Source organism: Anguilla anguilla, chromosome 3, assembly GCF_013347855.1.
Source record: "Anguilla anguilla isolate fAngAng1 chromosome 3, fAngAng1.pri, whole genome shotgun sequence".
Lineage (NCBI taxonomy): Eukaryota > Metazoa > Chordata > Actinopteri > Anguilliformes > Anguillidae > Anguilla > Anguilla anguilla.
Genome location: NC_049203.1, coordinates 53898765 through 54041869, shown reverse-complemented (window position 1 = coordinate 54041869; position 143105 = coordinate 53898765). Strand labels below are relative to the sequence as shown.

General features: G+C 43.6%; 7 protein-coding genes and 1 long non-coding RNA gene across 17 annotated transcripts in view; 6 read left to right on the top strand and 2 right to left on the bottom strand.

Moving 5' to 3' along the window:
- frmpd3 (FERM and PDZ domain containing 3) overlaps positions 1-19727 on the top strand; it is a 111296-nt gene extending 91569 nt beyond the window's left edge. For 2 of the 4 annotated variants that reach the window (XM_035409189.1, XM_035409188.1), the window contains 10 exons: positions 4395-4502; positions 8113-8244; positions 8740-8859; positions 9141-9277; positions 9734-9860; positions 11083-11172; positions 11586-11765; positions 12333-12468; positions 13484-14356; positions 14937-19727. In XM_035409189.1, the coding sequence (XP_035265080.1) occupies positions 4395-4502; positions 8113-8244; positions 8740-8859; positions 9141-9277; positions 9734-9860; positions 11083-11172; positions 11586-11765; positions 12333-12468; positions 13484-14356; positions 14937-17758 (4725 nt within the window). In that variant the 3' untranslated portion in view covers positions 17759-19727. Of the gene's footprint in view, positions 2306-4394; positions 4503-8112; positions 8245-8739; positions 8860-9140; positions 9278-9733; positions 9861-11082; positions 11173-11585; positions 11766-12332; positions 12469-13483; positions 14357-14936 lie in introns of all 4 variants that reach the window. The other 2 variants (XM_035409190.1, XM_035409191.1) reach the window with 2 other exon arrangements.
- Positions 19728-23377: 3650 nt separating this feature from the next.
- prps1b (phosphoribosyl pyrophosphate synthetase 1B) lies at positions 23378-33236 on the top strand. Of its 3 annotated transcripts, none has more exons than XM_035409193.1 (7): positions 23378-23737; positions 27966-28149; positions 28896-28994; positions 29433-29557; positions 29809-29982; positions 30394-30553; positions 31688-33236. In XM_035409193.1, the coding sequence occupies exons 1-7, from the start codon at positions 23616-23618 to the stop codon at positions 31778-31780; spliced, it is 957 nt and encodes a 318-aa protein (XP_035265084.1). In that variant the 5' UTR covers positions 23378-23615; the 3' UTR covers positions 31781-33236. The 3 variants fall into 3 exon arrangements, with proteins under 3 accessions (XP_035265084.1, XP_035265083.1, XP_035265085.1); XM_035409192.1 differs by having other exon boundaries at positions 27966-28155; XM_035409194.1 differs by lacking the exon at positions 23378-23737 and adding an exon at positions 26307-27841 and having other exon boundaries at positions 27966-28155.
- Positions 33237-34210: 974 nt separating this feature from the next.
- On the top strand, positions 34211-39309 carry LOC118224309 (solute carrier family 25 member 53-like). 3 transcript variants are annotated; one of them, XM_035411724.1, is made up of 2 exons: positions 34211-35043; positions 37162-39309. In XM_035411724.1, exon 2 carries the CDS (start codon positions 37198-37200, stop codon positions 38083-38085), a length of 888 nt encoding a protein of 295 aa, XP_035267615.1. In that variant the 5' UTR covers positions 34211-35043; positions 37162-37197; the 3' UTR covers positions 38086-39309. The 3 variants fall into 3 exon arrangements, with proteins under 3 accessions (XP_035267615.1, XP_035267617.1, XP_035267616.1); XM_035411726.1 differs by lacking the exon at positions 34211-35043 and adding an exon at positions 35054-37027; XM_035411725.1 differs by lacking the exon at positions 34211-35043 and adding an exon at positions 35054-37057.
- An 11171-nt stretch (positions 39310-50480) lies between these two features.
- On the bottom strand, positions 50481-54840 carry LOC118224265. Of its 2 annotated transcripts, none has more exons than XR_004764612.1 (3): positions 54552-54840; positions 50766-50947; positions 50481-50672 (listed from the first exon to the last, which is right to left on the bottom strand). It is a non-coding gene; the product is annotated as an uncharacterized LOC118224265 (long non-coding RNA). The 2 variants fall into 2 exon arrangements; XR_004764611.1 differs by lacking the exon at positions 54552-54840 and adding an exon at positions 54461-54542.
- A 942-nt stretch (positions 54841-55782) lies between these two features.
- Positions 55783-78074, top strand: zgc:66447 (SLAIN motif-containing protein-like). Of its 2 annotated transcripts, XM_035408849.1 has the most exons (9): positions 55785-56039; positions 59545-60119; positions 67401-67540; positions 69599-69742; positions 70759-70899; positions 71254-71568; positions 71969-72109; positions 76283-76601; positions 77294-78074. In XM_035408849.1, the coding sequence occupies exons 2-9, from the start codon at positions 59554-59556 to the stop codon at positions 77358-77360; spliced, it is 1833 nt and encodes a 610-aa protein (XP_035264740.1). In that variant the 5' UTR covers positions 55785-56039; positions 59545-59553; the 3' UTR covers positions 77361-78074. The 2 variants fall into 2 exon arrangements, with proteins under 2 accessions (XP_035264741.1, XP_035264740.1); XM_035408850.1 differs by lacking the exon at positions 69599-69742 and having other exon boundaries at positions 55783-56039.
- Positions 78075-78647: 573 nt separating this feature from the next.
- Positions 78648-91925, top strand: znf711 (zinc finger protein 711). The gene is made up of 9 exons (XM_035408848.1): positions 78648-79440; positions 81927-82012; positions 83023-83120; positions 83710-84177; positions 84846-85001; positions 85656-85793; positions 85938-86081; positions 86674-86817; positions 87376-91925. Exons 3-9 carry the CDS (start codon positions 83042-83044, stop codon positions 88551-88553), a joined length of 2307 nt encoding a protein of 768 aa, XP_035264739.1. The 5' UTR covers positions 78648-79440; positions 81927-82012; positions 83023-83041; the 3' UTR covers positions 88554-91925.
- An 893-nt stretch (positions 91926-92818) lies between these two features.
- LOC118222838 (exocyst complex component 1-like) lies at positions 92819-115521 on the bottom strand. The gene is made up of 17 exons (XM_035408727.1): positions 115376-115521; positions 113318-113442; positions 110269-110428; positions 106429-106616; positions 104311-104538; positions 99848-99980; positions 98190-98299; positions 97827-97973; positions 97175-97277; positions 96866-96939; positions 96229-96327; positions 95545-95594; positions 95070-95367; positions 94702-94885; positions 94354-94553; positions 93860-94054; positions 92819-93231 (listed from the first exon to the last, which is right to left on the bottom strand). The coding sequence occupies exons 1-17, from the start codon at positions 115503-115505 to the stop codon at positions 93067-93069; spliced, it is 2589 nt and encodes an 862-aa protein (XP_035264618.1). The 5' UTR covers positions 115506-115521; the 3' UTR covers positions 92819-93066.
- Positions 115522-115559: 38 nt separating this feature from the next.
- On the top strand, positions 115560-136255 carry kctd12b (potassium channel tetramerisation domain containing 12b). The gene is made up of 3 exons (XM_035408729.1): positions 115560-117481; positions 117994-119285; positions 135120-136255. The coding sequence occupies exons 2-3, from the start codon at positions 118433-118435 to the stop codon at positions 135581-135583; spliced, it is 1317 nt and encodes a 438-aa protein (XP_035264620.1). The 5' UTR covers positions 115560-117481; positions 117994-118432; the 3' UTR covers positions 135584-136255.
- The last annotated feature ends 6850 nt before the right edge of the window (positions 136256-143105 follow it).

Here is a 143105-nt window from a genome sequence, read left to right as displayed (position 1 = left end):
GGAAGCTTCCACCAAGAACATCTCATTGTCTAAGCCAGGAGTTCTCAAACTGTGATGCCTGGAAATGGTCTGTGTGATCAGCAACATCATATACAAGTGATCCCTGACACATTTTTCATAGCCAACCACAGAAACTGCCTGCGGAATTTGCAGTGATCTTTTGAATAAGAGATCATTTTAATATCCCTGTTCTCCTTTGTTGTATTCCACTTTTTAATCTTCTTTCACTTTCAGAAACAGAAAAATACACTGGCAGGTAACAGAACAGAACACTTTGAAAATCACCATAATACCTTTTGATGGTCTCAGTGTTCCTCAGTGCGTCCAGAGTATATCCACGCATGCTGTCTAACAAAGAAAATATAGAGTCAACCATTGACAGCTGGGCACTTGATGAATAAAATATAATGTATTATGTTACAGTCACTGTAATTTTGCATGGTTTGGCATTTACAATGTCGTAGTAACATTACATAATTTTTGGGGTTGGGAGCATACAGATTAATCTGCCTAAAGGTTCTTCTATAGTAGAAATTCAAGGAACAGAATTTCACCTGAACTTATAAACATGTCAACCCATGATTTTTTTCTTCTAAGAAGTAAACTTGAATGGCTCCAGAAATGTGTTTATAATGTAAGGTACAAAGCTACTGTTGTGCAGCCATTTAGCCATTCTTCCTCCTTTTCAACTTTTTGTTTAATATGCAGGTCGGTACTTCTATTTTGTGCGCATTCTTTAACTAAGAGAGCTTTCTCATGTACCATCAGCAGCTGAATACATAGCACAAAATAAGTATTTTAGTCTTATACTGAGACATAAAATCATATTTTATTTTTGTGCTAAATAAGACAAGCATATTGCCAATGACGTAAGACAGATTCATTTCAAGATTTTAAGGAAATTTCACTTGCCAAGCAAACTTAAAACAAGCTAATATTTTCTACTTGAGAAAAAAAATGATTTTAAGTCTCATTATAAGACTGAAACACTTGTTAAGTCACATTTTTGGAATGCAGGACTCCACATGTGTCAGAATGTGAATACTGGTACTAATGTTAAAGCTTAAAGAATTCAAGATTTTCTTTTTAATTTTAACCCTCACTCGAAGTGGTAGATGTGTAAATGAATTCTGCTATACATGCATTCTGGGCACGAGACTCTGCAGTCCCTACTTCCCATATATATTTGAAATTGCCCTATAAATCCATAGGTAAACATGGGATACACTTTTGTATCCACTTTTCCCAGTCCTGTAGCGATATGGTTAGGGACATTTCTTTAGCTACAGCACATCACCCAAAATGATTTCAACTGACGTTACTATCTAAATGTCCATGGGGTCATGTAGGCATTGAGTTTCACAATCACCTGACTATTTATACAATCAGTTGTGACCCTCACAACAGCATAACAGTAGCCTTCTGTTACACTGCACACTGAGGGAGACTATTTATTTTTGCACAACCAATCCATACATGCACAAAAACAACAAACTGACATTTACAGCACAAATATTCCTCTTCAAAAAGCTGAAAATCCTAAATGATGTGGATTTTTCATTAGAAGTGTAAGAAATGGTGGGGATATTCCCCAAAAACAGCTTTGGCAGAAGAACATGCTGTAGGCTGCAGTCTCGCATAAAGAGAAGATGGTCACAGATGAGTCGACAGATGGTAAAGTTTCACTCAATTTATTTGTTTTTCAAGAAAAATCTATTTGAGTATTTGGGCTAGCAATTGCCCAAAAGTTTAATTCATAGTGGTCAGAAAGATAGACTTGTCCAAGCAGAAAGTTTCACAACACAATATGTCTAAGGAGCACATTAGAGGAAGGTCCAGGCTTGATCATAGAACTGGACAATGCTGCAGCTGGAATTCAGGATGTCATGAGTACTGTATTTCTGAACTAAATAAACTAAACGATACTTATCAGTTCCAAACAACTCAGTTGATGCGGTTTCATTTGAGTCGTCGATATCCTTTTAATCTGTTTATCTTTTTTAGCCGTTCTTTTTTATAAGCCTACACCACTGCAATTGATTTCGCTGTTATGATTAGTCTTGTTGAACAATTTCGGTGCAGACATTGTAATTGTATTTTTAGTCAACTTTGCATTTCTTATAAGAAAAAACATATTACTGCCCAACACCATTAACATTTCTGAGGCTTGCCTGCAGTTTTCAGCACTGAAAGCAGCATGTGGCAGCGTGGGAGCATTGCCTGTGCTTAATTAGTGTCAAGTGATGCAGATTGCTGGGGAATGGCAGTATGATACAGCTCTAGTTGAGGGACGACTGAAATGCAGGTGAGAAAACTGTCAGTTATGGCATTAAAATTAGAGGTCTTGGTCATATGTCATGCATAATTTTATTGCACACAACAGAATTTGTATTTTTCAAGATTTATCATCGGCTCCTTGGGGCTGTAACATGGCCTGACAGAATAACACTGCTCACAAGCATACAGAATACCAAGCACAAAGCAGGATTTGGTTGGAATTCTTCTGTTTATGGTCATCCCATTGTTTTCAACTGAATGATCTCATCGGAGTTACATTATTCTGAGTGCCATATATGTGTGTGCACAACATTCAGTACAGAGGCTACGATGTGAACACCAGCTTTCACATCTACTGTAAGTAATAGATCTGGAGCATCACCTACAGATCCAGTGGCTGGTGGGCCCAGGGTGCCAGCAGTCTGCCTGCTCCAAGCTGTGCCTGGGGTATAATCCTCAAACACAAAGACTGCGCCTCCACTTTTGAAATGACAAAGGATGTTGCAGTAATGGTACTCATCCACAGATGTGGTTGGCCATTACAAATAGAAAATACAGGATAAATATTAGGTTTTTTTTAATTTATTTTTTTTAAGAAATTCAAAAAACCATCTGTCTCCCTTCAGTTGGAGGAAAGGCACAAGGCCAACTAGGGGCTGCTAGCCAGGAATGGGGTGTATTTCCAACAGATGTTACCAATCAGGCTTTAGAGACTAGATCAGACCACCATTGCATATTTCTGTAATGCCTTTAATAATGGGTAAATTGGTCTGTTTTTTTGTTTTTCGCAGTGCACACGGCTATCCATACGTGCCTATTCAGGGCCCAGATGCATTTGTATGGATCTGTGATAAGCAGAGCCATCCCTTTTATTTTATGAAGTACATATGCTGCAGTCTTCAGCTATTCCTGTGTGGCTCTGACACACTTGGTCTATTATGCTAAATGTTGCTATTAATGCTCCCTGTTCTCTGAGCCAGAGGCCAGTAGTGAAAGAAGTGCTGATCAAGCAGTATGCTGTACCCTCCAGTACCTGATTGTCTGTAACCATGCTGAGGCAGCCAGCCAGTCCCCCTCCTCCCCCCCCCCCCCCCCCACCCCACCCCACCCAACTTTGATTGGTTGTTTCTGTCCACTGGAACAGAAGCCACAACACAGAAAGTCTGTTTCATTGTCTATGGCAAATGATGTACATTATCATAAAATCCATTCCCTTTTCTTGACTCTTTGTCCCCTACCCACCACTCTCTGCTTCTTAAAACCCCATCATTGGTTAGCAGGGGATAGGCTGGTCAGGACTTTGGTTGCAACCTGGCACTGGCCTGTGAAATGGATCATCTAAGTGGGACTGTGTTTCGATTGCCTAATGTAATCCCAATGGAAGAAAAATAGAGAGGCCGCAGCATTTATTTGCATATCTCCCCCTACCTCACGACCCATATGGCTTCATCCTCACTCTGGTCAGGCTTCCAAAGGGAACACTCCAGACACAAAGCAGCTGACCTCTTGCTTCCCCCTTTTTTGTGTAACAAGGGTGTAAACCAGACAAGACAGGTCTCTTCCACTCTAGGTTAACGGTTCTTCTTGGATTATATTTTGTGAGCTGAAGAGAGAGAAAAGAAAATTGAGTTTGTGACAGGTATTTTTAATGAGTGACTATTTCTGCAATGCTGTACTTGATACAAACTCCATCACAGTTCCTCAATGGGCTGGCACCATGAGAATATAAAAATTGGCTAATCCCACCAATGTCTCGTAGTCTCCACTATCTTTGTCTTTGATTCACTGATTCAGTCACAGTGCCGTCTGGAAAGCTGAAACAAAACACCCATGTAACCACTTTCAATTGAAAAATACTTCCCTGTCTGCACATTCTGTGCGTCTCCAGCCAACAACAGGCCTGATTACCTTCTTTACACTCAGGCTATATTACAATTTCATTTTATTTATATCATTGACCTTTAAACTACATTTTTCTTCTAGTCAGACATAGTTATTCTCTCATTTCCTTTAGTTCTCCACTCTTCTTTAACATTCTTATTCTCTCTTGCTATAGGTACAATACCACACTGAATACCTAATCAATGAGTTGGTGTCTCTCTTTATCTTTCTCTCAGACAATGCTGAAAGACGATTCTTTGCTGCTTATCCCGAATGTTCTGAAGGTGTTCCTGGAGAATGGACAGATCAAGTCCTTCACATTTGACAGTCGTACAACGGTCAGGGTAAGTTAATGTGTGTTTTTGTGCATGTGCATTGTGCGTCCATGAGGGATCAAACACATGGGAGCTTTGAATTATGGGTAGGCTACTGTAGACGTTTTTTGGTCATTGCTTGTGACATCACACACTGTTAGAAATTAGAATGAAGTCCTAATTAAATGTATGAGCTTGCTATTTTATTTGCTTGTCTGTTTGGTTGCTTAAAATAGTGAATATTTGTCACTCACTCCAAAGTGACACCATGAAAGATGCTGACCACAATGATAACCAGTTGTTCGGTTCAGTTTCACATTTTTTATGTTTGTGGCCCTATATTAGTCTGTTAAATTTCCTTAATTACCTGAAATATTTTATGTCATAGTCGCTGGAAAGAGTTTAGCTTAAAATGGTGTGTGAACTAAAGCTACTGACAAACAGCATTTCAATAACTGTCAAAGAAATGTTAACTGCAGCTAATATGGAAAAGGTCACCTCTCCCTAGAGATGCGAATAAACTGCCAGCATCTCTTAACAATTCAATCGCAGTTCCTACAGTACTTTTCCTTTAAATAGATCCTTATTTTTAAAGACATCTAAGGACAGGATTGGCAGGATGTGCTGATGTCACTCTGAATAAATGCAGTTCATTTAGAATGTAACATGAAAAATCAATATCTGTGTATATACTACAATCTAAACCGATTAGATTATGACATGCTATAACAGATAATTGCAAACAATTTGTATCTTGAAGGTCTTCACCCTGCTGAAAAGTCTGTGGCTGGTCAAATGTGGTCAAAGCTGGTCTCCAGCAGGCCAAACCTGGTCAAAGCTGGTGAAGCTGGAAGAATATGCTGGTGGTCAAACTGGAGGATAAGCTGACTACATACGCTGATCAGCTGGTGAAGAGCTGGTGAACCAGCTAAAAGTGTCAAAAACACATCTTAAACCATCTTGACCTGTTTAGGCTGGTTTAAGCTGGAATTTTCAGCAGAGCAGATCATCATTTATCTTCAGCCCTCAAACTTGTTGGGGTGTAATATATACATGAAAGGAAAATTTAAACTGTAAAATGTGAAAATACACTGAAAAGTGAAACACAAATCAGGCGAAAACACATGAAACAAATTTGTGTGACCCTGTGCCCAGAGAGAACAGAGTTCTGTTGCAGTTTTCATTATAAAAACGAGTTATTTGATGCTACAAGGCATAGGTGAATTGAAGAACAAAATAGCACTATGCAGTGGCATATGCAAAGGTTTGGGAAATAGGCATGTTTTGTTGAATTTCTAGGCGAAAAGAAGTTAACACAACCTCTGCAGGGAACATACTGTATTTCTGTATAATACACACTTCCTATTTATTTGTTGAGTTTAACAGATAGAAAAAAAAAACTGTAAGTGTGGCTTGTGCAAAAGCTTTGGCAACTGCTAAATCAGTGCTTAGTAACACTTTGGCAGAAATCAGATTCCAAACTTTTCTTGTAGCCAGATAACAGTCTTTCTATTCTTGGAATATTTCCCATGGAACCCTTCTAGTTGAGAAAATTTTTTATAATATTCAAATTGGGGGACTAGGACTAGTACACCCCCGTACTTTCAGGTATGTTTTGACTCATTGTCTTGTTGAAATATCCAAACTCAATTTTTTTTACAGACTCTGAGACAATGGCATCAAGAATTCGCTGATATTTAGTTTAATCCATTCTTTCCTCCACTCACAAAATATTTTTAGGGCCACCAGCTGCCAAATAAGCCTAAAGCATTATAGATCTACCCTAATGATGAACGGTTGTGTTCTTTTCCCATTTTTCTCCAAATCGATCTTTGGTGCTTATGGCCAGAGAGTTAAATGTTGTTTCATCACTCCACAGCACTTTGTTTCAAATATCTCTGGTTTATCTAAGTGTTGAGTTGCATATTTCAGAGGATTAGTTTTGTGACAAGATCACAAGAAAGGTTGCTTTCTGATAATTTCCATCTAGACCATTTTTTGTGCAAGTAGCACTGCACAGTAGACTTCTGTGACCATTACTCTAGTGTTACTAAACCTTTCTGCAGGTCCTCTGCCAGAAAGAAAAAATCATGGGGCAAACTTACTAGAATGGATAAGGCAAGAATCCGAGTGGAAGGAAACAATTCAGTGGGTATACACAACATCTAATCAGCAAACAAACCAGAAGGGCTAGACGGGAAACAGAATAGAAAAAAAAATAAGGTCAAATACGTCAAGTCAAATGAAGCAGTCACTATACACAACACACTAAGCATGAGTTTGAAGAGCTAGTCTCCACCGGTTAGTGGAAAACATCTGCTTTTTCAAGCTGAGTAACTGCAGATGGAAACAGCCAATCACATGACAAACCGGAAACACAAAACACACAGGCATGACAAACCGGAAACACAAAACACACAGGCAGAGACAAATCTAAACACAAAATTACGACAGGGGTCGTAATACTAGCTAGGTGCTGCAATGGCCCAGATACCGTGAAGCAAAAAGATAAGGTGTCAGAGCTCATTCAAGAACTAGAGTTAACCTTGGAATTGCTTTTCTTCAGTGGCATCAGTTGAAGTTTGCCAAGGGAATGAAAAGTGACGCGAAGTTGGCTTGTTTTCTGTTGGACCTGCAAGTAACGTTACCTCTAGCCATCCAGCTTGGATTGCCAGATGTCCACGTTTTGAACAGAATGTCCACTTTTCAAATTATTTGTACATATCTGGTTTATGGTCCCGAGTAATTGATGTGAGAAATTAGGGTAGTTTAATTTATAATGAATTTGCATGACAGTAACTTGGTCCGCTAGCCTACTTGGGGTGATTAGGCAGGATTGAAGATGGAGGAGGCTTTGTTGGTTGTAAACACAGTAAGGTTAAAAATCCTTCCATTTCTTAATGATGTATTGGACAGTGCGAAATATTTAGATATCTTCTTATAGCCTTCCCCTGCTTTGTAGCCAATAATCTTTATTTTCAAGATGAAAGATGGTGAGAGATAAAAGACATGTGTGACGTGCAAGTATTTGGCTAGCAAAAGACAAATTAGCAGCAGCATTCTGAATGAGCTGGGGAGGTCTGATGGTACATGTGAGTGGAACTCCTGGTTCTGCAATTAAGCAATGGACTTCCTTTGGTCATTTCTTATAACAGCCAGAACTGTAACCACTGTAGAGTGCACAGTTGCCTAAGTAATGACTGGGATTGATGAACTGATATTTTGCATTACACTAATTGAGAATGTCTCTTGAAGCTTTCAGAGAAGTACATTTTTCATCTTATTTCGGTGAATTGTGTTTTATTTAACATACTTAAGGAATGTCTTACCATGCACTATACTCAATTTGACAGCAGGCAAATTTTCTCGTTTTTATAGGCTGTAATAAAATTGTACAAAAATTTGTTTTTTCTCACGAAAAAGAGAAGAAAGACCGACAGTGTAATGTTCAGACAATAAAAAAGCTTTCATAATTATACTGTGGTGAATGTCTCATTCACTGGGATTCACACAGCTGATATCAGAGGTACACCTGCAGCATTGCCGTAAGGAGGGTTCTCACCAAGGTGGATCAAGGAGAATGAAGGTGTTGCAGATGAAGAAAGGTTAATAAAACACATCTCGGTCCCCTTTCTCCCAGGATGTAATCTCCTCCCTGCAGGATCGACTGTCTCTGCGCTATATCGAGCATTTTGCTCTTGTTCTGGAGTCTGGCGGGTTAGATCAAAACCACCGGCTGCATCTGCTGCAGGAGAACCAGCCTCTGTCACATGTAAGTTCACTTCTTAACAACACCATCAAGTCAGTCACACATGGCTCATACATTCACGGACAGGGATCCTCATGGCTGTGTGGCATTCGTTCTAGCCTTTGCTATCCTGAATCTTAATCATATCCTTCTTATAGAAGGATTTATTGGTCCCACTTTACATGCAAATGTGTACAAAAGTCTTCAAGAAGTATGCACAACCCCATGAACCAAGGTATTCTCTATGAAGGATAGTGCAACATTAATTATGGTTAACTCCACTCACAAATGTGCTGTTTGCACAATGATATATATTGTGGCCAAAATGAATTTACCTACATTCATGGACTGTTTTGATGAGGTAATGAATACTATGATTTCTCCTTTGCGTGAAGTATGAGTATAACTTGGGAGCTATGAAGTGAGGAAAGGCTCTTTTTACAATGTGCTGTACTGGAGAGATATGCTTTTGAGGTGCTGACCTGGCTTACCCTGGATAAACCCCCTCACCTTTCCCAGGTGGTGCAGAGGACCTACTTCCAGGGGATGAAGTGTCTTTTCCGCATTTGTTTCTTCCCCAAGGACCCAGCCGACCTGCTCAGGAGGGATCCGGCAGCATTTGAGTACCTCTACATACAGGTGCTGTCTCCATAATCATGCTCAAAAAATGTGTAATCACGCTCAAAAAATGTGTGCGTGAATGTGTGTGCACACCATTCCTACTGGACCTTAATCTCACACCCACCCATGAATGTTTTATACAATATAGAGTGAAAGATTTCCTTAAAGTTCAGATTTGACTATCTTCATTCCTCATAGCAGTTTTTTATTTCCTGGTTTTGTGTTCCTTTTTGAACAAAAAAGAACTTGTCAGATATAATGTGACTGACTGAAGGATGTGCCTTTCCTTTCCTCCACAGAGCCGCAATGATGTCATCAAGGAACGCTTTGGCATGGACTGGAAGAATGATATCACACTGAAGTTGGCGGCTCTCCACATCTTTATCACTGTGTCGGCTGCCAGGCCCAATCAGAAGATCTCCCTCAAGCACGTGGAGTGAGTGTCACTGCCCTCTCTGTTCATCAGGAGCATGTTCTCTATAGCTGGCAATGATGGCTGAAATGCACTCTGAGCATCTTATCCCTGGTGCCCTCCTTTAGCCATTGTCTGTGTGCTTCAACAGAGAAATGACTGACACATGTAAACCCTTTGGAGAGAAGGGATTGTGTGCTGAAAATATTAAAAGCTACAGTATTTCAAAGTTTAAAGCTTGTTGCTTGTAAAAGCAGCTCATGGAAGTACGTTATATAACCATTATTCACAACTATTTCTCTGTGGTAGAACCGTTTTTATAACACATGCAAATTTGCAAAATTTATATTAAAAATTGTTGCCATTGACAACCATTCCCAACCACTATACTTGAAATCTCTCTCTCTCTCTCTCTCTCTCTCTCTCTCTCACTCACTCTCTCTCTCTCTCTCCCTCCTTGTCTCTCTCTCTCTCACCCAGGAAGGAGTGGGGCCTGGAGCCCTTCCTTCCCCTCACCCTGCTGCCACTGGTAAAAGAGAAAAATGTCTGTAAGACTCTCTCCCAGCTGCTAAAGACCTACCAACATCCCCCACCTGCAGGCAGCAAGGTATGGTACAAGCACACTGTAGATAGCCAGAGACTGAGATTAAGCTTTTTTATATTTTTACACACAGAACAGTCTGTCCTTGCCACTGAACAGTCTGAACATTCTTATCTTTGGAACATTCCTGGAGTCCCAAACAATTTCAGTACAAATTCCAGTTTCTTACACTTCCTCTCTAAACTGAGTAACTCATTCAGTGAAAACTTCAGTGACTATTGCTTCTTACTTAATCAAACCAAAGGCCTGTTACACCAGTTCTCAATAGATTTGCCTTAATGTTATGGCTGATGTAGAACAGAGCTTTAAGTAACTGTTGTACCACTTGGATGTATACCATTCATTCTTTGTACACATGTGGTATAACATCCTACATCTTTTAGAGAGCAGGCATAGGTTGTATGTTAAAGTTCTCCATGTTAACATGCTTATGTATTTCTGGCAATATAGTAAATATTTTCAAATTAAAACATACAGCAATAATATGTCTTGTGTCACAATATAGTTCTCAGTTAGTGGGAATCTGGAATTTAGAACAAATGACTCAATATAAAAATAAATTAACTATACAATTAATTAGCTATTGCTGTTTAAATTAATTTTATGTAGCATGTCTATCAAAATCTACTAGTGAGCCATCACCGAAACATGGCCACCAGCCTACCCCAAGTAGGATTTTGTTATCCCTGTTGAATGGACTGTATTCATATAGCACTAGAATCAAAGATAGTGTACATTATTACAAACCAGAAAGGGGAAGATGCAAGGTAGTTGATGGAGGTGCTGTGAATGAAGCATATTCCCAGATGTGTATGTGACCATCTGGTTAAATTGTTGAATATTGCCACAAGAACCCGTATGTATGCTATTTATACAAATGTTTCCTTTGAGACGGGGGAGAGCCAGGTTTTCCCTCCTTTGGCACCTTCAGTGCATTACTTAATCTTGATTTGTATCCGTTTTGTTATTGGTGACATGAAACATAATGACGATCCGTAAACCTTTTATGATATCAATTTTTCCAGATAGAAATAAATTACATGTTTTTAGTGTCATTCCCTGGCATTGTCCAAAAACAAGCTTGTCACTGTGGCCAGCATACAGGGCTATAAAGTCAAACAGGACTGCTTTGATAAGATCACTATGTAAGTAGTTAAATAGTGCCACACAGAGTTACATTGGTGACATTGCAATAACATTATCTCTCTCTCTCTCCCTCTCTCTGCAGGTACCTCCTCTGCAGGGGAAGTTACAGTACATGCGTGCACTGAATGAACTGCCACCTTTTGGAGGTCTCCTGTTCCACACCGTGGGTCTGGTAATGGCCACTATTTTTAACTCATGTAGGGGAAAACAACTCTCCACAAAATTCTAATCATCAAAACCTGCAGCATAAACTCATTGCTGGCATGCTGGCAATGTTTGGGCCGGTTCAAGGCATAGGCAACAAGGGCAGTCACCTAGGACACCATCCGTCTGGGGGGGGGGGAGGGGGGGGGGGGTGGCCAACAAAGGCAAAAAAGAATGTGTGTCCATGATAGTCCATCACTGTCTTCCCCCTAACCAATCCCCTGTGGTATCCAAAATCTCATAGTTCAGCCAAGGGTAAATTACACATTACACACACCTTTCACAGCACACAAGTCGTTTATTTTTGCATTTCACAGCATGTCCGCGCATCTTCCCTCCTTGTCTATCCAGCATGTGAGTTCGCTCTTCTTCTCTCAACAGGACGAGAAGCAGTCGGCTACCAGCCTGTTGGTCGGGCCACGGCACGGTATAAGCCACGTCATTGACCTGAAGAACAACCTCACCACCGTGCTGGCAGAGTTCAGCCGGGTCGCCAAGATCCAGCTGTTCCGAGAGAACCAGGGTGTGGCCCGGGTGGAGCTGGCGATCTTGGATGCCAAGGTGGTATTCTATGTGAAACTAAAGTCTGCTGGGCTAGACTGGTTAAGCAGACTATACTTCATTCTTGAAATATCCATAGTTGGCCATTCTGTTACCACTACTAAATATGGTCTACCACAGGAGTCGTATCTTACCTTTCTATAGTCATTGGTAATACATGTGATTTCCTGTTTCCACAAAATAGATTGGTTGCTATAAGCTGAAGTTGAATTAAGTTGCCTGTTTTCCAGTCTTACCACAATGTAATGTTTATATTGTGAGCTTCGATGAAAATGCTTTGGCTATGAGTGAGTTTACAGATTTTATAGTCTTTCTGGAAAACTCATTTTGATACATAAAAAAGGTTATTTCCAATGGCATGTCAATAAAACAAGGACACACAGTGTCATTGATTCAAAGGACCATGAGTGCTAATAGCACCCCCTTGTAGAGAATCTTCATCCTGTTAAACATGAGTGAGTTGCAGGCCAGGTCCACGAGGTGCTTCACATCAAAAAATCTCTCTGCAGTGTGCTGCACTTCATACTTCTGTATCATACTAACCTTTGTCATTACCTCCCTCCTCAGCCACTAGTCCTGTTGATGGAGTGGCCAGATGCCACCAATTTTGCCAGCCTGATATCTGGCTATTACAAACTGTTTGTAGACCCCAAGAAGAACATTTACTGCCGGACACCTGGTCAGTCCCACATGATCAAGGCAGGTAAGTTAGTAGCCATCTCCTTTATATATAATGCTGGACAAGTACAGGGTATGCATCACTAATGCATGTTCTCACTGCTAGTGTGGTCTCATATCAGGAATAATTTGTTTCCCTGCCAGGGCTATCATGTTTATTTCTCATGCGAACAGTTACGGTATACAATAGGCGAGATTGAAAATGTCAAACATAAACATCAAACACCATGTGTATTATCTTCAACAGTCATCATAGCAGAAACTCATCCACATTTCCAAACAACTGAAAACACATTTTTCCTCCTCTGAAGATATTGTCATTTGTGCTACATTTTTTTATGTTACTCAAACATGACATAAAATAACAATAGATTAACATTTGCATGTATTGTCATGTTACTGAAGAGAAAGTCTGCAGACTCGATTTCCTAGCTTTCTGTCTCTCAGGCAAGTATCATTCATTAAAGACCACTTTATGTGGAGAGCCAATCATCATGTGACAGCCATAAATGTGTGCAGGGACCCCCCTGGACTGTCATCTGCTTCTTTATGTGTGACTGGGCCAGCTCCATTGAGTCATGTTAACAGTCATCTCTGGAGAGTTTCATTTGTGGTTCTCTGGCTGAGCCCCTTCTCCTCTCATCTCCATCACAGTTTGGCCCACTCCAGGCAAAAGCAGCCCAGTTCATCTGTTGGTCTTCATCTTCCTGACTAACATTTTGGAGTTATTCTTTCCATGCCATCTTTATCTGTGGTGAGACAAAATCTGTCACTGTCAGACACATGATGGACATCTCATGCCTTTTTGTGATCAAATGACCTCCTGGGCAAAGTCAGCACATGTGTGTTTGGGACCCCTAATTCCAGGCAACTCCTCCACTTTGATGGGATCCATCTCCAGCCTACAAGCTTCCACCTCCATCCCACAAGACTGAGCTCAACATCCATCTCAGAAAACCCACCATCAGACTGTACCATAGTCTTTCCATCCGGACACACACTCTCTGCCTTTCAACTGTTGTGATAACTCCTATCTTTAGATTACAGAAGCACCCATGTTGCCCAGCGGAATGCACCTTCAACGTCCAGCAGTGGTCGGCGCTCAGAAGAGAGAGAGGGGCCCCCCAGAGACCCAGCCCGGGGGTCAGCGGGCCCACCAGAGCCCCAGCACCTGGGCCTCTGTCACATACACTTGAAGGAGCAGGAGCAGCTCCAGGACCTCCAGGCACAGGGTGATGCTGAGGCTGAAGTGGATATCAATGAGAACCTTGTCTCTGGGGAAATGGGCCGGCCACGCACCAAATCTGACCCCACACTTAAGAGCTCTGAGTCTATCGCAGGGCCCGAGGGGCACAGTAAAGACAGCCCTGGGTTCCGAGGGCGGGCCTATACTCTAGAGCCCTCCCAGCGGCCCACTCGCTTCTTCTGCGACTCCTGCAAGGCCAAACTGAAGGCGGCTGCTGAGGGGGTGGTGGCAGTAAACGGAGGAGGTGGGGCCCAGCAGCTGGCCCTGCGGCGCTGCTCCAATGCCTGCGCCTCCCGTGAGGGGGGTGCTGTGGACCTCACATCCCTCCCGCTCCCAGGGAATGAGGAGGACGAGGAGATGGAGGACAGGAGCGAGAAGCTGCGGCCGCCCCCTCCCGCCATTGCTGCCCCGCCACCTGGATTCAGGGACAACAGTTCTGATGAGGATGACCCCAAGAGGGGCCAGAAAGCCCAGGGTGGGGCCACGGCAGGAGGAGGTGCACGGGAGGAGGTGCCCATCACACTGATTGATAGTGTGGCCACACGGACAGTTCGTGACCACGCGCAGGAGTTGGACGATGCCCTGGTGTCCACCCTGCAGGCATTGGAGGCCCTGGCAGCATCTGAGGATTACCCCCAACATCACCAGCAGCCCCCACAAACTGCAGGTGGACACACTGACAATGACCAGGGGCCCTACAGTAGCATTAGGGGCCAGAGACCCTAGTAGCCTTAGGAGACCCTCTTTCAGTACCAAAGGCTCCTATTTTTGCAATAAGGGTTCTTTCTTGCAACCTTTCGTTACTTAGCTTATGTTTATACCAGGGTTTCAGGTATCCTTGAAAGTCAGTTGAATGCCAATCCTAATCTTTATCCTTTCCAAAGTGAATTTTGGTATCAAATGAGGCACTGACAGTTAGGCTGCATATGTAATGACCTTTTAAACAACTGACTAATTGAGCAGTCAGTATAGTGGTGCGTTTTTTTTTTTAATTACCAGAGCAAATGAATAGAGAAAACAATGAAAATTCCTGTTGACCAGAGTTCGAGAAATATTTCTATCCCTTAAATAGTAGTATCTTTCTTGTGGTTTCACACATTTTCTATTGTTACAAAGCTTATGTCCACCTATTGTTCAGCAGCATGAATTCTGTAACTTATTTTTTTAATCATTGTGACTCATGTGTCTACTTCTCTCTGAACCAACTATATTCTTTGAGTGACTGTGACCTATGCTCCCCCCTGCAGGGCTAATTGTGCTGGCGGCCATAACTCCTGAGTCATCATTGGACTCTGGACATGAGACCAACTCTTCTGAGCTGACAGACGTCTCTGAGATGGTCTCGGCTATGAAGCAAAACCAGACATACCTGCTGGCCCACCACATCAACAAGGAGCGCTTCTTCAGCCGCCGTGACTTTCCCCTGACAATCCCTGCCTGCACCACTCAAACTCTAAGCAGTGGTGCCCTGTCCCTGGGCCAACTGCGTGCCACCTGCCCCCCCAAACCTGTCATACTCAGCAAGACCGTGCCACTGATAGTCACCCCCAGCCAGGAGACCCCAAGCCCCAGCCTCAGAGTGGAGCAGAGCCGGACACAAGCTCCGGTTCAGAGCAACTCGAGCTCAGTGGAGCCTAAGCCAGAGCCTCCCCCTGGGGGTATGGCTGACCCCTCCACTCAGACTGCTAAGGAACTGAAGGTAGCCAATCAAGGAGAGATATGCCAGACTAGCAAAGACCAGAGGGCGGTTGGACCCCCAGAAAGCCAGTTGAGCTTCAATTCCCATGTGGATGTGAAGGGCAAAGTTTCCAGTGCTTCTAGCCCCGAAACTACCAACAAAGCCTTACCGATACTCTTGCCTGTGGACAAAGCTGTTTCTGCAAAAATTTGCTTAACAAACATGTGCCAAGATGCCGAGACTGCCTCCAGTAAGACCACCAAGCCTTCAACCACTAACAACAAAGGTCCCTTACCAGTGGATGACCTGTTTTGTACATGCCCAGTGCGGCCTGACCCTAAGCCTCCCCTGAGGCTGAAGGACCCACAGGCGCAGAAGGTGGTTGTGTTCCACTCCTCCTCTCCAACAGATGATGAGCGTCTGCGTGCCAAAGCCAAGGGTTTGCAGCTGTCCAGCAGCAAAGAGGGTGGGACGCGGGGACCAGAACCCAACCTGCCCAAGCAAAGCCTCCTGGCCCCACCAAGGTACTCTCCACGTCCAGAAAAGACAGAGCGCAAAGACATGCCAGATGTAAAGACGGAGGTAAAAGCTAACAATGAGACACAGAAAGCACCCAAAGCCCTGCCCATGCTGGTAGAAACCACACTGACAACTAGCTACGCAGACAAGGCTGCGACAATCCCTGCTGTGGAGCACAAGAAACACGGTGGTGGCAGTGCTGGCAACAACAGGGGCCCTAAGCAGCAGCGCACTGCCCCCTTCCTGAGCTTCCGGAACTTGCTTTCAGCTACGTTCCCAGCTCGGCTGCGCCGTGAGACAGATGAACGGCAGGCCCAGCTGCAGAAGGTGCGTCAGTATGAGCTGGAGTTCCTGGAAGAGCTGCTTAAACCTAAGGCAGCACAGGCTGAGTTCCTGCCCCCGGGGCCTTCCCCAGTGCCCGGGGGCACTCCCTGCTCTTGCCAGCTGCGCTCCAGTCCCGTGCAGAAGGTTCCCGGTGTCTCCCGTGAGCAGCGGCGCAGTTGCGACTGCAAGAGGCTGTGCCGGGGGATCCGGCTGCCTGACACGCCAGTGGGATCTGCTGCCGAGCGCAGAGGGAGGGAAAGGGCAGTCTCAAAGACCCCGCCAGCAGTAACTAAGGTGTCACATTTACCTGAGGGACCCAGGAGACCTCATACCTTGGAGATCAAGACCACCAGAATACGCTCCTCCAGCCTGGAGTCCCGAGAGCCTCGGGGGGAAGCGGCATCCTGCTTGCCCACCTGTACATCCCGCCCTGAATGTTTGGGTGCTCCACAGTACAAAAAGCTCCAGAGGCGGTACAGCATTGGGGAGGCTGAGGGCAATGAGAATGCACCCCTCTATGCTGAGGTTAAGCCAAAATCCAAGAGTCTAGAAAAGGAAATGGAGCGGGTGAGGGCAACAGGCCTGAGGCTTCCCACCCCTGTGGAGCCATGCTATACCACCATAAGGGATGGGAAGAGGAAGGGCGTGTTCTCCATCCAGGGGGAGGAGCCCTCTCGGGAAGGGCGACCTGCTGCAGCGGAGGTAATGCTGGGACTACCGAGTGAGGACAACGATGACAGGGAGAAGTGCTGCTCCTTCTGCTTCTGTTACCGCAAGTGCGAGGCGGCTGACGAGAGCAGTGAGAAGGATGAGCTGTCCTACTCCATTCCCCTGCAGGTGCTGCCCGGTATGCAGCTGGATGCCCACTCTATGCCTGTGGTCAGCAAGACCCTGCAAGTTCTCAATGCAGAGGACTGCAGCGGGGAGGAGGAGGTAGAGCAGGAGGAGGAGGAAGAGGAGGAGCCACAGACCCAGGATATTGACCTACGAGCCTGCAGCAGTCTGGAGGGCAGCCTGGCGCGTGTGCAAGCTCTGCAGGGGAAAACCTTCTCCCTTCCCGACGGCTTCCTCAGCGCCCAGCTTGATGCTAACGAGCTGCTGGCCATCCTACGGCAGTGCGCTAGTGGCGGACCCCACATAGAGGGTGAGCCCCAGCTGCAGTCATCACGGCTAGCTGAGTACAAACAGGAGCTAGCGCTTCGCTTCAAGGAGTTTCGGGCATCATGCCGGCGGGTGGCCGGGGTGGAGAAGAGCCCCTCGCGAATGTTGAATGCCGTCACCGCCAGCTTCCAGGTACTATGCGGCCTGACACAGACCTTCATCCAGTTGGTACGTGGAGTACGCTCGGAGGCCCAGCGTCTGCAGCTTCTGCGCAAGGTGGAAGAGGTGGCTATCAACTACACGCTCCTCCTACGTGCCGCCGAAGAATCCATGGGCCACTCCAGCAGCCTACCTGCCAAGAATTCTGGCCTCCAGGCTGGGCCTCCTCCTGCTACCACCACTGCAGGCTCCCTCAACCGCCCCATCAAGACCCTGATAACGAAGTGAGGCTCATACTTCTGTTATCTATGGGGGGCCTCGAAGAACATGTGCATCCATGCCCCCCCAACACACATACACACACACGCACACACACATTCACACACACTCTTCTTGCTCCATTCCCTCACACATCCAGTGAAGCTGATATGTGACAGTCTGAAGTTAAGTGGGTGCACTCCCTGCCCTGAGTGTCACCATACTGACTTATTGTTTACATTATTTCCCATAACTGTACTTGCTACAATGCATCTTGGGACGGGAAGCAAGTGCTCCTTGACACGTTTACAGAGGCTGCATCAGCACAGGAATTGCACCACTGGCCCTACAGAGTTCACAGAACCCCTCTTACACCACCACATCTGTGCAGGAGTAAAAACTGGACTGGGACCTAGGACCTAGGACCTCCAACACAAATGCATACACAAGAGATGCAGATGTGCAGATAGACACACATAAAAACACTCTCAGACCGGCAATATGGACAGGGCTATAAGTGAGACCTATGGCTTGATGCTACAGGGTGCAGTATTATCTTTGTCAAAACTGATTAAGTCTGATTTTGTTTTGTTTTTACTTTGCAAAGGAGAAACTGTTTTGTGTAAAAAATAATATTTATCTTAATGATTATTATGAATATGATCATGACTATTAGGATAACATATCCAACATCCAGTGAGCACTGAGAAAAATTGTCCTCAACAAAAATATCAAGTAGCGGATTCTGTAAAATTAGTTTGCGCATAAGCATTGGTGGGGTCAGGTGATATGCTTGTTTGTACATTTCTTTGATCATTGTGACATGATACAGAGTGCTTCACTGGGTATCTGGACAATCTTTAAGTGTCTTAAGTGCAACTTCAATGCGTACAGTATATTCACAGTATTGGACTTTGTGTCACTGAAAATGTTTAAATGGCCACATGTTTGGACTGCATTATTTGTGAGGCACAGATGCACATGCACGCACATGTGAAGTGGAGACACAGGTAAGGCACACCTGCTCAGGGCAGTCAATGTAGCAGAAATCCAAACTCATGGCTCATCCATTTCAGTAGGGACCGATTGCTCTTCTTTGTGGGAGTGAAGCCTTGACCTTCTGGGCCTGGCTTGGCACTTGTCTCATGATCTGTACACTAATTTTCACAAGGCACGGAAACAGGCTTAAAGACACATGCCCAAAACAAACCTGGCACCTCATCTAATGCAACAATATCTGCCTCATTCTAGAAGAAAAGGCTGCCGCAGGTGAGTAAGCTTGGAATATGTACAGCTTACATGTTTTCCCCATATGTATCAACTGAATTCTGTTCTCAGCACACGTCATGCTCAGTCACTGTTTTCTTTGAAATGGTTTTTGCAGTTTCAGCACATTTGACAAGGAGAGCAAGGAGGTCCAAATAGCCCTCCCTGTGGTGCCCTTTTTAAATGATTTTATATCACAGAAAAGAGCTTCTGATTCTACACTAATCACCTTCCTTTCAAAAGAATCTCACTCCTTGCCAGTCCCTCCCCCTCCGCCCCCAATCCTGACGCTGCTCTTTTTTTAAGTACTGTTTATCCGTTGTTGAAGAAACACACATAAAAGTAGTTTTTTATGTATTTTAATAAAGCAAACACCTGTTCATTGTCTGAACACTTTTTTCTGTCTCTTCCTATATCCTGTTGACAGACCCGACTCACATAAAGGTTTACAAAGTTCTAAAGCCCATGTAATTATTTACAATTTAATTCAGCTTCTGCCTGCTTGATTCCTAGTCTGGTTGTTGGCATGGTTGAGATTCATATGTGCCATACGTTCTTCATATCAGTCTGTCTTACACGTTGCCATGTATTCACCTTTGTCTTCCTGGATTTCCACAGTAGAGATTACATGGGTTCTTCTGCTGGTGGGTTATAATCCTCTGTGTATGTCGGAGATGGTTTAGGCTGGTCTTGTCTAGTCTTGTTTCACTGGAATGGCGACTGGGCATACAAACATAGGAAAAGCCCCTCACTGCTTTTCATCTCTATGATGGTGTATGATTATGTAATCAACTTGTAAATAGTGTAAATTAAATAGGACATTTGTGAGGAGGCAGACACTTTTAAAATATTAAATATTGGCAGTGTAAAGATTTAACATAAATGCTTCACTGTTTTTGTAAAACAAAAAGAATCATAATATGACTGTACCTTATTTATAGTAGTAATGTATCATAGAAATTAATAGTGGAAAGCTATATTTTAAAGAATATACATAACTATAAAGCATGGGCCATGTTTATTTTTATAAAATGTTTCCATTTTGATCCTACTTTTCTCTCACAGTTTTTAGAAAAACTGTTTTTTCAGGTTTTTTTATCACAAGTTGAATATTTTGTTGTGACATGCAGTTTGGTTGCATTCCCAAAATGTTATTATGTCCATCTGTTCCATACTCTTGTGGGTTTTTGTTTTGTAATTGTGGCATTCGGTCCGCCGGAGAGGCGGATTGGTCTCGGCTGAGCCGGCTGGTGGAGAGCAGCACACCTTTAAGGTGCGTGTGTTCTCCCCACCAGTCGGCTCAGCCAAAACCAATTCGTCTCTCCAGCAGACTGAATGCCACAGTAATGTATTGCCTCATTTATTTAACTTATTTATTTGATTATTTTTGTCAAATATCTTGTCTTCAATGTGGTCCTCTGTCTGTGTATAACGTGGTTCATGTTTTAATAGCAATAAAGTGTATTCATGTTAATACATTCAACTTAAAAAGTGTGTGTGTGTGTGTGTGCGTGAGTGAGTGACAGAGAGAGAGAGAAAGAGAGCGAGAGAGAGAGTAAACAGGACTGTGATCTGCTGTTCCTACAGGTATCTATGTTTTTAATAAATGAAGCTAAATGCACCAGACAACATCACACACAGTGAAACAAAAGCATTCATTAATTATTTTTGTCCCGTTTAGATGTAACTACACACAAGCACATGTAAAATAAAGTAGTCCTTGTTTTTCAATGTATATTCCCCGCACTTGTGAAACAAGTCTAAATGGTTAGTCCTTCAGATAATGAGAATCATGAGATTAAAAATAAACATATATTGCTAGATTATACTTTACTGTTGCCATCATTGGCAAATGTTGACATGGTTTTATTTTTATTGTCCAAAGAAACAACAGTGAATTTATTGAAAATGTGACATTAAAACAAATCATCAATGAAGTCCATTTAATACAGTGACATTTGAGAAACTGCCACTAGATGGGAGTGCAATGATGACTCCCAAAATTACAACAACTTACTAAATACATCTGAGGAACAAATATGTATGTATACATATTAGTGGGGACTGGTGGAAGTTGAAACGGAGGGACAGAAATGTTTACAAAAATTGGGGGGGGGGGTCATTCATCGATCATTCATCCTCCCTAAAATAACCCCTAAAGTTCATATCCACATCCGTCACCCCTAAAATAACCCCAGAAGACCTAGAATGTTCATCTTGGTGATATCTTAGAAAGAAAAAAAAAAACACTGAATGATAAGGCTAATTGTAATTAAAATGAAACAGAATTGAACCCCTAAGCTGTCAAATTGTTCCACGATTAAACTGGATTTGCATTAAAATTTTGAATAAACTTTATTTGAATACAAAAGTTCAAAGATGATTAACTTACACACTTTAAAAAACTTATGATGATAATGAATTCATCTGCAGATTCAGGAAATGCTCATGGTTTTAATGTGCTTTTTTTAAGAAGACATTGTAAAGATACTATAATGTAAACTATGAAAATGAGGCTATAAAAGCCTGCAACCACAGATAAGATATTGTACACCTCTGCACTACACACACCTGGAGGAAGCCTCAAAAGCTGCTGTGCCTTCATCATCCATATTGATCTCATTGGTATGTGCTGACACCACAACAGAGGGAAGGACCCAGAGACCACCACCTCTGTCACCCTGATGTAGCAAACAAGAAATGGCTCAGTAGCTAGGTTTAGTGCTGACCCACAGAAATGTTGTTTACCCTCTCCCTACAATGTCTTGCGTAAAGAATAAGATATTCAAAAGCTTTTGAACAGGAACATATGTAAACCTTGTGTATAGAGTAACGTACTATGAGAAATTCTGGAGAAGTTTGTGGCATTACATAACGGGGAGTTAAATTAATCAAACCATCCACTTCTGTCACATATTCTGTGCATGCTACATTTATTTTAAATTTACATTTCAACTAGAGATGGCATTTCATTATGGTTTAAACAATTTACATATTACTTTATCATATTTCAAACTGTAGTGTTCCAGCCTCTCTGGTTCCAGCCCACTTTTAATCTCAGATTGGGATGGCAGGTGTGTTACACCTTGACAGGGCATAGCCCACATGTATATAGCACCAAGAGTTCGGCATTTTAAGGGTTTCCTGCAGGGCATATTCCAGCCCCACAATTAATAATTCTTCTCATTGGACATTTAGCTACATCTGCTAATAACAACATCTGATCAAAGTCTTCTGATGAGAGTAGCAAATTGCCCGTTGGCATAATATAATTAACACTGCAGTCCACCAATTTCTGCTTACAAATGGTTGTTATATACGACTTTCTCTGACATCTAGCTAGCTCTGACAGGGATAGCGGAGAAAACTTTAGCTACAAGTTACAAAGCGTCTTTGGAGGTGTTGTTGGGGAACTTACAAAACAGGTCAAACACTTCATCCTGAACATCTGGGGGGAGAGGGGGGCGCTATTCTTATTCCATTCCCCAAGCCGAAAACAAAATTGGAAAAGGGTCTGTTGTGGATAAAACTTTGTGGACGACCACACTCGCAGCTCAATTCCAGTACCTTAAGCTAGACAGACTAGGTACATTTGCTCGAAGATGAGTTATAATTCTGCCTATTACTAACATAGGGATAACACATTTGGTCTATTACCTGGTTAGCCAAGTGATTAAATCAAATCAAATTAAAGTTTATTTCGGGCAGACATATGTTTGTAATAGTCAATATTTATTTAATAGGCCTAAATATTTGTACATTTTATCAGTATTTATACATTCATCCCCCCCTCCCCCATATGTTCTATCTACAGTGCCTATTTTGCAATTGTATTTAAGTTGCAAATATACAAGAACTATACACTTTGTTAAATTAACTTGAGAAGCAACTATAAACATATCTGTTCTGAGGTTTTCATCAACCGTTTAAAACATTAATTTAAATCATGTCTTCTTCCAGTTATATGACAGTTTGATGTGACACAAAGGTTGAATGACCACATACTCTTTAGATAGTAAGATGAAAACACAAGTCTAAGTTACTTCAAATTATTTAGGAAACACGGGTAGCATTGTTTTGAATAGAGCCTGTTTCATTTGTGTGAGCTAAGATAGCCATTAGCCAATGTTGTTTGATGTAACCTGGCCTCATTTTTATATCAGTACTTTCAATAGCAGGCTTTTCACGTTTTAATCAATGACTTATAGACAGTGCTTTGTATGCGAGCGTAATTTACCTTTTTTTACGGAGGAAATGTGCTTTTGTAAATATATATTCTACTGTTACTCGGGCTCATTATCACAGAACTAACTGTACTCAACACGGATGCGGTAAAGGAGGACGCGCATTAATTACGTCATACGCCGAGGAGACCGGGGGGAAATTTGCGTGCTTTCGCGCGCAACCGAGAGGAAGCGCGTGGAGGTTATGATGGAGGAAAGGTAGAGAGAGGTGTGCGACTGGCAGGAAGCTTACCATCAGATGACAAGAAACACATCTACAATTGTTCTGCCTTGAACTACGCATTTAAATCTAACTAAGCAGCGTTGACGTGTCTAGGCACCGGTTTATTTTTTATCACTCCAGTTTCCCGTAAACCGACGCCCTGGAACGCCCAAAAATGCCGAACATTAAGATTTTCAGTGGTAGCTCTCACCAAGATCTGTCTCAAAAGATCGCCGACCGTTTGGGTTTGGAGCTAGGAAAGGTGGTTACAAAGAAATTCAGCAATCAGGAGACATGGTGAGTATGGCGGATTTTTATTTATTATTTTATTTATTTTTTGGTACTGCGGGATGCTTTGTTTACCCGGCTAGCAAGTCTGTTAAATATTATTGACGAATTTGTAATGTGTTATTGGGGTGTTGCACTCTACGGTCTATGGTTGTAGCACATGCGTTATCTACAAGTACTACTGATTGCGGGTAGTTGTTACCACGTAAGAAGCATTCCGGGGCTTGTAGTTGTTTTATAGCCTGGCCGTTACCCATGTCTGCACCGTACTGTAGGCGACGACACTTCAATTCCCAGAGATCGCGCAGCGACTCGCATGTGTTTGCTTATGGGACTTGAAGTCAGCATCCATTTTATCGGCCAGTTCTATCACATGATTGCTGTCCTCGCGCTATTTCTACGAACGTTCGCTGTCCGAGTTCTGACTTTCTAACCCAAATCTGTTCTGACTGTCTGCCAAATGTTGTGGTTTAATTAGTAGTTTGGACCCTGACGGCCTGGCTTATACGCGACACTGGGTCTGAAATTGTGTAAACATTCGCACATGGCTTTAACTGTCCAGTGCATGGTTTGGTATTGCTTTTGGTTTGGGCGCAGATGCTATTAAACCTAGTTTTGATCTGTAAAATTTAACATAATTAGCATTATGATCGATTATGTAGCGTTATTTACTTGGATGTTACGTTATCTGTAGTAGTATGAAGAATATACTGTTTATTTTGTTTTAGAAAATAAATGTTGAAGCCAGCCTACCTCAGAGGAGTTGTGCATCATGGAAAGTACAAGGCCTGCTTATTGGTATGGTCTAATTTATCCCCAAATTTAAGGCAACCTATTTAAGATTTTTAAATGAATGTGGTAGATGGCACCTGTGCCCCGCCTGCCCTATTGAGCACAGGAAACTAACTTGTATCTGTAGTGTTATCTTGGGGTTGTATTGAAGTTATGGTTATTCCTTAAATTGTACGTTTGGTAAAACTTTAAGACAAGAAGAAAACTGTTACACTGGCTTAAACTAAGAATATTTCTTCAGAATCCTTTGACAATAATGTGCTTTCTCGCGATCTGAATAGAGTTATTCTGAAGATTTAATTTGAATTTGAAAGCTTGGATATGAGAAAAGGAACAGCACAGTGCAGTAAAATCAAGTTGGGCAGATGATTTCAGAGACTAGGGTACACACTACAAAGGGCTAAATAGATTGCTTGTAGGTTTAGTGGGAGGAGATTTGGAGCACATGGTCTTTGGACAAATGTTGGTTGAGTGGATTGCGGTGCCTAAGTCATTACCTATTGAGTAGACGGGAGACATTAAGGCACTACCAGCTGTGAAGCTCTAAGATCTTTACACAATGGGGAAACATATGTTGTGCCATGTAGCCTATGTCAGGCAAAATGTATAGGCATACTACAACAGATTTTAGTTAGGCTATTTTTTTTTAAAGAGGAACATCTTCCTTAAGATGTGATTTGGTATTAGATTTTCGCACTACCTTCGCAGGTAGTGTACGATGGATCTGGTACACTTGCACACTTCTGCAACTGGTCTCTGGCAAAAGTAAAGAAATCACATTTGGACCCTGATGTCCAGTTCTATGATAAGTAACTGTGTTAAAGGTCACAGGGTAGTAGGTCTTGGAGGCATTACCGATAACTGTCATGGCCAACTTTCTGATTACATATGGACAAGTAACTTTATTGACAATTTTCTGGTTGCATTATTGGAGCATTAGACCAAAGACATCAGATCCACCGTTCCACTAACTCTGCACTCTCAGTTCTCTTCCACGTATTTCAGTTCACTTTCAGTTGCAAAATGGGCTTGCTCTTCTTACTTCTAAGTTGTTACTCTCCACTTTAGATAGGCCATGTGGTGTGGAATGTGTGGTCACCAGAAATGTTTTTACACTGAAATTCGCTTACAGACAAATGTAACCGTAGCTGGAATGTTAACTATAAAAAGGCATTTGAATTGTAGCATAACAATACTCTCATTTTAGTCTCTCCCAAGTCGCTTATAGAGTCAGAGTCTTCTCCTATTAGGCTAGCTATGTACAAATGAAATTCAACAGTTGATGTAAAATTTAAAAAAATAGAATAGCAATTCAACAATAAAAAGGAATACAAATTGGCATAGTGAAATCTCTAAGTAGAAAGATCAAAATGTCACATTAGTAGTACAAATAATGATAAAAACACTAGAATGAAGCTTATACAATAATTAACTGAGATGAGTAAAACTGTCTTCCTGCCTAAAGTTGGAGAAACTAAGTTGAATGACCTAGCCTAGTTTTTATTCAGGGTGAAAATTACAATTGTCGTGCCCAGATCTCCATGTAGCAGATTCCAGATTCCCTTGATGCTGACTAGAAAGAGGGATTGCTACACAAAATCCTGAGGTCTGCTTAGTCGTCACAGCACATTTTTGAGAAGTGAAGAGCGAAGAGAGTTATTTCCTTTAATGAGAAATGCTAGAATGTTCTATGCTTTCACTTTTTTTGGGGGGGGGTGGGGGGGGTTGGGGGCGGCTGGTTGTCATATGTTCTTGAGGGGTGAAGGGTTACAAGACAAAATTGAGTTCTAATAAATCTGGCCTCCGAAGTCACAGGTGATGGTGGGCAAAAATACTTAAATCACATTCCTGGCAAGATTTGAAATGCCTGGAAGTGAGTTTGATAATTAATCAACTACCTGCTGCCATCTCTTCATCCTATCAGAATTCATAATTCTGTAAACCTGTAATTCTGATGTTCATTGGCATATTGTTGATGAATGGCTTTGTGATAAGCTAAGTGTCTTGCAGAAGTGTGACTACACTTGCAGATGAATCGGTGCATCACAGTGGGATAAAATTTTGGATAATTAAAAAACGGTACTTTTGAAAACTGAGTGTCAGATGTCTGTGCATGAGCTCATCAGTTCTAGTACCATTAGCAGTTTTGGCTCGTCTTCTAAATGAGGCTAAATTAGGCTTCTAAATCATTGCTTTTAAAAAATATGCTCACTGATGTGACTGTGTGCTTATTTAAAAGATTTGTCAGTGAACTCACTGATATCTCGAGATTGTCAATCTGTTAAGTGTATACTTACTTTAATTGTCTGCTGATCTGCAGTTGACTCATTGAGATCTGTGTCACTCTGCTGCACTAAGCTACAAGCACTGTACTGCTGCTATTGCATTAGAAAAAGTCAGAGGAATCCAGCTATGTGTGTTTGTGAGAAATGAAATGTCCTGAAGATCGAATAGCATTTTAAGGACACGCGTGGAGTTCTGTGCAGTTTGAGATTATGCGCTGTGAATATAGGCTATCTCTCATGCCAATTTCAGTTCGCCCCTGTGTTATCTGACAAAGAAAAGGGAAGAATTTGCCACAGAACCTTCTTGGCTGTTGCCACCTTTTGCTGTGATCTCTCTGCTTTCCACATGGGGCATTTGCATGGCTAAAGTGTTTTTAAACGCGTTGAGCCGAGTGAAAAGTCAGGGAAAAGCCTGCGGGTCCTTGTGTTCTCCTCGTCTCATGGCCTCCTCCTCCCTTGGGCTCCCCCCTCCTGTGCTCCACCCCTGCTGTCTGGTAGCAGTAAACGCACAGGAGGAGCGTGTCATCCAAACAACCAGTCCTCCCATGTTACTGTTGTACTTGTGAGCAGGTGTCCTGGTAAAAGTGAAATTGTGCACGTCTATGCACGTTTGTTAGAAGTAGGCTATATTCTCAAATCATGCTCAACAAAACAGTTTTAAAAGCTTTTTAAAAAAAAAATTATTTTGGGAAAAAAAAACATTTTAGCATTAAAAATATCGGCATAGTTTTTTCTTATCCTTTGAAAGCCAAAAGACTTAGTTTGGTAAAAGAAAGAACACACCTTTCAATAAATTTAACTTGTCTGCTGTGAGTGGATTGGGGGGGATTTTAATAAGAATAAGGAGAACACTTTGGGGTAATCTGCAGATCGGTGGGTCCGATAGGTATCTGTCAGATCAATAGCCAGCCGCAGATGTGTTGGGATTGGGGCAACGGAATGGATATGTGTCTTATGGTTACCTAAAGGACGGTGGGATATGAGGACAGGGGAAATTTGAGGCGCAGGTGTATTTGACAGAGGAAAGGCCTTGAAGGTAATGAGGTTTTTAAAATGTTCTCTGTCATAAAAACAGCATCAGGAAGATGACTGTTCTTCGATTGCTGTGTTTGAAGGTCGTTTAATGAGTCTGACCCCCCCCCCCCCCCCCCTCCTTGCAGCGTGGAGATCGGCGAGAGCGTGAGAGGGGAGGACGTCTACATCGTTCAGAGCGGCTGCGGCGAGATCAACGACAACCTGATGGAGCTGCTGATCATGATCAACGCCTGCAAGATCGCCTCGGCCTCCCGCGTGACCGCCGTCATCCCCTGCTTCCCCTACGCCCGCCAGGACAAGAAGGACAAGGTGGGGGTGAGGGATATCGATCTAGCTACTTTTACCCACTCCAACCCCATTCCACCTCCTGCAGTGAGGCTGAAGTCAAAGTGGACTGGAACACAGTTTTCAGGTTTTTGGGGTGATTTTGAAGGGGAAAAATTGAATGTGTTGAGTTGGGGGGAAAAGTGTTGAACTTTTAGTAATTTAGTAATGCGAGATGGACATGTCCAAATTTGGCTTCAGCCATACTCACATACTCAACTTCATTTCCCACAATGCTTCTCAAAATCATGCAAGGTTGTTTAAAATATTTAAGGTGTTTAATGCACAAAAATAGAGGGAATATTTAGATAATGTTATGTGCCCTTGGAAGCAGGTGCTCAACCTTTAGAAACCATTCAGAAACCACATTTTTTCAGTTTGGGGCATAAGCATCAAAGGTGCTGGAAACGTGTTGCTGTTCTTCTTCCACCACCTTTGGACCAGTGCCCAAGTCCACCTTTCCTTTTAATTGCAGTTCTTAACATGCATATTTTTTTCCTTTTTTGAATACATTAATCCTGCATGCCATCATTCAAGCATGGATATCCACCATCTTCATAATTTGGTTGAATGGTTCCAAAATGTGTCACGGTTCTGCTGTTGAATACTGCTGCTGATTTGCATTAGTAGCACAGCATTTGAAGTGTTGTGATAGTCATGTGGAGTCTCTGAGGCATTGAGTAGAGCGATACAAGGTGCCGTCTGTCTCACGGTGGTGTGTCTCCCTGTAGAGTCGAGCGCCCATCTCCGCCAAGCTGGTGGCCAACATGCTGTCTGTGTCCGGAGCCGATCACATCATCACCATGGACCTGCATGCCTCCCAGATTCAGGTGAGGAGTGAGCCAGAGAGAGCGGGTGTGTTAGCCTGTGGTCAACCTAGGGCTCAAAATATTTCTTTATTTATATAATCCACATTTGTGCTCCCGCACACACGCTTGCGTCTCGTTCAGATTTGTTCATGTTTCTTCACAATGGACATTATTACTTTGTATCTAAAGCTGGTCACATTAGCTTGCATGGTAACCAAAGATATGTGAGATTAAATTGTAGATTTTTAAATTGTCTATGAGGAGGAAGTGTTCTTCAAATTAAAATGCGGAGGATTTTATCACAAAGTTGTGAATAGGACTAAGCTGGTGATTTCCAATCAATAGTTGATTGGGGTTGAGCTAGTGTTGCTGGAATGCTGCCTAGCTGCAGCTTTCTGGCAGGTGGCAGATTCGCCTTTAGTCTCCGATAACCTCCTGCTGGGATTTTTTTTTTTACAGGGTTTCTTTGACATCCCGGTGGACAATTTGTACGCAGAGCCCGCTGTGCTCAAGTGGATTAAGGAGAACATTCTGGAATGGAAGAACTGCACCATCGTGTCCCCGGATGCTGGAGGAGCCAAGAGGTGACCAAGGAAGACACTGCATGTGGCACAGAGGGTTACCCTGCGTCCTGCAGACCCCTCGCCCGGTTACGTTTTTCGGGTTGTAGTGAATACAAAAAAAAGTTACATTTCGCGTCAGGATTTAAATGCTCCACCTATGTGTTTTTACTGGGTTCCCAGGCAGCTTGTTTGTGCAATGTAAATACTTAATGTATGCACTGGGAATGCTCTGGATACTGTTCCTGAACTAAACCCCTGTGTTCCCCATGCAGAGTCACCTCCATCGCCGACCGCCTGAATGTCGACTTCGCCCTCATCCACAAGGAGAGGAAGAAGGCTAACGAGGTTGACCGCATGGTCCTTGTGGGGGACGTGAAGGACCGAGTTGCCATTTTAGTCGATGACATGGCTGACACCTGCGGCACCATCTGCCATGCAGCTGACAAGTAAGCCCCTCCCACTGAGTGACGCTCCCCCCACCCCCATCCCCCTCCCCCCTCCATACACGTCTCTGGCATGTTTTGCACAAACCACAGGTTCAGAGGGAGTTTTTTCTTTCTAACAGGACTACCTTGACTGTTTTTGTTTTGTTAGTTTTTCACAGCAAACAAACAAAACAATCTAATTTTTTTTTTTAAAACATAATTAGAATAATCACTGCTATGAGGCAAATCGGCTGTATTTTGTTTGTTTTTTGTTTTTAATTATACCTGATGCTGTTGAACAAAACCAAAATTCAGATGCCACATCCCATGAAATGCTTCCGGGGGAAAAAACATCACCACTGATATCTATTGGGTGATGATAAGACAGCCAATCAGCAGCAAGCCTAAACTCTGCTGTCTCTGAACTCCCAGGCTTTTATCGGCTGGAGCCACCAAAGTGTACGCCATCCTCACCCACGGCATCTTCTCTGGACCGGCCATCTCCCGCATCAACAACGCCTGCTTCGAGGCTGTGGTCGTCACCAACACCATCCCACAGGAGGAGAAGATGAAGCACTGTCCTAAAATACAGGTCAGAGTTTATGCTGTGCAGTGACCAACTGTGCAGCGCAGTGACCGTCTGTGCAGCACAGTGACTCATAGTGTCACACAACGTAGCACAGTGATGGACAGTAGGTATATGTGATGAAGTCTGAGAACCTTAACTTCACCACCATTTAGCCGACAGTCTTATCCAGAGCGACTTTCAGTGCCGGCACAAGTGCAAAAAAGAGAAGGCAACCTGAGCTTGTGTGTACAGGTGCACTTCAGATGATCCAGCATGTGCCGAAACGCGGATCATGTGGTGCATTTTAACATGAATGATTGGTCTTTGCGGAGCTCCTAATGTGGTGTGCATACTGTTTCCATTTCTGGCGTTGTTTCTCTGTACTGCACCTAAATCAACGTGACAACTTGGGGTGGAGCCCTGCGTGCCCATGGGACCGAGTCGTGTTTCTTGCGGTGCGTGACACATTTAGAGTGCTGCATAGGTGGTCAAATAAGAACGCTATGGGACCAAAAAGGCTTTTGATATTATTTTATTTAGTCATCATTAAACTGTTGACCTTCTGTCAGACATGTTTCGGTGGTGATGATAAAATACTTTCAGAGCTGAAAAGTGAAGCTCTAGACGTTGGTAGTCTTGCCTCTGCTGCCGCCAGGCAAATTCCATTTACATAGCAAACAATCAGGCAACCACTGTGCTTGCCTATGCCTACGTTTGACTCGCTCAACAGCATTTAACGGCGTGAGAGTGAATGATTTCAGACACTGCGGAATAAAGTGGCGGCCGCCGTGAGCACTCCATTAATTATGGTGAATTTAGTCGCCTTTTAGTCCCGAGGGCAGTACGGCCATTTGGAAGAGTTTCAAAAGTTCAGCTCAAAGCCGTTGTGTTGCATTCTAGTGAACATGCCTGTCATTTTCATTTCAAATGCTATTTTTTATTTTCTCTGCGTATTTACGTTCCCCCCCCGCTCCTTTTATTATAGAAGCCTAGCTGTTATGTAGCATCCGACTATTTATTCTGCAGGGATGATTGTAACGGTGTGGGATTTTGGGCAGCAGCACACGGGAGTGGTAATTTAGACGTATGTATGATTGTTTTAGTGTTTCTTTTTGTTGATAAGTTCAGAGTTTATGCTGACTGTTGTCCTCCCTGCAGGTGATTGACATCTCCATGATCCTGGCCGAGGCCATCCGCAGGACTCACAATGGCGAGTCTGTCTCCTATCTCTTCAGCCACGTACCCTTGTAACAATTCCCTCTCCAGCAGAGAGGCCCCGCCCCACCCTGCCCCCTGCTGCTCTACTGAAAGAGGACTTGCCCCTAACAATGCCATTTCTGCTTCCTCTCTTCCTCTCCACCCACCTCCTCCCACCCTGGTTTAAACCTTTACCATGCCTGAGGTTCCAGAAGTTTAGAAGCCATTGTGAACCCCCCCCCGCCCCTCCTCCCATCCTGGTTCTATCTGTGGTATCTCCCTCCCCCACTACTAGAATTTGGGACTTTAAATCTCCCCCACTGCCACCATATCACCATATCCCATGGTCATATTGTGTTACATTGAAGGTCAACTTGCTTTAATGTTGATTTCTGTTGTCTAGAATTTTTCTTTGCGTGTGTCTTTCAGTTTGTTCTAAAGGCAGTGCTCAGCAGCATGGCGCAAGAATGAGCTGTGGTTTACAGTACTGCTGAAGGCCAGTTAGACAGGTAGTGCTTGCCTTGAGGACATGGATCAAAGCAGAGAGGGTTTGCTTTTGAGATCTCTGCCATCCTGTGTCTCTGAATCTGGGGGGTTTCGCTCAGGGTCTTTGCAGGCTGGAGCTTCCTTTAAAAAAAAAAAAAAAAAGGCCATATCTGCTGTTTTTATGACATTTTTTTAATGAACTTCATTATGAACGTTTTTTTAAGGAGTGACTTTAGTTTGGTTTTTTTATTTTTAATCAAGTCATGCATGTGTTACATTCAGGCTGTTGCTAGTCTGTATCTGTTAGTTACTGCAAAGTGTACCGTGTTAGACCTCAGGAAGGCGTTCAGTAGTCAGTATTCTAGCTGTCCCTATGCTAGTCTTGCTTGATTCCAATCCGTGTCATAGCTTTTGTTTTATTGTTTTTGATTTTTAAGTGCATGATATGATACTGTGACATTAAATCAAATGTTCAAAAGCATCTCTTAATGGCTTGTCCTTTCTGTGGTACAACATGACAATCCAACACATGTGGCACTATTGGGAAAAGTTCCACTCCAGCGTATTGTGAAGAACAAACAATATGAAATGGAAAAAGATGACCCTAAACATACAAAGCCTGATATTTTGTGGTACCCTCCATCAGTGATCTGTCCTCAAAGCTGTACTAATGCACAGGAAGATGATGTGGAACCGATCACAGAGAGGACTGCTACAGCAGAATACACATGCCATTGGAAAGCTCCAGGAGTTACCTTAATCTTTCATGTTCTTTCTTTCCCTCCCTCTCTCTGCTTCTCTAGTTCTCTGGTTAAGTGTACACTGAACTTGTAGAAGCTGCTGTAGAGACGCCTGCGGTGAAAACAAAGATGCCTTAATGAATCAGATGTGCGGAACTGTGAAACTGTGACCTCCTGAAATTTAGTAGGTTGGAGGGGGGAGGCTCCCAGTGTACCTCTGCCTCCCTGACCTGAGAATGTACTACCTGTGAAAATGGAATAATAAAGTGATCTCTAGTGTCAAACATGGTCTGCTGGTTTCGTCTCTCACCCCCTGTTCAACAAGATACTCTGCATTCCATTTTCTTAACGACGAGCGCTTGTGTGCATATTTTTATACATTCATTTATCCTTTCTCCATTTTGGAGATTTTAAAGACTGCCTTTGCTTTCCAGGGGGTGGTAATAAAAGCTGCCTTGCCAAGTTGGATGGGGTACTTCCGGAAGTAACACATTGTGGGAGAAAAGCAGATATTTTGCTGTTGAATGCTGGATAGCAAAGAGTCTTCTTGTCAGTTAAGAAATACCAGCGGATGGACCTGCAATGATGTAATGAAGTCAGTCCATCAATATAGAAGACAGTGGTTGTTTTTTTTTTTTAAATTTTTGTAACCTCATGCAATACACATATAATATATATACTTTATCTAGGCTCTATAATGAATGCATAAACAAAATGTCCCATTACGTAGAAACGTAACTAGAACCAGCCATCTCTTGTTTTAATGAGAAAAATACAATTCATTTTTTAAATAATTTTTTCTTTCTTTTTTATTTTACCTTCCTTGTGTACATAGGTTGTATTCAGGTTAAATGTGCTGAATTAACACTTAAAACTACACTTTTAATGAAAATGTGCATGTACCAATATGATTTACAATTATAATTGGAGAGTAAGTCTGTTAACTACAATCGTAGCTTTCTTTTTTTCATTATGCAGCCAACAACTATGCGTAGTGACGTAAAATAGCCACAAATGCACACAACGATGGCAAAGATTCCACTCCATTATAAGTTATTTGTATTTGTTTAATTGTACTATAGTAACACTGTGGGCGGAATCTCGAAGTCGCATTATGGGGCCACGAGATAGAGTAATCCGACACAACATGGAGAAGCCTATTTGCGGCCTAGGGTAGAGGGCAGAATAAGGAAAACTACCACTTGCTGTGTGCGCGGGCGCTTTGGAGACCAAGCCCCTTAATAGAAGCGCTCCACCGAAAATTGAGCGTTTGTCGACCATCGTCAGCAACAACCCTTAGTGTTCGTCATGCAATTAGTGTTTTGAATACTACAGGACCCTGAGTCTTTCCACACAAGTCGCTTTTGAATTGCAATTTCTCCAGTGTTTTGAATGGTTCTGGTTGAAGTTGACCTGCAAGCGAAACGGCAACGTCTGCTGGAGAGAGGTGCCGCTTGGCTTCACCTCTCATCAACCTTTCTACGGAACGTTACGGCAACTGATTTTTACCAAGCATGGCATGGACATAAAGTGATCGCCCAATATGACCTAAACTGTACTGCGTAGGCCTAGGCTACTCATATTTCGGTCTGGTGTGTTTTGTTTGGTCGCCCGGCCTGTGATTGATTGCAGATCTGAAGCCACAGCAACAACTTTACCAAAAGCTAAGAACGCGGCTCAGCTCCGACGAATGGAATCGCAGTTCTTCTTACCGGGTTGAGGGATATGTGATTGTCCAATCAACAAGAGCCGGTTAAAATAATCCTTCCAATGGTTATTCTAGAGAGGGGTGGGACTACACGACAAAGCACGTAGCGAAGCGCCAATCCAATGTTCTCGAATAGAAATAAACGACAGCCTACTGATTATTGTGCTGCAAACTAAAATGTTGAAATAGTCATTTGTGATTCATTATATTCGTATTTTGGTTTACATTTCAGGATATCCCTTGGTACATTTATTTATTTAAGTGTTGCATATCCATGGTTAGCTGGCTATGTTGATTTTTTATTGTTGATATTGTTAAACCACTTATATTATACATTTTGGTTTAAGTAGGCAATTGCTCCAGTGTGAAGTCGCTGTACGCAGGTAGGCTAATGAATCGTCTTCATACCAACTGCAATATAAGAACAAAGGATGACGGTCACTTTCTTTGCTCTGTGCTTGTGGTATAGGTCTTATTTGCGAATCTCACGTAGCCTATTTTCTGTAGATGTCAGCTAGCTATCATGTATGAAATCGGCTGCAGGAGTACATCCTGGTTACTATCGAATGCTTTGCTTAAAATAATAATTTATTTCCGTTGGTATATAAACATACACCATAAGGGCTGTATTCCCTTTTATATTTTTTAAATGAACAATAAGGCTAAGGGTGATGTCCAAGTCACTTGGCGTCGGAAGTAATTTTATGTGGCAAGTAGCCTATATTCACGTGCTAACTCTCAACGGGTCTGGACGATATTTTAACGTTTACACACCCTGCTGTAAGATTGTGCGCTCCTTTCTTTAGAATCGAAAACCAGATCGGCGAGATCACCTATTAAAACAAGATTTCAATACTTTTCTTTATCATAGTTCTTCTTTGGTCGTTATACTTGCTTCAAGCGCCCTTAAAAAAATATTCACACCCTTCATTCATAAGGGTGAGCAAAAAAGACTGAACCAAATAAATTATAGCCTACTGAGCAGTAGTTTAATTCTTAGACGTAGAAAATATATTCCTTAAACAATGATTCAATCCAATAGACCAAAATTACACTGTTTTTCGTAAATAAATCAGGATATGGTCTGTTTTGAGTCCTTACACTCTCAATTCACAAGAATAACACTACCATTTTCCACAGGGTTTTATGAGATTGTTGAACATATAGAAGAATCTTGGACAGTTCCTCTATACGGGGTCTTTCAAAATCCTTCTGTATACACTTGTGGACTGCCCTCTTTCTGCAAACAATTAATTTTGTTGCCAGTTAGCCATGTCTTGATTCATTTTAAGCTATGCTCAGGATCATCAACTGAAGTTGTGATTCCTTTGACTTTAGAAAGAGCTCTAAGACCAGTGTTTATGAAACAACACGATCACATTAAATATCTATCCCATATTGTACTGTGGGTATGACATGTTTTTCCTCAAGTTCAATTTTGGTGTCCAGTTCCAAATGAAGTACCAATGCAATTGAGAATACTCCAGACTTTTTTTGTTTGCCTTCAATAGAGGCTTTTTTTATAGCAACTCATCCAAAAAGCCTTTTGGCTAGGAGGTGGTTTCTGATGGTATTTTAAAGATTGTATGTCCCCAAGATGCAACCCGGTTTTATGCCAACTGTGGTCCCTTTACCACATATGTTTCACCATATAGAAATTACAACACTTTTTATATATAGTCCTTCCATTTTGGGGCACAATGATGTTAGGGACAAATGGCTTCACAGGTGTTTCTGATTAGTCAGGTGTGTTCAATGACTTCTGTTGTGCAGATATAGAGATTTCAGAATCTAGTTTTGATTCTGGGCTTTTGATTGCCTTTGATCTATATTTTTGGACTTTGTCAACCTGAGGACCAGAGTTGTGCCAGTGAAAGTCAAGGAAGCCATTATAAAAACAGTCAGCGACATAGGCCAAAATTTAAGCATACCAAAACCAACTAATTGGAGCATCATAAAGAAGGAAGAGAGCACTGGTGAGCTCAGCAATTGCAGAGGGCCTGATAGACTAAGGAAGATCTCTACAGTTCATGACTGAAGAATTCACACCATAATGAAGAAAAAACCCCAACACCTGTCCAACAGATCACAAACACTCTTCAAGAGGCAAGCGTGGATTAGTCACTTACTACTGCGTACAGCAGACCTCATGGAAACACAACTGCAGGGGCTACAGTGCAAGGTGCAAAAATAGGATGGCCAGGTTACAGCACCTAAAAGAGCCTGCAGAGTTCTGGAAAATGGTCTTGTGTCCAAGACCAAGATTCACTTGTATCAGAGTGAAGGCAAGAGCTGAGTATGGAGGCCAAAAGGAACTGCCCAAGATTCAAAACACCCTCCACCCTGGCCCCCCATTCATGAAACGTGGTGGGTGTGTGTGTGTTATGGTTTGGGCAGGTATGGCTGCCACAGGTACTGGCTCACTTTTCTGCACTAGTCACTTAAAGACTACAAATATCAATGATAGTGTTTTGTAATTAGCTTGTGATATGCTATGTCAGACTACAGGGTGGTGCTGTGCCTCGTCAGGGAGGGCGATGGAAAGGAGCGGTGGAGAGAGAGGTGGCGATGAGAAGCTCACCCGCCGCGACCTGTTTGCCTGGCTCCGCAGCTACCTGCACGGAGGCACCTCCAGCCTGCTGTCTACGCTGACCACGCTGGTCACGTTCCCCGTCTACAAGACCGTGTTCCGCCAGCAGCTGCACAACACCCTGCTGCGCGAGACCCTGGCTCAGCTCTACAGGGAGGGCCCTCGCAAGCTCTACAGGGGGGTAGTTCCCCCCTTGCTGGTGAAGACGCTGCACGGGACCCTTCTCTTCGGCCTCCACGACACCTTCCTGCACCAGCTGTCGGCGCAGGGCGGAGGCTCCGTGCCCCTCGTCGCCCTGCAGGTCCTGGCAGGCGTGGGCACGGGGGTGGCGGAGGCCCTGGTGTTCACTCCCTTTGAGCGCGTGCAGAACGTGCTGCAGAACGGGGGGAACGACCACAGCCTGCCCACCCTCCGGAGCGTGCTGCTGCGTCTCCGCGGCGAGAGCGCGGCCGCCGGCTTCTACAGGGCGGCGGTGCCCGTGCTGGCCCGCAACGCCCTGGGCAACAGCCTGTACTTCGGGCTGAAGGACCCCATGCGGGACGCTCTCCGGGAGCGGGGGCTGTCCCCCGGGGCGTCCTCCTTCATGTCGGGCATGGTCAACGCCATGGCCATAAGCCTGCCGCTGTACCCGCTCTCGGTGCTGGTAGCGAACATGCAGGCGCAGGTCGGGGGGGCTGGGGGAGGGGCCAGGCAGTGCTGGGCAGAGCTGTGGGAGACCCGGCAGCGAAGGGTGAGCCTGCTGTACCGGGGCGGCTCCCTGGTCATCCTGCGCTCCTGCCTCACCTGGGGCATCACCACCGCCATCTACGACCGCCTGGAGAGACGTAGCGGTTAATGGCGGAGGAGAAGGGGGGACACACAACCCAAATACCCCACCCCCCCATCCCTCCAGTCTGGGGTGATTACATGCCACCTATCAGTCCTGTCTCTGAGGTGCCTTTCACTGTGTCACCAAGTATGAATGGTCTGATCATCTTGTCAGTGTAAGAAGGACCTGCTCTTAAACCAGGTTCTTAAAATAGCATGTTTCTCACATTGTGGCATGTTTATTTGTTGTGAATGCATTGTTTTGTACAAACAGTATTTATATTGTTGTCAAGTCAGAGTACTTCCTCTCTATCTTTCTGGTTTTAAGAATTTTACATTAACCATACCGTCACTGCCATTTCTACGTTTTGCACTCTGGAAGTGCCTTAAAATGATGTGTTCGCTCAGGGTTTGCTTAATTCAGTGCTTCTGCCCATTGATGATTTATATTAGGTGGCAACTGCCTTTTGAAATAAAAATCCATGTATGATTTGAGGTTTATTTGGGGGTATTTTAATAATATTAATATTTCACATAATTTACTTCCTTTACCAAGAGTATTTGCGCAATCATCTGTCTGGTTTATGTATTGCACACTACTTTTATTTTGTTTGGGGCAAAAATAGGTGGAGCTCTCAGAATAAAGAAAAACCTTTTATTTTTGCTGGACAAAGTATGGTTTGGCATTTGGGATTTATTTTATTTATTTATTATTTTATTATTTAATTTTTTTACATTACTTACAAATAACATTCATATTATGTCTGTATTCTATGCAGTGTTTTTTCTCCAGAGCTTGTCAGTAGAGGGCACTGCTGTACACACGCTGTATACAGCTGAACTAATGTTCAATGCACCCGTCTATGTATTGTTATATATTAGCACTATTTCTTTTTACTTTTTTTGTTTTGACGAATTGTTATTACCTTATAGAGGTTGTGTAAAAGTACAAAGATGAACATTTGTACGCATCAATACTGTATACTAAATCTGAAATTGCTGCTAAATGCATCTGTTAAAAGCCTAAATGTAATGTAAGTTTTCGGGTTACCTCTGAGTGTGCATCCCTGCCGTTTGCTTGTTAATCAGATGTTTCCCCCTGGCAACACATATGTGCTATGCATATATTTTATTACAATTTTAGTGCTAAGTGTCTTGAGAGAATTGTATACTACCTTTACTCAACAGTAGCTCATACCATAAGCTGTGGCCATGGGGTGGCGATGTTGTACAGATTAAAGTAGTTCAATAAGACAAGAAATTCAATTGTATTTTATGATCTTATAAAATAATTCATACTTAATTGAACTGAATATTATGTAATACATATGTGCAAGATGTGAAGTGTGTTTTTAAGACAGTAAAAAGGGCGACGCCTTTATGTGCTCAAATGATAGTCTTCATATTTTGAAGGACTTTAGGTCTGGCCAATAATGAAAATGAGATGGCGTGAATGGACCAATGACTGAGAATGGGTTGATACCTATGTTAAGGTGGTGTAGGGCGTGCTGTACTATTTAAACCGCTTGTCTCTGACGGATGTCACAGAAGTACCTCTAAGAAGGAATTTACGGTCCAATCGCTAACTGATAATCTCAGGTAGGTATATGCGGTAATATATGGTATCAAAAAAATAAAATGTTGTGGATATGGGGTAACTACTACTTTAATTATATAATTTAATTGATTTCAATTCCATTTATGGCTTCTGAATATTTGTACACTTAATAATTTTACAGTTGAGGTTCCATATTACCATTCACACGCATGATTTGATATGAAATATTTAGTTTACTTGCATCTGTTATTGCAAGTTCATTTATGCGGCAAACGCACCTGTTTATCCACGTGTTATTTTATGTTTTCTGCTTTTCCTTCTTTCTCCGTTATGTTGATAGCGTCTATAGCGATTATATTTTCACGCTACCACTGTAGCACATTCCTTTGTGCGAAGTACTGCTCGGTGGAATTTTAGTCATAGGTGCTCTTGGCGGGGCTATTTTATGTAGACCATCAGGTCAGCTGAATGTATAGCTTATATAGCTTTAATACATTAAAGCATTTGGGCTGAAAGGTATATAGCTTTTTTTCGTCCGTTATATTGACGCGTAGAAGGTTTAATTCGTCTATCTGCCTATCTGATTCACGCATTCCTCTGCAGAATGCGTTCTTGTGTAGAGTCTGTGTCAGGGAGTGCCTGCTGCCGCACCTGCAGGCAGAGGGCTTGCAGTCACCGATCTGATCCTCCTCTTTGATTGGCTGTGTTGCTACTGTCGGTACTTTGTTTTCTCGTTGTAGAGTTAACACTCCCCAGAAGTCGAGTCCTTTCTGGAGCAGCTCCATTTTCCATTGTATGATAAGGATTTTAGATAACAGAAAGACTGATATTATTTCCTGAGACAGGGAGTAGGGGACGTGACATTCGAGTGCATTTTCGATGGGTTTATTATAGTCTGTGCACGCAGGTGTAAACTGTGATCTTTTACCCCCTCCCCAACACACTCACTCACTCACTAAATATTGTACACACCCTTTTGTACAGTCACGTCGCTGTACTGTGGTTTCAGGGAGGTATTTCAGTTAAAAACAGGTCCATAGAAATGCAGGTCTTTGTCAATTTTGCATTTATTATAGATAACTAATGTACAATTTAGATTTGTTCGAAGGTTGATAACCGTTCAATAAAAATCTTTTAACGGGCACAGGTATAATGCCACACCCATAGGCGTAGGTTTCTTTACAACTGTCTTTACAAATTCTTGACACACTGTCTTGCATGGTCAAACATCAAGTTTCACAAACATATTAGGTAGTCTAGCAATTAATTCAAGTGACAATATTGTATACACTATCTTGTAACCCTGTCTCCCCCACACCTACACAAATGGTTTCACCCATTGTGAAATTCTGACAAGAATATTGTTGGAACCGTATATGTTGGAACTAGAGCCTATCCCAGGTGGCCAGAAGTTTTACGTAACATTTGAGGGGCTGAGTTTTTGACTTGAATGTTGCAGGTTCACATCCCAGGAGGGATGGTGCCTCTTGAGCTAGGTGTTCTGCTCCTATTAAATTTACGAGTGTGAGAGCTTCATGAGTGATATGAATTATGTAAGCTGCCCTGGATACAGACATCTGCTGAGCAGTGAAAAGAGAATGAAAGACTGAGAAGAAGGCTGTGTTATCTGGCAGGACAAAACAGTTCCATGTGCAGAGGTCCAAATGCACTGGTGTCCCAGTAGCAGCAAGCAGTGCTGTGCCGTAATATGCAAAGCTGTGGAATCATTTTTGTATGATCTGTTACAATGCTTTTGCATACAAATGGGTCTTGCTGAGCAGGGTCCTACACGGCAATATGTTTCTTCTCACAATGCGAAAAGATATTAGCACAATTGCTGTTTGGGGAAAGAAGAGAAATTACACTGACTGAATTTTCTTTTATTAAAAGCCGAAGTAGAAAACCGAAATGATTGCTTCTGGAGCTGGCCGCTTACACTCTGGTGAACTGCTATGTGGTGCTTATTTAACACCAGCGTGATGGAACTTTCCCATAAGGCTGATCTCCTGCAGTTCAAGGAAAGGGAGTGGGAGCCAGATGCTGAGGGTGGGGCTAAGGAAGGATGGGTGGGGGACGGAGGGAGGAGGGAGTGAGCAGTAGGGCCGAAGGGCACTGGATCCCCAAATACCGGGAAGCTGAAAGGAATAAAATATGGAGAGGTAAATCGGTCGTAGAGGGTTTGAGAATAACTCAGCCCTCCAGCCATGCTGCTGTTCTCATTGACATCAGTACAGGCAGTAACTGAGTTTGAGTTTCTGATTGACAGTTTCAGTCATTATTATTATTATTATTATTATTATTATTATTGTTAATATTATTATTGTTGTTGTTGTTGTTGTTGTTTTTATATACTACAATTCAACGAGCATTACAGTGAAGGGAGGAATTCACCTTAACCACCACCAATATGTAGCACCCACAGGGGTAGAGCACAGCTATTCTGCAAAAGAATTGTAACCACGTACCAACTGATCCAGAGAGGGAAAGATTATTAAGCCATTTAAATTGGGAATGATAAAATGGGCAGACTGTGAGCTTCCTTGGGAACAGATCACATGCTTTGCATTACACAACAGTACAATCAATTCGAACATACTATGCACATAATATGCAGAACGTGAAGTTAAACTCTGAGTCAGGGCAGGATCTGTGTTTGATACAAGGTCTGGTAGACGGAGATATGTTTTGTAAAGCCTTAATGACTGTAATGGTTTCCTAAAAATATACACAAATTCTGCAGTGGAAAAGTACCAGGCTGTAAAAATGTCACGATGACTGCAGGTGGAGGGGTTGGCATGCCCTTTTAAAGTTAATTTTCCCTGTAGCAGGTGGAGAGACTCTTCCACTCCTGGGACTGTGCATTAAAAATGTGCATCTGTGATTTAGCCCAATCAACCACAGTCCTCTTTCAAGTCCTGCTGATATAAGTTGACCCATTGTATCTTGCAGCCATGAGTAGGTTCATTGTTCCTAATGTTATGAGTCTGTCCTTTGTTTCATTGGGTGTGTAGTTACAGTATCAGTGCTATCAACAGTTCCACTGATTAGATCCCTCTAGCTACTGACTCATTGTGTGTAGGAGGCAGCAAGGACCTTAAATGGTCCCCCTATTAACATGCATTCATTTGTTTTCAGAATTCCAGACATGAGAATTAAATTGATGGGAGCCCAGTATTTTGTATGTCTGAGGTGTCATTAATAGTATTAAAAATTCCGTAGTTATCCCATTGCAATAATTCTATTTTTATTTTTTAATTTGCAGAGACTCTCCAAAATGTCTGACACAAACCCTGTTAAGGAAGAAGTGGCAAATTTTGACAAGAAGAAACTGCACAAGACAACCACAGCAGAGAAGAACACACTTCCCACTAAGGAAGGTATGTGCTTCTTTTAAACTAAACTCTTTATGGAATCAGTGAAAAAAGAGTATACCTGCTGTGGAATTCAAGTCAAACTGCATCAAATTCATGTTCTGGAACTGTCACAGAGTATACAGAGTTGTTCTAGGTGCATGTGTGAACACACCTTAAGATCGACTGCCTTGCTTCATATTCCGTTAATAAAAGCTGTTCGGCCGGAGAAGTACTTAAGATTAACTGTGCACTCACTGTACATGCCTGCCCCCACATTTCGTGCCAGGAGCAGGACTTTGTCTGGTCTTGTCACACCCTCAGCTTAAAGCAACTAACTTTCTAGCAGGTGCTTTGTCAACCATGATTCATTTCAGTTACAGCATGCAAAGGAGTGGCTTTGCACTGTTAACCCACAGGACAGCATGGCCCTGCTTTGCTGTGCTTGCTCTCAAGAAGTGCAACAATACATATGTCAAATTTGATTTCATATATGTACTTATGACTTATATACCCTTCTGCAGTAGAAATAAAAACTTAAAGTTAACAGGCAGTGCTCTTGCTTTGCATTGTCGAGCGAGTTAGTTTGTTGGCTGCCACCTCCAGTCATTAAAAATACATAAAATTCCACAGAAGGCTCCCTAAAACACAATGCCAACCTCATGCTGGATTCGCTGATTCCCATTTTACAGTGGCGGAAATACTGAGATTGAGGACGTTGCTGTTTTGTTGGAAGGGCAGATAACAAGAGGCATATCCGTCTCTTTAAGAATGGCACCCTGCCATTGCTGTGTGTGTCATCGGGTGTGTCTGTAGTACATTTTCCCAGCCTGTTACGCACACAACCTCTGTTACTCCTGCACTTCATTTTTTCTCTTGTTGCAATTATAACTTCAGTAAAAGCACTCAGATAATGGTCGGGTTCCCTTCAGAACACCTGTAGGTAGGTAGTGCAGATTCCATCTTAATCGGACTGACAGCGATGGGGCCACCAATATTAATAGAGGCTTCTGAAATATGGCACAGTCAGAAAGGAGTGCTGATGGATTAAAACCCGCATGTCAGCCCTGCTGCTCATGTCGCTGAGAGATCCAGCTAAACCTGTTTTAATTCATCACCCGTAACTTCAGGATGGATTTGTCAGATTGTGTTGCATGTAAAGTCATTTGCATTTTGCAGAATAGATTTATGGAGCCAGGACCTCACCAGGTTTAGAAGAGAATGAATCCAATACTAGAGATTACCATACTCATGACCCTAAAGTGAAAAATTGGGGCTCTTGGGGATATAGCTATCATATCATGTGTGTTTATGTCTTTGGTTCAGTTACTATAATGCATTATACAATCATATCTAATTATGGATACTACTAGAGTGTCCTAGGGCCTGTATTCCAGTCTGTAGTGCTGTACATGATGATCCAGGGCAGTCTAGTGGATCCGTTTTCTAGGGCTGTAATCACTGTGCCTTTCTATTTGAAGGTGATGATTCTGAGTACAGCGACCTCTTGAGCGAAATGTTGTCAACCGTGCGGCTACAATTATGTCTTTAGACTGTATTAAATAGCTTTGGTGATCTAAGCAATTTAATGTGTATTCATGTGCATTTCAGCAGCCGCAAAAATTTCAGTTTTAATTCTCTTTATTTGTTCTTCCCACTCAGTTATCGAGCAGGAGAAGGCGGCATGTTCTGAAAATCCACCTCCCAAACCCCGCAAGTGAGAAGTTCTCCAAACCCACCGAGACACCACCCCACCCCACCCCCACCCCTGGTTTCAAATGAGAAGTTCTGTAACCCCCCTGCTCCCCTCATGCCTCATGTCCCTTGCCAAGGGCACTACACCATTCGCCCTGTTCTAATTGTTGATTCCACCCGTTATAAATTCATCCTAATTCAACACAGTTCTAGTGGGACTAAAGGTTGGAGGGTGGGGCCAAAAGAAAAATGAGGGGACAGAGTCCAGTTTTCAAGCCATTTGCGATCACAGCCATCACGGATTCTTGCTCTAGGATGTATTCCTATAAAGAGGAAGATGGAATTGAAATGTGGGAGGTGCCAGGTGGTTGACAAGTTGACTGCAAGGAACTTGCACCAATCAAATGTCATCAATAACTTGGCACCCCTCAGCTGCAAAGTCTGCCCACTGTAATGATCCTTGTATCAGGTGCCATTCTGGATTAGTTATCCTTTAATTAACATGTTGAAAGATATTTTTGTTTTTAAAAGAAAAATAATAAAAATGTTTTTAAATTAAATTGTAGTTGCCAATTGTTTTTTTCTTTTCTCTACAGCTGTCTTGCTTGCTGTTAAAAATGTTGATTTTGTTTAGGAAATAAGCATGTGTTAGGTTGTCTCATTGTTTACCCACAATAAATTCCCTTGAGGTTAAGCAATGTGACAGAGTGGTTCATTTGTACTATTTAAAAATAAATAGTAAAATATTTTAAAACGTAAAAAAAAGTATTTTTAGGCTTTCTGAGAGGACACTGTGGCAGTGATCGGGAGGACTCGTTGCCAGATTGGAGACATCAGAAAGTGGCCTGAGGTGGTAAGGCGGGATGTCATGCAGTAATGTGATCCCTAAACCAGTTTTTCCCCGCTAATCTACAGAGGTGGAAAATGGCAAATATTTGCTGTCTAGCACTAAAGGCGCCATGACTCTTGATAAGAGGGCCAAATCACACAGGGCCAGCTTTATATCAGCAAACAGTCCCCAGTGCTAATCAATAGGAATCAAGTCTGGTGTTAGAAAAATATCCTTCAAGCAGCATTTAGCTAGCAAGCTGCATACCTTATTCCACAGTGACAGGTAAACAAAATAAATAAATAGAGTTTCTCTGAGGCAGATATAACCCATCAAAGATAATCGGTCACTGCAGAATGTAGGGAAAATAATAACATAATTATAACAGCTGCCAAATATGTGAAGTCAAATACATTTGGATGGAAATGAGGACACGAAAGCATGTCTTACATTTAAGCCATGCATAAAAAACTATGTCCCATTGACACTGCTTTGAGAAACGCGGTCTTTTCTCAAATGTCTCACGTAGACCTGTTCAGATGTTCTGGAAGGTGCCAGAAGCAGGTTTGAGTGGGCTCCTCCCCCTCTCACAAAGCCATTCATCAGGCTGCAGCATGTCAGGAGAGGGTGTGGCTTGCAACCTGTCATATATCTCACAATCCTTCAGAAAAGAGGGTATGGGAGGTGGAGAGGGTTAAAGATTCAAGATTTCCTCATGTCATGTCTTTATTGTACACAATTTTGGTTCTTCTAATGTGTTCCAAGTCTGATGTTGCAATCACCATCTTCCTTCTGTTAGTTTTCAGCCAATTATGGGTTGCACATGTGCACATAACTGACTCAACAAACTGTGGCTCTGTTTGTAGTGAATGTCATGCTTTGATGGGTGTGTGTGTCTGTCTGTGTGTGCCTGCACACATGCCTGCATGTGTATATGTGCATGTTTGTGTGCATCCATATGTGTCTATGTTCTATCTCGACACACTACCACATTAGCAAAGTGGGGAAAGATGACGTCCAGGAATGCTTTTCACAGCTCAGTACATGCCTGAGCATTGCTTAACCAGGAGCAAGTCTATGCTCGTGACACCACCCACTCTAGTTGGTGCAGGGAAAGTTTAAAATCAATATGCTGAGATGATTCAGTCAGTGCTGTGAGCCGTGGCTTCTCCTATGTCTGATATATTCAACATTAATTGCCATCAAAATGACATTTGCATGCAAGTTCATGACACAATATAAGCTTAAGTGGGCCTATGGACAGGAAAAAGACAAACAACCGTTTTTATTAGTCAGGAAAGTTACAAGGTGGCTCATCCTATTAAAGCACTTTTACAGTATGCAGAAGAGCCCCACAGTCTGTTATCAGATTCGGACTGAGCCAGTGCCAACAGCCCTGTAGGGAAATACATGATTGGCTGTAGCATCACCCAGGACTCTAGGGATTTGGTCAGCTTGAATGGTTATGTCTTATCACTCACCAGCAATCCCCACTGATCAGTCCTGCTTGCTGAAGCCACACACAAAATGTCTTTCTCCAGCTCATGTCTGTGCAAGCTCAACTTGTGTACCGCGGTGTGAAATGAAGCATCTCATTAGTCATTTATTTATTTGATTTATTTATTTATATAATAAACCCTTCTCTGGTCTACTGTCAGGTTATCACAGATGCTCATCATGAAGGCTACAGCCAATGGCATCTGACTACTGATGGCATCAAGGTCAGCTGAGGCCAGTGCTATCTGTCTTGTGGAAGAATGTATTACACACATTGGCCCATTAAGCTCAGAATCCACAGTGGGTGGAGCATGGGGCATGTAATACCCATACACCTCAATGAATAGACTCTTCAGAGCCTGAGTGAAAAAGCCAGATCTGGTTTAAGATTTGTTTCCCAGAAGCTTTTTTTGCCAAGAGCCTATTATCTGTGTTTCCATCATGTTAACTGCACATAACAGAGCAGCACAGCCATTCAGCATACCTACTCCCTAACTAGAACTGAGGAAGTGATTGTGTCCTATTGAAAAAAAAATTGTTTTCACCGAACTTGTCATGTTGGTCTTCAACATTAAAAATCTGATTCCAGAACCCCTAATTAAAACAGCCATTGTGAAAGAAAGTTCACAGCATTAAAAACCTAGCATTTAACTGTTGTATTACACTATTCAGATTTACCTCAGTGTGTACTCATGTTACACCATACAACTTTTTCTGAATGCATTTCTGTTAAATGATGTGCTCTCTCCACCCTTGCCTCTCACATATTTTACTCAACATGCCATGTTTGGTGCATTTAAATCAATGTACCACAAATAGATGTTTCCGATGTTCTAAAGACAAGGCATGCACTGCAGAGCTGTGAGAGTGGGTTGGGAGGGGAGGGACACTGGAGATATAGCTGTTGGGAGACAGATCCTAACATGAAGCCTGAGGAATGTGAGAAAGAGAAAAAAGGGGAGGGAGGGGAGGACAGATTCAGAGATGGGTTTCCAAACAATCACACAAACAAGTTGTGATTCGTTTCCTCGTACAATGCAGCTCGATCGATTTTTATCTGAAAACTAAGAAGGCATGGTATTTTCGTTTTTGTACTACATCTCAAAATATCTGCTGTAATTGCGCAAGAAGGCCAACGTCTCTGTTTAAAATAGTAGACATGTTGGCAGGGATGAAGCTCTTGACTTATTCATAAGAAGCTTGTGAGTTTTAGATACAAATAATGCTGTACAGTTCTTGTGTGTGGAATCTGAAATTTTTAGTTCCAAGGAATACTGTGCTCCTCTAATACTGCACTTGCCTGGGAGCCAATGATGACTTTCAGCACTATGGGCCACATAGTACTACATGAGACTAGGCACCCTGATGACAACTGGTGGCCTGTGAGGACCAGGCAGGCTGAAAAACCCTCTTTATTGACAAGCCAAACTCAATTGAGTCCTACTGACGTAGACATTCCATGGCACTCGGTTAGCACCTTTACCAGCACAGCCACTTGGGAGCCAATGCATTCATAATTGTCTAGAAACAACTGACACCATGTCAAACAAGTGGCACCATATCATCTTGTGAGAAGCTGGTCTTGTAATTTTGCCTTTTTCTTGGAAGCATTTGTATCATTTTTTTTAGCATTGCATGTTCAAGAAACAAGAATTAGGAAAGTTTTATGATGAGAACAAGTCATTTTACTCATTAAGGCTTATCATTTGGCAATGCACCGCACTGCACTGCACGATCAACACTGGTCTTCAATATGCCACAGCATCTGTTTCCAGAGCATACTTAATAAGCTATGGCAAGCATCTAACTTGGTAAAAAAGCAAAGATATTTGTGTCTTTGTGAAATTTTAAATCATTACATATATATATATTTTTTTTTATTTTTATTTTAATTAACTTTTATTTCCAGCTACCTTATGCTGTCTCATTATGCCTCATTCTTCACATTTGGAATCTTGGCTAGGTCCATCCTCTGTCACCTGCCCACCAATGGAGGAAGCACTATAGTCACAACGTGTGCACTCATCTGATATACTCAATGCAAAACCAGTGAGTACTTTCCAATCATAGTAATGACATAGCCCAACCAATGTCCAGGCTGTAACCTTGACTGAGGTGAATGCCTTTGCTGAATGAACAATCCAGGGATCCATATTTTAGCTCCTTTAGGAATTGAAACATTTAGTGATGGATAAATGTAATTCACATTAAAAGACCTATATGCTCATGTGTGATAATATTTATTCCATTCTGTAAACATGGCCTGTTGTACTTTGATAGTCCTGTGCCAGAATATCACAATTACAGATGGGTAGGATGGATTTAATTGATCCAAGACTCATCTACACCTAAACCTGCAGTAAATAAGCTACAAAGACAATTATCCCATTTGCCAGCTCTTAAATCACAACTGGACAGATCAACCCAACACTTGGATTGCTTCATCTGTAAAGCTTATCTTCCACAGTGCAGTTTCCTCTAAAGGATATGTGATGGAAAGGGCTGTGTTGTTCAGGAAGGGTTTTCCTGGCTTCAGCTGTTGCAGTGCTAATCTTGGCCACTGACATTCCGCTTTGGGCCATATAACTCATTAATTACTTGTCAGTGGAAGGCAGTGCTTGGACTTGATTTGTTTCTTATTTCTTTTTTTCTGTTATCCCTCTCCACCCTCCCCCCCCCCCCTCCCCGCCCCTCAAAATACTATGTTGCAATCGTGTGGTCCATCTGAATTTAACATTCCCACCCTGCCTTCTGCCCTATTCTATAAGTGTGTTTACTGAAAGTGGTTGAAGGGGATGTATCCGTTGAGACCAGAGGTGAAAATGCAGATGCAGTTTCATTACATACTCAGCAACATGCTACATCATAAAGTAAAGTTTCTCTTTGCTGTATTTATAATATTTCCTAAGTGTAGGACCATCAGAGGCTATTTACTTAGCAGATGAATAACCGCACCTCTGTTCAGTATCAATGCAATATGTCACAATGGGGTTAGAACTCACAACCTCTGTTAATAAGTCTATAATGGCTAGTATAACAAGGAACTAGACTCCCATACATGTAACTAGGATGACGGAAGTGAAGAGGTTGAAGTGCCACTTAGATATGACTTACGTGGTCACAGTAACCGTTATGACTGAACAAAAACTGTAATAATTCTCCAGACTACAATAAAAGGAGATCAGAAGATACTCCTGTAAAATGGCGTGAGGATGACTCAATGCCTGGTTTTTCAGTGTGACATATTCTTTAACATGGAGTATACACCTTGTTGAAATTGATGAAACTGGACTAGCGGTTCCTTCTCATCTAGATTCTTAACAACAGAGTGACCGCTCAAAACTCATGTCCTGGTCATTATGATTGAATCTAACATGGGTCATAGCGCAACTTAATCTGCTACCAGTTATAAATGTTCTCAATGCTTCTTTGTATCATATTCCACAGGGGTGGTCAAATTCTCAATAATCTGTTCAAATAATGTTCAAATAAACTTCTTATAAGTGAGTTTTCTTATCAGTAGACAGTGCCACTAAACGCTCACAGTCCTCCTTGTAGGTCAGTACATCTCCTGTGGCAGCATTGTGTGAGAGCAACCAGTCTTAATCAGCCCCAGTTCGTCCTGATCCAGGGTAATTTCGGTACAGTTCCAGACCATTGACCACCATTGCCTTGGCACCTGAGGACTGCAAACAGACAAAAAGCTGGAGGAATTCCCCTTCCTGCTGACACATGGAATTCTGTCCTGATTGTTCTTGTCAGAATCAGTGGAACCTTACCAAAGAAAGGAGGTAACCGAGTGCTGTAGACACCCACAATGCTGACAGGTGTGCATGCAGGAACATGCCGACGTGTTAGAGTACGAGCCAGCCACATGAAGATCACGTGTCATTCACTCTTATTATCTCGTCATCTCTCAAGCCTTTACAACTGCCATCACAACCGCCACTGTAATACAGAGCTGCAATAGAATGGAACAATCGTGGATTACAAACGGAACAGAGCTTAACTGGTGAATGTGTTCTGACTACAGCCACAAACTGTGTGTTTTCTAGTATTGCCTCCCCCTTAGCAATATAGGTTCTACAAAATATATCGGAATAAGGATTATTTTTTGAGACAGTTTAAGAAGTGTAATCACTAAATTACTTGAAAAATAACAGTGCATGGGGGAAAAACTTCCGAGACGTAGTTGGGGGGTGGATGTGATCTACTCACAAAATTATTTTTGCTCATAAAATTCATAGGTATTTACGCTGGCAAATAAAGATCTCAAAGGGCAGGCACAGACACGGACAGGCACCCGCACAAACCTGGGTACATGTGTAGGCATGATCAGATCCCTGCATACACACCCACCACACATTCCAAACTTTGACCTTCACTCTTGTCCTCATATCGCCATTTTTTAAACATGAGTAGGAAGCGGGACTGAAATTGGCAAGTATTTGGCCATTTAAGTTTTAAACATATGTCAACATTTTATTTGGAGAAATGGGACTAATGCACAATCAGAACTACACAGGGACAAATACAGTTAACATTGTTTTCAAAATACCTGCTGAAAGCCTGGCCCACACACAACAAACTATATCACACAAGAATATACTTTTATTATTATTATTATTATTATTATTATTGACCCTAAATGTAAATAAAAAAGCTAGAAAAAGAATCATGAATGTCATAAGATCAAATGGAGAAAATATGTCACAAATCTTAATTTTTGCAGAAAATACTGTAGTATCTTTGTACACCACACCCAACATTGGTTAGTAAAATCAAGAAATAAATCATACCAGGATAAGTATTCCACAAGCTGGTGTAACAGAGACATCTGCTGTATATAGACATAACTGCAAACACGTTCCTTCAGTTCTCACTGATTTTTGTTGTAAAATTGATATTTGTCTTTTGAGAAATGATAATCCATTTTGGAATGTTGAGAATGAAATTCTGCGAATGGGCATTTCTGTATCCATAATTGTATCTATTATAGATATTGCTGTTTGCAAAATAAATGAACAGGCTGGGAAAAGAGAAATCTGATATATGAACTCAATGTCACAATGTACAAATCTATGTAGTTTACTACATTGCACACTACTTACAGCATATTCATAGATTCATAAGTACAATTGAAAATAAATAATTTTTTAACTTTAAAAAATATATTTAATCATCCATGCTGAGCCCATTTATAGGCCTAAGTGAATATAATGAAGCAGTGCGACATTCTTGTCCTGTAGGTTACCATTAACAGGCTACCCTATGGATTCTGTTTAACATTGAGATGCATTATTTGTTGCTAAAACCAACCGTTTTGATCATAGCCAACTCTTTCAGGGCATATTTTTATTTTTATTTTTTTTGTTTAAAAAAATACTCAATAACATAAATTATTTAAGTGTATATTATGACACGATGGGTTCATTTTTCTTAATTACTAGATTCAAATGTCTCTATAACCACAAAATGATATAACACGAAAACATAACTGTTTAATGAGAGGATGTGAAATTTGTAAAATGACATAGTTACAGTACGTAGTTTGTGACATTTGCTAATAATTGCATGGAATATTTATTTTAAATTTGAATATGCTTATTATTTTTTATAATAACCCTGTGTTAATGTTGACTGCCCATGACTTATTTTTATGACTATACTGCCATCTATATTTTGAAGTAATTGTTACTATCAAATTTGCCAATGCATAAGTGGAGCTGTGTATTTCAATTTGAAAGAAACAACTAGCCTAGCCTGTAGGATACATTATTTTAAAACTTTCTCCTTTATCACAGTCCAATCTCAGAAGATCCTGGGTGATCATTCCAAACATTTGATTTTAGAATTTAAATGATCAAATTTAATTAACCAGCCGTTGTCATTGAGATAAAACTTTATGGATGTATGACATCAACAAAAGCACATTTCCAACATACAAAAATGGCCAGGCACTCACACATACAAAGCACCATCTATAAGTCATTAATTACAACTTGAAAAATCTAGGCCTGCCATTAAAAGTATTCATATCAAAATGAGGACAAGGTACAGCAAACAATACTGGCTATCTTAGGTCGCACAAATTAAACAAGCTCTGTTCCAAAGCAATGCTACCCAATGTTTCCTAAAATATTTCATGTAACTCGGCCCTGTGTTTTTTTCGTCTTACCATCTGAAGAGCATGTGGTCATTCAAAGTTCATGAGTCACATCAAAGTGTGAAATGCCAATCATTTATTGTGGTTATAATCTGCAATTCAGCTGTTACACTTAAAAATGGTAAAAATGACTAGACTCTATGTTTGAACAATTGTTTCTATCCAGTGCATAGGATATATTAAAAGCACACCATGAATAAAACTCATTAATTGGGGCCAAGCATTATAGGTGTGTAGGCACCTATTGTATTTGTTCGTTTTCTTTTCCCCACTGTTATTATTTTTCAGACATGGCCGTCTATGGAAGCTCCTAAAACTGCTTGGTGGATTTTTGTGTAATTTGGCAGACTAATATCAAATTTGGGGTCAGTACATTAACCCATCTAGTGCCACCAACAGGCCAAATTTGGACTTAAACTTTTGACAGTAACTTTTTGGCTTGAACACACCCACCCTAGTCAATTTCCACCATATTGGATTTTTTGCCATTTTGAATTTTATGAAAAACACATTTTAAATATCTCCTCCCTGACCGTTGATCACCACAAAATTTGGCATGTATCATCTTCTGAGTAGGCTGACCAAAAATTGATTTAAAAAATAGCTGCTCAGTCAAACAATACAGCCCAATCTAGCTGTAAATGTAGGTATTAGCTCTTTGCACCATTGCCTTTGAGTCTTTAAAAAATAGTTGCTAGGGTAAAAAATATGGCTGTGTTTATACAATGGATTTTGAGGCGAAGTAGCCATAATGGATGAGTGGCCCTATCTTGGTTACACTTAGGTCTATTGTCACAAAATTTAGTACACATGCTTGCAATGAGGCCTTGGGTTTCATGAAATTTGGCCTTTTGGAGGCGCTATACCAGAAAATTACCTGACAATTACTCTGCAATGAATGCAGATTTTTCATCAAAACATTCAGGGATAGTGAAGTATTCGCGCTATCTATTCATCTATCTATCTACAGTATCTATTTTACAATTGGTATTTACAGGTGTGTTTATTATTTGGTTGTGCTACATAGGGAAGAAGTTGACGCAAGAAGAGCACAGGTTTCTTTTGTCCACACAATACCCCGAACATGACCAGCAACCATTCTGCTATTTATTTTTAGCTCAGTGTTGTCAGGATTTTGCCCCAAAAAACCGTCAATACCCACTACTCGAATGTGGGTATTTCCCTCCACTACCACCTCGTCTCCTCCCTGTCCCAGGAACCAATCCTTTTATCCTCTCTCCCTCTAATGTCCCAATATTGAAGCACAAAGAACTGTATTAGCAAAGGAGCTTCAAACTTGTCTCCTACCTGTAAGCATGTGTTGGAAAGGAGGGGAGGAGATGAGCGGTAGCAGGTAGTGGAGGGAATGAGGTAAGAAGGGAAAGGTAATGGGACGCACCTGATGTAACCTTTGCCAGGAGGTCGAGGAGCCGAGGTTGAAGCCGCTTCGCCTGGCTCATCCAATATTGGAGCACTGGAGGGAAGAAGGTCACAAAGATAGGTTTCCAGGGCATGGAAGACATGAGGTGGTAGTGGAGGAAAAGAAGTTGCATTTTTCAAGTATTGTGGCACACCCGTGGTAGTGGAGGAAAGGAGGTTGCATTTTTTGAGTACTGGGTTGCACTCCCTAAGTGACTTTGACCATAATATGAAGTGGATGGGCTACAGCAGCAGAAGACCACACCAGGTTCCAGTCCCATCAGCTAAAAACAGAAAAAATTAGGCTACAGTGCGCACTTGCATCACCAAAAATGGACGACAAAAATTTTCCTGGTCTAACTAATCTTGATTTCTGCAGCAACATGCAGGTAGGGTCAGAATTTAGTGTAAAAGCATGAATTCATGTATCTATCTCGCCTTGTTTAAATGGTGCAGGCTGCTGGTGGTGTAATGGTGTGGGGGCTGTTACATTAGGCCCCTTAAACAAATTAAGCATCATTTGAATGACCCAGCATATCTGAGCCTTGTTACGAACCATGTGCATCACATTATGCCCACAGTCTACCCTTTGTCAAATGGATATCCAGCAGGATAATATGTCATGTCACAAAGCACACATCATCTCAAGCTGGTTCCATGAACATGACAGTGACTTCACAATCCCCAGGTTTCCATCCAATAGAACACCTTTGGGATGAGGTGGAATGGGAGGTTTGAAGCATTAATGTGTGGCAAAAAAAGAACTGCTTGTTGCCATTGAGTCAGCATGGACCAAAATCCCTAATGAATATTTCCAGCACCTGAATTCTTCATTATTCCATGAAGAATTCAGGCTGTTCTGGAGGCAAAAGCAGTCCAGTGCTAGAGAGGTGTAGTGGCCGGTGTGTGTATGTGTGTGTGTGTTTAATACGCTTATGTTTAATAATAATTCATTAAAACAAAAACAACGTTTTTTCTTGGCTTCTGGATAAATAAGGAAGGATGTAAAGAGTTAAATCAGCCATAACCCAGGAGAATCCCCGTAATTATAAAGGGCGAAATTCCGAGAAAATAAAATACAGGAAAGGGCCTTTTTGAGTGGACAAATTTAAAACGTATAAAACGTTAGACCTGCTTCTTTTAAAACGAGTAAAATGGAAGAAAGGGACATTAAAAATTGAGCACTAATCGCACCACCCGCCATACTCAAATCCGCCCCTTCTGCTTCTGCACATGCACGCTAGGGGATGTAGCAGAGACGAGCATCATTGAATCGCGAGAAAGAGTACTGCCGTGGAACCCGGGCTTAGCAAACGGCGCTTTATAGCAGCTACGCGGGCACATCAGAGAGAGGACAACAAACTGCATCGTCTTGTTTATTGGTGTTGGGCTCTCCTTTGGTCCATGAATACCTCCGAAAGTGGATTTTAATTTAAACATTTGTAAGGAAAACAGCACACCGGCGGTGGTAGGTTTTCTATTTGTTAAATCCGTTAACGTTAGCGAGCAAGTAACATTAAGAGAGGCAAAATCATCGGATTCAATTGAAATTTTTGAATAGCCATTGGCTAGCTTGCTTCTAGTTTACTGTGCCAGTTCAACCGAATGCAATTTTTTAAAAAGTATTTCGCTGTTAGTTTAGTTGCATGTAAAATGTGTCTTATAGCTAGTTTGTATTTGTTAACAAGCTAATCCAGTGGGAAAACGTGGTACGGTGACATGCGAAGAGACCGTTATTGTTAGAAATTCAAATTCATTGAGCAGATTCGGTAAATTGTAAAAGAGAGTAAGATCCTGGCCCACGAACCGGTAAATTTAGCGGCTTGCTTGTTATTGTTAGCTAGCTACCTAACTAACCTTTCGTACAGCATGTATGTAGTTTGCTAGCTGGACGTACTAGCGAGGGCAGTTTGGCTAACAGGATTAACGTAAGCTGCAAGTGTTGAGTTGGGTCAGTCAGTCGGGTAACCGAACGCTATTCAGGTCCCCGTGGATTTAATGGTTTCGATTTGTAATTGTAGTGTGTTGAGCCTTTTTATTTTTATATTAGCGTGCAGGCCAGTTGGTTGGCACGTAGCACCAGCTAGTTAGTGCTAGCTACCTATCTCAGTCTAGTAAACGAGCTAGCAATTTCATATGAGACAAGAGACTGTGTGTGTGTGTGTGTGTGTGTGTGTGTGTGTGTGTGCGTGTGTGTGCGTGCGTGCGCGCGCTGAGAGAGAGAGGCCATATAACGCTACATGGCTTGGTGGATAGACTACGTAGGTACTGATACATACATGCATTTGGAAACATAGGTGGCAAGAAAACCAACTATGATACTGTTGATCTCTGCCTCCACTGCTCCATCGGGGACCATCGTGCCGTTGCTTAGTAATTTAACAGCCCTGACTATCGTTAAGTTATATTAGCTATCATAGCTTTTGTAGATGTTTTTTTCTAGTTTTAGTGTTGCTTTGGTAAAGTTGCTAGTTAACATTTGAAAGCATCCAAGCAACTGCATCTCTTATCACAATTGTTTATTTAAAGGGCAGTTAGTTATCTCCCTAAGTTGGAATGATGTATAACTAGCTATCGATAACTACACGGCAGTTGTAATTGCTCTTGAATGAGCTAACTGGCTTAGCTGCTAACGCTAGCTCCGTAGCTAACGAGCTATAGGGGCTGGTGCACAGAGCATTTCCATAGCTGCAGGGTGACAATGTTCTTAGCGTTTGTCAGTCTATGGCCGACCAAGCTAAGGTACGCAATATTTACACATGAGTCGCAGTGTTCACACGGAGTCAATGTATTGAAGTATGCACTGACAGAAGATGAGACTTTCTTTTTGCTCACCAGCTAACTAAAAATTTGATTCTGTAAATTCTCTTTCTATTTTTGGGCGGCAGAACCGTTTTTGCTCACCTGCAAACTAAAAATGGGATTCTGTAAATTCTCTTGCTATTTTGAGGCGGCAGAACCCTTATTTTAATTTTAACAAAATACACTCCTGGAACATTTGCACTTTTTTACTTATGTTGCAAATGGGATACAGAGTAGAAGCTCCAGGGAATTAATGCAAGAAGTCACATTGTTCCTGTACACACCAACGGTTGTGAATTCAAAATCGCATTCTGTCATACCTTGCTGTCTGTTTTGCCAGTGCCTTTGTGTTTACATGTAATCTAAAACCTGTATAGACAACCTGCTCTTGGCCATTTTGCAACTCGTGATCAAAAGACAAGGATGTTGTCCTTTTATACACTCCCACATCCTGTATAGATCCATCATTGCTGCTCATGTTTGTAGACCAGTACTCGCTGGGATCCCTTGCGGAGTCTGAGCAGATGTGTAGCAGATAAAGCTGTTCAGCGCTGCTTGTGACGCGTGTAATCCCTCCAATTGATCAGCAGATCACAGATAACCTGCAGGAGCCTGGGGTAGTTCTCTGTGTGTGCTGAGAGGGCCCAGCCCCTACTGTGCTCTCAGAAGTGTTGATGTAAGTCAGTGGTTGGTGGAATCCTCCTAGGTGAGTGGTCATTGGACTGCATCAATACAGTTTGCTGTCCAGAAAATTGTAACATCAGGTGAAGCATAGCTTGAGTGCTCGGTTGTAACGAGAAAGCATGTCTCTTTTTCTATATTTGCTGGATTCTGATTGCCGCTCGCTTCAGATTTAATTCCCTGGCAGTATTGTGCTTGGCAGTCAAGGACATAGCTTCTGCCTACCTACAGTCCATCTTCAAACTTCACAGCCCTGCACTTGCTATATGCTCTGCAGCCTTAGCCCCCCCCCCCCCCCATGATCAAACATCCACATCTACCTCATTGGCTGGAATGAGCTACCTGCTACTGTAGGAACTACTGAAAATACACATAATATTGCAGACATCGCCTTGGTTCCTATATTGTGGACACAGCCCACACCTAGCACCCATTGACTAATGTGATTGTTGTTGTATTTTTAGATGTTAACACTTTTTCCTCATAACTGGATGCTCATTCACATCCTACTCTAAGAACATATGTAAATTAATGATTGTTTTTTTTTGTATCCCTGTCAGTCTTCAAGCTTTTCAAAATTAGCATTAAAAAATTTCTGAAATGTGTGCATTTTGATGCTATCAGTTTAATTCGTGACAAAACCTTTTTAAACTGCTTGACGCTGCAGTCGTTACAGATCTCGAGCCATCTCCATGGAGCTTCTCCCTCTGGCAAGGGAATGCTCTAGCTCTGTCTCGTTGTCAGAACGATTTATTGTAGCTAGACTGCGCCGCCTGAATAGGTATGACCCTCCGTGCAGCAGGGCCGTTGCGATGAGCAGCGCTCAGCCAAGGGCTCGCTGCTGAAGGGAGGCCGTAGAGGCCCGTCGCTGCTCGGCTGTGGAAATTCCATCCGTGCCCGGTGACGCGGGCGTGTTTACCAGGGCAGGACGCAGTCAGATGACCGTTAGCGTCCGAACCCAGAGAGATCTGTGAAACCTCAGCCGAGGCGGAGTGTGACCTGTTCTCCCGCGTCAGCCGCGCTAGTGCAGCGCCAGCAGGGCGGAACCAGAGCCTTTGCTGCTCCAGTGAGGCCGTTTGTCACACGCAGCTTGTCTGCATGTCCATCCTTAAAATGAGAAGGGCACGTTACCATTGCTCAGGGTAATTGCTTTGAAAGGATGATGATGGGTATAATTAGTGACAAGTTGGCATTGCGGCATTTACTGTCGGCTATTACTTTCTCTGGCTGCGGCTACACCTCTTGCAATGTGTATTTCATGTGGCCCTGCTGGAGCTTTGCTTCAGGACCTCTGTTGTAGGAATGTTTGATGTGGAATCAGCCAGTCTTTTATTGTTGGTGGTAGCACTGGGTTCAGGCATTCTCATGTGAGATTTATTCTAATTTCTTACTCACTCACTCATTCAGTCAGTCACTCAGCTTCTCGCTCCCTCACTCGATCACTCAGCTGCTCGATCATTCGCTAGCTCGCTCTCTCTCTTCCTTGGCAGGGTGTGAGGATGGTGGTACCGGAGAGCGGCACTGTGATCCCGGCAGAGAGCGGTGACCTGGGCGTGCTGGGCGAGAGCTCGCAGCCCGGCTTCGGGGCGGAGCCGGACTCCGCCGGGGCCGAGCTGGAGGAGGTGCGCAAGCTGCAGGAGCTCGTTCGCCGGCTGGAGGTCCAGAACCAGACGCTGCGCAGCCGGGGGAGCAAGGGCCTGCCGGGCGGGGGCAACGGAAACGGCAACGACAGGACGCTCGCCGAGGAGACGGCCGAACCGGCGCCCGCGCCCGAGGACAACGCAGGCCTCGGCGGCCGGGACTTTGAGCCCTCCCCGACCCGGGACAGCAGCAGCAGCAGCAGCAGCGGGGACGCGTCTCCTCTCCTGGAGGTGGGCCGGCCCTGCGGTGGGTACCTAGACCTGCCCTGCGCCAACGGACCAGAGGAGACGCGGGGCCCGGCTCCGGAGAGCCCAGAGTCGGAGCTGCAGGACGGGCCCGAGTCGGGGACGGACCAGTCGGCCCTGGATGAGGTGGAGGTGCTCGACCTGGAGGAGTGCGACGAGGCGGAGGATGAGGACAGCTGGTAGGTATGAGCAGGAAGTGAGGTCACTTGTTCCTTCTGCCTCAAATATTTATGTGAGTTTAGTGAACACACCTTGAAAATATCGAATGATTATGCCTCTGGTGAGTTGTTAGCTTTACCTTGGTCTTTGAGCGGAGAGGACACTGCTTCTTAAGATCACCTTCAACCTTGTGCTCGGAGTCAATATTTATTGCTTGTGCAGGAAGCCTTGATTAATTGATGCCTGCAGATGCACAGGCTAGCAGCTACATCATGCATTAGTGACAGGTTTTAAGGAGTGGACTGATGGATGCCGTTCAGATGTTATTAGGGTTTGTGACCCTTCCTTTTCTCTGACAGTGGATGATGTGACCAATGCATTTTTGTGAGTGTTGCAATTTGAATTTCCATGGAATACTCTACTTAGCAGCTCACTTCACATGTTGTTTCTGGGGCGACACTGTCAAAAAAAAGGAGCGCCCTTCCAAAACTAAACTACATGACCAGAAGTATGTGTACACCCCTAGGTCTGGGGCTGTTTTTCATGGTTTGGGCCAGGCCCCTTGGTTCCAGTGAAGGCAAATCTTAATGCTACTGCATGCAGTCACATTCTAGATGATTCTGTGCTTCTCCAACAGTTTGATGAAGGCCCTTTCCTCTTTCATCATGACAATGCCCCCGGGCACACAGTGAGCTCCAGATAGAAATGGTTTTGTTGAGAACATTAAGGAAGAACATGACTGGCCTGCGCAGAGCCCTGGCCTCAACCCCATTCAACACCTTTGGGATCAGTTGGAAAGCCAACTGTGACCCAGGCCTAGTCACCCAATTAGTGTTCTTCTGGCTGAATGGAAGCAAATCCCTGCAGCAATCCTCCAACATCTAAGTAAAAAGTCTTCCCAGAAGAGTGTTATAGCAAAGGGTGGACCAACTCCATATATTTTGGATGAGATGTTGGATGTCAGGTGTCCACATACTTTTGGCCATGTAGTGTAAGTTTACCACCGCCTCATGACACAGCAAACCCAACTTGACTTGGGCCCGCCCACTTGAGTGAGCCCACTCCCGCCATCTTACTGTCACTGCCGCCTACCTTTTTAATGAGATCCCAACCAATGCCTATATCAGCACGTATACTTTGCTGATGTGTTGCCTTGGATTGATCCAGGAAAAGCAGCTGCCTTGAGAGATTGCTGCATTACCGCTGGGCAGGTTTACAAAACCCAATTAGGGAAATCAGAGCTGTCGTGCCACTGCGGCTTATTACTACAGCACGCGCGGGGCTGGCAGAATCGACCGGGCCGAGTTGGTGAATTATAGAGCGCAGTGTATAATGGCTGCTCCTCTTCGCATCACTGTGAGCTGAATGCCACAAGCACGGCGTTGCCGTGTGACAGCTCAGCCGCAAGCTCACAGCAGGGATAGCAAGTCGGTTAAGGGCCACTTTGGGAGAGCGGGGGGGCCTCCCCCTGTGTGCGGGGCGAAGCTGGGGCGACCAGCGGACGGGGCCCAGCTCTGCCCTCCCACACGGCCTCCCACAAGTCCATCTGTGTCCCTGGCAACCACGTGCACCATTCACACGTGCGTGTGCAGCAGACGCAGCATAACAGCCCATCATGCAGGGGAGTGGACAGAACCCAGTGCACGCATAGAGAGAGTCGAGCTATGAAAGTTTCCCTTTGTATCAAGGCCAACCCTTTGTGCCTCCAGAGTTTTGTATATCTAAGCAGCATTAACTCCATGCTGTGTAATAGCCACTTGGGATATTTTTATGCACTTAAATGTATTGGTATACTCCTTTAGTCTTTTGCTGCAGTGTTCACATTCACTTTCAAAAAAAAAAAAAAAAGCTGAACTTGTACGAGTTTTGTTTTTCCTTACTTAAATCTAGCAATGGGAGGTGTTATGGGTGTCTTTTCTGTGAGGGTGAATGCACATACCAGAGGAGAGTTGTGTACAGGTTACTGTTTTATATCATTTCTGCAGTATGCAGCTCAGTAGACTTAGTAGGCTGTGGAGACCTCATTCATGAACACTGCCTGTGTTTGTCTCTGTGGCGGGCGATGCTTGCTTGGCACAGTCACTCCGCATCTTCGTTCTGTGTAATCAGCGCGCTCTATATATAGAGGCAGTGGCTGTGGCTAGCTGAACGCTCCAGTGAGTCGCTGCCTGAGAGAGCAGCAGGAGCCTGGGGGGCCAGAGCTCTGACCTGGGAACAGTGGTGTGCTCGCGCTGGGACTCAGTCAGAAAGGGCTTAGCCCCGCCTTTCAGCTTTTGCTTCCAGGCAGGGCTTGGAGACTAAGAGCGTCCCAGATATGATACATGCGTTTTTTCATCCCCAGGGATGATTGTTTTTCTTTCTTTCTTGTTTTTTTTCTGTATCCTTGTTTGTCACATTACTCAGATTGAGTCAGATGAGCACCCACCCCCTCTCACTGGCCAGTAGTTGATGCAGGTTGACAATGACAGACAGTACACAAGAGGGACGCGAAAGTAATATGTCAACAAATATAATTCCCATGGTGCCGGCCTTTACGGACAACCTTGCTTGTACCGCAATTACTAACTCGAGAGCCAGTGAGTCTGCAAGGGTGTCATTTCAGGAAGAACTTGGGGAGGGCAAAAATGACAATGAATTTACAGAAGCAGAGAATAGAATGTGTGTTTATTGTAACAAATTGTGAGCTGAATCTAATTGAACAGTGATGCTCAGACAGTCAGCTGTTTCTAAATCTTATGGTGAAAATTCACCAGCATTAACCTAACAAAAAACTGGACGGCTCAAAGGTATTCTGCAAATTAGCATAGCCTACTACAGTAAGACAAGCACCAAAACTGCCTCATGCTAGCTAGGATTACTGGTTGCCTTTGCCATGGTAGCTGTTGTGCAGTGCCCTCCGTAATATTTGGGACAAAGATTTCTTTCTTCATTTGGCACTGTACGTCACAATTTTAGATTTGTAATAAATTCACATGTGGTTAAAGTGCAGATTCTCAGCTTTTATTAAAGGTTATTTTTATGCATTTTGGTTTCAGAAAGTAGAAATTACAGCACTATTTCATACATACTCCCCACCCTCCAATTTCAACTTTTAAAATCTGGTACAGTCCACATTCACTTCAGGGCGGTTAAAATTGTTTCCCGGGACAGTTCCAGGACGATGGTGAAAAAAAGTTGGTCTGGAGCCCTGTTCTCTGAATTACTAATTGAACTATAGCAGTTCCCTTTGTTTGAAGTTCCTGGGAGAAATTACTTTGCTGTTCTTGTAGATTATACCGATAATATATGTTAAAATTAACATAATAGTCTATTACGAGCTCATTTGCTTTTTTTTCCCCCTACACAAAAAAATTGGCATCTAATTGGTGACCTTCCTTTATGCAGTCAGATTGGAAAGCTGGCGCGTTCAGACACTGGCTTTACACAGGCAGTGTGTTTATGATGTGTCTTCATAGCCTGGTGAACACCACTGTATGTGAGAGCCTGGAGTCCAGGCCAATCAGTGTGTGGCACAGGAGCCAGTGGAGAGTGCTGACGGGTGTGTGCTTCTCCTGGCAGTCATGGCTGCTCCTCCCCCAGCTTGGCCTGTAGATCCTGCCAGCCTTCCACCGCTGCGCTCAATGGCACGTCTTGGGGCCAGCGGGATGACAGAAGGAGCTGGCGACGGGAAGCTTCCGGGCTGGACTGCTCTTTACCTAACATTCACTCTGCGCTTGAAACGGCAGTTTTTAAAAAAGGCGATTTTCTCTGAAACGTGGCCTCATAACTAAGGCCACTAATTATCATTTGTTGGGTTTTCTCAGTATAGAGGAGCTGTAACTCATGTAAGAGTTAATAAAATCAAATTCAGTTGGGGATCCTTTCCTTTGTTTTGAAGGACCAATGCTAAGTCAACTTAGCGATTTATCCAGTCATCCTTTTTCTAACCACTTACAGAACAGAGTCACAGTGGCAACAGAGCAAGCAGAGCAGCCCAGACATCTCTCTCCCAAGCGCCTTCCGCTAATTCATCCCTGGGGATCCAAAGGCAATCCCAGGCCTGACGGTGGATATAATCTCTCCAGTGTAGTCTAGGTCTACCCCTGGGTCTTCTCTCAGGTGGCTGTGCTCAGAACACCTCCAAAGTAAGGTGCCCAGGAGGCATCCTTATCAAATGCCCGAACCACCTCGACTGACTCCTTTCAATGCAGAGGAGCAGCGGCTCTACTTTGAGGTCCTGCTGGACAGCTGAGCTCCTTGCCCTGTCAAGGAGAGTAATTTCTGCCACCCTACAGAAGAACCCCATTTCAGTTGCTTGTATTCACGAGCTCTCTCTTTCGGTTGCTAGCCATAGCTTGTGACCCTAGGTGAAAGTAGAGATGAGAGTTTTGCCTTTTGACTCGGCTCCTTCTTCACTACCACCGTTTGATACAATGCCTGCAATACTGAGGCCACTGCACCGAGACAACAGTTGATCTCCAAATCCCTTTTTCTCTCACTCGTGAAGAAGACCCTGAGATACTTGAACTCCTCCACCTGGGGCAGTTGCTCCCCCCTCACTTGAAGGGGACAAGCCGTCTTCCAGGAGAGGACCATAGCCACAGACTTGGAGGTGCTGATCCTCACCCCGACCACATCACACTCTGCTGCAAAACATTCTAATATGCATCGAAGATCACAGTAAGATGAGGCCAAGTGGATGACATCAATGCAAATAGCAGAGATGCCACTCCTATGTCCCCAAACCAGACACACTCCATACCTGGGCTGCGCCTTGAAATCCTGTCCATGAACACTAAGAACAGGAGAGGAGACAAGACGCACCCTTGGCGGAGTCCGACACCCACTTTGATCGAGCTTGACTGAATGCTGAGAATGCGAACACAGCTCTTGCTCTGGGTATACAAGCCATAGCGAATGGCTTGCAATAGCATCCCCGGCACCCCATACTTCCACAGCGCCTCGAGATACGCTAAGGAACACTGTCATACGCCTTCTCCAAATCCAAAAAAACACATGGAGACTGAGTAGGCAAACTCTGACGGCCCCTCAAATATCTGCGAGAGTGTAAAAAGCTGGTCTGCTGTTCTGCCACCGGGACAAAACCTGCGCTGTTCCTCCTGAATCTGAGGTTTGACTGTCTGTCGTAGCCTCTTGTCCAGCACCTTGGCATAGACTTTGCCAAGGCAGCTGAGGAGTGTGATTCCCCGATAGTTGGAGCACAACATTAGAGCTTTCAACATTTCAGAATGAATCTTATCCACCCCTGGTGCTCTGCCACAGAGGAGCCTAACAGAAAAATAAACAAATAAATATTTCTCTGTCATTTTGTTCGGTTTTATTCTGGATAATAATACTTTTGATTAAGAAAATTCAAGGTTTGTCGAAGTCATCAGCACAATAATCGTAAGTACATTCAGTTTGGATCAGTGTGTCCGCTCTGAAATGTCTAAGCCAGTTTTCCCCCTTTGTCTAAATCTCAGTGTTTACGCATTCGATTCCATATCCTTTAGAACAGGTGGCCCATTGTTTCCCGATTGACGGAATAAAGCTTAGCTGTTCTATCCATCGTTAAAAAAGAAAAAACTGCCCTGCCACCGATGAATTGTTCTCAGTTTCACATAATTAGTTAGTTTATGTATGGTGCAGGAGGTCAACAAAACCTCAACAGTGCATAATGCGTTTAATGACTAAGCCGCTGCTGACTGGATGGTAATCTGCTTTGGGTGGACTTAGACCACATGTGATCCGTGTGGGACAGATGCACTGAGCGTGGCTGTGAGCAGGAGGCTCGACGGGGCGCCGGCGGGTATGTGGAACCCCCCCCCCCCCACCCACCCACCACGCCCCCTGTCTCGCAGAGCCTTAATCTCTCCGCTCGTTTCTCTGGTGTGAGAAGAGGAAAGGAGGTCCGCGCGAACGCGGTCAAAGCAGATGCTCACCCTCTCTCTTACGGAGGCAGCCCCCTCTGCCACGCATCCCAGCATGGGCATTAGCGTCTGGGCAGCGAAGTGAGCCCTCGCCCCAGCGCTAATCCTTTAATGACAGGCCTCAATCTCGAATTACAGCTGTACGTTAGCAACGTGTATGTTCAGCAGGCAGCGACACGCATGGTGTGGATGGAAACGCAGAGGTCAGCGCTGATGATTCACTTTCATGTGAACAGGCCGGCACTGCAAACAGGATCAGTGTAAGTTGAGTGACACTCAAAGCGACAGCCAACGTTGCTGTCCTCAGCCCCAGCGCTTAGATGGGATCTGTGCCCCGAGTGCTCCTGTCAGCACAGGCTAATCGTTTCCCCCCCTGTGGCTCGTAGGTTCCTTTGTGTTTGTGTGTGAGAGGGAAGGTGATAGCGCCGGGCGATCATTTGGAAAAGCGGTACAGCGCTGGCCGTTGTGGTGTAAGTGCGGTAATGGGCGCGCGGAGACGTGAGCTGCCCGTAAGCGCCGTGTGGGGATCTCCGCCCTCCGGCCCTTCTCCGGAGGCTAACGCCTCGTGATTGGTCAGCACATCGGCCGCTTGTTAGCGCCAGAGCCTGGGCCATGCAGACGTTGGGTCAGGGCAGCTGCAAGCACTGCACTCGCCAGCTGTGGTTCTGTCTGCTCTGTGGAGGTTGTTGACAATCTTGCATTGCGGGATGATGCAGGACCTTTTTCACAGTTCTTAATAATTCTGCTTTACTCCACCCCTCTATGCAGTACGGTTGTGGCAGTTGGTCCTGTGTGACTAGATACTGAAGATACACCTTCAGGCAAGCCGAGTTCCAGGGTGACAGGGGAAAAAAAACTCAATGGTTTATGGTTCCCAGTAATATACTTGTTTTTTTTTCATGTAATTTATGCGCAAGTTATGCTCAGTCCAAATGAATCACTCTTTTTTCAGTATGGACCATTACAAACCATTTTCCTTTGTATTGTGCAGCAACACCCATGCTTTTGTTGTGATGACTTTTTTGGATTAGAGTTGTCAAAAAAATGTAGGTCATTTTGTCATAGACTATTGACACCACCTTAAAGCCATTCATAAAAGTGCTTGTCGAGAAACTAATGACAAACAAAGGAATATAATGGCAGGAGCATTCTCTTCTGATGTCATACCTGATTCTCACCACCTGAGTTATAGGCCCATAAAAATCCAATTATGTGACCATCTGAAGTAGGCTATTTGCTGTTTTCATCTTTGAGCACAATTAGTGAAACGAGTGTGAATTCACAATGGCTGTTCTGTGTTGGCTTTCCCATGGTGTCCCGTTTCGCCGTGTAGCTTCCTGACAAACAGGCCGTGCTGGTTGTCACGGGAACGTCTCGCTCCTCTCCCCACAGGTTGTACGTGTCGCCGAAGAAGCAGGCGTTGGCGGAGCAGAGGCCGGAGTCGCCTCTGAAGTGGTGCAGGAAGGTGCTGGACCACCCCAGCCCCGAGACGGAGGTGGCCTGCCGAACGCTCCTCAGCCGCCTCGACCAGAGTACGACCGGGCGCAAAACCCACCCAACGCGCACACACGCGCACACACACGCACACACACACACACACACACTCAAACATACACATCCAAACACACTCATGCACACACACACATACACAAAGACACGCAGCTGTGTTTGCTGTAATTGCGTGCAGCTGAATACCAAAGCAAAGTTCCTTTCATCTACTTGTTTCCTGTACTTGGGTATGCGGGTATGCTAGCCTGGCAGCAGCCAGCAATGATTACATCACTGTTACATTGCAACCAAGTAAATATTGATCGAAGGTAGTAATAATACGAAAGTGTTCATGAGAACACAGCTGAAGATATTGGATCTTGTAATTAATGACTTTGGCCAATTAAAATAGTCTTTATCACAGATTTAACTCAAATATTGCGACACATTTAACGTGCGTATCTCGAGCATTGGGTGTGCATGCCTGTGGTTCTCTTTATGGCACGTGCCTGCTGACATCACTTCCTCCTGCCTTATCGTTTGACACATTCAGTGCAGCCCTGCTGTTTGCATTGTTCGGTTCTCCTGCAGCCGATTGTTCGCTCAGTTCCGTAAACCTCTTGAGTGGTGCTTCAGCGGAAAGGCCTTTCCATTGTGTCACGTTACAAAAGTAGTTCTCTCTCCAGTAAAAAAACACATAAAAACATTTTTGCTGTATACAAAAATAACTTTGAAAACTATTATTAAAAATAAAATGCACGATTCACCCCAGGTCCAGTTCATTTCAAAGCCCAGTAATTGGCCACTAGGATGAGAGCAGCCAGGTAGAGTGAATAGGACCAGGACTCTTATTCAGGCTCTTTTATGTCTTCGAAACAAAGCGATTGATGGGTGCCAGGTGCTGCGCCCTGTACTATATGGGAGTTGACCAAAGCATAGGACATTACTTTACAAAATACACAATAGGCCAGGCTTCAAAGGCAACGGTGGAATTTAATAGGAAGCTCTGTGTTCAGTTTGTCATCCTGCTTTTCAAAGTAGCACCAGAGGCCATGAACTATTTACCCCATGTGTGTAACAATAGTTGTGTAAATTATTAGAAGGGGGTAAAAAGTTAGAGTTTTATTATTAATACCAAAAAAGGTGTAAAAATTGTGTTGCATGCTGATAATTGGAACTTTACAAATGGTTGAAAATTTAATCAGCAGTTTTTGGTTTTTGAAAGTGGAGCTTTCCCCACATGAAACCAGTATGTTAATTGCATCATTACTAGTGAAACTTGTCTGTTTGCTCACTGTGTGGCTGTCTCGTCTCACCTGGCAGGTGTGTGCATTGAGAAGGCTGCTCCTTATCCCACAGACCTTTCCCGAGCTACAGTCTTACTTACTGCTCAGAGCCGCCAGCGCTATTGTGAGCCCCGCTATGCGGGTGACCCTGTCCCAGATAGCTTTCCTATAGCCACCTGCTCAGCACGCAGGAGACCGATGCATTATTCATTCTGCAGCCAGATCCTCGCTTCCTTAACAGACCTCCAGCTCCGCGGCAAACAGCAGCCATGGCAGGGGCGGAGCCGGCAGGTGAATCGCATAGTCTGGTGTGCGTTACAGTGTCCTGGATCACTTCCCCTTGTTGATTCAAACGACAGTATCTGATTGGCAGTGCAACTGCCGCACGAGCAAGCACAGTAAACCAGGACTTAACAAATTAAAAGCGTGAGTAAACTATTTTTGACTGTGAGAGTATGCATTATAGTTACTCTTACAGTTAAGATACATGCCCTCTGAATTTCAGAAAATGAAAAAGTTATATTTTTCCACCATCTGAAATTTGCATGATATTCAGCGATTTGGAACTTATTGATTTGAATTATTATAATTTTTTGTTTTTGTTTTGACAGTATGAGTAGAAAGGGAAGGGAACTCCATAGATGTTCAAAGTGATTTTCAGCATCATTCCTGCCATTCATGTTGATGGACAGATCCTTGCACCAGTGAGAGAGCCACATGACCGCGTGAGGAGGCGCTGCAGAGCGGGGGGCCCGGCTGTGACGCGCGGCGTGCAGGGCGTCTAACAGTGTTTGTCCTCTCCTGTCTCCCCCCCAGCCACCCGATGGAGGAACTTGTACAGCAGCCCCACTCAGGGCTCTGTCGGGCCCGGCTCGGAGGCTGGCTCTTCCACCGCTGCCTTGCTCTCTCCTGGGTACCACAAATCGACTAACAAAACAGTACTAACCTGTGGCAGCTCAGGTACGGCATGACATTAACACACCGCGCTGCACGCTTTCCGTGGCTTTCACACGCAGGGTTACAGAGAGCGCAGATCAAACTGGGTCATCACACCAAAGCCCGCCCCCTCTCCTTCAGTACCGCGGCCTTTCAGAAGCAGCCAGTGTGAAATTCCCACAGCCCGCAGAACGGCCCGCTGTCCCTGAGTCATCCGTTCCCTCGGAGACCAGGGTACGGGGGAGGGAAAAAGGATTTCGTACATTTAGTTTTCACTCGTGCCAAGTCAGCCGAGATCGTCTCGGTTACCTGGCCCAGAATATTATAGCACTTAAAATGCGAATCTCTGACATATGTCTCCTGCTTGCATTTTGTTAAGCTTGTAAGTGTAATGTGCGGCGGAGAGGGATTTGATGTTGTGCTTTAGGCTTTATGCAAGACTTCACACAAGGTCTGCTCATGACACGGTGAGCCAAAAACCCAGGTCTAGTTTGCATGAAACTTTTATTTCTGTACAAGCTTTGCCTGCAAATGACACATCTTTACACTGCTCCCGCCCCCGCCCCCCCCCTCCCCGCATGTAAGAGACTGTTTTTATGTTACTGGTGTCGAGGTGCACTGTGTCCAGTGCGGCTGAAATGGGTCCTCGGTATGTCTCTGGGCTGTCAGCAGGGTGGACTCAGCATATCTGTCTGTTTGAAAGTCTCCCATCCTTTGGTCGAGCTCGGCGCGAGCAGCCATCGGTCTTTGCATGCGTTTTGTTGTAGCCGAAGCGCGTCAGTGTCGCACGGGGGATCGGTACAGATGGGAAAATGTGTTTTCAGTGCCATCTGCTGTGTGAATTCTCTGACCCCGCTGCTAAGTGCTTAAAGCGGCCGTGATGCTCATTAACCTGAGTGTCGGGCAGGTGATGGAGCGCTCGTACGAGCGCGCTGAGGGGTTTTCCGCCGGTGCCCGAGCGTCCGCGCGCGCCTGCGAGCGCGAAGGCCCACCGCGTGCTGAACCCCCGCCCCCCCCCCCGCCTCTCCGTGTGACCGCAGGTTACGCCAACGCGCACTCGGCCCTGAGCTCGCAGTCCTCCGTAGACAGCGAGCTGAGCACCTCGGACGACTCCATCTCCATGGGATACAAGCTGCAGGACCTCACCGACGTGCAGATCATGGCTCGGCTGCAGGAGGAGAGTGAGTGGGCCCTCACTGCCCCTTTTCCCCACAGCGAATTGTGTGGACGTTGTGTTGTATGTGCAGGGCCCTTATGGAGCACTTGGCAGGTTACTGCTACCAGATTATTAGCTTCACTTTAGCTGGAGCCTTCTAAGGAAAATAGCCCATCCTCCATTTAAGAAAACTGTCCAAAATTTAAATGGCATAGACTTATCACTATATATAGAACATATATTAATCAAACCTGAGTTTGAGCCAAAACCTGAGGAAAAAACTTGAGCCTGAGGAATCTCTCTCTCTCTCTATCTCTCTCTCCCCATCCCTCTCCCCCCATCCCTCCCTGGTTTGGTATGCTCGCACGCCCGCGCTCAGGCCTCAGGCAGGACTACGCCTCCAGCTCCGCCTCCGTGTCGCGCCGCAGCTCCAGCGCGTCCCTGCAGTCCCTGCGCCGGGGCACCTACAGCGACCAGGAGTTCGACACGTACAGCCTGGAGGACGAGGACGACGACTGCTGCTCCCTGCCGCAGCGCCTGCACCGCTACTCGCCCTCGCCCCTCAGCTCGCCCCGCTGCCAGTCGCCCAGCGCCTTGGCCGAGTACGGCCGGCTCAGCGCCCAGCGCGCCCGCCCGCCCCGCCGCTCCCTGCAGGGCCCCGGCCCCGAGCTGCTCAAGTTCGCCAAGAGCGAGGGTAGGCACCTCGTTACCGCGCAGCTTCAGTACTACAGCCCAGCCCTTAGCACTCCTCTCCAGAGCAGGAGCGCTTACGAAGTGACTTCTGTGAAGTTCTGTTTTCCCGATGACGTTTGCTTGCAGAACTGTAACTAGTGCTGTGCTGTCATGCCGCCATTGGCATTGAGATGCGTTGTCACGATGTGAAATTCCTTCTCCTCGAATTGGTCGGTGTCCGCAGTTGACGTCACGATCTGTGTCAGGGTCGTGTGAATTTTGCCGCGTATTATCAAATTGTCGTTTCTGTTGTTCATGAACCGAACCCTGTTTTGTGCGTGTGCGTGTGCGTGTGTGTGTGTGTGTGTATGTGTGTGTGTGCGTGCATGCGTGTGTGTGTGTGTGTGCGTGCGCGGTTTCAGAAGAGCTAAGGCACAGCATGCCCAACCTCGCCCCGCGCACCAGCCTCCGCTCTCTGGAGGCGGTCCGGAACAGCCGCAGCATGGAGGCCAACCTGCAGAGTCCAGGCAACCGCATCTCACGCCTGCCGCACTCCACCACAGGTCTGTACCACGCTGCTGCTCCGCTGCACTGTGTGTCTGTACCACGCTGCTGTTCTGCTGCACAGTGTGTCTGTACCACGCTGCTGCTCTGCTGCACAGTGTGTCTGTACCACGCTGCTGCTCCGCTGCACAGTGTGTCTGTACCACGCTGCTGTTCTGCTGCACAGTGTGTCTGTACCACGCTGCTGCTCCACTGCACATAGTGTCTGTACCACGCTGCTATTCCACTGCACATAGTGTCTGTACCACGCTGCTGTTCCGCTGCACAGTGTGTCTGTACCACGCTGCTGCTCCGCTGCACAGTGTGTCTGTACCACACTGCTGTTCCACTGCACATAGTGTCTGTACCACACTGCTGTTCCACTGCACATAGTGTCTGTACCACACTGCTGTTCCACTGCACATAGTATCTGTACCACACTGCTCTTCCGCTGCACATAGTGTCTGTAGCACACTGCAGGTCTACTGCATTTGTCCACACTGCTTTCCTACAGGCCAACTGCATTGCCTCACTCCATTATACGTCTGTGAACATGCTTAGGTGGATTGTGTGTGGAAACTGCACAGGGCTTTGTTCTCTTAATGGATTAACTGGCATCGTACTTGATTAGGGACAGAAATCTAAAAATATCCAAACTGCAGGTTTCCTGAAAATAACTCCTCTGGAAAGTTTGCCATTGTGTTCAGGGCTTCCTGCTCTTAGCTCAGTATGCAGAGGTGCAACTTCAAGGCATTCAGAGAAAGCCTTGTGGTCCTCTCTGATCTTCTGAAGACTGTGTTTACTGTTCAGATGTATCAGCCAGTCCGTTCACATGAGAATTTATTTTTTGGAATATATGAGCTCCACAACGGGTTGCACAGGAGAACCTCAGAGATAATGAATCTCAGATTTATGGGCTGTGCAGTCAATCAAACAAAGTATAAACATGGATTCAGCAGTTCCGCATTTTCAAACCCCTTATTATAGAATACAGACTTTCAGAACATCAGTGAGCATTAAAAGGAAGCACCTGGTTAAAAAAAACCAATAAAATAACATTAACAGCAACGCAAGTAGCTAATCAAGTATATGATTCAAATTAAAATACATTTTTATTTAGAATTTATTTTATTTTCTAAATTATTATTTTTACTACTTTCAAACTAACAAATGTTTAAATATATATATTTTTAAAAGTTCCAAACTGCCCTCATTCCCTAAGAGTTTGCATCTCTGGGGTTCTTCTGTGTTCCTTGTTTTGGGTGTATGTTTCTGTTGGAATGACCTGGAGTTAAATATTTAACCCATGTACCCACTTGGATAAAAAGGATAATCTACATACCGTTTCAAAGATGTTTTCAAAGTGTTTTCACTTACAGGAGGGACTTTCATTATGCTGTGGTAATTGGTTTATTTGAGTTGAATTAATCTTGCCACTTGTAATTCCTCTAGAAAGTACTCTTAAATCAATACTCAAGAAAACTGAATGGGCTAACACTGCTTAGTTTGTGACTAGACCTAGTTATTTTACTATAGCAAAGTTTGTTTTAAGTTATTTTACGTGAGCAGAGGAAGTCATGAGTTAACAAATGGAATGTAATACAAATTCAGAAGGAATTTTGATCACTGTAGTCACTGGATTACATAAATTACTGTGTTTGCTTAAAGGGATATAGAGTGCCATAAGACATTTTCTCTTAAATGGCTTAGTCCTTATTACTTGTCTGAGAGACTCTCCACATTTCACATGAGGCTTTCCAGCTTAGTCTTGCTTTTTGAGATTTGTATTGACAGTTATAAAAAGGCTTGTTATTACCACAGGAATACAATGGACATATTACCAAGTAAATTAATTTAAATGAAGAGAAACAGTCAATGTTTTTAACTGCTCTCAATTTGCACATTGGGTTCAAATCCCCCTCTTGATGGAAGCCAACACTCGTATCTGCATAGGATAAACATGCTTGTGTTTGCAAGGCCATATTTTCAAAGGTGATTCAGTGCATCTGCTCTGATGTGATGGAAAACATGCAGCACATCACTTAAGGACTACTCAATGAGTACAGGAACTGATTATTGGCTAGCCAGCACTTTTCCATGACCAACTGGGAAATTAAGAGCAACCTATGTGATTTACTGTGCTTACACTACTTACCAGCACAACCAATAAAAATCTTAAGAATTACATTTCACGCTGTATTGCTGGGTTCTTAAATGTGGCAGTCGAGCACGAAGCATGCAAGGTTTTTTCTCCCACATTAGGTCTTGTTTGCACAAAAATCGGATACACCCGACAAATCGGATGTATGTAAATGTGGTCAACTGTTCATGCAAACTTTTCTCCGGGTTGCCGCTTGTGGATTTGCCTCACTTGCCAGATGTTTCATATCCTTTTGGATATAACGCCTGGTTGTAAAAGCACTGTTTGATCATAAGCCTGCTCAGATTGCAGGGAGGAGCCCAGTTAACACATGCTGTCCCCACATCAAAGATGTGATATGGCAAAACCTCAGTTGGGGAGGTAAATTCAGCACTGGTCAACTCTTTTTACTTTTTACTTCCAAATACTTATGGGACAATGCTGAACCCTCTTTCACACAGGGAAAAATATGCATTGAAGTGTGCAAGGGCTCAATTGCAGACTTTGCTAGCACTACTTGCTAGCTTGCTGGCTTGCCTTCTGAACTAGCTAGCTACCTACATGGTTATTTATTTTTTTGTTATTCTGTCAATTAACATACGGTAATGCATGAAGGGAATCTTGCCAGCTGCATTTGTGCTGTGCTATATTTTAATATAAATGGACACGGACAACTGCTGCCATTCATTCTGTATTGACTATCTGGCAGCCGGAAAACCAGAAATTACAAACAAGAGGGAATGGCAATTCCCACAGAGTCACATTTTTACTCAAATGTTACGGCCCAAGGTGGCAACCGGAGAAATGCATGCCAGAAAGTTTACATTCATGTTGGATTTCTGGTGGGTCAAATCAGCTTTAGACATGTATGATCTTGTGTGCAGACCAGTCATCAAATGTGACAAGTATTGGGGTTGTTAGGATATTATATACATGGTAAATAAAAAGGCCAATGTGGAAGGCCTTGGTGACCAGCGTAAAAACTATGCAAACCAAGTACAGATTTCAGTAGCTAAGTCTTGGTCTTAAGCCCAGCAAGGATATTTTGTCCCAGCAGCCAGTGTAAAAACAGTTGTTGGCAGTCGTGCGGATTGCTACGTACTTTGGAATGGAACACAAAGATCAGGCTGGAAAAGCACTGATTACCAACTCCCAGGAGCCTATTTTCAAGCTCTGGCTCAGTCTGTTATCCGTGGTCTGTGGCACAGCGTTGTTAATGGAAGCAGACAGCACACTGTCGCCACTTGGCCTCTGATGTGCTTTTATATTAGTTACATTGTATCGCCCTCTAGTGGAAGCTGCAACTATGCGTCATGAATTTATTGCCTTTAATACAGATACACTTACTGGTTATGTGGACATGGTGCAAGGTGAGACACAGTGCCATGCCCAGCTGGGAACATTTAACTCAGGCAGTCTGTGGTGGGCTATTGTCTACCTGTTTCACAAAAACAGAATGGAAACTAGGTCTGAAATTTGTTAATATATCCAAATAATGTGAAGCACTGACTTGGAATTTAATAGTAGGGCGCTAACATGTGTATGCTTATTAACCTTGAGATGGTGAGTATGTGTGGTCATCTACTTTGTAAAGAAATCTCAATGCGTAATGGGCAGGCATTTATAATGGTAGATAGAAAATGCATGTGCATAAGTTATGAAGATATTTTAATATAAAAAGTGTTCTGTAACATCTGCCCATTGTAACATTAACACTGGTGTTCTAAGGAACACTTAGGAGAAGATATTTGTATTTTTCTAAGGGTATTGATAAAGAAACCTTTATCAGTGGCCTTGTCTTTTGGCATAATAGTGGGGGCATTTATAGTTTTTCACCGTTTCTTTCATCTCACTCTCTAGGACTGAGTCACTCCACCAAGGCAATCTCAGTACTTCAGTTTTTCACTAGATGTAAGGAGTATATTTGCAGAAAGGATCCACCACATCAGCAGCCTCTGAACGGCACCTGTCCTGTTGGCTTTACGCCAGCTTGTCCCCGAGTGGAATGTGCTTACCCTGCTAACCTCAGCGAATGTGTCTGCTCTCCCCTTAGGCGTGTCCTCCAGTAGGATTCGGGGCAACGGCCAGTCGCCCCTCTCCCTCCGCGCCCCTGTCAAGGCTTTGGGCCCCATGGGCCCGATGGCGGGGGTCCGGCAGCCTCCGAGAGGCCCGGCGGCGGCGGCGGCGGCGGCACCGGGCGGCCCTGCGGGAGCGGTGCGGAGGGTCCAGTCCCCCGGCCCCTCTAACGGGGGAGCGGCCCCCGCCGGCAGGGCGGCTGCAGGGAGCGGCAAACAGACTCCGGGGCGTGCCCGTGCCTCCCTGGGCGGGCCGGGACCTGCACCGCGCGGAAGACTGGGCCAGCCAGCCAGGAGGTACGGCATCACTGAGAGATCATTTGGTTTAATGCCAGGTTATGTTGTTTCAATTTCAAATCTGGAAGGTGTGCTTTTGTAACGGTCTGACCGAGCGAAACTTGCCTAGGCAAGGCTAGCACACTGTCAACCCGCCTTTACATACCAGAGCTGGTCTAAATTTACACAGTTTTTGCCGTTTCTAGTGAAAAGAACATAGTGTACGTACATCGAACTGGCATGGTCAGGCGCAGGGCAGAATAATAAGACAATGAAAAAATGAAGGATAGCTGCAGACCTGCAAATATTCCCATGTGGTTTATGTAGTGCAACATTTCAACGCAAGAGGTCTTCATCAGGCATACATATACCAAACAAAGACCTCCTGGGTCGAAACGTTACACTTTAAATATATCACAAGGGAGCATTTTCTGGTGTGTGGGCATCCTTTATTTTTTCTTTGTCGTTTCTAGTGCCTTTGTTCATGTAGTGGTTGTAGCTTGGCTGTACGGGGTAGATGGCACATGCACAGTCAGAGCAAATAGAGCAGTCCTGCTTCCTGAGCTGTGTAAATTTTGTGTGCCAACTCTGTGCATTATATGTAGTGTGCATAGTAATACATGCCCATGGTTGCTTCCTTCCATGCATGTACCTTCCCAGCCATGTATTTGTTGAGCGTACTGGCCTTAAGCCCTTTTCCTTTCCTTTTGCAGGTCCATGGGCTGGACCAAATCATGCGGCCCGGTCACAGACGAGTCGTGGAAGGATGGTTGTTACTGAGGGCAAAAAGCCCCAGCGCGTCCGATGGCTCAGTGTAGTACCACCAATAACGCACTGCCTCTCTCTACAGCCGAAACCCAGCAGGCTGGGACACTGGCTGCTCGGCACCTCACACAGGACAGGCGATGCCACCGCGCTGGCACGTTCGTCCCACAGACGCACTCCAGACAGGCCGGAGAGACCACAATGCACTGCGCTACAGAGACTGACAAGACGGGCGCTGACATCGAGGATTTCTTCTTTTCTTTTAAATGTCATCTCGGTCGTTGACGATTTGTGAAGCTGCTGGAATGGTACAAGTTGATTTATGTTGTAAATATACATTTTCCAATCACATTTTACTGATCCTTTATGAACGTGTAGGTACCTCCAGATTTGTAATGGTGTTTTAATGCACGTTGTTGTCAAACCATATGTCAGCCAACTAAAACTGGACTTGGCCTATTTTTTTTTTTCCATTTACAAAGTACTGATATGTACTGTATTATGTGAGGACACTGCCACTCAGCAGCACCCATTTTTAGGGATTTTCTTCCATCCGGGACTGTGGAAAGTGAAGAATGATTTGGTGAGACTGACTGTTGTTTTTTTGTTTTGTTTTGCTATGAAGGTCTGTTGTATGTTTTGTTGGACACAGCAATGCAATATCTGTCTGAACCATTTCCTCCTAACAACAACAACAAAAAATAATTTTATAAATGGGGACAATGAAAACATGTATCCTGTGTTCTGTAACTCGAGTCAAAGCTTATAACACTGAAGCAAGATCTGAAAAGAAAAGCACTGATGGTTGCCTGCACATTAGGCATGATTTATTTTTGATTGGTAAAACACGTGGTCCAGACAACAAAATATCCTCCAACAACAAAATCTCCTCAACCCTCAGTTGTCATTCAAAACCTTCAATTACAACATGCAGCATCTGGGTATGTAGCCAAAACAGGCATATATAGGACCATACAAACTAGATGACGAAGAATATTAGACGATACACATCATGATCCATATTCTCAGAGGCATAACACTTGCACAACAGGCGTTCTAATGAGACCATTCATGCATTCCTAACATTTATCGTTAGTAGGTAAGGAGTATGACCTCAATATTAAAGCCTTGCGGTATTTACGTAGCTTGGGTACTTAATTTGATCCGTTTTTTTCCAGTGGCAAGAGACAAATGCTGCGGACCACAAAGTATTTAAGGACGTATAGAACCATAGGCATAGGCGAAGGTAGTGAAATTGGTGACTTAGTGAATTTCGAATTTGGAGAAATATAACAGGTAATATTTGAAAATAGTAATGGTTTGTGGGATAGTTCAATAATGACGAGGGGTAAAGTGAGTTTACACATTTTTAAGAATGATTGGTTTCAAATACATAACATCTATACTCGCCTAACATTACATATATCATCCATGAAACAAGTAGTTAGAAATGTACAAGCTAGCAATAACATCCCCCCCTTACCTCAGCAGGCTATAGCTAACCAATTTACAGTAACATGTTCTTAGTGGTAATTTTTTTTGGATAGCTAAGATAGCCATCCAGTCTGGATGATTAACTAGCAATTTTCTGTCCATAAAATACTGCTAACGATAACGGGATTGACAATAACTAGCTACTGCTAATTTTAGGTAAGCTAGTAAACCCCGGGTACTATAAGCGATTCGCAATCAAAAGAAAGTATTTTTCCGACCATTAACACAGCAGGTACCTCGTGAGTATTGAGAGCCGTTCGACAGTCCTTTTTATAGAAAAGTACATTTGCGACCACAGACGCCCCGGCCTATATTGCCCTGCAGCATCCAATTTTAAACCCAGAAAAACACTACAGCTTTTCACTCGAGTGACGTAAATAGACAGGGATCTGCTGCGAAGGAGGCCGCGCGCGATGTCTCCCCCTCCCTCCTCTACTGTCAGCAAGAAGCCTGATTGGTCCAGGCCTGGAAAAGAGAGTTCGAGAATCCAGAATGTGCAGGCCGCGACGTCCCTACTGTGGGAAAAAATAGCAAAACAGGCTGTGACAAAACTAAGAAAGGAGAAAACCTTCCCAGGACGGAAAAGGGAATTCGAAAACAGGTAATGTGTTTTAAATCCGTAGGAATGTAGTTGCGAGTTTGCGGCGAGGGCCCTGTCTCTCGGGCCTGGGCCTCATTAAACCCGCACCGAAAACGCAACAAAGGCGAAGAAAGCAGCTACCACATGCTGCATGTCTCCGTCAAGATTTTAATTTTGTTGATTTATTGTTGGTGTGTGATCGCAGTTTGCTTAGAATTAATATTGCACAACTAATTATTAGTGCAAAATGAAATTGCATTGAATTTATTTCTGATAAAATGATTTCGGTAATACGTGAAATGTTAGCTACCTAGCTTGGTTGCTAAAATGGCGGAATACAAGATGTCGGCCGCTGTCGCAGGGCGTCTGTGTTGAGTCGTTAGCTGGCTGAAGTTGTTTGCTACCGTTTTTGATTATGTATAGAAAGTAGTTGCCCATTTATAATGCTATTATAACAAAAATGTTAATTTTGACATTCTTTAGTAATTCGATCGTATGCTCCGAATTATAACGAAGTCAAAGTCCTAGAATACTAAGGTTTCGGATTCTGTTGCGCCTGGTTGCAAATTGTCCGAACACCAGGGAAGCGCCATGTTTCAGTGGCTGCATTAGTATGAGCTGTGGGTGGGATTGACAGGCGCCAAACAGACTGCTGTGTGAAACGTGCAGCTAGCCAGCGAATGCAACATGTAGCGCATTTTCTTGCGTTTAAATAGCTGAACATTTCACCGCCACAAAACGATTAAATGTTCAGCTAATGTAACGAATCGAACCCCAAATTCACATAGGAAGCTGGTTTGTTAACTGCTAATGTTCATGTCCAAGTCGTAGACTGGCTAGCTACGCAATGGAAGGTTCCTTTCTGAAGTTAACTATTGTAGCTAACCGGTAAATGTGAAATAGAAAAAAATTAGCAGCTTTTTCATTGAGTGACTTGCCTTGGACATTTTGCGCTCATCTGACTTCGATTTGCAATGCATAGCTAATCAGTTAGTTACGTGCTCGATTAAACGGCTGGTTGTGGTATAACCTGATAGCCAAGTATTTACTGTAATCTTGGTTGGCTAGGCAACTCGTATGCAAATTAAACGCATTGTCTGTGCAACAATTACACGGCGGGGTACTTTCAATATCATAGAATTGTGAAGTGTGGACATCTGGGAATTGTATTTCATGTAAACGCGTATTTGCAAAAATCTGGGGGCGGGGAGCTGGAGTATACCCGTATAGTTTGTTTTTTAGTATACTGTATTTTGATCATTTTGAACATCTGTCTACATGTCTTACTGTCTTCACCAATAAAGTCAGATGACGGTGATAAATTCTCGCCGTTTACTAATTAAAGACTTGCTGAAGAAAACATTGTTTACTGTGCTGTCATTTCGAAACCTGTAAGAAATATATATTTTATCTCTTATGTGAATGCAAAGCACGCATTGTTTGTTCTCCCTGACCCATAGTTTCCCCTGCATCTAAAACATTTATGACTATAATGCGTTTATCAGACTGGACATTTTGCCTCAACAGCTAGATAGATTAGGCAGCGGGCGTTTCTGTAATATATTCTTTCTTTTAGCTGTAGCAAAATACTGAGTACTCAGTTTACACCAGGCAACCGCGTTCCCTGAACCTTATAGCAATTGAAGAAACACGATTTTCATGATTATGTAGTAGCACTGGACTGAAATGTATATATTCATGAAGATGTGTACTGTAATGTGGAAGAATTTGATAACCTACACCTTATGTGTTTATTTTAATTACATTTTCCCCATTCTTGTAAGGAATGCATTTCTATGGCTGTTTAGGCAAAATGTCCAGAAGTCAGATGGGTGCATCATATTCATAAATAGTGACAACAGTCCTGGACCAATATTTTAAATAATATCTTTAGTTCATGCAGTGTTTCACGTAGTGAAAGCCACATGTACAACCAGATTATATATTCCCAATTTTGTGGTACAAAACGGTGAGCTAATTAACTTGATTCTGGCTTTTCAGTTTTTAGTACAAGAACAGATTTTTGTTGTACAATTGTGTCAAGGTGAGTTTTCAAAAAACCTGTCACGGGTTATCTAATGTATGCATTCGGTCTAAGAATATATTACTTTATAAAATCATAAAGGAGGAGTCGTCCCTTTCAGACTCCACATGTTTACCTCATCAGCCCTATTTCCTACCCCTGTTCTGGCTTATGTACTATATTACTCCATTCACAAAAATTTGGTGCTGATTAGCGATTGGATGTTGACTTTTTGGTAAGATTAAATTGTCCTCAGGTTGCCCTGCAATGATTATTTCTCTAAATGGCAATGCAAAAACCTTTTTTTCTGAAATGTCTTGTATGTATTTATAATGTGATGTGTGATTCATTGCCTGCACTTAATCTCGAGTTGTCCTGCAAAGGCTATTAATCTTTTTTCCATATTTCTCTTTATGAATGTGAAGAAAAACAGCCACCTAATACATTTACCAGCGTTACTAATTAGACTCTGCCTTCTTTTCAGGTTATTTTGTCCCTGGACACAAGAAGAACACCTTATTTTTTTAACCATTTTATGTTTTTGCCAGTACGTTGGAATCAAATGTGAAGGTAGGATTGTTATTGTTAGTCTGGTTTTGTTGTCTCTTTTAGATTTTGTAATTGAACTATAATTGAATGTGACAATCATACTGTCAGCAAATAATAGTTTATTTGCTTGGCAGGTACGCTCTTATCTAGAGTCACTCATACAATTAAACATTTCCATGTTATCCATTCATACAGATGTGTATTTATTGAAGCAGTTCTGGTGATGTAGGCCTACCTTGTTCAATGGCACATCAATCTGTTGTGACGTAAACCGACTATTCTCTGTGCCGTAGTGCTTGGTATTTTCTTGACCAGAACAAGTCTGCATCCATGTCTGTCTGATGTAAGGTTTGCATGGAAATGCCAAGCTGAACCAAATTAGTTCTAAAATTGCAGTTGGCAATGATAAGGAATTAGCATTCATTTTCTTCACTCCAAATATTTTTGTTGAGTAATTGCAAAAGTTCATTTTAACAGTCTTAAGTTTATATAGCGAGATGAGACTGTGCAAAATCCAAGGCTATTAAGCAACCACATTAGTCAGTCAGAGGATCAGAGGAGCGTACTAAATTGCTGTCCATATTAATTAGGTTATAAGGGTAGCGCCTACAGTCAAGCACACATTTAAAAATGGCTAAATCTTTAAAAAATAATGATTTCTGCGAGTTGCAGAAGTCATGCATGCTTGTGCTCGCCCATCTGAACTAATGAAGGATGTTGCAGGGATGGGATAAGCATCCAAATTGGAAAATACAGAATATGAGAAAAATGGATTGAAAAAGCTTTTAAAACAAATTAGTGTTTTAGACAATAAATATATCTTAAAACATGAGGACTTCCAGGTGCCAACACTTCAGCTGGGAGAGGTGCTCTGGGGCTTAAAGTATTGTTATATATATATATATAGCCTATATATATATATATATATATATATATATCTCAAACAAAAATGAAATCCACTTGTACTTATTTGAAGTACAAGGCAGGCAGTGGCCTCTGACCTAATTCTATCCACTTGTTTTTGTACTAAGTTTTAGGAAATTAAAGACAATGGACCAAGGTGGTGGGGTCTTGGAGCTACACTCACAGGATCTGAAAATGCCCCACACTATGATAATGCAGGACTTTGGTAGGTATATCTGACAAGTTTTTTTTTTTAAATCAGATCTTTGGGTAAAGATGTGTAGCAGGGATGAACGATAGGAAAATTTCATGGTAGATATAAAATGGCCGTATTGGTTGATGCCTCCCTATTTTACTTTATAGCACAAATGCAGACTGCAACCAAGTTTCAGCATTCATTGAAATAAATGAGCACAACCATCAATTAATGAACGAAAAAAGTAACCATTTATTTGCAAATATTTAAGCTTGATTACTTTGTAAGTAGAGAGCACGGTATAGACAGCTGCTGAGTCTGAATGGCTTGCTTGTGATTTTGGGAAGGTGTGGGTGCAGGCTTTTGTTTTAACCCAGCAATACAAAGTCTGATTGAACTAATCAACTAATTGTCATCGTCAGTCAAGACGTATGTTTTACTACTGGGCCAATACAAAAACCTGCACCCACACCGGCCCTTTTCGGACAAGATTTGGGACCCCTGCTCTGGTGAAATACTTTATTTATTCCCGAAGCACTGTAGAGGGTGCAATGTGTAGCATATGTGATACGTAAAAGAAGGTTGGTTATAAGCCAAAGTAATGCCAACGTCTTTACAGTGGCGGGCATGGGGGGCATGGCCCACATCGACGGAGACCACATCGTGGTGTCGGTGCCCGAGGCCGTGCTGGTGTCGGACGTGGTGACGGACGAGGGCATCACCCTGGAGCACGGCCTGGAGGCGGAGGTGGTGGAGGGGCCGGACGTGGGGCAGGAGGACGTGGTGACGGCCGAGTCGGTGCTGGGGGCGGAGGTGGCCATCGAGGAGGCGCTGGGAGGAGACCACCACGTGCTGACGGCCGACCTGATGGGGGAGTCGGACCAGGTCTTCGTGGCCGACCTCCTCTCCCACCAGCAGGAGGGCCACCTGGAGCACGAGATGGTGACCGAGGAGGTGATGGTGGCCAACGCTGAGGCGGAGACGGTCATCCAGGCCCACGAGGGCATGCCCGCCTCCACCGTCACGCTGAAGACCGAGGAGGACGAGGACGGCAAGAGCACCTCCGAGGACTACCTGATGATCTCCCGTGAGTAAACTCTGCACGCGCATTCATTATTTTCATTATTTAGTCAAACGCTGCCATTTCAAACCAGTGAAGATGACGGTAAAACTTGAATGAATTGGGTATAGTTTGCTATACGTTTCAGAAATTGCATCTTGAAACATGCAGTCAAATATAACATATGTTGTAATACATTTTATATAGTATTGATTTGATTTGGCTCTGTACTCCACAATTAATGGAGTGATGGATCGCTTTCAGTTTTTTAAATGATATTTTGGTTTTCATGTATTTTTGCAGTGAAAGAATAAAGAACGTTTTGACATTTACACTCACGGTATGTGGTCTTAAGCAAGAAATGGTGTCTTTTTACTCTAAAAAGTAGTTTATATCATAACTTATCTAATTTTTCATTGCATACAAAAACTGCCTGGGCCAATCAAGGACATGCACTAAAACTGAAATATCAAGCTCCAGAAAATGGCCCATCCCTTTAAGGCAGTTCTTGGTATGCGGCCGCTGCTCCTGCGAGCGCCCGCTGCTCCAGCGCACCTCAGAACGTGTCGTGTGTTTTCGTTCTCACCGGGTAACGGTGCGGTGACGGGCTGCAAAGCGGCGGCGCGCGGGCGCGGTTTACTTTCGATTCCGAGGAGGGAGCGACCTTAAGGGCCCGCTGTCCCGTCTTAACGCAGTGGACGACGTCGGCGAGAAGCTGGACATCGGCAACACCCCGCTGAAGATCAGCACCGAGGTGACCCAGGGCGACGGCTCCAAGGAGGGCGGCTACGGCTCCGAGGTCATCAAGGTGTACATCTTCAAGGCGGAGGCCGACGACGACGTGGAGATAGGTGAGCCGCGCGCGTTTTTACAGCCTTCGCTTTGATTGCCCTGCTGGAAGAGGTTCAGGCCTCAGAGTGTTATCTGCTGCATGGGCGCCTGTGTGTGTAGATTACCTTTCAGATAAATATGCATGTGAAATTATTTTAGCAACTTTACATTTTTTGAAAATTTCTTTTTTTTTTTGAGGGGGATGGGGGGTTGGACAGACATTGTTCCTGTGTAATTGCTTACCATTACTACCACCCTTTGGCAAACTATGGTATTGCTCCTATTAATCCCCTAAAAGCGCCCTTCACCAAAAAAATGGTCCATGTTTCTGTTTTTTTTTTTTTTTTTAAATGCATATTTGTATCTTGAAATATTTATTTATAAATTAATTTTTCCTTTTTAAAAAAGGAAAAAAGTCAAAATGTTGATTGTTCCAAGTATCCTCCATGTATTTTATTGCTAATCTGTAAATGCTCATTAGTGCTGCCCATTGGTAAAGTTTGGTACTGCATGCCTTCATGGGCCATTAGTAACGTAACATGAAACCCGATTCATGTTGGATCCTGGTCGTAGTTCAAGTTTTCTATTTCTCGCAGGTCGAATAAAAAGCTGAGTCTGTGGCCGCTGCTGGGCTGTGAAGTGAACGCCAGCGTGGGTTTGACTTTTGACTGCAGGTGGGACGGAGGTGGTGACGGAGAGCGACTTCCACAACGGCCACGCGGTGCTGGAGCCGGGGAACGTGGGAAGGCTCTCCCGGGAGAAGATGGTGTACATGGCCGTGAAGGACTCCTGCCAGGGGGACGAGGATATCAGTGAGTCTGGGCTTTTTAACGGCAGCGTGGAATCGTGGGATTGGACCCGCGCCCATTTTTGCCTTCCGCAGTTATAAAATGCAGTCGTGTGTTTGCGGGTTTCTGTCCGCGTCTCTGACCCTCGCCGCTCCTGTGTGCCCCCAGACTGCGCGGAGATGGCGGACGAGGTGTACATGGAGGTGATCGTGGGGGAGGAGGAGGCGCCGCCACCCGCCATTCAGGAGTCGCAGCTGGAGGACCCCGCCGTCAACAAGACGTTTGTGCCTGTGGCCTGGGCGGCTGCGTACGGTGAGCCGTCAATCAACTCCCGGCCCCGCCCTGCCTGTGCCTCATCCTTGCCATTTGTTTAATGCAGTGCTGGGGGGGGGTCGGGATAAGCTAAACCCCCCCCTTAATAATTTTTAACATTTAAATTTAAACCCAGTTCTTCTGCACTACAATTTTTTTTTTACTTTGGATGTTGAATATAATTCAAAAGAATTTAATTGAACATTTGTTTCAAAACTCACCAAAGAAAAAGGCGACGCTTTAAGAGATATCTTTTAATTAAAGACTTAAACATTTCAGCATTGAACTTTCTTCTTGAAAGATACTGCTTTGTGTGTCTGAGGCATCTTTTTCTTGGACCCAATTTACATCCGAGCGCAGTAATTTTGGAACATAAAAACTCATTATCGAAAAGTAATAAAATCAGGGGAAATACAAATTTGCTCACAAGTTGTTCGTGCCCACTGTTAAATTCATATTTAATTTTTAATGAAACTTTTTTATAAATAAATTAGATTATTTTGAATGAGCGGTTCAGAACGAGTAAGCCAGATCCAGTCACTGTGGGCGTGCGAGCTGATTGGTCGCTGAGACTGTGGCTCTGCCCCTTCAGGGAACAACCTGGACAGCAGGTTGGAGAACAAGAACGGCGCCGCCACCCAGTACCTGCAGATCAGCGACAGCCTGAGCACCAGCAGGGCGCTCAAGCAGAAGGCCAAGAAGAAGAAGAAGGGAGAGACGCGGCAGTGCCAAACGGGTACGAGGGCTCGCCGCCGCGCCCGCTTAGCCGCCGCCGAAATTAAAGGGCACCGGCCGAGGGCGGTGCGTCCGCTGTTAGAGAGCGGCACGGTGGCGCGGCACGGTCGCCTCACGACCAGAAGGTCCTGTGTTTGAATCCCGGCCTTTCTGTGTGTGTGTGTGTTCTCCGCATGTCTGCTTAGGTTTCCTATGGGTATTCCAGTTTCCTCCCACACTCCAAAGACATGCTGGTTAGGCTAATTGGAGAGTCCGATTACCCCGTAGGTCTGAGTGTGTGAGTGAATGGTGTGTGTGCGCTGCCTCTCTCCTAATGCATGCTGGGATAGGCTTTGTCCTTTCAGGCTATAAAAGTGACTAAGGCTCAGTTGAAATTTGAAATGAGTTGAAATTTGTACGGTCATGTATTTGTAGTAAATTTGTGTGGTCAACAATACATCAGCCCAGGCGCACCCCCTGTAAATTTAAAGTTGAAGCTGGTAAGTAGAAGATGTATCGCGGTGTCGGGAATTGTGGTAGACTGCCCGTTTCGTGACGGCCCCGCCTTTCTTCCCCACAGCTGTGATAATCGGGCCGGACGGGCAGCCCCTGACGGTCTACCCGTGCCACATCTGCGGGAAGAAGTTCAAGTCGCGGGGCTTCCTGAAGCGCCACATGAAGAACCACCCGGACCACATGTTCAAGAAGAAGTACCAGTGCACCGACTGCGACTTCACCACCAACAAGAAGGTCAGCTTCCACAACCACCTGGAGGGCCACAAGCTGATCATCAAGAGCGAGAAGGTGCCGGAGTTCACCGAGTACACGCGGCGCTACCGCGAGGCCAGCCCGCTCAGCTCCAACAAGCTCATCCTGCGCGACAAGGAGCCCAAGCTGCACAAGTGCAAGTACTGCGACTACGAGACGGCCGAGCAGGGCCTGCTCAACCGCCACCTGCTGGCCGTGCACAGCAAGAACTTCGCCCACGTGTGCGTGGAGTGCGCCAAGGGCTTCCGCCACCCGTCCGAGCTGAAGAAGCACATGCGCACGCACACGGGCGAGAAGCCCTACCAGTGCCAGCACTGCGAGTTCCGCTGCGCCGACCAGTCCAACCTAAAGACTCACATCAAGAGCAAGCACGGCACCGAGCTGCCCTTCAAGTGCGGCCACTGCCCGCAGGCCTTCGCCGACGACCGGGAGCTGCAGAAGCACATGGAGATCTTCCAGGGCCACAAGACGCACCAGTGCCCGCACTGCGAGCACAAGAGCACCAACTCCAGCGACCTGAAGCGCCACGTCATCTCGGTGCACACCAAGGACTTCCCGCACAAGTGCGAGGTGTGCGAGAAGGGCTTCCACCGGCCCTCCGAGCTCAAGAAGCACTCAGAGACTCACAAGGGCAACAAGGTGCACCAGTGCCGGCACTGCGACTTCAAGATCTCGGACCCGTTCACGCTCAGCCGCCACATCCTGTCGGTCCACACCAAGGACCTGCCCTTCAAGTGCAAGCGCTGCCGGCGGGGCTTCCGCCACCAGATCGAACTGAAGAAGCACATGAAGACGCACAGCGGCCGCAAGGTCTACCAGTGCCAGTACTGCGAGTACAACACTACGGACGCCTCAGGTTTCAAGCGCCACGTCATCTCCATACACACCAAGGACTACCCGCACCGCTGCGACTACTGCAAGAAGGGCTTCCGCAGGCCCTCGGAGAAGAACCAGCACATAATGCGCCACCACAAAGACACCTTGATGTAACGCCGTAGGGGGCGGGGCCTCGGGGACAGGGAACGTACCATTTGAGGGGTTATAAATGAGTTTCAATTACCCGTTCTCCTTATCAGTGCTCATCTGCCACCCCCGCCCTCCGAGAAGCATGAGACGAGTCTTAAAAGAAATCATAGCAGTGGAAAGTACTAGACGGAGCGTTGCGGGTGGAGATTAGGGAGGGGAGGGGTTTGTGGGAGAGGAGCGGGGCGTTGGGTGAGCAGTGGAGAGGAACGGTATCACTCCATTCTACATGTAATTCTTTTCTCCTTGATTTGTTGCAAAAAAACCTGTCACCTGTCAACATTCAGGGGTTCAAATGTTTTTTTTTTTTTGTGTTTGTTTTTTTTTTTTTTGAATAACCCACTTTGGTAAAATGCTGCAAGCAAATAGCCTAATGTTCTCAGTGTTGGGAGAGATGCTTAAGGCTTAAGGCACATCTCATACTATCAAACAGAAGTCCTGCGCGTGTGACTTTCCCTCCTTCATTAAACTACCTGAGTGTGGTGCGCTTCATCCTCGGTAAATAACACGTATATCCTTTTTTTTTTTTTTTTTTTAAACCAAATATCAAGCCTTCGTCTGCATTTGTTTCTGCTGATCATTTCCTTTAAACCCAGTCTGGGCTGTGGATTGATTTAAGCTGTGGCCCACTGATGTTGCAAAACTTGCTCTGAAAAATGTTTACATATTCACCCTGCCCTAATTTAGCTACCGCTGCAGGAAAAAAAGAGGAAAAAAAAAAATCAGATCACTAGATTTTAGGCTTCTGTGTAACATTGTCCCTGAACACGTCATTGGATTGTGTCAAATGTTCTGTCATTTTAAGTCTCCAACATTTGAACTGGAAAAATGATTGAATTAGTAATTTCAGTGGTAAGGGTCATAGAATTAAATTGTGATTCACCTTGTGATTGCCACTATTTGAGTGTATACATGGTTACACGTAACTACCTGCCAGGCAAACATGCGCACCCATATAGTCAAATACTTTTGTTCACAATCATGCCTTACCTGTAATTGTAATTTCCATGCACTGTATTTAGTAAAAATGTAATCAAACTGATTTAATTTGTAAAAGTCTCTGTGATGTATCAGTACGTTGAGTGATTCTCTGAAACCTTGTGTATATTTTAGTAAAGTGAACTCATTTTCTCAAGTTCTCGAGAGGAAACAGGAAATGGGTATTTTCAAGTTTGTGTTCTTTAGCCAATGCATTGTCTGATCGTGGGAAATGGAGTTGGAAGTGTTTGTGCTCATTTTCACTTCACATGCACAGTCTTGGTTTACGCCCCTCCAGCAACGCTCATGAACCCTAACGAAGCCTTAGCACGAGCAAACGTTTAGCGCGGAGGTGAGTTGCCCCTTTAGCAGGGTTGAGCGGGGCCGGGTGGGGGTGGCTGTGCCTTTGTCTTTGCGTTCGTCACAAGTTGAGCCCTGCATACAGCCCCACCTGTGGCCCAGGCCACTGCTAAAATTGAATCCCGTGTCCTGTCCGGGCTCCTCAGCTCTAAACCCGGCTGCACTTTCTACCGGAGTGCGTCCTGTAGTTCGAAGCCATTCGATTCGCCCGCACCGTTTCAGGCGGACTGCCCCTCCCCCTTCCCTTTTCCTGTTTCTAAGGCACCTTGTTATGTTGTAAAAAAAAATTTAAAAAGTGGGTCTAAAGCAAAGGTTTTTGATCCCCTGAAATGTTAACGCGCCCCCGACATCGGTCAGTCGTCCACTTAACTTATGTAGCCGAAATATAGACTTCAGGTGTCACAGAAAGCAGAACGTGGTGTACTGGCTTATTAAACTGCATTATATTGCCCTCTGTATCCTGTAACTGCTGTACATTAAAACAGACTGATGACCGCGGACCTTGTCATCCCATGACGGAACGGTCAAATGATCCAATGTATGCTTTTTAAGTATTTCTGTTTTTATTTGATTTTTGTTGATGTCAGTTGGTGGATTACCAGTAAGGGGGAACAAAAATAAATATAATTTTTTTAAAAGGACAAGTTCCTTTCAGTTATTTAATTACATTTTTTCCCCATTTTGAATTTGAAGGCTTGGCTGGTTTAAAATGCATCCTTAAGGTGGAACAGTAAGACTTTATCAGGAGCTCTGTTAATGCATATCAGGGTAATGGTAGATTTTTAAATATTTTTTATTTTCCATTTCAGAATTATTTGGTAGGGTTTATGATATCTCGTTCTTACTGTTGCAACAGTGATGCATTTTAAGCCTTCTTTATAGTCTATATGGCAAGACTTGTTAGTGAGACTTTTTGAAGTATAGATATAGGTTGCCGTTACAGATGATTATATTGAGTTGCCAAAAAGGCTTAAAATGTATTGCGTTCCACACGAGAGACAGATAATGTGGTTGTGTGCACATTAATTACTGCTGTCTGTTTATCAACAGCATTGAAAATATTGTTGAAAGTAAAGAATTCTCCAGTTTATACATTTAAGAAATTTGACATTTGTCTAATTGAAATAAAACTTTTGTCCCACTCAAAATCACTAGTATTAAATCCTAAATAGTTTCAGAAACTATTTAACGGCATAGTATGCAGAATTTTCAGCTTGGAATATATAAAACGACCATGCTCTGTCATTACTACGATGCACTGACAATCTGTGTCTGTATTCACTTCTGCCCAGTCCTTGTCGGAAGGTATTCGTTATTTTAAAAAGTGTTTGGGATGTTTCTGGGCGTTACCCATTTTTGTTTGTGGACTGTATCTGAAAAACATGTAGCCAATAGAAGAGGAGTAAACGTGTATGGGCTGGCTACTGCAGTGGTGTGTTTTCATTCGGGTTAATGCTGGAGAGATGGGGTCGCCTTGTTGGCTAACCTAATGCTGACCAAGTGGCTGGTCAGCGTTCTGTAACGTTATGGCTGCCATTATTAGCTAACTGAATTCAGTTATGTTTTACAGTGTTAGCTGCTGTGGTTCGGATATTTTACAAAGTAACAACTTAAGGCTGGAGAATAAGATTCACAATCCACTTCCTTCGGCTCATATGGGCTAGCTAGCTTTCATTAGTTGGAAAATCCTACAATATCATGTACATTTTTTTTTGGTACAACTGCAGTTTGACTATAACAGACCAATATTTGTGGTCGGCGAGACACATTGCATTTTTCACTGAATTAATATCATGGGTGAACGTGCGGTCGTGTGCATTTTTTGTCAAGGGGATTGGTTGGTAGGCTGGAGGTTGGAGGTCTTCTAGGCTACCCCCCAAATCTGCTGAAGTGGGAAGGCAGCCTCCCATATAGCTACGTGGTGGACATTTTCTGCAATAGATTCACTATGTAAAGATGCAAAAAATATAATCTATAAAAATAAAAGCAACGATAAATTGATGTGTTTGTCAATATGTGTGATCATGTGAGAATTTTGCCAAGCTTCCAGGCAGGGGCTAGAGCGAACTGAAGCCCAGTGGTCCTGTGCTAGCAGTGGCTAGTGTGGGTTCGTTCAATCACAACTAAGCTAAAGCTAGCTACCCTGTGACTTTGCTGCATATGACAGCGAAATGGGAGTTTTTGCTATCGGATATGTTAGTCGAGCATTAGTCAACAGCTGTTGCTGTGTTGTTTTGTTGGTGTGTGAGATTCGTCATCTTGAAGGTGTAGGTGGGGTTGAGAGCAGAGGAGACGCTTTTGATTGTAAACACAGGAGCAAGGTAAGGAAAGAAGTCCTTCATAGTATGCCTTCAAAATGCACACACAGCATATTAGAAACCATACCACCACACTGCTATGAAAGTGCTCAAGGAGGGAACTGAGTCCAAATCTCAGCCAAGGAGCCTGGAGCCTGCCAGGGGCCCCAGGGTTCAAAGACATGGAGGATAATAAGAGACTCCAAATTGTCCTTGGGGTACGAATGTGTGAGTGAATAATGTGTGGGCACCGTGATGGATGGGTAATTTGTCCAGGGTGCATTCCTGCCCCTCAATCGATGTCCACCGAAATAGCCCCTATCCCCCCCCACCTCCAGCAAACTGACCAGGGGCAAGCATCCTAAATAATGGTTGAATGGATGGACAGATCATGAGGGAAGGGAAACAGACCTGCAGGAGCAGTGCTGTGCATGCCCCATGCTTAGAGGACATTGGCAAATTGTGGTCTGCAAGTACTCCCCCTGTGGTTTGACGGTGGAGTTGCAAAGAAAATACTGTTTGCGATATTTTGCTAGCTGGTATGTTGTTGTGTTGATTTTTGGGGCTTTGCTCAGACACACAGGCATACCCATGCAATTGGTAATTGTACACAGGTTTATTTCTACAACACCCATCAAATATACATTTTATTTTGTTGAAATATAAACATTTAAATGGTGCATCAAGATCTCTATGCCTATCAGTGGTCAATGTATAAAAAAAAATTTAAAAAAAGCTAAAATGTGGGAATCAGTGGTGTCAGGCATAGTACTGTCATACTGTATCTGAGATGTTGAATTGAGAGTTTCTCTGGAAACGTGACTCCAGTGCCGCTTCTCTTCCTTTCAGGTTCCCCTTTTGGCGTTCTCGCTGATAGCGCGGAAGAACTGCTGCACGTCTTGCTCGCCGAATTCCAGCGAGACTCCAGCTCCAGGGTAGCACCGGCCAACGATGCTCTCGAACCCGCGACACTGAGCCACAAAGTCCTGCTGCATATCTCTCCACACCACCTGAGGGGCGTGTGTGTGGGGACAGTTTAATTTCTTGCAAGCACTGTTAAAGCCTATCTCAACTGCTTTCTGCTTTCGTGTTCTAGCCTGTGCTAGCAAACCGATACACTATCAAAAAATACAAGCATGGTTTTGTTAAACCATACAATACCAAATACAAATACTGGGCTCCACAATTAAGAGTGTCTCCCACCCCCCCCCCACCCCCCCTTATGGGAAGGACACAGCAACATAGCTTGAAACATTCTGTCATAAAGCAGGCAAGATAGAGAAATGGTTGTATCATGAAAACATTTAGCCGACTGCATTAATGTGATGAGTTTTACCACTGAATAATGGGCCTGCACACTGCTGAGTAATTGTCTCAGTTATCAGAGCGACACTTAGCCAGTCTGAGACGAGCCTGGTACATCAGCACAAACAGTGTGTCAGCTACAGATAACTGCTTTTAATTAGTTTTTTTTTCTTTTTGCTGCCAGTTGTGTTATTAGAGTCTCGTGTTGGACTTTTTTTTCCACGAAGGAAATTTCAAGAACTGCATTATGGCAATAGGCAGACCGGTTTAAAGAGGTTCCAAGATGGCTGCCTCACCCGAGAGCAGCAGCTGCCGTGGCAGAGGCTAGGTTACCTGCAGCAGGGCGGGGTCCTCGCTCAGTTCTCGCCCCATCTTCTTGTGCAGCACCTCCAGGGTGCGCTGCACCTCCTGGCCAGACTGCTGCGCTGTCAGCCTGCGCAGCTCCTGTTTGCTGTAAGCCAGCTGGAAGCACACCTCCTCCTCCCGCACACCGTGAGCCAGGCAGCCCCGCACCCCGTCCAGGAAGTCCTGAAAAGGGAGGCAGTCAGCTGCTCTTTCACTCTGTGCTTTGGAATGTCCTACTGGAACTGTTCCTCTGCAATGCTTTCCTTAACTATATTGCCTTGATTCCCATTTTAACCCATATTAACACTTTACACCCGTGACTGCCGTCTGTGTGCTTGTGCACACACAAACCTGACCCACATGTCCAAATCTGACCTAACCATTTAGTTTGTGTCCGAGCATGTGTGTGTGTGGCCTGTAAGTGTTTGTACTGGCTGTTAGGCTTAGAGACCTGAACGCCCCTGCACGTTGCGCACACTCACGCTCAGGCGCCCGAGGGGTTGGCCCAGGTGGGAGCGGACGTATTCCCGCACCAGCAGGGCCATTCTCTCCTTCACCTCTTCCCTCAACGGCGCGAGCTGCGGCAGCCCCACGCGCCCCAGGAACCCTGCCAGCCGGTGGAAGTTCGGCAGCTTCACCACCAGGGGGCTGCAGCGACTGCTCTGCCCTGGCAGGCTGTCCACTGCCAAACCCGGGACAGAAGGGCAGTCACTACTCAGTAACTCAATAAACGTGAGCTTGTTTCATTTAAAAGATTCAAAGTTCTGAAAACCGACAATCTCAGATAAGTAAAACGGTGTGTATGAGCTGCCCTCAGCTGCTGTACTCACGGGTCTGAAAGGCCGTGGTAAAGAGCTGGGCGTAAGCTTTATCCAAACCCCAGCGTTGCTCTGAGCCGCCCAGCACTGTCTGCCCCTCTGTCACAAACTCCTCCAGCCTGGGCACAAAGGGCAGGATCCCCGCCCGAGCCTTCTTTAGCCCCCGCATGCTCTCCATCTCCCTGCACAGAGACTCCTGAGGGAACAAGGCCATCAGCACAGAGACAAACCAGGCCATTACACAGGGATGCGGAGAAAGCAAGAAGTAGAGTGTGTATTTCTCTGTCACAGCCGCACATGCTGAGAGACAGCACGCTGCTCAGTGCAGCTCATTGACTCTAAAGCAGTCTGAGGAAGGACTGTGCTGCTGATGAACTCACAGTGTACTTGCACAGGCTCCGCTGGCTGTGCTGGATGGCGCACTGCAGCAGGGAGCAGCAGAAGGACGCGGCGGGGTTGTGCCTCTGGCGGGTCAGGCACTGCTGGGCGATCTTCAGCACGCTCAGGAAGCTCAGCGGCTCCTCTTCCTCACAGTGGCTGAGCAGGGACCACAGGCGGGTCTCCGCGGGTCCCAGCACCGCCCGCACGCAGTCCCGCCCCTCGAACCAGGGCTCCGGGGGTCCGGCGCCGACCGAAAATCTGCCCCAACTGTGAGGCCTCCTCTTCTGCCTCAGCTCGCTGCGGGGAGCGAAGACACACGCGGCGACCTGCCATGGTTACTGCTCTTCCGCCTCGGGGAGCAGACCCCTCACCGCGGTCACCCCAGACGCTGGCACGCAGGAGACAGCGTTTGCGTTTCCACAGCCAGATGATCACACGCCCCCCACCCATCGCCGCGGCGGGAACGTTACTCACGCGCAGATCTGAGCCTGGTCGATGGCACTGCCCCTCCTGCCGGCTGGAAACTGCAGGGACACAAACGACTGCAAAGTCATTCTTTGCTTATTAAACGGGTTGCTATTCTCCGCGTGCCCTCCCGCGGTTTGGGAAGCCGCACTGTACATTGGGCCGGTTTGATGACTGTTCGATGCCCTTCGTTAATTTGAGAGGGCATGCATTCTATGCATGTTGTAAGCTGTGTTCTGGCTATATTGGTAGTGCTTAGTTTCCAGAGGGGGGGGGGGGGGGGGGGGGGGGGTAAATCGCTAGTACAGAGAGGCTTCATCAACTCTATGAGACTGGGGTATCATATCCTGTGAATTACTGACCTACATGAACCAATCACTCAGCTTTGCTGTCCGCAGTAATGCAAAGACATGATGATACTTTTAAGACAAGAAAAGCATTTAGACATCAGCCCATTTAAATGCTTGAGTTCAACCCATTTCTCACAGGTTTCATAAGTAATTTAAACATCCTCTATTCCCACATGCATGTGGCTGCATATATATGCTTATTCAGGTTAAATAGCTTGCACAAGGCCACGGCAGCATTGCCCTACTTAACCTTTGAATCTGCAATCTCCGGATTACAAGCCCAGTTCCTTAACTACTGCATTATCTTGCCACCTCCCACTCCCCCGAACAGAGCTCAGCTAACCTCGATCTTCGGGCCGCTGTCCAGGCTGAAGAACGCCGTGAGGAACTCCTGCTCCGCCACACACACCGACTCCAGCTGGATCAGAACCTGCTGCAGTACCTACAGCACACAGGACGCAGAGGCACGTTTCTGCCATTATGGCGCCGAGATTGTTTTCTCAAGCGGGCCCACGCCATCGCCCTAAGGAGGGAGGGGTCTTCCGTGCTTTCAGACCGTCCGCGCGATGAACGATTTGTTGCTTCACTTATGAGTCACAGTAGTCCGTCCACTAGATTAGCTGAAGCGCTTCTGTTCTCTGTGAGGTTTTATTAATGCTGCTGCAGTGTGCTTTCTCTCAATCAAGACTAATTGCGCTGCAGTGCATCTGCTCTCAGCCAGCACTGTGTATCGACTGGCCGTAGCGCTTTTTTGTTAGAATGCACAGGCTGTGTTGCTGCAGTATGTTTTTTCACCCCTCGGTGTGGATTGATTTTATTGCACGAGGACAGTTATGTGGAGCCGGGCTCCGCGCTGCAGTGCAGTACATTTCTTTCTTATTGTGGACGGGGTGGCTCACGGGGTGTATTGATGGCATCGTGGCTGGGTGGAGTGTGTCGTCTGTGGATTTGAGGAAGGGGGTCAGAGATGCGTGACTCACCCTGCTGGCTCTCCTGTCAGACCGTAAGGGCACAAATCCACCACTGGAATCACGGACCATGCAGGGGACTGTCCCTGCAGACACAAACACGCCCAGCCACAGACACAACACTCAGATAAACAAAACGGACCCTGTCTGATACACCTGGGTCCTCCTCACACAGCCAGTTCATAAAATATGTATTTGCTTCACACTGAATGTGGAAACAGAGCTCAAATCATGTTCAGTTTCAATCACAGATTGTTTATTTATTTAGCTATGATTTGTGAGCTTTTTTTTCTAAAACTCGCTGTACCGCAGCAAACTGACCGGCTTTCTTTGTTTCCTTGGAACCTAGCAGCTGTAGTCTTGCAGCATCAAAGAAGTCCTTCATTTGTTTGTCAAACAGCTTGCCAATGTTCTCTGCATACACCTACAAAGGGAGATCAATAACTAATCACTCAGCTTCTCATTTGAGAAACATGAAAAGCCAGTTCACTAATGTTTCCTATAACAAATATTCCCACTGGACTATGAACCCTGTGAACTTGTAAAACTTTAATGGAAAACATTATTGATGTCAAGGTGCTTTTGACCCGGGGCATGGAAATTTGCATGTCATCGGATTGATATGGAGCAGCTTAAATAATTATCCACTAGAGGGCAGTCACAACCTTCTTCACTTCTGCGACAGCACGTCAGTAGGACCCGCAGTCTGGGAAAGAAATAGCGTTTGCCCAAAGCTTAAAATGGGGGTATTTGATTGTAGTAGTTAGAGTGCTCTTTTAGCCTGCAGAACTAAAGGGCTGAACAAGATCTGAAGAAACAAAAGTGAAAAACCGAATTTGAGGTTTCCAGAAGCAGGACTGGAGGCCGATGCTGTTAAACATTACCAAAGTTAAAACTCCTTATGGGTCATGATCCAGTGTGTAAAGGGCACTCTGTCATTCAGAGAGCTCCGGAGGCCTGCTTTGGTTCTGACCTGGATGAGTTGCTGGAAGACCTGGGGGCTGCTTTCTCTCAGCCAGCTCATGAGGGGCGTGTACTCCAACAGCTGCTTGTGAAACTTGGCAGTTTTCAGCAATGTCTCACCCTCCTTTTGGGGTTCCTTCACCAGGCCCTGCGAACACTAATCGGGGCACAGGATCACTCCGACCTGCTGGATGTGCTTCAACTGCGCCTCTGGTACACACTGATGCTTCAGGAAGTCAAAGGTTTGGGTCTGTTTCTCTGTCTGACCCATGAAATACATTACTTTTGCTTTTGCTCGACTTCAGACTTGCTTTTCTACTCTCTGTTTGGCTTTCATTCTTTCATGTGGCTGAGTGAAGGGCGGCCTCTGTACCTGCTGCATCACGGCGTTGTTTATCTGCTGGGTCAGGCGCTGCTCAAAGATCTGACGCACGCTCTCAAACCTGATTAGCTGCTCTGCGACGCCCTGCAGCCTGCGTTGTCCTGGCAACACACACACCATCAGATACACACAAGAGCACACACACACACGCACACACACACACGCAGAGGTTTACAACAGTTAATACAAAAAGAAACTGTTATATATCTGTTCTGATTCATGTTTTTCAGCAAGATCACAAAAGGCAAATCCAGCAGGGGTCAAGGAGTGAGTGAGCTAAAGAGCTGATTCAATTCCAGCCAGACTAGAGTAAAACCAGATTCGTATTTTTGACAGAATGGAAAATTCGCTCACTCCATCATTCCTCACTCCTTAAGCAATTCCTGTTTTTCTGACTCATTCATTAAGTTACAGAATAACAACAAAAGCAAAAACTTTCGTCACTTAATTCCAAAGATAATGGTAAAAGAGTAACGGCATGAATACATTAGTGACCAGTTGATTTCTGTCAGCAATCACAGGCTTCACTTTGTTTGCGGCACATCCGAGTTTATGCATGGAATTCCTGTTTCTTACACTCCTAAAATCACTTGCTATTGTCCACATGTTAACTTGTCCTCCAGCTGTAGGTTAATGCTCACTTCTCTCTCAGTTCCACCAGTTTATTTCTCCAAGCCAAAAAAACTAAAAGCACACTGATGTCATTTTAGCATTGCCTTAAATACCCCTGCTATGTGATTAATGTAATTCTCTTTTTGCATGTCCTGGCTTTTCAAAATGCACAGCAGCCTCCTGATTGTTTGAAAGGGTAAAGCCGTGACTGTTGGCTCCAGGGTACAACCAGGGTACGGGACATCAAAACGGCCGATCTAGAGAGGCCAACCTTTCAAAACCTGACAGGAGGTCAGCAGGGACTTGGATATTATATTCCTTTTCTTTTCTGAGTCACACAAATGCAGACAAATCGTTTGCAAGGTCGAGAGTTTAATCCCTCAACCCCCACTCCCCTCCCAAAAAAACGAATAATAATAAAAATAAAAATTCTTACTGAGTCTGTTTCATAAGAGAAAAAGTCAATACAAGGAGTGGTGGAGAGGTATTGAAAATGATGAGTAAAATCGAGTGAGTTGAACTTTGAAACATTGAAGCCTGGATAGAATCCAGTCTTTTGAATACCTGCTCCTTCTCCCTCTGTACGGTGGCAGCCCCATTGGGGAGTCACAGGCCACAGATCTGCACAGACTTCTTCTTTCTCTCACTCTCTCTGCCTCTGGGTATCTGCAGAAAACTTACTATGATGGTGACCTTCGTGCCTTTCACGTTCCACGCTCGGCAAATCGAAATGCATTTTTTGCTGGAGTGGAGGAGAGGGATTTACTACAGCCTGCATGATAAGGTTAGATTGCCTTGCCATGCTGTGCACATTTTCGGAGTGCATAAACAGCAATGGGAGATCCGGGGTCAAGACTTTCTGGCCTAACCAGGGTGTATACCTCCCATCAAAAGCCCAAAGCCTAGAAACAAACCTGTATAATGATGTTGCAGATGCAGAGTGTGTCACACCATGATCAGTGTAATTACGATCAGCTGTTGCAGGTGAGTGTTACGCTGTGCTCAGCTGAAGCAGGGAAAGATTACACAGTGAGTACCTGCTGTAAGAGGAGTCTTGCTGCATTGGGACAGTGCTGTGACTGCTCTGGCACAGGCCTTAACTTGTTCCTTATCCTCCAGGTCCCCCTCGGTGAGAACGCGCAAGTGATCCTCACTCAGAGTCAGTCCATCCTGCAGAAAACAGCTGAGTCACATAGTTTCTTCTGGACAGACTCAGCGCTGAGTCACATCTCTGCAGCACAGACTCTGCTGAGTCACATCTCTGCAGCACAGACTCAGCGCTGAGTCACATCTCTGCAGCACAGACTCAGTGCTGAGTCACATCTCTGCAGCACAGACTCAGAGCTGAGTTACATCTCTGCAGCACAGACTCAGAGCTGAGTCACATCTTCACAGCACAGACTCAGAGCTGAGTCACATCTCCACAGCACAGACTCAGAGCTGAGTCACATCTCCACAGCACAGACTTAGAGCTGAGTCACATCTCTACAGCACACACTCACAGCTGGGTCACATCTCTATCAGCACAGACTCAGAGCTGAGTCACATCTTCACAGCACAGACTCAGAGCTGTGTCACATCTCCACAGCACAGACTCAGAGCTGTGTCACATCTCCACAGCACAGACTCAGAGCTGAGTCACATCTCTACAGCACACACTCACACCTCGGTCACATCTCTACAGCACAGACTCAGAGCTGAGTCACATCTCCACAGCACAGACTCAGAACTGAGTCACATCTCTGCGGCACAGACTCAGAGCTGAGTCACATCTCTACAGCACAGACTCAGAACTGAGTCACATCTCTGCAGCACAGAGTCAGAGCTGAGTCACATCTCTACAGCACAGACTCAGAACTGAGTCACATCTCTGCAGCACAGACTCAGAACTGAGTCACATCTCTGCGGCACAGACTCAGAGCTGAGTCACATCTCTGCATCACAGTGTCACAGTTTTTTTTTCATTGAAACAAACAGGTGGGCTGATCAGAATACAGTGCCGGAACACACAGGTGGGACAAGTTAGTGGGATTATGTGCCTGTGCTTTAATGGACATGGCAGACTGATGGAGCAACTGGGCCAATGAACAATGCAGATTATTACATGTGACTGGATTACTGGATTAGCTCATAATTTTCCAAATTATGAGCTAACATTTGTTTAATAGAGGATATTTTTGTAAGCATAAAGTGCTCTCCCAAAATCCAGTCTACTGTGAAGCAATGACACAGGGGTTGCTTTTACCTGCACTTAGAGTTTGGAACTCGAACCAAGTCCATCATTCACTGCCCTGAGGTAGACGTGGGTGGCTCAAGCATGTCTTTTTCACATTGCTCCTCAGTAGACAGTAGCAATGGTGTGCTTTATATGTGGATGAAAGTATGCATAAAATAAACCTTTTAAATTTGCATCTCAATGACAGTGTCTCCTGCAGTGTCCCTATTGTCTGAGTCTCAGTGTTCAGCTTCAGATGCTCCGTGTCGGAGACGTAAGAGGAAAGGGAAAAGCAGAAGTGAACCACGGCTATATTAGACCCTGTTCTTTACGAAGCTACAGCCAGGGTCTTTGTTAACGCAGATCTTGGAGAGTAAGTCGAGTGTGTGGGAGTGCGCTCTTGGCACTATGGCACTGGAACGGACTGCCAGAAATGTTTTTTTTGTGCATCTGCGATCCTTTCATTACATATCAAAACAGCAATGACGCATGCTATAAACCAAATTATTTGAGTTATTCTGACTGGGATTATTATAGCATTAGCGTAATACTGCCATTAGTATTACACAATATTCAATTATTAAATAAGGTCATTATTGTTAAATTAGTTATAATAGTAGTATGTACTGTCCAACACGTCCTCATCCTAATCAAATTACAGTTCACCATTGAAATATATATGTTTTAAACAGATGGCCTTTACTGAAGACATTCAGGCTGACCCAATCAAAGCATCAAACCTAAGAATCAACTGCCAACCATTGCACTCTAGTCTCAATATTCAGAATGACTGATAAAACAACTACTCAAATAGCTCAACTGGATTGCAATAAATACACATGACGACCAAATTCATATGTAAACCGATTGCAGTCAGACTCCCTGTTCCTCAAAAGTATGCACTTGTTATGATGCATTGATCGCAGCACATCATAATGGCAATGGGATTTTACACACAGCCACAAGGAGGCCAATAGAATACATATGGACATTTGAGTATAAATAATTTAAATAAAATGTATCATCTTACCACATTACATTACTACGTTACCGATACAGCTACATGTACCGCTACTGTTTTTTAGCCACCAAAGAAAGACATTTCTCATGAAAAAATTCCAAACTCCAATTTCTGACAACCAAGAAAAGGGCTTTATAGTGAGAGGTAAATATCTTCTTAGAGTGAGATATACTGTTCATAGCTAACCTGAGAGAAAGCTGTTGAAGCATAGTAATACTGTAATAAAGATGATGTGTTTGCATGGTCAGACTCAAGGAAAATATCAGGTTTCCCCAATGGGACCCATTTCAGCCCAGGAGTTATGGAACTATTGCTCAAACAATTTCAGCTTCTTCCATCCATCCTACTTGTACAAGTGAAAGATGATGAAAAGGCAGTCACCCCGAAATACCCCCCCCCCCCCACCACCCCCAGGAGGCCCTTGTCCACAGACTATACACTGCCAATGTTCCCAAATACATGGCTTTAAAAAAGCTTCACCGTGAAGCTCAGATATGGTGATAAACACAGATCTATTTGTTAAGCTTCCGATGGCTGTCATTATGCCATTACTGACTGGATGCGCCAGTACACACTGTGTGTAGGTGTGTAGGCGAATCAGGCTGACTAATAGGAGATATTCCCTTAATCTGGGCTGCAGTTTAAAAATTGTGTGCATCTGTCAGTTATTAATGTTTAAATGGTGAAAAAATTAGTTTATGAAAAAGTCATTTTGGACATATCTAAAAAGAATTACCATTGGTAAAAATGATGAATGATGAAATGTTTCCATATTGGGAAATATGGAAATATTAGCACAAAAGGTTACAATCAATACTGTCATTAATTTATATATGGCCAATCTTTTCCTTCTTCTTAGTAACACATTTACTATCACCTATTAACATTGACTAACCTGAATAATGGACATGACCGGGCCTTAAATTAAATATATGAGGCTTGAATTAAGGAACTTTCCTAATATAAAACCAATAACTGGCAGAAAAATTTGGCTAATTTAGTCCTTCAATTTAAAATTCAAATGGAGCTGGACAAGTGACAGAATATTTTATCGAGCTAAGACTGTGTATACAGGATGCCTTTGACAAGAGCTTCCCATGATGTATACTCCGGCTAAAAATAAAAATTGAAATTAAATAAATGTGCTTACTCTTGGTTTCAGGCATGTCTATCTTAACAGAGAGAGGAAGACACATTAAAAGGAGAACCAAGCCACCCCAAAAGAGAAAGCATGAATCATGAATAGGCAACCAGTGATAAGAAAAAAAATGGCTGCCATGAAATCTGTAGCAAGTGTATAGTCAAATATGCCCACGGGATTAGGGAATGGCTGTTATCTGACTGAGGATGAAAGAAATTTAAAATATTTTAGCATCCTCTTATGAATACCACCTGTAAGCACCATGACATGCTGATGTATAATAATTGTTTTCAGTTCTTGTCTCACTTAAGGAAACGTAAGGACATTTAAGGAAAAATCAAAAACATTTTCAGCAATGTGCATTCCATCAGGGGACACTGATGCACTGCTGCAAGTGTACGTCAGATTTAATGACCTACCTGTCAATTTAGGCACTGTAGCTATAAATAAGTTAAACACTATCTTGGTTGTAGCCTCTGAAAAAAACATACCTCCTTTTTTATAATGAAATATGAAATGTGTTGATAGTAATGACTATACTTTTTTTGGCTACACTCAATTCTGGCAGTGGGGACAAACTTTGCATACTGGTTTATTTTGCATTTAATGGATTTGGTTTTGATTGCAAGGTTCAATGAACAGTTGGCCATATTGAACAGTTCTAGTTAATCAGCTGTTTTTCATAGAAATAGCTGCTAGAGCTGCCACTGAGCTTATTAAATGATTCAGTAAGGATGTTTATTTTGTGTGTTTAGCTCATTTGTACTCCTTAAAGAAATCAGTGCAGCTGTCATTAAGCCTAATTAGTTGTGAGGCTCCTAATAAAATCATATCTCAGTAATCACATCTCATGTCTTTGTTTAAGAGATACAAAGTAACAGAAACATGCATTTCCTTTCTGTTGTGGTTTTCTGGACGCATAGACAAATACATACTAAAGCAAACAGCTCCAGAAATGTGTGCTCTTGAAAATATACAATTGACTGCTCAATGGTATCCTTTAAATGAAAGATACTTGGACCATTGTTGGACAAACAGTATACATTAGACCAACACTATCCATGCATAGGAAATGATTCATTATTTGGCTAGCATAAGCAGTACTGTATTGATTCCTCCTCACCACCAGGTGGCACAGCTCAGTGCGCAGCTGTCTGCGGTTGTGGTCCACATGTTGCAGCAAAGCGCCGTACGTGTAGAGGTTCTCCATCTGCCTCTGGACGCTCCGGAGCTGGCGGTCATGTTGGGACAAGGCCTCCTCTATGTGCCCTAGCTCCTCCAGGGCCTCGTCCACCAGGCACAGGAGCTGCCCTGCCTGTGACTCTGAAGCCATCATGGCCTGCACGTTCTCCTGTGGGAGGGGAAGAGTAGGGGGGAGGAAGAGCTTAGCATTCACTGATTCTGAGTGATGGGCCATTATGCTATTGTTATTCAAGGCCATTCACTGTCATAGTAAGCATAATATAAAAATGCTATAATCCATGTTCTGACACATCAACATCAGCTGTGCTCTAATATTTTATTTACTACCATGAAAAAAACACAAATAACCTTTAAGACAGTATTAAATATACAATGGTGACTCACTGACAAATGAAATGACTCACTGAAATGAAAGAAAGCAGTGAAAAATAAGAAATAAATGTAAATATTAATACAAATCTTCAATATCTTTATATCATGTGAAAACAACCCACTGTAAAGGTTTTGGTGGCCTCCCTCAAATTGTTATGAAGTTAAATCAGTGTCAAGTCATAATAATTCTTAATCCCAGGCATTGTCATTATGAATCCCAATTTGTCACTGTTACTCAAATGTATGAAAAAAATTGTACTCCTAAATATACCCTGATATACGTCTATATTTTCTCATCATGGTCACGATCCTCAAATTTGCAGTTACATACTCAGACTTATGCTTATGGTGCGCAAATGCATGATGAAGGGACTCAAAATTGCAAGAACTGTTACTTGCCCCACCCTTAAGACTAAGGCCCGAAACATACCGTACGCAAGTACGCCAACGCAAATGACTAACTGACGCACTGCAAACGCACGGCTCAGTTGCACATACTCAACATGCATTCTCATGTCCATGAGGAAGTAATAAACCCGAGTCCTCAAGGGGGCGATCCAGGACAGTTGTGAAAGACTAAGCGGAAAGAATAACAAATTGAAGACGGCTCCATCCTGTTGTTACCGGCTATAATTCCCCTCACTGCGATGCTTGAAACTGCAGCTTGTGCTTCCGTTTCAGGTGCCACATTTTAGAACGCAATGACGCGTAAAACCAATTTTGCGCAGCCAGACATGTCAGCATTCGAGTACTTAAGTAGGGTATGTTCATAGCCTAATGGTTTCCCTAACCCTAACCCCAACCCTAATTGTAAACCAAAGACGAATGATAGGCCTAAGAGTCATCTCAAATATGGGACTTTTCCATTAAAACAAATGAAAAACAACATAAATATTATCAGTTCAACAAATAAAACACAGGGAAATCTGGTTGAAGTAATTTTTTTAACAAATGGATTTCACTGAAAAAAAAAACCCAATAGGACTATCATTTTAGGCCCCAACAGTGAAAACTTTGGTTGAGCAAATCAAGAACAAACTAGTGTTGACACTGGTTGTCAGTCTCACACCCTCACGCTCACCCCCACACCCCCTTGCCAAAACCCTAGCTCCACCCGTGGTTGACTGTGCATATTAAATATCCTGGCACTTATTTAAGTCGCTGAGAGCTATGTATTTCTCAGTATCTAGGCCACATTTGTAATCAGGCTTTCTAAATCTGTCCATCTAATCATCTCCTGGTTTAATTGGCTTAATGAATTTATCCTGCTTCACCTCAACTGATATGCAGTGCTTGTTGTGGCACAACATACTCCACCCCTTCACTGTAAAGCACTTTGAAATCCATTGGTAAAACCTGAAAGGGGTTATTTAAATGCACACAGCAACGCCTACATGTCCAGTCCTACGGAACTCACTGTAAAAAGACAACGAAAAAATGATGTCACTTTTATAATTAAAAGAGAAGGTATCACAATATATTTGCATTTGTCTATTTTTCTGTTGCGTTTTCCGTTCAGCTTTTTAAAAAATGATTTTGTACGTTATTTAACTTTCTGTAATCATAATAAAACGTCTAAATAAACTATGAAACAACAATGCTTCTCTGGAGGGACATAGAAATGCACTCTTTCCGCGCTCAGCCTCGGTGCGCTCCAGCTTTTCACCTGGTCCATGTTGGCCAGGCTGGTATGCAGGGCCTGTGAGAAGGCCTCGGCGTCAGACATGGCCAGCTCGCTCTCCTCCATGAGCTGCTGCACGCTGGCTGCCTCTCGTGCCGTCAGTTCTTGAAAGCCTTCCTCCTCCTCCTCCTCCTGCTCCTCTGACACCCTGCAATGCTGCCATGGCAACACCTCTGTAAATCACAACAGGGAAATGTGAAGACAGGAAGAGATAGCTTCTGTACGCAAATTACCAGAAACAAATTAATATCTGAGCATGAGGTTCTGTACGCAATCTACCAAGAAACAAATTAATATCTGAGCATGAGGTCCTGTACGCAAACTACCAAGAAACAAATTCATATCTGGGCATGAGGTCCTGTATGCAAACTACCAAGAAACAAATTAATATCTGAGCATGAGGTCCTGTATGCAAACTACCAAGAAACAAATTCATATCTGAGCATGAGGTCCTGTACGCAAACTACCAAGAAACAAATTCATATCTGAGCATGAGGTCCTGTATGCAAACTACCAAGAAACAAATTCATATCTGAGCATGAGGTCCTGTACGCAAACTACCAAGAAACAAATTCATATCTGAGCATGAGGTCCTGTCGCAAACTACCAAGAAACAAATTCATATCTGAGCATGCGTTTCTGTGCCACGTACATTTTCGTTGACTGTTTATTTGGTAAATGCCTGAAGTGATTTTGAACAGTTATCTGGATGAAATACAATGTGTGTCTGACTCAGTGAATAGTACTACACTAACATGCCAAAAAAAGCCTGATTTATCATCTAGGTCTTCACAGCCCATGTGAGATCGATAAATGTCTCTGTTCTTGTAGACAGTATCCATCTGCTATAGCAGATCTGGGTATGTGTGCTTGTACGTGATGAGAGGAGGAATATGAGATTCTAATATTGTTCTGGTGGATTAATAATGAATCTCTTTCATTAGAAATGAAGCCAGAACAACAAAATTAACATGCAAATGAATGAAGAAAACCTGGCAATTCTCTCTTTCCAGACCTCTGCAGCTGGGAGCAGAGCTGAGTTTGCTTATTACCCTTTCACAACAAAAAGAAAGTCGCACACTCATATCAAAATTCCCGCGGGCAAATGGGTGGAGGAGCAGAGCGCCATTTGCTTGATATCATACAGATACGTACAGTGCTACAACGCCCTGTTGGGGAAAAAAAACTCTTTCAGCTCCACTAGCTCATTTCCACCATAGCCCCAAATCTAACTAGGCCACTGTTTTCATAACTGCCATTCTTCTTAACCAGGTTCATTGATTTGCACATATTTTTCTGAGGATTCAATTGGAGCTCAGGTGTTTTGCTGCAACACTTGTCATTTGCAGATGCTTTAAGCAACAACGGGTTGCAAAAAAGAGATGGGTAAAGCTACAATCAGAGACAGACAAAGCTACAATCTTTAGCATTCTCATATATTGCTACACTTGCCCATGCCATTGCTTTAAAAATCAGGTTACAGGGAAAACATACATGTTACTTTGATAAATATACTATGCAAGGTACATGTAATTATAAGAACAGAAAAAATGATGGTGGAGAGAAATGATACCAGTGCTTTTTTTGGTCGTCTGACACTGCTCAAAATACATTAGGATGTGCCCTTACACCTGGAATTATTTTATATTTTGCTATGAAACCATTCCATCACACTTCTATATGACCGTGCAGCCATATCTCAGTGGTAATATGCAGTCGTTAGCTCCTCACCCCCATAATTGCAGTGATTATGTGTCCTGCTGAGGAGGAGCTAGGCCAGAACAGCAACCACACAAACAGCACATTAGTAAGCAGCCTGTTTCTGTTTTCCGGTCTTTTTTTTCTTGCTGATGCGCTGATTAAATTTATGCTTTACTGATCCAGCATGGTGATTTCAAAATTATTTAGACTTTTTGCTTTCCCTACTGCAAATTACAGCGGCAGCATAGTTACATGATGTACTATACCTGCATTCATTTTTGGACTATTTGTGTATCTATCCTGATGCATCTTGGGAATAACATGATGTGCATGTGTCTTGAAAATAACTACACCTTAAAAACGTACTGGTCTGGTAGCACTGACTCTCTCCCAACTGCAAATCGACAGCTGATTGTTGTCAGTCCACAATAACTATATTTGAATAATAATAGCAGAGAGTTCAGTTAACTTGATTCTGAGCTTTTTCAGGTCCAGGGAATGCTCCTGGTCACCACTGTTAAAACACATTACATATTAGTACCAAGAGAAATACTCTGGCAACTGTTGAATGTATCATGGTACCATTTCATCACACCATGATTGCATTTATTTGCATAAGATGAGCATTTGACCAGGATAGGAATGGAGAACAGCATGGTAACTTTAGATGCTAGGATCTGACAGCACCATAATCTGATTGAAGGTTGAATCTATGCAGCTTACCATTTCAGGATACATGCTGTTATGTGTGGGACCAGTACTCTATCTAGATGCAATCCTTGCAGACAGAGTAAAGCTGAGAAAACCCTCTCTACCTCATATCTACTTACAATCTAAAAGCTTAAAAAAATATAGACATCTTAAACTGCTTTGCACATAAAACGAAGTTTAAAAAAAAACAATTTGTCAGAAGTGGTTTACAAAAGAAAAACAACTGAAGGTAAAAATTACTGTAAAGAGATGTCAGGCTAAAACCTTACTTGAAGCACACCCATAATTAATTGATACGTACCAATACATTTCTGACTAGACACCCAGTGAAAGACAATTAAATGCTAAAGGTGGGCAAAAAAAGCACTTACAACACACAGACTAAAATTACAATCCTCTCCTTGCACGTAGGTGCAATTGTAATACAGCATTAGTTATACCGATAAAGGCCGTTGAATAATTTAAAAAGCTTCCCAATATACAAAGCATTTCTATTTAAAAAACCATATGCAAATCCAAAATCACAGGTTTCCCCATCTAGAGCCACACCATCTGGCAATTTCTCTACATTTTAGACAGAACACGTCTCTTCAGCAAATTAGCTTAACTACACTTCACAATTCCAATTGGATTAATGCATCTGTGTCCTCCTCATCAAACCACACTGCACATGAGCTGATCTCATCATCTCTATCACCAGAAAAGGATTGTGGGAAGAGGTGAACATTTGCAAAGTATGGACAGATTTTCCACTGGCTCTTAAACGGTCGGTGGAAGGAAATTTGACTCAGCGTGCCTTAGAACAAGAATACTTCACTTCAGTTTGGATGATGGTTAGTCCCAATACCTATTCAACAATACCAGCAAATTAGAGTAGGTGACAGCAAGTCAGAAGGCATGAACTTGCAGAGGTGCAGGACCTTTCACGGGAACATGTTCACAAAAGGAATATCGTCTGAATACTCTATGGTGGCATTGGGAATATGTTGGACAAACTGACCAATAGCTCAGATTTGGGCATGCAGTAACTTGTTTCATCAGGTGCAGTTGGTTCCTTTGGAGCTGAACTTGGTGCACTTATTCTTAAATTTTATTCTTAAATTTTATGTGCAGTACACGGTGTGTCTGTATTCTCTATCAGACCCGCATATCATTCAGCGAACAGCCACAGCAGGCAAACAGTGAGCCCAGTAAAAGTGGACTGAACAAACAAAGATGAATATGCTGGAATGCTGAATTCACTAAAAGATTTACTAGTGGAAACAATGCAAGCCTAAACATTTTTTAAAAGTCATATGAAAGTGCACCATGCAAGTCACTTGCAAGAGATTGACTTTGTGTGCCTGTGGCCTCTATCAACCACTCCACAGGTGACTGCACAGTGGAAGTTGGTGGTGGAAACCATGGTCCTACCATCTAAGATGTCTGGAGAGATGTTGACAAACTTGACCCTCTCCTGCAGGTAGCGCTGGTTGATCTTCCACAGACATGCGACAAAGGCTCTCTTCTCCAAGGGGCTGCTGGTCTCCCACTGGTAAACCTTGTCCAGGTGCAGGTGGAACTCAGCTGTTTCCTACCCAATCACAGAGAAGCTCTCGTGAGTCCAAGCAATGATATGCGGCCTGGCGTCTGCCATCAGGCAGGTGGAGATAGCGTAGGTCTCTAAGTATGTGAGCCAAGCCGGTGACAACTAGAGTGCTGTTAGATGTTACATTTTTATTGCCTCATTCAAGCCCTGCCAAAAGACATAAATGCCAAAGCACTGTGCCCAGACAAAGTGGAGATTGGCTAAAATAATTTTCACAGCGTGATGAGTCTGTTAGACTCAGATGTGGACAAAAAGCCAATGTTATCTGCATGGAAAGCGGTCTCCCCTCAGTCAGAATGATGAGGAGGACAGAGCATGATTGGAGGCCTCCCTCAGGCTGACTGTTTCCCCTGCCTGTGGTTCTGAATTTAATGGCTGTGGCTCTGGGAGATTTGGAATGGACCTCATTCTGCCAACTTACTGGACCCCCATTCCCAGCTTTACACCAACTTTTCTCTAATTTATGATTGGCGAGGGTAATACATTCTGCCAACTGCCCTACGCCCACACAATGTGCCAGACATAGAACTAAAACAGAAAAGCTTCAGATCTAACCCCCTGATGACAACCAATGCATAAATCACTAGAGGGTCAGCAAAACCGCTTCCTCAAAATTTTAGATAGTAGTTCTGTTTTCTGTGTCTCTCAGCCCCTAAATATTTTCTCGTATCTTTAAAGGCAGACGCCAGCCTCAAACAACACACAAATAATTACAAAATGTCTGTGGCATTGTTACAACACACCACAATGTCATGAGAAAAAATGTGTGGAGAAACACTTGACTTGATTTGTAGTTATGTTAATGAAGCCTACAGACAGAACTCTTGCAACTCCTATGTCTCCAGAGTAAATATATTCCATCATTGAGCAGATCTACACCAAGAGTTACATGCATCATTAAAAAAAAATACTTGTTTAATTCATCACTGTGCTAAAATCAGCCTTGAGAATCACTAGCCTAGCACGCAATGTTAGCATAAGCTCATGGACTCTGCACGTTATCAGTACCCGAAAATACTCTGTATTCCAGCCATGAAAAATCTAATGTGACTCACTGTAATTACCCTATCAGATTCCTCTTTGCTGCAGCAGAGAATGAGCTTTTAATCTGACTCCCAATTTTCACAAGATAGTCATGTTTAACTAATTAAAAACAATGTGATATGTTCTGTGTAAGGACCCACACGCAGACCAGGGAAATCCAAAAAACGTTGTCTTTATTCAGTCTGAGGTTCGAAGCCAGGTAATCAGAGAGAGGACGGTGCCGAATCGAGTTTCCAAAAGAATAGTGAAAAAACAGGCAAAAAATCAAAAACCAGGAGATCAGAATGGCGAAGGTACAAAGGGACAGGCAAAAGAGAAGTCAAGGCAAAGCGAAGGTCAAACCAGAAGCAATCAAAAGGGGCAGGCAAACTCGAAGTCGTACAAAGGGGTGTCGCAGGAATCTCGATAGACAAAGGCTTACTAACAATCGGCAATTGAATGAATTCGATCAACATTCTGACACTGAACAGGTGGAGAAGACTGACATTTATACACTGGGGAAGATAACAATCAAGGAGGGGTTAAGTGAGTGAGGGAGGAGTAACAAACAACATCCAGGTGAAGAACATTAGGAAAACTAATTAAGTGACAGGGGACTGACAAAACGCGGACTGGAATCACATAGACCACAATGATAATAGACGGCCTGGGTGAGCAGGTACAAACGCGTGCAGAGAGAGAGAGGTGCAGTCAGAGCAAGAGACAGGTGCAGGCAATTGCAGAACTCAGCGTTAGAGCAGGCTAGAAAGAAAAGGGGCGGAGCTACAGCGCAGCATGGAAAAGGGGAGACTGGTTAATGTATTAGTATAGTGATCTAAACTATCAAAAACCCAAAACTATTGTGTGCTAGTCCATTAGTAATATTCACATGTTAGTATATTAATGAGGTTAGTACTTTACAATCTATAAGTTAGTAAGGATTAGTAGAAATTAGTAAAACTAGAAATAAGTAGGAAGTAAGTAAAAACGAGACTGGAAGGAAGGGGGGGAAACCACGAAAACCCGGAACCACCCGAATAGTGAAATCACACAAGTACAGGGGAGTGAAGCAGCTCAGGGAACACAGAGACAGTACTGGGGAGACAAGTGACCGGGAATTACAGACTACAACACAATGAATATGATGTATCCTTAAAAAGGTTTTTTGGAAAACATCTTGGTTATAATGTTTGCCAAAATATGCATATTTAATTTAACTGAAAAAACAAAGAAAGAAACTTAAAATAATTTGCAATTTTATGCTGTTTTTGAATATATTTTACGATATATTGTACATATTAAATATTATACATTATACTGTATTATATAATATAAAATACATATTTGGCAGTAAATACTCATTTGGCAGTACATGTATGATGTACATATACAATACTTTTGATTACCCTGAAATAAGGCTCAGAAACAGGATGAATGATGTTTATGTTTTTTCTGTTGACTATAGTAGATGTCCCTGATGTTGAGGTCATCCTGTTTTATTAAAAGCGTTATGATTCAGACCTTTGAGTGCTCCAGATCTCCTTATTCCATGGTAGACCCTGAGAAGTAATCAGGGTAATTTCTGTAATTTGGACTGCCCTGGTGAAGCACCAATTTTGTCCTCTTTAATTGGCTGGGCTGTAGTACTTTTGCCATTATATACCGATTAAAATTTTCAGCATGTTAGGATCCTTCATTTGTTCTGCTGAAATGTTTCAGTTTCTGAGAACTGAGAATACAGGAAGTTGAAAAGTAATGAAAGTGCGTTGTGTGATTTCTATTTCAGTGCTCAGTAAAAAAAACAAAAAAAAAAACAGTAAATCATCTTTAAAATATTTTAGCTTTCCTGACCTTGACCGCGTCTTTCCCATCGACGAGGGAGAGTTCACTTGCTGACCAGCGTGAGGATAGCTTGTAATTTCCCCTCAGTCCCTTCACTGTCGCCAGGGACACCGTCCCCCAAGAATCCAAGCTCACTGCAAATGGGTCAGAAAGATTTACGTTACGGAGCAATTTTGCCCCGTATAGGGCCTGATTTGCTAAGACCTTTAGCATGTGAAAAACATTGCAGCACATGCAAAACTAATAACACAATAACACAACCAATGATTGGTGCAAAACAAATACCATGACCAATCATTGGTCATGTTATTGGTTTTGCATGTGCTAAAAGGTTTTTCATGCGCAAAAGGTCATACTAAATCAGGCCCTTACATTTTCAAAAGTATATGGACACCAGAACATCACCCTTATCAACCCATGCATACTTGCTGAATATCTCATTCCAAAACCATGGGCATTAATATGGTGTTGGACCCCCCTTTGCTGTAAGAGCCTCCGCTGTTCTGGGAAGGCTTTCCAGTAGATTTTGGAACATGGCTGCAGGGATTCGCTTCCATTCAGGCACAAGCGCATTAATGAGGTTGTGCACTGATGTTGGGAATAAAGGCCTGGCTTGCAGTGGGCATTCAAATTCATCCCAAAGGTGCTTTATGGGGTAGAGAGCAGGGCTCTGTGCAGGCCAGTAAAGTTATAACCCATCAAACTCAGGAAACCACTTCTTCATGGACTTTGCTTTGGGCACGGGGGCACTGTCATGCTGAAACAGCAAAGGGCCTTCCCCAAACTGTTGCCTCAAAGTTATAAGCGAAAAATTCTCTATAATGTCATTGTGTGCTGCAGCATTAAGATTTCCGTTCACTAGAACTAAGGGGCCTAGCCCAAACCATGAAAAACAGCCCCAGACCATTATTCCTCCTCCACCAAACTTTACGGTTGGCACTATTCTGGCCAGTACAGTTGGCACTATGCGTTCTGCAAAACCCAGATTTGTCCATCAGCCTGCCAGATAGTGAAGCGTGATTCATCACTCCAGAGAATGCGTTTCACCTGCTCCAGAGTCCAATGATGGTGTGCTTTACACCACTCCAGCTGATGCTTGGAATTGTGCATGTTGATCTTAGGCTTGTGTACAACTGCTTGACCATGGATGCCCATTTCATAAAGCTCTTGACGAACAGTTCTTGTTCTGACGTTGTTTCTAGAGGTAGTTTCGGACTCTGTAGCTTTGTGGCTAAGCTGTTGTTGCTCCTATTCGTTTCCACTTTACAATAACAGCCCTTACAGTTGACTGGGACAGCTCTAGATGGGCAAAAATGTGACAAACTGACTGGTTGGAAAGGTGATATCTGAGGACAGTGTCACGTTGAAGGTCACTGAGCCCTTCAGTACAACCCTGCCAATGTTTGTCAATGGAGATTGCATGGCTGTATGCTTGACTGTATGCACCTGTTAACAATGGCTGTGGCTGAAACAGTCGAAACCATGAATTGGAAGGGGTGTCCACATACTTTTGGAAATGTATAATACATATACTCAAATACTCTCTGAATTGTAAATGAGATTCTACATTTCATAATGCCTTGTTAGTATTCTTTCAGTTAACTTGTCAATTAAATTGTTGGTTGCTTGCCAAGTCCCATTTCAATAACAGGCCTACCACTGTGCACAGTTTGTTTTATGAGCGAAGAATGCTTTCATATCAGATAAGCTTATATCTTCAGGCCTTCTCTATGACAAAAGCACCCGGGTGAGATTTTCTAGCCAATGGCCTCCAACTGATTCCACAGGAGTGGTCTCCAAGGAAATCAGACGCATCTTCGCAGAGGCGCGAAAGGCAAAGCTTGATGAGTCAGGTGAGACCTGTAATGTGGCACTGAGTGGGTGGAAGGATGAGTAACCAGTGGAATGGGAGCAGTTGCTCTTGTGACATAAACTGGCTCTTAAACAGATAATCTGTCCCCGGCAGAAAATGCTACAATTCTCTCTTTCCATCTGATACGTGAAGATATTTTGCAGAGAGCTTTTTAATGTATCATTATGGTTTTCTTCTTTGTTTTTTTTTTTTACCTGCAGCGCAAAGAATGGCTTCCTTTTTCTTTTTGCTTGCTTTCCAGACAGAGGACACAGCTAGGAGCCTCTCCTTTTGAGGGGTGAAGATATCTCTCTGGAGATCACTGCGAAGGGAGATCACCGCCATGGCGCGACAAGACGGCACATCAAACCCACGACACGCGTTCTCTGTTCTGCACCAGCTTAGCCTGGAAAAGAGCAAAAACACAAAACTCTCAAGAGCTCAGCTGCCTTTCCCTCGTGCTTGACTTCTTCGAATTGTGCTAGCTGCTCAACCTGTGGAGATGTGAGAATTTAAATCTCTTTAACAGCGCTCTCCAAATGAGAGTTGTACAAAGTGATGCCTGAAGTGTCCTCACCTTCACCCCCCTTCCAGTGCAAAGCTGGGGAAGCAGATAACCTCCACCGTGTAGGGTTGATGCAGGTTAGAAACCTGTTTCGAAAACAGGATACTAAAAATGCTCTGGTGGGTAGCTGATATAGTTATTTTTTTCAGTTAAGCTATCAGATCCGGATGTGGTTACTTACTGCAGCTTGTCAGTGTTCTCACATGCAGTGCATACCACAACGCTATGGGAGAGTTCTTTAACCTACTCAGCATGACTTTAACTGTGAAAATGTTCAGTTCTCCTTTCTCAATATCTACCATAGACTGTTTTTTAAATTTGCTTCGTAAAAAACACTGTCTGATTTAGCAGAATAGGGATACAGCAAGAGTTATATCAACACCAGTACATTTTGTTCCTTCTCTTTTGACGAACAGACATATCCATTCGATCATCTAATAATTTCTTTCTTTGATGCTAAATTTCTTTAATTACATTGTGTATCAATTAGAAGCAACTATAGCCTTAACACTTTTAACTCAAACTAGCTGTATTGCCTGACATGACAATGGCACATTTTTTGTTGAAAATGTTTGGTTGTTTAAATGATTGGCGTGACAATTTCACATTCCCCCAAGTACTGCCAAAACCATAGAACATAATGCATAATGTTAAATCAACTCTAATGGAGTGCATATGGTCCCTATTTTGATGTTTTATCCTTGTATATCTCTGCAGTATTGAAGAGTAGCGTAAATGTTTCTTCCTGTCCTTCTGATGAGAGTACATTTTATCCGATATGATTTATCTGATTATCATCGCGCATATACATGGACAGTGTGTTCACTAGATGTCGCTGTTTAAATGTGAAATGATTCTCAGTAATTCTCACCCTCACACATGCTATTCATTTTTCTCTTTACCACAAATGTTTTCATTTTTTCTCTTCTTCTTTTGAGCTGGGTTAAACAGCTTGGCACAAATTTGCATTTCCATTGAAATATATGCATGCAATTTGTTCTTGAGAAAATTTCAGAAGTATTATAATTTTTAATTGTAAGTTTTTATATTTTAGCTATGGAAATCTCTTTCGACAATTAATTACCTTAATTGATTCACAGATATTCCTCAGGTACTTAAATTAAGGAAAGACCATGAATTAATGAAGGGTCTTACGTCGCTAAATCGGTAATTTAGCATGTTCGGAGCATTGGCACAATTAAAAAGATAAACGTCTTGCAAAACTAAATTTAAAATACATTAATAAGTCAAGTGCAAACATTTCCAGAAAACTAAAGGATAGTAACATTATAAAACACATCTACTAAATGAATAATTCGAATGTTGGTGGTAAAAGTTTTCGTGAAAAATGTTATGTATACATGCCCTTCGCACAACCATATACGCATCACCCCCGCAATACGGCAGCAGCCTCAGTATCAATTGACTGCTGCTACACAAACTAAAGTCATTACTATGTTTTCATGTCTTGGGGCTTAAATAAATGACACAGAAATACAAAATAAAAACAGGGGGATGCAAAAGCAGCACGCTTGCGTTTGTGGTTGTAAACTTAGTACACGTTATCAATGTTAGCTTCCCTGGAATCAAGCCAAGTCGACGTCACCGAGAGTGTAGGTGGGGTTAATGAAGAGAATATTATAGCGGTGTACCGTTGCTGTGGTCTGAGAGGGACAGAGCGAAAGCAGCGCACTGTGGTTGAGGAACAACCTTGGCAATGATGTGGAAACATTATCTATCCGATTTGGATCCAGAGGTATTTTTATTTTATGCAATATCTTGCCATTTCATCGGGAAATTAATTTTAAGCTGGGTGTTGATGAGCTATGCTTAATCAGTAACTATCAGTATCAAGTTATGGCTTCTCACCACGCATGTATTTGTCTTTTTATGTAAAAGAAAGAAGAAAAAACAAACAAACCAAAATAACGGGATTGATGCCTTGCCATTCAAATGGATGTAACTACTCTTGTCTTGTTCTAAACGGACTGGTTGTTCCTACTCTACTCTCTTCCTACTGTGCGTGTGCGTATTTTAACTAATTTTACAGAAATTTTCATAACGCTTTATATCCCATGCATACTTATATCACGGATGGTATTTACACTATGATCAACGGATGCCTTTATTGAACGTTTTTATGTTAGTATTGCGCTGAAGAGAAAACTAAGATTTAAATATCGAGGCTGTGAGCGATTTTTCTTCTCTCTTTGTCAGCTTTGTTAGTGTTGTGTTGACAAGCTGAAGGCAGTTTTCATTCTCTCCCAGCGACGCCAGCGATATCACTCCACGCGTTTGGATCGACAGTTCCTGGGGGGGTTTCTGCATGTCATAGGCAGCTCCGCGGTGCTGGCGCAGTCTTCCGTAAGATGGACATTGAATTCTCACTTCAAAGAACACATTCAAAGTCGAGTCCGTGCTTAACATAGATTCAAAGTCAACCCGTTCTACGCGTCTTAGTTACTATCTGCCAACTGAGCAGAAGACACTGAACTCTTGCTACCACTGAAACTGCTAGCGCTTTCCCTATCTCATAAAGCTTGTTTAATAGCACTGCGGAAAGGTTTGTGTTTATTCAAGTGCTCTGGCAGGTAGCATATTGGGCTGAACGAGGTGTGGAGATAGATAGTAAGCCCAAAGCTCAACAAGGAGAGAGTGAAAAGGTGGGGAGGGGAGTCTCTCCACCCACCTGTCCGGACACCTTACCATGGCTTTGCCAGATAACTCCAGCAGTTTTCAAGGTGAGGAGCCACCTTTCCCAGAGATTGTGGAGCTGAATGTAGGTGGTCAGGTGTACATTACCCGCTACTCAACGCTCACCAGCGTGCCCGACTCTCTCCTGTGGGAGATGTTTAGCCGGAAGACCTCGAAGGGGCTTGCTCGCGACACCAAGGGTCGCTTTTTTGTCGACCGGGACGGCTTTCTTTTCCGCTACATCCTGGACTACATGCGGGACCAGCAGCTGGTGCTTCCCGACCACTTCCCAGAGCGCGGACGGCTGCAGCGAGAGGCTGAGTTTTTCAACCTTCCAGACCTCGTCAAGCAGCTCGCGCCCAGGATCAGCAAGCAGAACTCTCTGGGCGACGAAGGCTGCCAGAGTGACCCTGAGGAGTCGTCTCCCAGCAACGACGCGGCCCGTAACCTGGCGTCCCTGGGCGCGGCTGCGGCTGCGTGCGCCAGCCTGGTGCCCGGGGCGGGCAGCGAGGGTAAGCGCTCCGGCTTCATTACCATCGGCTACCGGGGCTCCTACACGCTGGGCCGCGACAGCCAGACGGATGCCAAGTTCCGGCGGGTGGCTCGGATCATGGTGTGCGGGAAGACCTCGCTGGCCAAGGAGGTGTTCGGGGAAACGCTCAACGAGAGCCGGGATCCCGACCGCCCGCCTGAGCGCTACACCTCGCGCTACTATCTCAAGTTCACCTTCCTGGAGCAGGCCTTCGACAAGCTGGCCGACGCCGGCTTCCACATGGTGGCCTGCAACTCCACGGGCACCTGCGCCTTCGCCCACGAGCAGACAGACGACAAGATCTGGACCAGCTACACGGAATATGTGTTCTACCGTGAGTGAGATCAGACCTCTCCCCCCCGTCACCCCCTGCGTCACCCCCCTCCACTCCTGGCCTCCTGCTGCACTCTGTGATGGCTCTCACGTTGTAGATGTAGAAAACTCCTGATTCCACCCATTTGCCTCTTCCCAACTGTCTATCCCCTGAACAGTGCCCCTCGGTGTCCACCAGATACTTTTACCCTCCTTGAGTCGTCAAGTCCCGTCGTCAAGTAAACCCTGCCATCGCCTGCCAAACCACAGCTTTCCCCATCAGCTGGAGAGACTATGCCTCCTTTTATAACCACATTTTCCCCGTGTTTATTGTTTAGTCTCTTTATTTGAGGACTGCGCAGTAATTAAAACATGTATTCTGTGATATTTGTTGATAGCGTATAAGCGTATTTTTGCAGAAAGGGCTCCTTGCTAAGGGCTGGGTGGAAACCTGTGTATCTCTGCCTGGTTATGAGGGAGCTGCTTGTCAGACTCCCTGTTCTACCCAACTTCCCTCCAGAAGATAGCAGAGCTGATTGACTCCACTTTGTGGAACATCAACACTGCAACACAAAGGGTATACAATAATGAAGGGTTAAATACATACGATTCCAATTCATGTTCAAGTTTACTTCTAGAAATGTTTGTGACCACAGCTTTAAGGAATGGGTTCTTTTATAAACACATCTTTTAAAAGTGAGTAGAGCCAACACGTTCCCTCTTATGGGAAAGAAATGAACCAGCCAATGGGCTTTTTCGTGTTATTGCAGTTGTGTCCTGACAAAATGAAATCATGGCTGCAGTGGGAGGTCACAGATTAGGTTCAATCCATTGAAGTCGCAGGAGGAAGAAAATAGTTTTTACAGACAAAGTGACCTCCTAACTGCTCACCTGCATTGCTTCTAGTCAAAACTAGTGTGTGGGGACAAAAGAAAAACATTTAAAATAAACGGTTGATGGTTGGAGCTGATGAACTATGAGTATTGACTGGACAGCAAAGCTTTCAGTGTTAAAATTGCTTAACAGAAAGGGTAGATAATGCAAAGTGTTACATCACATACTGTATACATATTCCTTTTTTTATTAGTACTTTGTGCTGTCATTTTGTCTTCTTTTTAAAACTTTGCTCTTTGATTCCAATATAATTATACTAATGGAGGTGCAATTATTATCTTCACATCTGACTCTTCTGTTATGTAATAATGGGTGGGGTCTGGTGGCCCCTACAGATTCATATAATAACAACAGGAAACACTGCTAGACATTTTTTTGTGGGGTTTTTTTGTCAGCTATTGCAAGCCTTGTTTTTCCTAAAATGTTTTTATTTTAACAACCACATCAAACTGAGATACATTCATAGTTATTTTGATTTTTTTAACCCAAGAAAATTGTAATTCATTTGAAAAAAAAAAGATGCCATTTCTAATGTATGATATGAAAGTTCATATTTTTTTCTGGATAATGCTCAGTTCAGTCCAGTACATTTAGCATTGCTGTTTTTGGAGTAGCTTTGTTTTTGTCCATTTTATTTTTTGGTTACATTTACTTCTACAATGAGGAAAAAATATCTAGGTCGCCATCATTAAGCGTTCCTCTCTTGCTGATGCGCAACATTATCATAACATTTCACACTATGTTGCCGTGACACCGTAGCTCCATGACAACATTCCAGGAAAGGTATGAGAGTTGTGTTTCCCTAGTGACAAGTGTGGTTTCAGAGCTGCGGGGGGATGCTATTTTGCTTCTGGTTCAAATTTTCAGGTGTCCCCTCAGGACAGCATTTTTAAGGTCTAAGCACAGCATTACTTACCTCAGAAAACAAGAACAACGGTCTCTACCCTCCAGTTCATTTCTCAACTGGAGTAGCATAGATGCTTTCTGAACTGTGGAATCATGCTTAGTGTTTAAGCCTGGCAAAGAAATAAATACACAAGAAAGAAAAAAAACGTAAATATGATGTGTGCCACCTTTATATGTGATATGCATGCACATAAAACAAATATCAGAGGAGAAAACTTAAAATTTTAAGCCAAGTGGTTACTGTGGCTGTGATGTTGACTTCTCTGTCAGTCTTTTAACTCCATGCTGCTCAGTGACAGATTTAGCCATAGGCAACTGGAGCCATGTAACGGTGGCTTTCATCTTTTGGGAAAAATTCATAAGCAAAAGGTACTGAGAGAGCTTAGAATCTCATTCCGGCAGAAATCATAATTACCGGTTGGACCTATCTTGATGTATTTTTACCCAAAGTGCAAGGTCTCCATATCATTTTCACTAGGGTCACTAGCCTTGAAGAGGCAAGAAACAGTGCTGGAATAGAAACAAGGACACAAAGATAACAGGCTCTGTCAAAGCAGATTAAGGTTCATGTATTGCTGTAACTAATCTGGGTAATTAGGCCAAAGATTTAAATATCTACTGTAACTGCAGAAAATCTGAATAGCACGGACGTCTGAATAGCACATTTAAAGTTTTTTATCTAAGGCAAACTGCCAAAAGAAAAATGAAAAGATTATAAGTATGTTTGCTGAGTTTGAGAATTGCAGAAAATTGTATATATTTATATATCCCATCTGGGAGATGGGGCTTGAAGTAGAATCATGTTTTCACTGTTTTCAGAAAGGTGGAATCCTGCCTCTATGATCCATCCAGCTTGCAGGTAATGAGGCAGAACCATCTTTGTTGTGAGGTCAACAGCAATGGCAAGTTTGTGACATAAGAGTAAGTGTGTGAAGTGGCACTCTTTCAGTTGGTGCAGCTCTAATCTTACTGTTGAGGCTGAGATAACTTTGTCTCGATGCCATAAAAACCCTCATTCGCAGCTGATTTCGGGAGTGACTGGGAGGAAATAGCAGGTATTAGCCATAACTGATGTGACAAGCTCTAAATCTCCGGGCCACATAGAGCTTGGTGCGATGAATGAATTCAAAGGCAGAAGGCAAGTGACCTCGTGAGTGATCCATGTAATTCTTTCATCAGTGTTGTGAGTAGAATTTCAATAGAGGTGGCAACATACGTTTTCCGCAACAAGATATGAGGGTGTTTGTATGGGTTAATATTGGCACCAGTGTCAGGCTTTCAGCAATTTCATTGGTTGTTCCCATTGTTGACCATTTTAGGAGCAGATGTACAAAGCACAGCATCAATAGCTGCATTTCCTTGTTGTTCAACTGCGCTGACATGCTGAAGCAATTTGTTAGCAGGTTACGCCGTTGAAAAGTGCTCACTGTGTAGGGGGTAATGATAGCGGGGGATGACACCTCCCCCGACCACGCCATTGGTCACTGTGGTTGCTCCTGCAGGGCTGTGTACAATTAGCCACGGTGTCATTTAGGAAGGAAGGCTTTGTGGTGTTTCTGTCACCTCATCTTGCAAAAGCAACTCCTCTGGTCGATCAGAAGCCTGCAGTCCGCCTGTACCAACTGTGCACAAAGTGCATTCCTCCAGCAATGACTGCTGTGCTTAACAAGGTAACTGCAGACTGACAAGAAGTGGTGTTTGGCCATGTGCATTTTGGAGGATGTGTGCAAGCCTTTGCTGACCCGAATCGACAGGGACCAAAAATGAATTCAGCACTTGCTCAAAATGAAGGGCGATGTGCATTGGGTTGTACTGAATCTGGGCCGGCCTTTGTGTACAAAGCCAAATATGCAGACTTGGGGGGTCACGTGCACTATTGACGTATAGCACTGGTAACCAGCCGCTCTGTGCTAATACAGTGTGGAACAAAGGTAAATTTTGTAAAATTTTCAGCTTCACAGTGCTGTCTTATGGAAAGGCCAGAATCACAGTGATTCATGCAATCTGAGAATCAGTTTAACTTTGGACATTATTTACTGTGAACGTCCTCAACAAGGACAGCAATGTCACAATAGGAAATGTAGGGAAACCTGTTCCAGAAACATATATATGGACATGGACCCCTCCCAGATCCCCACTGTAGTCCCTGACATTCACAACCCCCCATTTACAAACAAGGACTCAAAGCCAGTTATCGCATACAGATGCACAAATGTACACTCCTAGAAGCCATAGTGGGACCCTTGGGTGAAAATCTGGCCGTTTGTGTACTTTCTCTGTAATATGTTTTAACTAAAGTCTCTTTTTTAGGCCAGAAACACAAGTTGTCTTTGGTGTACCAGGGAGCATGTAAAGTGCTCTTAAAGTTCCTCTGCATCTCCTAGTGATATGGTTTCCACAGAAGCCCTCTTTCTAATAGCTTTTTTTTTTTTTTTTAATGTTGTATTTTGGGATGTCAAGAAGGACTGGGCCTGTAGTGCATCGTGAATCCAAGTGGTGAAAAACACAAGCCCAGGGTTTTGCATATATACAATGCTGACAGCAGCGACACCAAGGAAATGTGGCCGTCTGAATAGGAAATGAGCAGAAGCACAGGCATTTACAGAAACCAGAGTGACTGCTGCACACTTTAGCTTATTTGTTAGCCTTCGTCAACGTGTTTGAAAGCCTCAGTAACAGGTACAGTTGGCTAAACGGTAGTAGTCTCAGAATTGGGTGTACTGAAATATCAGGGGCAGCAGTTAGGGTCGTGGACTACAAAAAAACATGCCCCTTTTTTGTTCGCGTGAAATGATTCCTGTCATACTCTGTTGTGAAACTCTTGGCTAAAACATTTAGCATGCAGAACTGTGTTCAAATAGTGAGTTAATCCCCTTTTTGGAAATACATTTACAAAATAGTACAGTATGCTTACTGTGAACTAAATCAGACAATAAAGTTATTTTGTGATGAACTGTGTTCATCAAATGTTATTGTCTCTCAAACTGTATCCATGAATTGCATGTAATATAATATACAGTGAACTCTATAATGTTTGGGACAAACATAATTTTTTTTTTCATTCCACAATTTTAGATTTGCGATCAAACAATTCACATGGGGTTAAAGTGTAGACTCTCAGATTTTATTGGGTATTTTAAGTTTCACCATATAGAAATTATGACACTTTCTATACATAGTCCCTTCATTTTAGGGCAACATAATGTTTGGGTCAGATGGCTTCAAAGGTGTTTTTGATTAGTCATATGTGTTCAATTGCTTCCTTAGTGCAGGTATAAGAGAGCTTCCAGTATCTTGTTTTGATTATAGGCTTTTGATTACCTTTGGAGTCTGTTACTGGCATTTTTCATGAAGACCAGAGTTGTGCCAATGAAACACAGGGAAGCCATTATGAGGCTGAGAAATAATTTTAAAAAAAAACAGTCAGAGACCTAGGCCAAACCTTAGGCTTATCAAACTCAACTGTTTGGAGCATTATTAAGAAGAAAGAGAGCACTGGTGAGCTCAGTAATCACAAATGGCGTGTTAGGCCAAGGAAGAACTCTGCAGTTAATGACCAAAGAATTCTTACCTTAATGAAGAAAAAGCCCAAAACACCTGTCCGACAGATTGGAAACACTCTTCGTTGAAGTGTCAGTGACTACTGTCTGCAGAAGACTTCACAAACCAAACTACACAGGCTACACTGCAAGATGCAGACCACTAGTTAGCTGCAAAAACAGACTGGCTGGGTTACAGTTTGCTAAGTACCTAAAAGAGCCTGCAGAGTTCTGGAAAAAAGTCTTGAGGACAGATCAGAGTGATGGTAAGAGCAAAGTGTGGAGGCCAAAAGGAACTGTTAATGATCCAGAGCACCCGCTCTCTTCTGTGAAACGTGGTGGGGGTGTTATGGCTTGGGCATGTATAGCTGCCACAGGTACAGACTCATTGATGATGTAACTGCTGATACCAGCAGAAGAATACATTCTGAAGTGTAAAGAAGCATCTTATCTAGTTATGTTAAAGCAAATACCTCCAAACTCATTGGATGGTGCTTCATCCTACAACAAGCCAATGCTCCCAAACATACTGTTAAAACAACAAAAGGAGTTTTTCAAAGCCAAAATGGCCAAGTCATTCACATAATCTGAATCCAATTAAACGTGCGTTTCATATGCTATAGAGAAAACTTTGGCAATTCGCCCCTTTAAAACAAGCAGGAGCTGAAGGTGGCTGCAGTACAGGTTTGGCAGTGTATCACCAGAGAAGATTGTTTGATTACAAATATAACATTGTAGAGTACAGAGCCAAATTAAGAAAAAAATGTATTTATCCCAAATATTATATATGTATATACAGTATTGTATATGGTAAGTGTACACATGCATACATGCTTGTATGTACACAGAAATGTGCACATCCATATATGCTCCTACAGGCATACACACAGGCACAAACATCCCGCCGGGCCTAAGTTTACCCCCCGCCGGGCCTAAGCATCGGGGAATTAAAAAAAAAAAAAAGTATTTTAAAGATGTTTTTTAAACTACAGTTACAGTGAGCGGCTCGGTTGGAAAGCTGACCAGCGACATCTGTTGGTTAAAACGTGAACGCACTATAGAAAAACAGCAGGTCTGAGATCAGTGTTCTTTACCCTCATTGTGCGTAGAGTGATGTTCAACACTTAACGCTTCCAACTATCACAAGCTAACGTTACCTAGCAAGCCACCATTTCTTATGTAGTAGGCTAACTAACCTCGTTACACACTTCCGCATTATCACTTAATCTTGTTGGTAAGTAGGCATACATTCTTTTTATATTAACTTAAGCAGTGTGTAGGTAACGTTAAACTAGTAGCATGCATGTAACGTTCGATGCATTGTAACATTACATGACTTATTAATTGCCATCGAAATAACGACTTCACTTGTTTATTAATAACGTTAGCTTGATGGCATTGATGTGCACGACAACGTTGTCATAATTCTTTTTCCTGACCGCGAAAACTGCCTTGTTTACATTTTGGACAGATGTGGCTCTTGAGTAAATCTATCGTTTTTTCCGTCGCGGCACTTTCGACACAAAAAAAAAAACGTAAAATCCTAAAATTTCTTCTTACGGTGAAGAGTGTGCACTGGCAAACGTAGAAATGTGTTAACACAGCGGCAAAATTAGGCTATATCTAGAAATACCATATTTGGGGAAAAAACGCTACGGCTGAGGGTTAGCCACTCTTCACGCATACCTGCAAACTAGTCGCTTCTTGGCGAAATTCGCCGTTTTGAATCCAAAATACGTCATTCGTGTAGATTCGATGAGTTTTTGAAAGGGGGGAGGGGGGCGTGGTGGTTAACCTAGCAAGTTTTCACTGCAGGTTTTCGCCACAATCAGTTAGTAATGAGCCAACAACTGTTACACCACTGCCGTTTGTGGTGTTCACTCGCTGGGTGACGCTGTCATAAATTTTCCCCGACCGTGAAGACTGCCTTAGTTGTTTACATTTTGGACAGATGTGGCTCGTGGGTAAATTTATCGCTGTTTCCGTCGCAGCACTTTTGACACAAGCTATATTGGAAGCGCTATCCTAAAATTTCTTCTTACCGTGAAGAGTGCCTGCCCCGCAACCGTAGTAATGTGTTATCACAAATTTTACAACAACGCTAGCTAACCTTTCGAAAGTCACATTAAACAAATAGAAATGAACACCATCAGCGGTGATTAACAAATCTACCAAGTATTTTAACGAATCAGTTTAAGGGATGTTCTGCCTGCTCATTTTTCAGCTCAGCACCCGTCACTAGGGCACCCAGTGTTTTTCTTTCACTTTAGACCAAGTCAAAACCTAGTATGGTTTTGAGGATTGCCCCATATTGCGGTCCAGCCAAAAATAACTAGCACTTTGCTGTAAGCGGTGGGTACAGACAATTAGACAATTAGGACGTTGACTCTTCTCCATTGCTCTTAATGGTCTACAAGAAAATACAAATAATTCAAAATCCACGCCTGCAAATCCATTATTAAAATACTTGGTAGATTTGTTAATCACCGCTGATGGCGTTAATTGTTTAACGTGACTTTTGAAAGGTTAGCTAGCTTTATCGTTTAAAGAAAAGACACTTGGCCGCCGGCCCGCGCCGGGCCACCAGCCCCCATCAAAAGATACTTCACACCGGGCCTAAAAACTTTTCTGGGGGAAACCCTGAACATACAAACATTTCTTGCATTCACACGTACACGCACACATTAACCACATGCCCATTAATTACATAAGTTCTCTCTCTCTCACACACACATACACACACTCTTACACACATACACGCATACATGTGCGTGGACACACACACACCTCAGTAATCTCTTGCTGTCCATCTGTTCCTGTTATTGTTCGGTACAGTCATGGGAAGAGCCCTCCCAAGGCTGGGGCCCACCATTCTACCCCACCCATTTCAGCAAGCCAGAAGTAGCTCCACTGCCCCAGCCCTCGTTTTCACACATAATTACAGCAATTTAGGCCTATGGAGACATCTTTCCGACACCATAACACATCTCTCTCTCCATCTCTGTTTCTCCCACACCGTGTACTCTGTGATGGTATAAAATTGTCCCTCAAAGCCTCTGCTTACAGGCATGAATGCACATACATTTTCATGCACAGGCACGCGTACCGACACACACAACAATGCACATTTGCACACTAAAGCACATGCGTGCACACACATGCACTCACTCGTCCACCTGCATTTTTCAAGCTGAATTCCACCAATCCTTTCCCTCTTACTTGCCCATGTGACCACTTGCCGGGTGGTTCACATCTGCAGCAGGTTAGCAGAAACCTAAACGCTCTCTGCCTGTGATGCAACAGGACATCACCTGGAGACTGCCATGCATACGCCTAGGCAGATAGATACTATCACTCAATAGCACTGTTCACATGTCACCCACACCCTTCCCAGCTGAGCCCTCCCTGCAATATCCACTGTACCTTCGCATTTATTATACTGTAATACCCATTTCCTTGTACTGGTTTGCAAAATGGCCCCTGGCACTACACAATTTCCCTGAATCATTCTGTCATTTAACTGCAACTTGAAAGATCTCCGAGCAGCCCCATTAAAAAAATTTATCCTGTAGGCAGCTAATTGTTTGGAAACAAGCACATTGATGTCCCCGAGACGAAGCCGATTTATGTGCGCAAACCACGCCATAGGGTTTCATTTATTCAGTGTTCATTTATTCAGCTAATCCATCCCTGTTCCATTAACTTCAAACAGAGGAAAAACGTGTGGATCCAAGAGCTGCTGTTCGTTATTTTAGAGAAGTAATCAGTGACCCTAGCAAACATCGCACAGATTTAGCAAACGCATTACGTTCCCAAGCCATCACTGTTGGGCAGATTAAATAAAATTATGTGTTAGCTGGTGAGTGGTCAGTGTTTAAATTTTTCTTTCACAGCTACTTTTACGGTCTTGGCAGACAGCGTTAATCTTATATTGATTTCCCTGGTAGGAAGGAATTTCCCTCCCCATTATTTTATGTTTAGTTTCAAGCTACCCAGTCAGAGGCACTTTACTAACCATTGGTATGCCACTAAAAGACACACGGTAACCTCCCTGTAAAGTGCTGGAGTGTGGAGTCCAGTGCTCGTGTGGCTGTTTCTTTTGAGAAGAATGCTATACAGAAATACATTCAAGCTGTGATTATTCACAGAGATTTTAAAACTTGAAGTCCCGCATTGTAAATTGATAACTAAACCGAACATGTCCACCATCACAATCATCGTCATTGTCATAGGTTGTTACATTCCAGAAACATAACCATAACAGCAGCAGTGCAAACCTTGTTTGGAATTTGAAAACCAAAACACTGTTCATTATTGATAAAGCAGTTATCAATGCTTTAAGATTCAACATACCTTCCTTTAAAAGTGTTACCTCAATTATATCTGACATTTTATAATTGTGTTATTGTGTGGAAGGATTCTACAAATGGCAATACTTGGTGGCCTGTAGTGAGAGGGAATTGGTATATCTGTAGACATCTTGACACTAGCTTGAAGCAGCAATATGAATCATCCTTAGAGACTGTGTCTCATCCTTGCAATATTTTGAGGCAGGACATTTCCTAGAAAGTTATTTTGCAGGAGTACAGAGATAGATCAGATGCAATAACAGCAAGGTCAGATATACACTCCAAGACATGCGATGTATCAATAATTTAGCTACTTCAGAGGATCAGTGTAATCAGATTTCATTAATAATGTTTGCAACAAAGACTCTAAATATGATATGACCATGCCAGTAGTCAGATTGTTAGGAGGCATCGTATCGCTTGCTGTATGTACACCAAATGACAAGCATATTGGAAGTGGTGAAAATAACATTTGCCTTCCAAATAATATACTAAATTATAAAGTCATGGAGGCTATGTGCAAAGAACAGCTTCTCACTAGACATGTACAGCACACTCTTTTAGCTTGGCTGAAGTCCCACGTAAAGCCTTGCATGATCGAACATGTGCACGTGATCTCTCTGTCCATAAAGACTAAAACTGCACTCTCAAGAATGTTCCCTGGCCTGGGACAGCAGCATCCCAGAGCTGGGGAAGATTTTCCTGTCTGGAGCTTAAGCTGAGCCATTTCCTGGAATGTCCCTCTATAGGAATTAGAGTCCTTCCTCCATTCAGGCATGTGACTGCATGGGCCGTATGCCTGAATGGACACAGCTGCAAATGAATGCGAGGAGGGGGGAGGGCGAAGAAGCTGCTCAGCACCGCGCCTTTTCATATTTTGAAGGCGTTCTGACATTCATTCAGTCTGTCTAATTTGTGAATTTCACAAGTGTAGACATTCTAACGTTCCATTTAGCTAACTATAAGGCAGCGGGCCATAAACCTTCAGTTACCAGTTTCCAATCTAGATTTTCCTCAAAGTGGAGTTTGTTATGTTCTTTTCATGGTGGTTGTGAGTGAAAGGATTTAACAAAAACAGCACAGGTCTGCCCACCGTATGACTACACTGTCAGGTGACATCGTAGTGTAGTTTTTGGCATATGTGAAAGCATGGTATGAGGTGCAAAGAAGCGCGTGCTAAGCGTGGACTGAAACATCGGCAGGTTGTTTGTTTTCATTTCCAGTTCAGCACAATTCCCAGTGCAGCACAGCTTCCTCTCAGCCTGAGAGAGACGACACGTAGCTGCATCATCATCACCAGGGAATACCATTGTCTATTTCTGTGAATTTCATGGACGCGTAGACCCACGATACACAAGAGAAAACTTACGAGTGAACGTCATGGCTACAGCCGAAGAGACCTCACAGTATTTTATGGCCCTAGCACTGGCAGTCTAAATTCCAACTGAAAGAGATTCAAACTGACAACGAAACTGAATGAGCCATAGCACCTGCATCATCATAAAATCTTCATCCTGAAGTATTTTCTGCTGTACGGATCAAGGTTTTATTACAATTTCTTTACTTGAATAAGAAACCCAGTGTAAAAGTATTTTCTGCACATCACGTGGACTGATTCATTTGGGTGTCAGAAGACAAACAAGGACGGAAAAAGGAAAACGTTTCAAGTTTCCACCGCCGAAACCCCCACCATGCCAGGGAGCGCCTGCCTGCTTCAATACAGAGTAATACATTAAGAGATAGATATAATTTCTATCCCATGCTCCAGGGCTCCTGCATCTTTCATCCCTCCGCTCACAGCTTTATGGAAATGCAGCTCTGAGAGCAATTTACTGGGCAACAACAAAAACACAGCCTAAGATTATAAGCAATAGAACCTGCCTTTTCGAATAGGGGTTGCCTGAGGCAACAAGCATCTCCAGTAATACTACGACAATTTAGCCTGAATAACAAGGAAAATGGCTGAAAACCCTGATCCTGCACACAGTACAAGAATTCATAGTAAAAAAAATAAAATAAAATAGCAAGAAATACTGATTTGTGTAATCGGGCCTGGGGATTTCAGTATATATGGAAAACACAAACAATAAAAGTAACTACTCTGTGGCTTAATGTGACAATAATATTGCCTGCCCCTTGTTGTTTGAATTTAGAGTAATGATGCCTTGTTCGGTGAAGGCATTGCTTCGGTGTGATGAAGTGAGAAGTTATGCTGTAGCTAGTACTATTGCGCTAAAAAAACAATGTCTCACTGGGCTTAGATCTGGCAGAAGCCAGCAGTAGATGACTCAGTGGAATCATCGGCTTGCACCAGCACCACCGGTGTTTTAGTCAGCATTCAGTGTTCCTAATCCACAAATCAACAATCTACATAAAGATGTAATAAAAAAACTACATTAAAGCATCCCGTACTTTGACAATTTCATAAGCAAAAAGAAAGCTGGGGACTGACTAAAAAGGAGAGAGCTGACAAGAATCCAGAGAGAGCGATAGAGAGAGAGAAAGCAAGAGCGTGTAGTTGTGTGAGAGAGACTGAGAGATAGAGAGAGAAAGAGAGAGAGGTGTAACAGCCAGGGGCAGACTGAAGCAGGCTGAAGGACCTGCTGCTTTCTCTCTGAAGCAGGCAGAGCGCTGAGCCAAGGACCGGTGCGGCCCCGGGGGGCCCCGGTTCGACCCGGCACGCCAGCTGGACTCCTGATCTACACGCCTTTGTCCTCGTGGAGGGCCTGGCCCCTGATCGTGGGTGCTTTGTCAGCGAGGATATTTATGGGCGCTCGGGCGCGGGGCCAGATGTCGGCCACCCCCCCTGCTGTTGCCTGGCAGCACTCGCGCGGCCCGTAATCGCGCGCGGCGGTTCCTGGCGGCTGCGGCGGAGGTTTCGGGGCCGCTGCGGCCAAGCTAGCTGCTCGACGGGGGAGTGGAAAGTGACGCGCCCGGCTGAGAGGTTTTCCACAACAGGAAGGTGGTGGGTAATGGGGCCCTGCCTGAGACAGCGCTGAGGCTGAAAGTGGTGGCTCTGGCGCATGATCTGCTCTGACTGGTCTCTACCTTTCTTCTTTCTCTCTCTCTCTGCTCTCTTTGGCATGCCATGCAGTTACTTCCAAAAGCATAAACAGCAATCGGTGAGAAAACAATGATTTGTCAATCCTGAATATATTCTCATGACATGACGTACCATTCTGAAATTTTCTGAGCAAAAAATAATTCATGACCATTCATCCCCCCCCCCCCCCCACCCCCTCCGCTTTTTTAATTTACATGCTCACACATTTATTAGGCTTGGTGGTTTCACACGCTCTCACTAAACCTAATAGAGCAATGTGGAATCTCCCTGAACCAGCCCTCTGAAGTGGCGGTGGTCAGAGAGCAGCGTTCCTCCTCCCCTGCCCGCAGTCCCGTTGAGCACACGAAAGAGGGGGGCGTAACGGTCACCACCAATGAGGCAGCTAGTGATGCGTTTCATCTCCCGAAGCCATGGAGCTGCACAGCAATTAGAGCGGGCGGCCATCAGTGCTGTCATTAAAGCGTTCCCCCAGCGTCTGAAAGGTACGAATCAGACGCGGGTAGAGAGAGCACCAGCCCACCCAGGGCGCTGCTTCTGGTGCCTCAGCTTCAGAGGAGCCCACAGGCTGCCGGCTAGGAGTCGCCTCAGCCATCTGGAGCCTCTGATATCTAATCATCCTTCTGATTTAAAGGTCTTCAAAAGGCTTTGTCCTTATTGAACATACGCAAACGTGTGTACACACACACACACATCCATACATCCATTCGCCCTCACATGCACACACACACACACACACACACACACAGACACACAGATAAAGCAGAAAGACCCACAGCCTTTTTGATTTAAAGGACGCTTTATAAATTCACTCGCATCAAAGGTTTAACAGCTAATATTAAAACATGAAAACATCTTTTTTCTAGTGTGGCCAGAGATAAATTAATTTTCTTGTCAGATACAAATGTGATGAATGCTGCTTTACAAACTCCTTGAAAAAGGACGTCGGCACAGTTGGGTAAATGAGCCAAAACCAGACACCTACACAGTTACTGAGAGGAGTAAGACAGAGGGAGACTTCAACAGGCAGCGGATGTAGAAGAGCAAGAACAAGGGAAGAGGGTTTGGAACAATACACTATCAAAGGCAAAACTCTGAGTTTTATTGGCAGGCAGCTGGTCGGCTGAGAGGCTGAAAATTCTGTCTATTTGCCCTCCTTGGACTCTTTGTCAGCTGATCTGAGGTCAGACACTGTCACTGTGAGGAAAATGGCAACTGTTGTGCAAGTCTTATCTGCCAAATAGGTGCATTTTTAAATAAATACAAACCTACAGTAATGTATTTCTGTTGGGGCTAATGCAGCTAATAGCATTAATGGTGGCAGATGGGCATCTAAGAGAAACATGAGCAAGGGCAGACAGTATGTTTCTGTTGTCAAAGAATGACAGGGAAACAGGAAAGTATCTTCCTTATTTACTCCAATAAGCCTTGACAGAGGAATAAACCCTATGGTGAATAATCCTTCTTTTACTCACCCGCCCAAACACATTCACATACAGACACTTGCAAAATACATGTAACCATCATCTTTGTCTGCACAGCACACATACACATAAATATACGTAAGTGTGCTTTAGGACTCATTTGTACACTCACACACAGACACACTCACTCACAATCACATTGTCCCCGAGATTTACAAGCAGAACAACCTGAGCGTGTAAAACGTACCGTGCGCGGCCAGCGATCCGCTGACATATCTACAGCCGTTCACATTCAATAAAAGCACAAGCAAAGAGAAAGACAGACGACCACACAAAGCACACACACACACACACACACACACACACACACACACATAAACTCTGCACATGGACCTCTGTTCCAAGAGCAAGCCGCTTTCCTGGCTTGGCAGTGGTTATATAAGCAGGTTATTGTGTAGATGAGCCTCTCTGGTAAAGTGAGGGAATAGGCACAACTGCTGTGCGCAAGTATGTGCCCGGGGGGGTTGGAGGTGTTGGTGGTTGTGGGGGGGGGGGGGGGGGGGGGCTTGGATTTGAACTATGAAAGGGAGGGAGATCAAAATCAAATCTTGGCTGTATGTGTGTGTGTGTGCGTGTGCGTGTGTGTGTGTGCATGTGTGTGCATTTACTTTAACTGCAGATGCATGTGTGTGTGTGTGCCTAGGATAGCTTGCTCTCACTGTCTTTGGACGAAATTGTTCCCAAAAGCAATGACAGTGAGCTCACGTACCAGTGCACAAAAAATACAAATCATAAGCAAACATTATCAAACGCTAAGCCACTCTAGCAAGTGGAATCAAATCAGAGTCACACCTCCACAGTTAAAGGCTTTAACACGGCTCTGGATTCCACCTGCTCCCTGCCCCCATCCCCCTCTTTCTACTGCTACACTCATTGCTTCTTCCTGTCTCTCCATCTGCCTCCCTGCTCACCCTCTCTCCATTCTTTCCCCCTCTGCCTCAATGGGGACCCAGCCAAACTCAAAGCCTCCAGCTCTTCCCCCAGAAACGCTTGCCTTCTGCCAGCCATGAGGAGGACACTCTCATAATGTGCACGCTCAGATTGGGTTCTTCAGTCTGAGGCTACAATGCAACCTTATGGATTCACTATCACCCTTAGCCACACACACATACACACACACAATATACACACACAGAATACAAACTGACAGAGACAGTAATATAACACGGCAGGGATTTTTCAAAGGCAAATGTAATATTTGCTCACACTGGAGGCAATCCAAAACAAACACCTCTGCAGTGTGGCAAAATATGTAAACTTTTTGCTTCTGTTTTTTGCCTGCAGTTCAATCACACTTTGAAAGGAGATGTAACATAAACAAATAAAAGCTTGTGAATACAAGCTTCAGCTTATGGAAGGGTTGGGGAAGTGTCAGGGGGGAGGGGTGTGGAAATGTGTATCATATATACGGGGTCTTTTTATCTGGGTTTCCAGAGAGCCCAAGAGAAAGAGGGCGTGACATTCTGAAATTTGCTGAGCAAACAAAAATAATTATTTTTCCCTCTCAGGCTGACCATTCTCTCTCTCTCTCTCTCTCTCTCTCTCTCTCTCTCTCTGCCCCCTCTCTTCTCTCTCTCTCCTTCTCTCTCTCTCTCTCTCTCTCTCTCTCTCTTTCATATGAAGGTGGGAGATCTATGATCCAAGTGCCAGTCGGCGACATACATGATCCCTGCGTGACCTACAGTCAAGCAAAGAACAGAATAACTCTGGACTCGAGGAATGGATCCTCGCTGGCCATCACCACACCGCCCCTCTCCCCTCTCCTCTCCGACAGCTCTCCTCTCCTTTCACCTCATCTGTCTTCTGCCCTGGACACGCCTCCATCCATGCCCCCTCTGGCCCCATCTCCCCTGCCCGCCGTCAGCCCCTCCAGGCCCACCACCCTGGCCCTCAGGACCCTGCCCCATCGCTCAGACAGGGTGAATGGGTGTCCCCCTGCACACGAGCCTGAGGAGGAGGATAAGAAGGCCATGGAGGAGGAGCTGAAGAAGTGCATCGAGGACTTCAGGAGGATCCGCATCCCCCGGTGCTTCCCCGATCGCAAGAGGCACTGGCAGACGGACCTGCTGAAGAAATACGATGCCTAGCCGTCGCTACGCCGCTGCTCTCTGGCGCCACCTAGCTGCACGGGCAACAGTACGTCTGCGCAGGGGTGGCACTCGCCCCTTTCTAGACACCAAAGTGAAGGGTATGGGAATTTTGAAGAAGACACAAAAAAAAAACATATTTTGCTAAGAGCATTATATGTGTGTTTTTCTCCCACAAGGATCATGTTGTTTTTGTTTTTATTTATTTATTTGGGGGGGTGGGGGGTAGGGGGCTATGGAAATCAGTGATGACGAGATCTATACTGACAGGACTTACAATTTATAACTGAAGCAACAGGTTTAAGATTACTGTTTGAGCCGTTTAGTCCACATCGAATAAAACAACAACACTATTTAAGTTTAGCAACAGAATTACACTTTTTAAAGCCCTATATAATAGCAAGAAAATAACTGCTATGCATCTACATATAGTTACATAACCTGTGTTATTAGGTAAAAGTGATGAGTGGGGCTTGAAGGTTAGGTTCAGATTGGCGGTTATGGTAATGAGTGGCTTTGGGCTTAGCTGGTATTTGGACGATGGTTAGTAGGACTAAGATTATTAGAACTACCTGAGTAAAAACGTAACCTGTGAAATAGTGTTTTGTATCATTGCTTTGTAACAAGAAGTAATACATAATAGCTGCGCATTGAATAAACAGTAATTACACTGTTAAATTGCCCGTTGAACATGAGGTGTTATTGAATCTTTTTACGATTCTAGCTTGGACGAATGGATGGGGATCTCCACTTCTATCAGTTATTCATTAATTATTATTATTATTTACATGTAAGAATCAATTCTGTTTCAAAAAAAATATTGGGTCAATGAAACTGCACTGACAGTCGGGCCAATTATCATCACTTCACACTTTTAAATAAAGACACACAATGATCCATCAGTGAATAAATGATTTATTGTAAAACAATTTCTATTTTAACATGGTTTTATGCTTTATTCATAAGAAAAATAAAACAACTTTTGAATCTGTGATCTCACATGTCATTTTATGCAATGATGTTAATGTTAATAAAAACATCAGGGGGAAGCATACATTCACTTTTGTACTTTACAGTGTATTGGGTGTTTTGCAGATAATGTCCATAAAATAAAAACCAATACACATCTTTTCTCTTCCCTTTCAGATGTATGTACAGCATGTCCTTGATATCCTAGCAACATTTCCTTAATGAAGTAGCAATGCTATGATAATGCTACAATGTCAGGGTGGTATTGTGATAATGTTATGTACGAGCTAAGATATGTGTTGAAATAGGATTTATTTGTTAGTTTAGATTGTCCAGAACGTTGACTTGCGCAGGGGCATTATCAGATATCTGGGAAGAGCTTCCTCTGAGATCCCTTCAATATTAACTGAGAACACAAATGATATATATCAACACCAACATCCTTACCTCTGAGTTCCCGATATCATTACGTCCTGTTTGTTTGGTTTACGTCATTCTGCAGATAATTGCGAAATGCGTAAATACTTAGCACTGGGACAGAGCTCATATGAGCTGCCTTTTTATGGAGGGCTGCAATGCACGTGATTCCAGCTGAGACCGCAGATGCGAAAAAAAACAAAGAGGCTATATATCATGAGGGAGATGACACATTCCTTCCTGGTCAGACAAAACAGCTTGGGGCTCTCTTTAAACTTACGCTTCAGGAGGCTGTACTTTCCTGTACTTTCAAGTGTTATGAAACGAGATTTATAGGGACTCGACCATTTTAGTTTAGCACATAATTACAATAATTGATTTGAGAAGTGGCATGATATGACGCAAAAGTGGACAGGGTGTTCACTGGGCACAGGGCAGAGGCTTATCTCGCAAAACAATGACTTGGAAGCAGCATCTTACCACTGAAGCAGCTCTGGTGAGCAAGATGTGTTGTTTTTATCATCAGTGTGTTCATATAACCAGCAAATCCTCCCTCCATCCCACTTCCCCTCCTCGCAAGAAATCCTTCCTCTTCAATTATTCAGCCGTAAAAATAGAGAATGATTACATAACAAAGAGCACAGCATATACAGCAGAGCACAAGGCACCGCAATTATAGTATAAACGGTTAAAATCATGTTTAATGCAAGAACTTAGTTTGTCTGAATGGTTCTAGAATGCTTAAATTTAAATGATATAAGATCTGTAATATTTAACTATTCAAGAGGATGATCACAGTGAAATGCTCTAATGTGGTGTTATTTACATTCAACAGCATTATAACAGTTATTCTTTGCACCAACAGTGATTATCGCTTCTATTTGAAACGGAGTACCAGGGAATTATTTCTCTCCTTTTTGTTGAAGACAGTAAATACTGTTTAATGCACCCACTGGAGAAAGGATACGAAAAGCACAAACAATTTTCCCTACTTTCAAATAAAAAATCTAAAAAATCAAAACAAAAACGTTGTATGTTATAGTTTCCTTTTTGTCTAAACCCTGTTTTTTGTGCTCCTGGAGTGTTTTCTCCTTTTTCGTGTGTGACCTCCTTCCCAGGTACCGAGCCACCTGAAGATCACACCACTGTCAGTCAGAGTTGCTGTGCATTTAGGATGGAATTTCAATGACAAATGAAAATAATAATATATAATTATCATTCATTATAATGAGAAATAATTATCATTCCTCATTGTAATCTCATTTACGTCCTATAGTGATTGTAGTCCACAGGACAATTCACTGAAGGGAAATGTATTTAAGGTTGAGGAACAATCCATCTCATTTATTATTTAATTGAAGGTGCTTTTTTGGGTGTGACACAATGATCAGCGATGAAAGTGACCTTGCTGGGTGACTGTGTTTGAACCGTGGCAACAAAGAGAAACAAGCCCTGCGCTGTTTCGCCTTCACCCTTTCAAGAAGCGCTTCTCAGGAAGTAAAAATAAAGGCTTCTTGACATTTGCTTACGCCACATCCGTAGTCAGCAAATGAGAGCACTGATCACAAATAGCAGGAGGTTCCTACGCAATGGAAAATTTAAACTAAACACGCACGCCTGCTGTTTTTGTTTGACGTACAGCAGACCTCATGTGGCCTGGCTCAGGGAGAAAACGATGCTGTCTGTCAAGACGCGAACGGCCACTCTGCCGGCAGAATAAGACCTCCCCCTCACCCCGCCCCATCCCCTCCATTTCACGGCTGGTTTCTATTAAACGAGGACGCGTAGAGGGGAAACCAGAGACATGCAGGCAGGCTCTCCTGGCTGCCTTCCTGACTGTTCTCCAGAGACCACTCCACAGGCCAGCTTCCTCCCCGTCATGGCTCTTCTCTGCATGCTACAGTTCAGAGTATCTGTCACCTCTCTTTTTGCTGCAATATCATCACGCATATTATGCATCGCTCTTTTAACCTGCCCACTCAGACCCAACATTTGCACTTTATCTTTTCTCCCCAAGTTCAGTTTTATTCTTAAACTCAACATTCAAGGCTTTAGCTTCAGAAGCCCTCTGTGATGTCTGCTTCTTCAGTTTCATTATTATCTATGGTTGCTTACCTCATCACCTGTATCAACCCTTTGAAGCCTCTTGTTTGGAACCCTTTATTCTAATATTTGGGTTATCTGATAGGAGACAAATAGGTGTTTCTGGGAAAGAATCCAAATACAAATAAAGCTTTTGGTTGGCCAGGGTAGCAGTGGTTGGGGGTTCTGTAATGTACATCTGGTTACCATCTCTCTGGTCAGCTGAAACCCAATGGATACAGAAGAGTAGATCAACAGAATTAGTCAATCTGTTGTTGTTGCAACACACGCCACTGAAGCATTTCAGTTCAATTCAATTTAATTTGTACAGTGCTTTTTACAGAGAACTGTCACAAAGGCACTTTACAGAGTATCAAGGCAAAAGACAGAGCAAAAATAGCAAACACCAGGCCTGAACCCCCAAATAGCAAGTACATAAGGTAAAAAACTCCCATTGTGGAGAAAACCTTCAAACGGCAGCACGAAAAAACTTCCCAATGGGAAGAAATCTTGAGAGAAACCCAGATATAGAGGGGGAGCCCATCCTCTACTGGTCAGCCTGGTGTAAAGTAACAGACAGCAAACAAAATGGGTTCAGCAGGTTACAGCTGAGGTGAAAGCTAACAGGAATAATAAAATGGTATAGCTCCGGATAATGCAGGTCAGAGGAGCCGGAAGATGGAGTCCAGACAGCGGGCAGGGGAGGAACAGGGCTGAAGCGCTCCATGACCATGGAGCAAAGGACAGGACCGGAGCGACCTCGTGGATTCAGGCCGAGAAAACAGGCTGGAGCGGTCTTTTGAACTCAGGGCGAGATAAGAGACAGGATCCCCACGGAAAGAGAAACTTTCATTTTGAAGCATCGATCCTTTTTCTCCATACTTCATCCATACCCTATAACTCCAGCCCAGGGAGGTACGCTACGTGAATACTGCTTGGAGATGTACTATGGATGCATCATGCTCTACAGCATCAATCTTATGAGAATGCTTATGATTATTTTGATGACTTCATATCTCACAAGTGAATTACTCATAATAAATGGAAACTATGTTTGTGCCCTTGCTCGGTGTATCCTCTGCCATAATGCCTTTGTGATTTTAATGAAATAGCATGCCATGGCAGAGCAAGCACTCTGTCAGAAATGTTTGTTCCATGACTTTTTGTGACATTTCTGATGGAGCTGACACGCCGGGCAAAAAGCTAATTAATATCCAGATACTTTGGACATGTTCGCCGTTGCTTCTCTTCACCCGGTGTCTTGTGGCGAAGTCAATGAAGCTTATAGCCTATATAAAGCACTTTGCTGCCCTATAAACACGGGAAGGCGACCTGCTGCGGCTCACAGCGTCAGGTTCTCGCGGCGCTATTAAGAGCCGGGCTAATGAGACAGTGTTTGCGGATCTGATGTCCTGACCGGAGAGCATCCTGCAGCGGGTCCTCACAGTGCAAGCTCAAAGACTCAATTACCTCTCAGTGGAGCTCTAATTATTATTTCTAATTACGGTCCACCCAGAGCTCCCCTGACATAGCAGAAGCAGGGAGGAACAGAAAAAAATTATTTTTTCATTTCTCCTCGAAAGATCATCAAGAAAACATCTTAAAATATACATGGAAGCGTCACAATCAGAAATACAAACTACGCCTGTGTATAACACTAACGGTTCTGTACTGGTGAGGAAGTCAAGGTCTTATGTTTATTGGAATATTATCTTGACTTGAATTCCTTATGAATGGTGATAATTTTATGATTATATACGTTTTCTGAAGGTCAGAAGTTGTATACTAAATCCAGGTTTGGTCTCTGGTTGGACAGGCATATATGCATATGGTTAAGACAATAATCTATGCATGACTTAAATAACTTTGAATAATATGTTAATAGTTCACTGTATTCGTTATTTTGTCATTTTTTCTCATTAATGAACATCAAGCTGAGTCTAGCTGACGATTCATTCATGCCATGACAAAATTTAAATATTAACATTCATGTCACAAAATATAGAATTCCAATCTGTTGTGTGATTAATTCTGGAAACCTTAAACATGAAATATGTAAAACAGCAACTACTTTGTCCTTCTTTGGACAATCTGCATGAGTAATCATAGACTGGAAAACAGAGGGCATCTCTTCACAGAAATCTGTGGGAGGATCACTGCACGTATATTATTGTTCTGTTGTAACCCAATGTCCCAACTGTTTTATGAATCAAACGCATATGAGTTATTCATAAAGCTAAAAATGTAAATATGTATTTTCAGAAAGAACTTGCAACAATGATTTTCGGGTCATTACATCCCTGGATGACACAGCTGAACCTTTGGTTTCAGTTCCTAATATAGACATACACCCTAAGAGTGTGCGTAATTATATATGTTCTCAGTCATCAAATAAATGCATGGAAAGGAAGGATGGAAAAAAATCTGAATGATTACTTTATGTCATTCAAGCTAATATGAAATGAGAATGTGTTTAAAATGGGATGTTGATGCCAAGCAAAATATGACGTGGTGACCTGGTGCCGAAACAGGTTAGATAGATTTCACCACTGGGCCATTGTAGAATCCAAGGGAAGATCCGAGGATAGTTAAACAGTTGGTTATTGATGGCTATTATTGTAATGTGTTCAGCACTATTTGACTTTGATTATCATGCTGTGTCAGGGCTCGTTTTGTGGGAGAGGTTCAGGGCAATCGGAGGACGACGCCTTCTGGTTAAGTAGGCACACGCACCTGGAGTGCATCACTAATTAGTCCAGGTATTTAAAGTGTGTTCTCTTCCCAGTAGGTGGCTGTGACTGGTGAAGTCCCAAGCCAAGAGAGAGAGCTGCACTGACCGACAATAGATGCTGAAAAGCTGTAGGGTTGTTTTGCTTATTTTGTCTTGGCCACAAAATCCAAGGGCAATATGCGGAACTACTTAAGATCTATGAAGCAAAACGTAAGCAGTGTACCCTGGTGTCCCTTAGTGTCTCCAAACCTATACAAAATATATTAATTGTATATTTCTGTAAATCATGACATAATCATATATTTCACTACAAATCAACTGGTTTGACTCATGAAACTCACAGGTTGGCCAATTGGAGACTCTAAATTGCCCATAGGTATGAGTGTGTGGGTGAATGGTGTGTGCCCTGCGATAAATTGGCAGCCTGTCCAGGATGTATTCCTGCCTCTCGCCCAATGCACGCTGGGATAGGCTCTAGCAAATCAGTATGGATAATGGATGGATGGATGGATGAATGTTCTAAAGCAGAATGTACATCATTAGGTTAGGCTTCCTCAGGGATTATAAGCATTAGCAACCTAGATAGGTATTTAAAAACCAAGAAAGTCATTAGGTGCTAATAATGTTAGCTAGCAATAAGCAAAGTTCAGCAGCAGCAAGGGTTTCCTGACCTAACTTTCTCTGCATTTCATGTGTAACGCTCATTTCTGATAGCCTTCAGGCCCGAAAGATACCCTACAAAAGTATTTCGATGTATGCTTGAAACACTAAAATTGTTGCTTGCAGCTATATTTATACACTTATATATTTATATTTATTAATAAATGTTAGTTTCACCTTTGCTTTATGAGAAAACAGATCTCTTGGACATGCTTTGATCACTATATGCATCTCAGTCTCTTGTCTTTATGTAAGGTGTTTGATATGGCTGCCAGATGTACTGGACTCACAAAATTGCAAAAATTAAGTCGCAGTGTACTATCACTGCTGAATGCTCTAACATTTCATGAGGAACAGGAGATATATAAACATAAATATTGATTATACACACCATAAAAATCCTTGGAAAGGGAACCTCAGGTCCCCTGCACATTTCATAACTTGCATGCTTTGCATGAAAATGTACACACGCATCAGTGATAAATATTGCCTGGGGGTATTTCACATCAATAGCTGATTGGTTTTAATGCGTGTATCGTGAGGCTGCAAACCCTGAGGTTGAAGCATGGCGGCTAAAGTGCCACTTTAAAGAATAAATAACACAGTTTGATTCAAACCATGAAGTCCAATTCCAGCTGAAGCATGGTGAGTTTAAATCCCTCA

Bases quoted from the DNA above. Each gene is read 5' to 3' on its own strand.
- zgc:66447 (XM_035408849.1), top strand. From the start codon at position 59,554: ATGGTGGTACCGGAGAGCGGCACTGTGATCCCGGCAGAGAGCGGTGAC. The intron at 67,541-69,598 runs GTACGACCGGGC...TCTCCCCCCCAG, and splicing joins CCTCAGCCGCCTCGACCAGA to CCACCCGATGGAGGAACTTG. The intron at 69,743-70,758 runs GTACGGCATGAC...GTGTGACCGCAG, and splicing joins ACTAACCTGTGGCAGCTCAG to GTTACGCCAACGCGCACTCG.
- LOC118222838 (XM_035408727.1), bottom strand. From the start codon at position 115,505: ATGGCGGTGATCTCCCTTCGCAGTGATCTCCAGAGAGATATCTTCACC. The intron at 94,886-95,069 runs GTGAGTTCATCA...TTGTTCCCTCAG, and splicing joins GGAGCCTGTGCAAGTACACT to GAGTCTCTGTGCAGGGAGAT. The intron at 94,554-94,701 runs GTGAGTACAGCA...CGGGTTTGGCAG, and splicing joins TACCACGGCCTTTCAGACCC to TGGACAGCCTGCCAGGGCAG.
- prps1b (XM_035409192.1), top strand. From the start codon at position 23,616: ATGCCGAACATTAAGATTTTCAGTGGTAGCTCTCACCAAGATCTGTCT. The intron at 28,995-29,432 runs GTGAGGAGTGAG...TTTTTTTTACAG, and splicing joins TGCATGCCTCCCAGATTCAG to GGTTTCTTTGACATCCCGGT. The intron at 29,558-29,808 runs GTGACCAAGGAA...TTCCCCATGCAG, and splicing joins GATGCTGGAGGAGCCAAGAG to AGTCACCTCCATCGCCGACC.
- znf711 (XM_035408848.1), top strand. From the start codon at position 83,042: ATGGACCAAGGTGGTGGGGTCTTGGAGCTACACTCACAGGATCTGAAA. The intron at 84,178-84,845 runs GTGAGTAAACTC...GTCTTAACGCAG, and splicing joins GGACTACCTGATGATCTCCC to TGGACGACGTCGGCGAGAAG. The intron at 86,818-87,375 runs GTACGAGGGCTC...TCTTCCCCACAG, and splicing joins GACGCGGCAGTGCCAAACGG to CTGTGATAATCGGGCCGGAC.
- LOC118224309 (XM_035411724.1), top strand. From the start codon at position 37,198: ATGGAAAGGAGCGGTGGAGAGAGAGGTGGCGATGAGAAGCTCACCCGC.
- kctd12b (XM_035408729.1), top strand. From the start codon at position 118,433: ATGGCTTTGCCAGATAACTCCAGCAGTTTTCAAGGTGAGGAGCCACCT. The intron at 119,286-135,119 runs GTGAGTGAGATC...TTTCATATGAAG, and splicing joins CACGGAATATGTGTTCTACC to GTGGGAGATCTATGATCCAA.